Source organism: Uranotaenia lowii, chromosome 3, assembly GCF_029784155.1.
Source record: "Uranotaenia lowii strain MFRU-FL chromosome 3, ASM2978415v1, whole genome shotgun sequence".
NCBI lineage: Eukaryota > Metazoa > Arthropoda > Insecta > Diptera > Culicidae > Uranotaenia > Uranotaenia lowii.
Window position 1 is genome coordinate 322,797,624 of NC_073693.1, and position 144,179 is coordinate 322,941,802.

The 144,179-nt window shown below is 33.7% G+C and overlaps 1 pseudogene; it reads left to right on the top strand.

Annotated features, from left to right (window-relative positions):
- Positions 1 to 53,663: 53,663 nt before the first annotated feature.
- LOC129753799 (signal transducer and transcription activator-like) lies at positions 53,664 to 107,437 on the top strand (annotated as a pseudogene).
- Positions 107,438 to 144,179: the final 36,742 nt, after the last annotated feature.

Here is a 144,179-nt window from a genome sequence, read left to right on the forward strand (position 1 = left end):
TAGAAATGAATGTGTCAGATACAAAAAAAAAAAAAATACTTTTTGTTACAGATGACGATAATCAGCTGCGATATGAGTGTCGTTTTTTTCTTTTAAAATTGATTCTCTTGCGTAAACAGCACTAAGAGAGCATTTAATCAACACCAATAAGTTTGAGCTTTCGTAACACATGTCATTCTTGTGTCAATTTGCGCCATTTTTGTATCAATTTTATAAATTTTTGTGTCACTTATGTAACATTTTTGTGTTATTTTTGTCATTTTTGTGTCATTTTTGTGTCAATTTTGTGTCATTTTCTGTCATTTTTGAGATATATTTGTGTAATTTAAGAATAAATTTAGAGTCATTTTATGAGTCATTTTTTGTCAGTTTTGTAATTTTTGTAATTTTTGTCATTTTTGCCATTTTTGTCATTTTTGTCATTTTTGTCATTTTTGTCATTTTTGTCATTTTTGTCATTTTTGTCATTTTTGTCATTTTTGTCATTTTTGTCATTTTTGTCATTTTTGTCATTTTTGTCATTTTTGTCATTTTTGTCATTTTTGTCATTTTTGTCATTTTTGTCATTTTTGTCATTTTTGTCATTTTTGTCGTTTTTGTCATTTTTGTCATTTTTGTCATTTTTGTCATTTTTGTCATTTTTGTCATTTTTGTCATTTTTGTCATTTTTGTCATTTTTGTCATTTTTGTCATTTTTGTCATTTTTGTCATTTTTGTCATTTTTGTCATTTTTGTCATTTTTGTCATTTTTGTCATTTTTGTCATTTTTGTCATTTTTGTCATTTTTGTCATTTTTGTCATTTCGTTTTTGTCATTTTTGTCATTTTTATTTGTTTTTAATGTCACTTTTTTGTCGATTTGCTGAATCTTTGCACAGGTCAGATGTTTTGCCTAATCAATGAAATTTAAATGGTCGGTTTTCGAAATTTAACATATTTGCCTTCACAATGAAATGTATTTTCGAAAGGTTTTATTGTCTACAAAACTGAAAATTATGTAGAAATAAATAAAGAATTAAATTTATAAAAACAGTTTTGTATTTCTGAAAACCAAAGAAATACAAATGGGATCAAAAATATTCTATTTACAAATGACTTTACAATTGTTTTTCAGAAAATTTGACGATTTGACGATTTGAGTGATGTAATCTATCAATATTGTATAGAGAGCAATTTCCTTCTGAAAATGATGAGCAGAATTATAATCTTCTCATCATTTTCAGAAGGAAATTGCCCTCTACTCAATATTGACAAACAGATTACATCACTCCCAAAGTTATTCAATAGCAACAGCAGTAGCTCCATCGAAAAATAACAACGCCCCCAAACACCCAAAAAGTATGAAAAAAAGCGAAACTAACCACCCAATTAGCATAACAACCTTGAATTGTTCACACCATGAGCACGAAGTTCATCTTCTCACCGAAAAGTCACCCGGAAAGAAAAGCCAGAAAGAAAGAAAATTAAAAAAAAAAAAACATGAAAGAACGAACTTTGGAAGCAGAGTAGAAACACACCCACGTCCAATTTGGAGGAAACAACATTGCCAAAATTTAATAACCGGTACCCACCGAACTGAAGCTTTTCGGGCAGGAAGGTTGGCACCCAGAATTGGTGGGTAAAGTTCGAGGGCAGCAATTTTCGAACCGCGACACGACAACAAACCGCCTTCCACCGAAACTTATTGACTCATTTTGTCGCTGCCTCCCCCGAGTGGAATTTTGTTTTCGTTTTCTTGTGTCGATTTCTTATCTGGAAATAATGTGCAAATGAAATTCTTACTTTGTGGGTGTGTTTCTCCGAGGAAAAGGAAGCCCGCGATGTCGGGTGAAGTGAGAAACGACCAACACGTGCCGGGAAGAGAAAAAAAAATAAATTTAAGAATCTTGTTAGTGAGCAACGTGATTGTGAAAAATGGCGAAATCGAATAAAAATAACATAATAGAGAAAATCTTAATAGTAGAACTAGAAAATTCGGCAATTTTTTTTGAAAATTATAACAAAATACGAAAACGAAGCAGATTATTTTTTTTAAATAAAAAATTCAATTTCGTTGACCATTTTAAAACCTTTTTTGTACAAACTAATAGTCATCTTCTAAGAACCGGTTTTTTTTGTCTAATTTGAAAAACTTTGGCGTCCTATATTTGAATCTTTTGCCAGCATTAGGCACAATTTTCCCGTATGTTTGGATAACGTGCCGCTATTAAGCCTACCCCCATTCTGATAGTAAGTTTAAAAAAGAATCAGATTTGAGTGAAATCAATCATTGACAACTAATGAACCAACAAACCTACATGAAAGACAAAAACTGATTTTGAATTTTTTTTATTTTCATCTAATCAATCAAACAATAATCTTTAGCCTAGATATTCTTATTTCAGAGATTACAAGTATTTCTGACAATACTAAAAAAATTTTATAAAAATATTTCATTTAATTGAATAAATTTGCCGAAGACTGCAAAACGATTGGATTTTTGATTCAACTTCTTTGAAAATTCTTTCAAATTCTCGCAATTTGCAGAATGCTGAGAGGTTAACAAAAAATTCTATGACTTTGTTTGTTCACAAAAGTCAATATTACTAGCGATCTTGGGGAACGTTGACCAGTTATTTAGAAGAAAATTCGTAATTTTTGTACTGTATCCGTGTACTGTTCTGTCAAAAAAGCGTAGGATTTTTTTATATTAGTTCCATAAACTTTCAAAAGTTATTACAAAAATGGATTTAGGGCATTCAAATCAATCAAGATTAGCTCTTGAATTATTTGCTCCTCGGAAAAATGTCAATTTTGTGGCCTTTTGCAGTTTTCAAAACCCTTTTGAATGTGGAGTTTAGTATTAAGAAGAAAAAAAAACCCATAATATAATTCAAGCTGAAGTTGGGTTTTTGAAGAATACTTTATAAAAATTTAAAAATTTCTATGACTTAAACGAGTTTTTTTTAGAATCAAAGTGACTAGTAATAAAGAAATAGGTATTGTAAAACGTAGTAGAATTGATCGCTTTTTTCAGTGTTTCTCGATTTTTTTTTCTTTCTAGTGGAAAGTGGCATGTTTCATATTTTTAAAACCAGTATTGGACGCCTATGAACATGGTAAACATGGTTGCAGAAATTTATAAGACTACTTTGAAATTGATTGAAAAATCGATTTCGTCTCTGTTAAGAAATCGATGCTTTGGGGCAACATTGATCAGTCTCTATTTTGACGGTTTTAAACAGTTCTCTTGATCATACAGGATACAAAACACCTTCATAATATTCACAAATGCTAGTAATCGATAAACTAAAGCAGTTCGTGTGAACAACAATTAAAATCGAAAGATGGACAATGATGCTGCTTAAATTAAGGGGCTAATTTTTTTTACATTACTTATATCATTTTAACAAAAACAAAGAAATTTTACCTACATTCAATTCCCTTGGCCCTCGCACTATTCCCCTTTTATTTTTTCCTTCAAACTTTACCATTTGATAGGGTTTCTAGCCTTTTGTCCTAGACTGGCTTACTCTTGGAAAACGTCCCTAGTTTTTTAAATATCAAAAATTTACCTCAAAATAAAACAAAAACTACACGAAAACTATAAATTTACGTAGGAAAAAGTTGAACTGTTACATGAATCAACCTGCTGCCTCTGAACGCTTTGATTTCATCAGGAAGGGTGTTTGTTAACGAGCCTTCAAAAAATAGATATTTCATGATTTTTAATTAAATATTTTTACTTACATTTGAAATTTTCAAAAACCAACCAAGTTTTTCCCAATTTGAAACTAAAAATGTAGGTTTTTTCACGTAGAAAAAAGTTTCAAGATATTTTAACTTTAGACTTAGTTATTGATGATTGTGTGGAAAAAAATCATGTTGGTCAAAGCTACCTCGGTGATCAATATTATCCTGTTTTACGGTACTAAGTTAAAGATGTTTTTTTTGCTTATTCTGTTGACTAGTGAGTAGTTAACAACTGTCATATGACTACCAGCTTATTGATGTGTTGAATCAGTATTTGATGAATGATTTTTGAAGTTTAAGTGGTCTGAACTTGTTTAATTTGCTTTCTTTTTAATGCGACGAAAACTACACCAATTGGGTGTTATTCGACACCTTATTCGTACCTATCGGAAGAAGGCAAGAGAGCGCAAGATTTGGCTCTCATAGCCTTCAAATCGTTGCCAGCGACAATATTTTCCAGTTCTCTTATTGCTGAGTATTACTCAATCCCCAAATGGTTTGTAGCCATCTGGATGAACTGCTGGCTGCAGAGAGAACATGGCGATAATTTTCTCATTTGAAGCACGCGCGGGAGCAAATCCATTTCGAAATGTACAAACATGACGAACTTTCTATCATATGCAATTTAAACTGACTTCAGATGACATTGTATACGATATACTAGTATTCGCAACACCATTGTAAACGACTTAAGTTATCATTTCTGATACGATTTCATAATTGCTGGGTAATTTTTAAATGCCTTTCTGGGTTAAGTAGTTTTTCGTTACTGCGGTAAATTCATTTTTGAACCGAAAATTTCACTTAGAAAAAATCTACAGGTAAAACCCCTATTTTCGCTCAAGGGATAGTTGACATATTCTCTGCCACATGTCATTCCATCCAATAGTTGTTTTTTTTTCATCCTCCTTTCAAAGAAGTTCTTTGTCTTGTGATGGGAATGCAAATGGGAAAGGATATTGGAAATGAGAACCCCTTTGTTTACTTAAGCCAATAACGTTTAAATGTCGAGATGATACAATTATGTAAAGTCTTTTTCACATAGAATCTGGTCGGATAAAATAGATCATTTCTCCGCAAAGAAATAACGTACAACAAAATGTCATTTTGTAGGGTTTTGTAGCACATTAAGGAAAAAAATACATAAAAATCATTCGTCAGCTTTTCGGATGAATTTTCAAACTTTTTGTGTGATACCACCCACCATTTTATGAACAGAACTGCTGGTATCCTCATTCGCCCTCTTGTTCCACCACTTTTCCATTTGAGCGGGTTTTTCATGGTTCTGCCACACTTCTTCAGGACAGTTTGGTAGACTGATACTTTTTTCAACAAAATCGATCTTGTTCTCCTTGTTCTAGACATCCCGGCTGTAGTGGCAGCTTGCCAGGTCTGGCCAGAACTTCACCGGACCTTTGTGGGACCGAATGAATGGCAAAACCCTCCTCTTCTGGAGACATTCTTCTTTGTAGACATTTCCATTCATTGTGTCCCCAATGATGAAAATCTTAGTCTTCTTCTCACAACTACAGATCCCTTGCCAAATCATCAACTTACGAGCAAATTTATCTGCAAAAGCAAACTTTAATCTACCCGCAACATTCCCTTTACGCTTCGCAAGGTAAAATTTGTTACCCAGTATTTGTCCAAAACCATTTTGACGTAAGTTTCGTCGTCCATCAAAATGCATCCGTTGTACTTGGTCAACACTTTCTCGTACAACTTCCTTGCCCTTGTTTTGGAAACCAGGTTTTGTTTCAGCGTCCTGTTGGGGTTTTTGCTTGCATGATACGACCGCAAGCCTTCTCGCAAACAAATTCGTCGAGCTGTACTGTGGTTCGTCTTTAACTTTTTCGCCAAATCACGCAAGGAGATTCCAGGATTATTTTGAACTGATCGAATTACCTTTGCTCGCAGCTTCCGGTCATATGTTCCACTTTTACGCCTGGTTTGTTTTGCTCGATCCACCGTAAGGGTCTCTCGGTAACGTTGCAGCACCGAATTTACAGTCGATTTAGGATATTTCAGGAAGTTCGCGATCTGACCACGTCGGTTTCTCTACGTGAGTGTGCAGAATTTTCTCTCGCCTTCGCGTTCCATCGTCGATAACTTTTGACTGACTGCTTCAATCTTGATGAAATTTTCACCACTAAGTAAACAAACCATCCGGATCAAAAAACTGTCAATAGATTCACGATGTGACAACTAGGGGCGCTGCAGTAAATTAAAAGATGCGACCTGATTCTATGTGAAACAAACTTTATGTGCATTTGTAATATTGTTTAATTATCCTAGGAAAAAATGTTACCTCACATACCTAGTTCGAAAAGAAGAAGATTAGAAAATCTGCAAAAAATATGAGTTTTCAAGCCGCAAAAATGAATCAAATTTGTAATGGTTGGGAAAATGTGAAGACCCCCGGCGTGAATTGTCAGATAATAGAAAAATTCTCCATGATTGTTCTATTCATTATATTATGGAAAATTAATAATTCTTTTAGTCGAATCATAAACAAAATATTCACTTCACATTATTTTTTACATGGTATGATTAAACTGCTTATTATCACAAATCTTCAGGTCAGCTAAAATCGTTTTCGTTGCCGTTAAATGAATACCTGGAGTGGCCTTCAGAAGATTGATTCGCCAAGCTCATTTTTATTCTACTTTGTAGAATTCCATAACTTTATTTTATGATTTGTAATCTTATGTTTTTCTGTGCTTGAAAATCGCAAACTTGCTAAGAAAAATCCTCCAACAAGTTCGACTATCGTTTCCCAACATCAAGTGCTTTATTGAAATGGGCACATAACTTAAAATCGCATATCAATAATAAAATAATAAAATCCCATGGCAAGTGCTTAGCACAGCAGGACAAATCGCTTTCGCAATCGCTTCTCGGTCTCTGCTGTTCGTATGCTAACGACCGTTAATAGCTGCTGCGTTCGATCGACGACATCCAAAATGCCTACATAATGGAAAAATGAGTAAATTGGTACACCTCTGCCATTAAACAACAGAATGTGCAGGAAAAAAAACTACCAAAGTCAAAGAGCCCGATCATTGCGTCCGATTCGTTGTCGTTTTCGAGTTGAGTCGAGTACCTACGACGAGTTGTTGTTCGATTAACGCGGAGAAGACAAATATCAAAAGGCACCTCACCTGAAAAATCTAGCGATCGACGGAGAGAGAAGTAAACAAAAAAACACACTAAACCGGAGTTTAAGTTCGAAAACTGGTATGCCGAGGTCATCGATTTGCTGGCAGTTTTTTTTTCTATCTTTTCTCAAAAGGCAACTTCAACGGCACCTCCAAAGTCCAGAACGCTCAGGCGAATTTTGCGGCGACGGCCAACTTTCAGCTCAGCACCAATCGATCAGTCAAATGAATTTGTAAATAGAGAGAAAAAAAACTACTGATCGGCGAAAAAAGCGAAAAAATCGTGCCTTGCGGGGGTGAAGGGGAGAAATCGGATTTTGGTGTACCCCTGAAGGTTTTTTTTTATTTAATACGAATGGATTGGTCGTGTGTTGTCGAAAGCTTTGTCAGTTTGTGGAGGTAGATATGCGAAAATATGCTGGAAACGACACCTGACTCTACGAAAGTTACCTCGCGTGAGAATTTTGGACGTTGCCAAAGATTTGGGATGTATGTATCAATTTAAGCTATTAGCACCGTGCCAATTGAATTCTTTCGACCTGAGTCATAAATGGAAGAGATAAAGTATTTGGGTGGTAGATTTATTGGCTAAAACACATTCAATACAGGAATGTGTAACTCAAAATTATGAATTCTAATCTCAAAATTGTTTTTGAAGTTGTTAAACTTCAGATAAAAAAGAAATTTGTTTATGTGTGAAAACTATTTTGAAAAAAAAAACAAATAGAAAATCTGTTCCATCCCTTCAATATCTTGATGGCAAATTGAAAGGAAATGGAAGCACTGGCTGTGCTCATTTTGATCCAAAAATTCAATATATCTACCTACGTTAATCGGCTTCAAAGCAATCGAAAGATTCCCATTAATCCAAACACGGTATAAGAATAGTTCAGATACTGGTATTTCAATAGCAACTTACTATCTTCTTCAGTGAGCATTTTCGAAATCTTTCAACGGCTTTGATTCAGTAGAGTTATTAAAAAAAGTTGGCTCAAAACACATTTTATAATTAATTAATCCTTTTTTGTTGTGCTTATTTTCAATATATTTTTAACTGACAGTATTTGAACTATTTCCTTTTTCGTTTTTCAGATTCTTTCAACAATTAAATACAACTTCGATTCAAGCTCTAAGGATATTTGATTGGAGGTAAGATTATCAATTATTAAGATCTGTACTCTATTTTGGTCTAATTTTATTTTTGAACGTCAACAGCTCATTTTTTATTATGTTAAGAATTTAGATTTAGTGTGGCCACAACATTTTCATTTTAAAATTCCCGGTTTTCCCGGTCACAAATTTATGATTTGTTCAAGGCTTTGATTAATTGTCTAATTTTGTCAAAATATAACAAAATTTTCAACAGATTTCATTGATTTTTTGCTTTATCACAGTCATATCATTAAACATTTAGAGGAACTTGATTCTATTTATGACTTTCATCACATTTTCAAAAATTTCAGCAAACATTTTTGTAGCTATATTCTTATTCTGTTTTGACAATGACAATGTTTTCCAGTTCTCTCGTTGCAGAGAGAACAATACGATGAATTTCTCACTTGAAGCCCGCGCGGGAGTAAATTGAATCCAAAATTTACAAACATCCCAGGTAACCACCAAGCATTAGTATAAGCAGTAAATCAGCATTATATCTGCATTTCCGCTGCTTGTTGTAGTATATAAGCATTTGAAATGCATAGTTGTTTTAAATTAGCATGTGATATTCTATTTAAAAGCTTTTAGTCAGTAAAAAGCTTTTTGAATGCACAATACCCATAAAATAGCGATTTCAATGCTTGAATAATGCAATGAAAAAAATATTTAAAATCGCATTTTGGATGCTGATTAAAAACAGCTATGCATATTAAATGCTAACAGACTGCAAGAAGCAGTGGAAATGCAGATATAATGCTGATTTATTGAAGATGCTTATTTCTGGTTTGTGGGTACCGTAAACCGTAAAGGGTTTTGTAAAACGGATTGTTGGGCGAATAATAATATGTGTCTTTATTTTACACAAATGTTTTCATTATGATGTTTAACTTAAACAGTTTGCTGAATTCTACCTAGGTGTTCAGTTGGTTGTTCATTCATAATCGTATCATAATGTCTAGGTATAATCAAACAAAACAACTTCAATACCAACGTGCCTGATTTATACCCATTCTTTCATATTTATAGATGGCATGTTTTTCTTTGTGTACAGATGTTTGTTTTGAATATTTGAAGAGTGATTAATATTGTGCATATAAGAAAAATGGATCGTTCAAAAAGTGGGAAAATATCATCAAAAGTGGTTCATACAATCGAAATTTGAAGCGGTATAGTGAAATAGATGATTCATCGAACAGTGATCTTGCCAATCCTTCGGGCACACCAAACACTTTGTTGAATACACCGTCAACAAGTACTTATCCACTTCCAACATCATCTTCAACGCAAGATGCTCCAGATGTAACACCTTTGGATACGTCCTCAATACCTCTATTGAATTACGATGACGATGCCTTAGATACGAAGGAGGACGCAGAACCTTCAGAAGAAGATTATTATAGCCCTAACGATGAATCAAATGGCCACGATAGAATAATTGAAGTTGAGTCAGACCTTTAACGTTTCTTCGTCAATGGAGTTTGGTGTTCAAAATATCCCATTCCGCGCTGAAACCTCTTCTATCACGTTTATCGCAATATGATTGCATGCTACCTACGGAGCCACGGCGTTTACTGGAAATCCCTCGAGAAACTGTCAAACTATAATTATTTTCTGTTATATGTGAAAGTAACTGTCCATAATTTTTCAGGAACCGTGAACTTCAATGCTTTTCATGGATATTTAAAATACACCACCGTTGGAGAACGTTAAAAGGATTTAAATGTAAACACTTATCCAATAAAGAGTGCACCTAAGCGAACAGATACCGCATTCCGTAGTAAAATCTACGATGGACATTATCAGACCTATAAGACTCGCGAAAATGGAAAAATGAAAAAGGTGTCACACTGTTTAAAGATGGACACAACCCAGGTAACCACCAAGCATTTAAAACAGCACGTAAGTTGCACTATATACGCATAAACGGCAGGAGGATTAAAGCTACTAAGCATTAAATAAGCATTTATGTAGCCCTGAATGCTACTCAAATGCAGGTGAAGTGTTGTTTATATGGAACAAAAATATCATGTTCCATCAGGTCTTCTCTTATAGCTCAGCGGATAAAGGAATCGTCCGTTGATATTGATGTCGCTAGGATCCAGGTTCGAATCCCGTTCCAGGAGGAGGAACAGCAACTCCAAGAGTTTTCTCCACACAAGGGTGGTATACAATGGTGAAAGGTCGAGTGAAGAAAGAAAGGGTGATATGCAGCAAAGAAAGAGAGGAGTGGGTCGGTAAAGAAGAACACGAGATAAAAATATCTGTGAGTGGTGATCACAGGATTTTTTTTAAAAGAAACGGCGAAGCGTGAAATCAGCATTTCAAATGCTTTTTAAATGCCAAGTTGGGAACATTTGTAGGGTTTAGCACTAAAGTAGCCGTATATTTTGCCAAAACCTGCATTTGAGTAGCATTCAGGGCTACATAAATGCTTATCTAATGCATACCGTCAAACGGGGCATCATGCAACAGCGGGGTTCGATGCAACATTTATATAACACTACAATGAATCAATTTTTAATTTAATGTATTGTAATAAAGTTACCTTTTAATGATAACAAAATGATGATGACATAATTTCTCGCATCTTAAGCTAGTTGTCTTAAGTTTTTTATTTTCATGTAAAATTTGAAAAATCGAGTTATAAATGTACAAATTTTTACATTTTTTGATGCCGAAAAAAACTTTACCCAGTATGACGGATCGGCTTGATAAAATTACCTACAAACTTTTTACAGGTTTCCTCATGTTATACCAACATTGTTGGTGTAAAAATATTTTTCGAACAATTACCCAATTTTTTAAAATGAATATTTTTAAAATTCAGTTAGGTGTCTGGGGTTAAATGCAACAAAATGCAAATCAAAGAAATACCTTGTAAATCTCGTTTCCATGTGCTGGAATATGAATGTTTTGCATCACGCGTTTGTAAACATTTAAATTTCATTCATCCAAGCATTTATTTTTATGATTTCAGCTTGTAGAATTTTTCGTAGTATTATTTAACCCCTAAATGTATGCAGCATCCTTATTTTAAGAAAAAATGTAAAAATTTGTTTTTACAGACCCAAAAACTACTGCAATTGATGTTGTCATGCGTAATGGTCTTTAAGGCATCGCAAATATATTAAAAACTATGAATTTTCGTACGTGTTAATAAGCTTTTTCATTAAAAACAAAGTTTGTTGCAAGTTACCCCATTTTCTAAGGAGTGTGAAAATCGCATGTTTTTAGAAAATATAAAATAACTGAGGAAACCAATTATTTTTTTAACTACGCCAATTTGATGCCCCAGTATCCTTGAAACTTTTGATGCATAAAGGATACGATTAACTGTGAACATAAGTTTTTTAGAAGCCATTGAAGTTGAAAATTGTTGCATGTTGCCCCAGTTGACGGTAGTAGCTTTAATCCATCTGCCGTATAAGCGTATATAGTGCTACTTACGTGCTGTTTTAAATGCTTGGTGGTTACCTGGGATGGCTTCCTGTCATATCCGATTTAAACTGGCTCTAGACGACATTTTATATGAACTTTTCATTATGCAGTTGGAATTGCTATTGCAATTGTAAACGACTTAAGTTATCGTTTCTGATACGATTTCATGTTCGATGGGATCCTACTTTTTTTTTGTTTCGATTATAGTCGTTTTACCATCTTTATGGCATTCGCGACTTTATCAACGTTGCAGTTGGCGGATCGTTATTGGAAAACTTATCCGGTACAACTGTATTCGATGTTTACTCTTAGGCTCGAAGTCGCGGACATCTGCTCAGGAGATAACAGACTTGCCAACCTGAGCTATATCGCAAGCCCCTGATGGGATCCTACACAAAACAGTTATGTGTAGAAATACGCTGGGGTTATCGACACTATAATTAATGAATAACATACTTTAGAAGGATGTTTTTGAATCATACTCATTTTTTTTAAATGGTGTGAAAACAGGACTTTTGAACCAATTAGTCGTCATTATGGCCATAGTTGGAATCAATTTTTTTTCAAATGTGATATTCTATTGTTTTTAAATATACTACACTTATAAACTGGCCTTTTACCTATACCGAGTGTGTTATAAATTTCGTTTACGAAAGCCATTACTTTAAAAAAATCAAATTAATTTTTTAAATTTGTTGTTTAAGTTTTTTTTTCAATTTATTAATCAAACAATGTTTTTGCATCATTCGAAGTTCTTATTGCAGAATTTTGTAAATCACGATCTCAATTTTGAATTATGATCTAAAAAGTTAAACAAAATATGAGCAACGAGTTCCACAGTCTACATTTATAGTTCTGTGGATTATTTAACAGCATATCAAATTTAAAGATATTCAAAAATTAAGAAATTTAATTAATTGTAATGTAAAAAATTTTGGATATCAAATCAGTGGAAAATATAAAGTTACTTGTTTGAAATAATATTGAGTTTTCCTCTACATGTACATATTTTTTTGAAGTGAGGTTCTCAGGAAGATAAATTTTATAGGTTTCTGCAGAATCAAGTTAGACTGAAAACTAATTTTAATGATTTATACAAAAATTTAGTTGAACAGTGGGTAAACAAGGTGTCAAATTCAAAGGAACTCAAAAGTTTACATAACATTTTCTGAAGCTATTGAAGCTATGTTATAAAATCTCTAGTTTTCTGGATATTACGTTTTGAAATTTTAACATTACTAAGTATCAAAATACTTATCTAAATACTTATCTAAATCAATCATGATGACTAATGAACTAACACCTCTACGAAAACAAAACAACAGCCCTATAAATACAAAAACTGTTTTCGAATCTGTTTATTATCCTTCATTTGATAAAAGATTTCGATTGTCCCTAGCTTTTCTAATTCGAGAGAAATTATGCTTGCAAAAAAAAGCTTTAGAAAATTTAATAGAAAAATGTAACTACAACTGACGTCACCAAAGAACATTTATGGGGATTGTTACCGAAGATTTTAGTCCAATTAAAAATTTGTTCAAGAATATAAAAATATCTATGATTCATTTTTATTTAAATTATTTCTTATTATTCTGCAAATTATTATATTGGTTTGTTGGGCCTGTGGTGGATGAGCTAAAAGAAAACCTCAGTAGTTATTTTTTTTATCAGAAGTAAAAAAAACTACATGTGATGTTCGAAAAAGTTAATCATTGATCTAAAACATTCGAATTGAGTCATATTCTAAAGTTTTGCACCAAAATTTTAGATGGATTTTTTACTTTTTTTCAAAAGTTCACCTATGATTAATAAAAGCCACCTTGTTAAGTCAAAATTTCTAAAGCATTGAACAATTTTGTATTCATGTCTTCAACCAACTTTTGAATCTAGATAAAATACATACAGTTTTGAACAAACAAAGTAATATAAACTTCATACTTTGGCTCAAACTTTCTAAAATGTCATGAAATTTCCAAAAACTTGTAAATTTTTAAGCTTTTTTATGATTTAGAGATACCGGCAAAAGTTTTTTTCCAATTAATTTTTTCTACATTTCTACAGCTTATGAACCATACACAAAGTATTTTAATTTTCAAAACATCTGAAATTTTCTGATTTTTGTGGTTACCTTTCAAAAAAGCAAAACGTAAATTTTTGATGAGATTGGAAAACAATCTCTGGGGGTTTTTTTTTTTATTTTTTTTCTCTAATTATAGACACTTTACCACGTTTGTGGCGTTCGTGTCTTTTGGAGGGTTTCTTATTTTTCAGAAATATAGTAGTTTTTCGATTTTATTACTGTTCGATTTTATCGATACTCACCAAATTCATGGTCGATTATATCATGGTTATTGTTTCTATTTTATCACACTTTTTTTTATAAATCATTCTGAAACCATTTCCTGGACCTTAATTTTCTTTCAAAAGCGTAGGGCGTCTTTGTTCATGATATTTTTTATGGTTTATGTTATGTTATTTATTTATAGAATACTATGAAAATGCCATTGATCTGCTAACTTTAGCTGTATAGTGTAAACATCGTCATTTGGATTTTAAAAACACTTGTAATAATCGATATAAGTATTTCAACGTCACGCTAATGCCAGTGTTGTTATTTGTGCTTGGTTAGCCGCTCTTAAAAAGTAAACTTTTTTGGTTATGCGAATCATATAAAGATGTAGGTAAGCGCTTTTGAAAAGAGATAGTTTTGAACAGAGATAGAAAGTCTCTCTGATTTCTTTATTTAATTTGTTTATGTGAATGGGTGACGTGCGCAATCCTGATTGGACAGCCTGTAGTATTGTTTGAATTTATAATTTTAGGAGATCAAAATGAAATTCTGTTAGCTTTGCCTTAAAATATGTAAAAAGGACTATGTTATCGGTTTTTTTACATATGAAAAAAGGATTATCTGCCTTTAAAACATTTTTGTCGAAACACACTTTAAAAGTCTAAGTTGAGCAAATTTGAAAAAAAAAATCGAAAAGCTAAACTTTTCAGTTAATCAAAGGTTTAAAAATTGAAATATTGAAATTTAAAATTTCCAGAAAAGAAATTTTTGCTGCATTTTTCTTTGAACTCTTTTTCAAAATTGACATAAGAGATATCGACTGTTAAATTTTCGTTAAAACTTGATAATTTACTTCAATAACTTGTAGACTATCAAACTGATATTTAACATGTTTTTATTTCATGAAAAATATTAAAATTGCTAAGAAGAAGAATAATTAGAACTGAAATCGATTCTTTGTGTTTTATAATCATTGATAATTACATCTTATTATTAAAATTTATTGATACAAAACGGTTCCACCACTGAAAACATTAAAAATTATTGATTAAAGACATTAAAAATACTTTTTTCCACTTTAATTTTTAGTTTCGCCAAATTCACGGTTTCGCCATATTCACGGTGGTTTTTTTTTTCCACCGTGATAAAATCGAAAAACTACGATACAATGCATTGTTGATGAAAATAACAATTTTAAGCTTTAACCATTGCTTTCAATCTACATAAACAGACCCTCATTAAAAAGTTTTTGTAAATATTTTACAGTCTGGCTAAAAATTCCTGTAGCTATTTTGAGTAAATTTTCACTGGAGCTCAGCTTAAAGAAAATAGTTCTAGACCGAATCTTTTTCACAAACAGTTCGTTCGATTATCAATTCCTGTTTGTTATTTTACAGCTAAAAAAAAGACACAGTGCCGTAAACATGATTTAATGATTTATTTTTAATTGTTTCATTGGAAACTTAAAAAAGAAGCTTTTTTAACATTTCCAAGTTTGCAACAAAATTCCGAACTGAAAATTTTACTTTGATTTACTTGTTTTCAAATGATAGATTATTTTTTTCAAATAACTGTAATGACATGCGGTGCATTAACATATTTTGAGTGACTTCTAGAATTTAAATCTTCATTTAAGAAAAACTTTTTAACTCTGAATTCCGGTAAAAATTGTGAGTTTTTTCAATTAGAAACTAATTGAAAAAAAAATCAGAATAGTTTTAAACTTCAAAAGTTATTTTTTGAATCTGTTGAATTCTGAATCGGAAAATTAAATTACAATTCTGAATTCCGAATTTTGATTTCAATCCTTGATCTTGGATCCAAAAATCAATTTTGACTTTCTTGTGTATTTTTCCCGGTTTTTTTATCTGCAATCCCAGTTATTCCCGGTACGATTTTAAATTCCCGTTTTATTCCCGATTTTCCGGTTTTTCCGGTTCTGTGACCTATTTTCTATTATTTCCTATATCATTTTAATTACCTTGAGATTGAATTTTGGTTATGACTCTTTGTTATACCATGTGTAACGTTTATTGACATGGTTTTAAGGTATGGGGAAATTTTCCTTTGCAACTTCGCACTAAAATATCCGTTTATCGATACTTATTTTGGTTTCATAAAGGCAAAGATTAAGGCTTGCTTGTCCTATCGAAAACAGTGTCGGAATAAAATTGTTTTTTAAATTGTTTTGAAAACGGTTTCAAAAAGTTCTACTTTCTGAAACTGTTACATTTTTTTTAAATCTACGAAATGTTACTCCTTAAAAACTTTATTCTGAAGAGTATTTTTAATAGGTATTACAAAAAATGTGCACGTAACTCGTTGTAAAACTTAATTTTTTCATCACTCGTCGTATTACCCAACTCGGCAAGCCTCTTTGAATAAACATACGACTCGAGCTTAAATCATCTTTTCTTTGCAACTTTTTATTTAAATTGGTTTGTCGAATAACTTGAAAAATAACAAGACCTAGTTTTTAAATTATCTGCTGTTCCCTCCATTTTCCTCCATAACTATGAGTTGATCTTGATTGATCCACCAATAGATTTGTTGAGTCTTTTCGAAGAAATAACTCGTCTCTTCGTCGAATGAATTAAAAAAAAAACATTTTCATTAAATAAATTGTAAGAAAAGCTCTTTTTTTGTTTCGAAAAACTTCTATTGTTATTCCTATTTTAGTTATTCAAAATAAATTTTCGTTGTTAATGTTTTAAATTTTCTTGAGAGTTTGCAAATATTCGACATATTCGACCTTTATGTAAAGCAGTGTCTCCTACTGGAAAACTTTTTAATTTTTTCCTTTTTCTCAACTCTGCACCCATAGGTCAGGTTGAAAAAATTCATTGCCTATTAAGCAAAGCTCTGAGCCGAAAATGCGCCGAAAAGTTTTCTGTATCAAACATGATATGATTGGGAAAGCACTACTGGTATAAAGACTCGAGCTCTTAAACAAAATGATGCATGACAACTACATCCAAGCGAAACTAGAAAACCGTTTTATTGAATTTGCATCCTATGGGATAATTAAATCCAAAATTTAAAAAAAAGTAATGTGAGAATCGAACCCAACGCAACATTTTTATATCGACTTGCAAGTCCGATAACTTCACCAGTGTTCCAACTGAATCAGTTAGCAAACGAAGTTATATTGTCATATTCTGCCGTCTGCCGTTTTGCCAGTGGTGTTTTTAATCCTCCTTTGTCTTTGATGGGAGTGAGATGGGGATGGGATGAGAAAGGGATGGGAATGGAAAACGAGAAACTGTTCTCTATTGCCAGCTTACACGCACAGCTGCTGACTGCAGGACATCTAGCCGGTGGATGTTTGCCGGAGGTTGGAACAAAGAATTCCGTTTTTGTATGCGGGTTTTCATACTTATACACTGTATAAGTATGAAAACCCGCATACAAAAACGGAATTCTAAACAACCAAACAGCCTTCGGTACATCATTCGACAATATCCTTCCTGGTTGATTGTTTCCATCCTGATTTGTCTTGTTGTGTTATTTGGTTTCTTTCAGACTTATGCAATGCAGTTGCACTGGGAGGATAATGCCAGCGATGAGAAAGCTTGTTACTGCCGATCCGGCATAGAATCTTATGCCGATAATTCCACCTCCAAGGAAGGTCATTTTTGGGGTTGAGTCTGATTTATGGGTGCATCTATCAAGATTTTGAGTGATTCGTATGACCCTCCCATCCTCAGTTTCACATGTTGAGATACATCTTCGAATTTTCCCTGGTGATTGAAAGTACTCACGAATTACGCACAACATAAATGTCATCTCAATCAAAAGATTCAAAAGCTGAAAAGTACTAACCGGTGACATTTGTCAACCCATCTCGACAACTGTCCACCGGAATGTACGGCACGACACACGATTCGATTGTCGTACGTAACTTCCCAATCGATTGAAATTGCCATTACGGAAACATGTGTTTTCTCTAGCCGGGCTACCCATTCATCTATGATCCATGCAGCTATTTATTCGATGATCTTCTCTAGTGGTGGTGGTTCATTAAGTAATCATATTTTACATAATTGGCGTATCGTGAGCACACATCATATCGGAAGAAGCGGAAGATAGACGAAAACACACGTCCAAGATAAATGGACCCCTCACGAACGCATTCTCTGATGCTGCAGAGGCACACTCGACTCAAATTGAGATTTCTGACGTCAACATTTAACGACACAAGTTAAAAACTGGAAGCTGCATCTTCAAATTTTAACCTTTTCAACCAACAGTGCCTCCAAAACTTGGCAGCTACTTAAAAATTCACCCATTCAAATATATAGCCGGTGTGGTTGATTGCGTCCTCTCTTAGTTACTATCAGTACTGCATTCGGGGGGATGAGATTTTTCCAGTTGATTTCGGCCCATTCAAATTTACCGACCAGTGACCATTGGCGACTCGACGTTTGATGCCAATGGACTGTCAAGTTATTTCATGCTAGGGAAGAATAAATTAAAATCATACGGGAGAAGACAAAAAAAAACCGTCGACCTAGGATTTGTCCCCGCGAATAGAGGAGTATGGATGGATGGAAAAATGTCTAGGCTCCAAAATAGACAAAAAAAAACGCCGTCAACGACAACTTTCTAGTCATTTGCATAAAACGGCAGTGAGTTGGTCAAATTTAGCGTCAACCTATGCGGGGTCTCTATCCGAGGGCTTAGGATTCCTGCAGTCATTGTATTTTCCCTATTTTTTTTGTTAAAGGGATGCGTTCGATTGAGAAATTCCAACGGTAATATAAAGGCAGCTTAAAACTTTCGTCCCATCTAAATCATACGCCAGTGCGATGAATGAAAGAAAAGTTGAGAATTGAGAAACTGTATCGTTTATTATTACCTTTGACTGAACACTTAAGAGATGTTCTGAAATATAAGTTTTCCTATTTATTTAAACCCAACCTATCACTTTGAGTAACTGGCTTTAGAAGCTCTTGAATTCTCTAAAGGAATGAATTGTTTCTTCTCTGATAAACTTATACAACAAATAATTCAAATTTTAATTCAGACAGAATCTTAAAATTTATGGTTGATGTTCATAGTATTTTGATGAAAAAGCTTTTAAATCTCAATACTGGAAGCAATTCATTTTTAGTCCGACTAGATTTTGGTAGTGTTCAAATGTCAACCCTTCAATTGGCTGCTAATCCTCTTGAAGATTTTGGTCTTTTCCTCAGAGTGGTTCAAATTTGACAATTTGCTTTTTAAGTTTGAGTGACTCAGTGTTTTATGGATGTTTAAGAGTAGAATTCAATCATTACGTTTTCACTAATAAAATGTAGAAAGTTGTAGGAAGTTGAATTTAATCATTTCACCACCCTACTGTAAGAATTTCTATCGAGGTCCTTCCTTATCGAAGATAGTACACAACTCCCACAATCCAATGAATCAAGACGGTCCCCGAATGGCTTGAACCAGAAAGTGTCAAACTTCCGGTTTTTATTTGTCTGTGTTTTGTTGTGTTGGGAATTCCTCCCTCGTTTGCCGAGAAATAACTAGGCATTGATTTGTTTATTCTATTTGTGGGTAGGCATTTTCGTACCCACCTACCTTGGATATATTTGATTGAGGGGAAATGGGGTCCAGTTACAGACAGAGAGTTGTCCTTCCGTAACTAGCAGCTTTGATAAATTGGCTTTTGTGATTTGTTGGATGGTTTATCTAGGATCCCATTGGAATGGTTTGTCTGGCTTTCTGTCTTTTTCAGCCTATTAATTTTGGCTTACCTTGGAAAGGTCTGAGATATCCTTCGAAAGAATGAAACTAGAAGAATTTTTGTTTACATTAAATATCTAATGTTCCTTTTATTGTCTCAGATGAAGATCTCTGCTGCTTGCAATTACTGTTTCACAAAATCGGCTAAAGGAAGAAAGATAGAAAAAAGTTCACATTAAAAATAAATAAAAAGTTGGATGAAATTTAACTGAAAGACAAATTGAAATTTAATACAAGGACAGAGATTTACTGTTGAAAGCTAATTTCAGGTCCTTCCTAATTCGGTATCAACATGAAAATTGAAATTATGACATATAAAGTATTTTTTTAGAATTTTCGATCAGAGATTTTAAATTATTTGCACTAATTCGTATAAAATATATTGAATGGATAAATTATAAGGCCTAGTTCGACACTGTCGAAGACTGCAACGACAAATCACTTTGACAATTCCACAAAATTGAAATTTTCAAAACCGATATTTATCTTATATTCTTATAGTATAATGCTTGCGAAATATCCATTAACACTCAAAGTATCAACGTCCAGTAAAAATCAGTCCTTTAAAATTCACTAATCCGAATTTTACAAACTTGGCCTTGCTGAACTACTTGAAGTTTCTAGTTTTTATTTGTGGAACTTTATTTTTCTCCAAAATCAAAAGGTTTTGAGATGTTTATTAAAATGTAGAGGTAACTTTTTTTTTTTTAAAGTTACTGTTATATGTATTGTGAGCCTACTTGGATGAATAATTCTGCTAAATCGAAGCAATCGAAAAATTCCTTTTATAAATTCAACAACGGTACCGTGGTTGAGTTAAAGGGAATCTTTCGGTTGCTTTGATTCAGTAGAAAGTTACCTCGACTAAGCCCATTTCTGGCAACCTTCGTTTAACTCGTTAAGCAGTTTGTGCTAAAAATGACTTTAAGAATTACGATGACTCCGAATGGAGCTAGTCAAAAATTCAATTGATGATTGCATTTGAAAGTTCATATTACATTATTTACAATATGAAAAATCTGGAGGTATTTTTTTTTGTTTAAAAGAATTTATTTAGAAACATATCATCACATATCAAATTTTTGTTCCATTTGATACGTGATGATATGCTTCTAAATAAATTCTACCCGCTCATTTTCAACATCTTTCATTTTCATCTAACCTTCTATCCACCTATATAAAAAAAATCATAATCCTTAGATGTCCTTACTAAAAAGGACATCAATTTTCACCGCTAGGCCGATCTACACATATAAATTACGGTGATTAATCCTTAAGGATAATCTATAGTACAGCCCCTCCCATCAAAGGAGGGGGATCCCCATTCAATATTAAGAAAACATGAAACAAAGTTTACCAGAAAACTACCAGGATAATTTTCGACGAATAATGAATCAAGAGTTTGTGATTATTGATTACATAAAATGGACCCATTTTTTATCATTGTGAAGAGGGAAGAAGGGGGTTGTCCCTTCCATAACATTAACAAACAAATATAGCATATCGTTAAAAAAAGTGATTTTTTCGGATTGACAAGCAATCAATATATTTATTATGTTATAGAAAAATCACACAATATTCAAGTGAGAAGGTTCATTATAAGTCATCAATAATCACACATTCTTGATTTATGACTCGATGAAAATTACCCTGGGTGTTTTCTGACAAATTTTGAAGCATGTTTTCTTTTTATTGCACAGGGATCCCTCTTCTTTGATGGGAGGGGCATTTGTGTACTATAGATTATCCTTGATGCAAATTTTTTTTTTCGTTTGCGTGTTTTAGTGAAGAGGACATTCTTTGATTGCAACAAATCGACAAATTTTGAATGTTTTTTGTTTGTTTCTCGAGTGTAATAGCTACCTTTCCGGAAAGAATATGTCACTGTTTCTTTCAAAAAGTCCGCCAAGGATTGGCCGAAAAGAAAATGAGTGAAAATGGTATGGGGAAGTGACGGTGTTCGTATAGGAACCAAAAAAACCTTTGGTTGGAAGTTAAAACGAGGGTTTCCTGAAGGAGGTCTAATTTGGATAACTTGTATGTACGAAAATAAAGCGGCAGTGTCATTCAAAGCCCTCAGGGAAAGTCTAAAGCTCAAGTAAAAACAGCATGTGTGGACATTTACTTATTTAGTAATTTGCATAAAACTAAAATTGTTGATGGCTTGGAAAAAGTTGTTTTCCTTTTTGGCATGCGTTTTTGTAAACGTCGTTTATGGCACGGCTTACTGTGACCTGCAAGATTACTGAAGTTGCTACACAAAGATAAGTATTTCTGAAAATTTCTGTTTTATTAATGTTGTGGTAAAAGTGTGATCAATATTATAAATTATTAAATGTATAATAGCTTAACTCTATTCAAGGGCATTAGTGGGGGGTTGGATAGGACATCAAACGAACGAAAGACTGAATTACAATGGATTGTGGGTCCAAGCCAGCCGGGGTATCTCGGCAAATTCGGAATTATGCGAAAGATACTAGGGTACCTTTTCATAATTCTAAATTTGTTTCGAACAGTTGGACGAGAGTTAGGTGATTCAAACCTATCTCAAACCAGTGGTAACGGACCCCTTGGTTGTGCTGCAAATATTGTTGATGAGTTAAGCATGAACAATATTTGAATGTGCGATCGAGACTTCCCGTACCGACTCGGGTCGAAAGACCTGCCAGCCACTGGTGGGTTCTCATACATACATACATACATACATATAGATTGTCCTTAATGCAAATGTTTACATTCTCACAACACTTTATGAGAACCACTTGTCAATTGATTGAATTAAAATAAATTATATTCTATTTTCCGATTTATTTGTATGGGAGGCCCTCCCTCCCTAGATGGGAGAGACTCAAAACTTCTCTGAAACAATTGTTCACTCGAAAAACCACTTTCCAGTAGTTCAGTAGTTTCTGAGTTCTTGAAGTATATTTAGTTTTTTTTTTAATTTTAAAGACTGTTATATGAACTTTCAAATGAAATCAATGATGAAATTTTCGACCTGCTCCTTTTAGAGTTATCATAGCTTAAAAAACATTTTTCAACAAAAATTTCCTTATAATTTCAAATCAAAATCATTTGCCAAATTTTGGTAATCCGTTTTCCACAAAAGTTACGCATGATGATTATCTGAAATCTTACCAAACAAATATTTTTGATAAAATATCACCCTGAATAGATTTAACGAAAAAAACTGATTTTTGAAGGACCACCCTACCCTTATTAAAGCAAATTGCCATAAAAATTGTATTTCAAGAGATAGGAAAACGAACCTATTTTGGACCGCTTTGGGAAGTGGCTAAACTATTTTCTGAAATAAAAAAGTATATTTTACAATTTTTGACTGCTTTACTCGTTCATTACGAAGATCAAGGCTTTTGCTTTCGAAAAATATCGTCGTCCGTTGCAATGTAGCAAGATTTAAGCCTAAATACTCGTTTCTTCGATCATTACTTCGGTCGGTATTCTGGACCACCAGGTTTCTATTTTGGACCACCCTCTGGACTTTTTTTGAACCATCCTTAAACTAGAGTTTTTTTTTAAATTTTACTTAATTTACTACAATGATTGATGCTCAGTTACGCGAATAATTCAGTTAATCTTTTCCTTTCTTAATCTTGTAAAGTCTGCTTCATTTAATATTGGAACAAATTCTTTTGCTCATTGTGGCGCTCCTAGTGGACGGATTTGGAAACTTTTTTCACCCACGTGTCGGGAAATTCATTACCTTTCACCATGTATTTATGTCATAACACCAAACGATAGCATTTTGTAAACAACCGCCATGGAAGCCGAACGGAGAGATCAAATTGTGCACAGTTTTCTTACGAGTACGAGTACGAGAATTTCTTCGAAACAGCAATGAATAATTTTTTTAATTTTTTTTATGAAAGAGTAAAGAAAATGCTACATATGTATGAAAAACAAATAATGAATTCGTTAATAAATGACTGAACTACACGCAATTGTTTGTGTTCCAATATTAAATGAAGCGGACTTTACATCCGTCGAACTTGGTCAGCACTTGGTCGTACAGCTTTCGAGCACGGATTCTGGCCACATTGTTCTGCTTCAGCGTCCGATTTGGCTGTTTGCTGGCTCGGAATGACCTTATTCCTTCCCGGAGACGAATTCGTCGCACCGTACTGTGAGCGGCCTGGAACTTATTGGCCAAATCGCGGTCTGAAAGATTGGGATTCCTCTTGACGGCCTTGATGACTTTCCCACGCAGTTTTCGGTCGACAGTTCCACTCCGACGCTTCGAATGCGGCTTCCGAGCCGTCGTCAATGTTTCCTTGTACTGCTTGATAACAAGCCATACCGTATTTCTGGGCATTTTAAGCTGTTTAGCTAGCTTCGATGCCGACAACAATGGATTTTCACGAAAACTGTGCACAATTTGATCTCTCCGTTCGGCTTCCATGGCGGTTGTTTACAAAATGCTATCGTTTGGTGTTATGACATAAATACATGGTGAAAGGTAATGAATTTCCCGACACGTGGGTGAAAAAAGTTTCCAAATCCGTCCACTGGGAGCGCCACAATGAGCAAAAGAATTTGTTCCAATATTAAATGAAGCAGACTTTAGTCAAGTTTTGTTTGTTCCCGTTTATTCATTCCTGAGCTAAATTTTTTTTGAACTAGAATCAGTTCTGATAGGTAAGTTTGATCGGCAAGAATGTTCCTAATTGACTGATTATAGCCAATTCGTCCTCTGACGCTAACCGTACAAGAAGTGTAAAAACTCAGTAGCACAAAAATAAAGTAAGTTAAATTCTGTCCAGCCAAAGGTAACTTTTATTGCATTTATCTAGCAATAAATTGAATCCGTCTATTTTAGAGCGGTATTAGTTTAATTATTAAGGTGTTCATATACGGTTATCCCTTCTTGAAAACTAGGCACTTAAAAATTTGATTAGTGACTTTTAAAGGGCGCAGTCAATTTCCAACGTATTTTTTGGACGTCAGCATTTGAAATATTACACACTTTTTTGAAGATTTTTTGGTCGAGCTTGTACGTCTGCTCTCTGTGTTTATAGAGTGTGTTTCAAATATTTTGAATATTTCGATAACATACTACAATCTCGAAGAAATTTGATCTGCAATGTTAAATTCTAACCAGTTGGCCTATCTTTAGGATCAATTTTGGGAACGCAAATCTCCTTCAGGTGACCCAATGATAAGTTGAGAAAGTCTTACATCATCAACTCCGCGACATCAATTAATGCATTTGACTTCCAAAACCTTAATGGATTTGATTTTGCTTCAATTCAGTAGAATACACAGATTAAAAAAAAAATATAAATGTGCGAGAACTATGCGAACTTTTAAATCATCTAATGGCCAGATGTTTTTCGCTGAAAAAATCACAAAAGTTTAGTTTTATCTTTAAATAACTTTTGATCTCCAAAAAATAGTATCGTTGGAGTAAACTTTCCAATAGTTCTTTTTTCTAAAATTGCATAACCACAGGGTGGGCTGAAAAACTTGATTCTTAGTACTTTTTCGCTTGTATTTTTAACACATTTCATTTATTTTTTTCCTTAGTTTTTAAAAAAATTAAGGTTATCTCATTGCTATAGTTCATTCTTTTTTTGTTAAATTTGTCTACTATCTCATAGCTATAGTTCAATATTTTTTTGTTAAAATTGTTCTACTGTTAACTAGGATAACTAAACTGATACAAAAATTAAACTCGTTACGTGTTTGCCGATATGTTGTTTATATGTCCTCTTCAACCCTGAAGGGTTGCAATTTTTTAGAACAAACGGTCAATAATTTTTCATGAAGCATTAATAATTATGACTTCATCAAAAAACTTGGTGCCTATCCAGTTTTTCATGTTTTTTAGCTTCTTTAAGCTGTAACTTCTGGCAACTGCTCATCAAACAGTTGCCATTAATGTGGATTCCAAGATTAACGTGGTTAAAAGCAGAGTGCACAAAAAGTAAGTTAAAAGATGGTTGGTTAATGGTTGGCTTGGTTTTTTGCCGATTGAAGTGAACCTCGTCTAAAGGTGGATTTGGGCTTCAGCGAGTTGAATAAATAAAATAATGCCAACATTCCAAATTTTATTTATAATAAGCGATTGAAAAAGTGTGCATAATTCTTTTCACATCGTCGTCAATTTTCTCTCCCTTATCAGCTTATTTAAATGAAATATAAGATATGTTTAGAATTATAAGAAGTAGCTTTAATTATATTTGTACAAAATTTTCATGATAAACATGATTAATGAGAGAAATGTTGGAAAAAGCTGCAAGGTGGTTCAAAATATGTCCTTGGTCCAAAATAAATCCGTTAGCCGTTAGCCAGATGTTTGATTATTTCCCGCGTAACTTAATTTCTAGAACACTGTGCAACGTATACAGTCAGCGATAAAAAAATCTCATTCTAATAACCTTATTCACTTATTTGTTTATTTTTAAATTTGTCATCTTATTAAATGAAGAATTTAGAAGCCCAGAAATAGAATCAAACAAAAGACTCATAACCATTTGTTTGTGATGAATTTGAACATACGAGGGCAGAGTGTGAGAACTATTCATATAAGTGTCTCTACATTTCATTACGTAGCTCATAATTTGGAAATGTATAGTCTAAAATGATCAAAAAATATAAAATTTAATACTCTTAGTAACTCAACAAAATAATTTGTATCAAGTAGGAGATAGCAAAAGCTCTGTGTTGTTTTAAAAATTCCAATGGGCGACATTTTGGGATGCTAAGAATCATATATGTACCTATTTAGTTAAATTTAAGGTTGAGCTTGCTCGATCAAAATAGTTTTAAAAGACTGTCGTCAATGGAAACTGTTAAATCATGATGGCATATTGAGAAACGGTATCTAATATATTTATCCATTGGATTAGTTTGGAGCCTATTTGCATTACATTTGCTTTCATTGAAACAAAAATCTCACCAAACAAAAAAAACAGAATAAACAAGGCTGACATTTTTAACATAACGTTTATTACAAATCCTTCATCCGATTTTTTGAATACAATTCAATACGTTGTGGTGTTGCTCTCATTAATATTTTCAATCAATACATATGCATCGTTGTTGTATTGGTGAGGTAAGTTTTTAAACAACGGCTGACATTTTGAAGTCCAGAATTTGGAGCGGGGCAACAATAAGGAGCATTTCAATCAATAGTTTCAAAGCATTTATCTCAAATAAACCACTGTTTAAAAGGTAAGGTATATTTTTATTGCACTCCAGGCTGATAAGCAATCATATTTGTCGAACGTCATTCAAAGGTGCACGTTACAGAAACCCAGCAAACATAAAATCGCAAAAGAAATGATAGCTCAAATCGTGAACATTGTTAACGATCATTGTCTACCAAATAAATAAACGATCGTAAAAATCGTTACTTAAAGTCAGCATAAATCGGATATTATCAAAGTCCACCATGTTTGCAAATTTGTTCTCCCGCGTGGGATTCAAGTGAGAAAACAGCCTTACTGTTCTCTCTAGGATAAGCAGTGCAACCAGATTGCAAAAAATCAGATGGTTCGTTTGGAAAAAAATGTCCAATGAGAGAAGCATATCTGTCTCATTGCATGCAATGAGAGTAAAACTTGCGCTCTCTCGCATACTTTCAGGATGTACGAATAAGGTGTTGAATATCGTCCAATTTGTATAATTCTTATCGCTTAAGCCTGAAGATAAAAATATCTATGTATATTGCCTCCCCTTTGGTAGGTAAATTCTGTTTTTTCGAGTTTTATGCGATGATTCTACAATGTATATAAATCGTGTAATAAAGTTTGTTGCGAAATATACCTAAAAAAATGTTTGCTGGGAGGGCTTCAATTTTAGAAAAACTTGTCAACCATGTCTTAGGGGCCAAGATCGGGTACATTTACCTAAATTGTTTTCATTTTTGTTTACCCAAATTTAAAATACTAAAGTTTTTTTTTCGTGGTCAATTAGGAATATTAATGATATTTTCACAGCGAAATTAGGAATATTTCAGTGTTCATGAAAGGCATTAAATGTCCTTGCAAATTCACTCGATGATAATACCTCATAAACGACCCGGACAGACAGCCTGAGAACTTCAATCGATCCCGTACCGGCAAACAGGTTAAAGAATTTCAGGGCCATCGACTCCGGCTGTCGGTATCGTTCACGGTTGCCATTATAATTCCGATCAGGTGCGCGATTCCTTTCCCTTTCTCAATTTCGACTAGGACACGGTTGAGACGGCCGAGATGCTGAACGATTGCCGGCGTAGGGATCGAGATAATTGAATGCTTTGTTTAATGATTCTGATTATAATTGTCGTTTATCATTAGCTCTGTATAAAAAAATGACTAATAGTCAATTGGATCTCTTTAATTCGACATTCTCAGTATTTTTTGAGAATTTGAAGAAATTTCACTGTAATTTTAAAATTCATTGCCCAACCACTTGAACCAACATCATCCGAACAATATTACATGAGATAAATTGTGTTACGCAAAAGTTGGGGCTACAAAGTAGTGATTAAAGTGGTAACTGAGATAGTAGCATAAAAACCTAACAAACTTAACACAACACTAGGTTTGATTTTTGTTATTATTATTTGCAACCAACCCCATCGAAGCATAAATCAAACACCAGTCATTAATCATTTCTACACCAATCATGCGGTCCATTTCTAAGAGTTGAGGCGGATTTTGTCAAAAAAAAAAGAACCGCGATTCACGTTGGATTGCATCTAGGGGGGGGGGAGGAGAAGAGGAAGGGGAGGAGAAAAGAGAAAAAATGCATGTAAAAAGTTTCGTTTACAGCATTTGAGATGGGGTTTTTTTTGCTCTGAAACAAGATACATACTTGAGATCGAATCGCGAAGTGTGCGTAGATCCAACATATGTAGGCGCAAATGAGATGACGGCAACTTTTGGAGCTGCAAAGGTGTTCCGGTTTTGGCTATCAGCTGTGGAACGTTGAAATCGCATTACGAACGGGGACCGTTTTATACGGTCGATCAAGGAAATCTGATCCTGTTTGGTGTTGAAAGCAAATTAGCAATGTTTACAACTATGATGGATTGATTCGAGTGAAAGTGAAGAGCTTGTGTCAAAAGCTGTGCGATAAAGGAACCGGATACGATATTTTTTTTGTAACATTGGCTAGTTTTCGACACTTACAGGAATATACTTAACTTTTGCTATTCAACAAAATTTTAACCAAACAAATTTGGTATAGATTTGAGATGCTAGTCGTTGAACGTAGCTACCGTAGCTTTTCCTTTACATGGCGACCGAGACAAATGGGTTATGTGAGTTTCAAAACTATGTCCAAATTTTGGTAATTGTAACATAATTTTTAGTAGGTACATGTAACCAATTTTTGACGGTCGCCATACATAGGAAAACAGTATTTTACTAACTGATTTTTACTGCTAACTTAGTACTGATTGAAGCTACCGAGCAATTTAGCAGTAAGAATGACATAAAAAAAATGAAAATTTTGTTTAATTTAGATGAAAATAAGCAGAACCCTCCCTAGACTTTGATTTATTTCAAACCCGGAAAAACATTTCACTCAACACATAATCTGCAGTGGTGCCAGCAATATGTGGTCGGATCTAATTCAATAATTCATTTTTCAAACTCACACCTTTCCGAAAAACCTACCAATGGCTCACTGGGTCATCACAACTTGGGAGATCTGTTTTTTTTGCCTCCGTTTCATCATCAGCCAACTCGCGCCGGGTGATTACAGAGAAGACCATTTACCTGCTGAATAATCATAATAATCTCCCGCAATGATCCCCCATACGCATCGTTTGTTGTTGTTGACTGACTAGCCACCCCGCGCGATGAGCAACGCGCAAAACGCGTGATACAACCAATTGATGATGATGATCATGATGGGTACAACGTTCAAATCAAAGCCTTTTTTGCATCGTACCTCCAAAAAAAAAAAAAAAAGATATCGGTAGCAAATGCGCTAAGCTATTATAACCTGACCGATACCGCAATCAAAACGGACATCGAAACACTTGACATCCCACCTGGCAGGGGGGAGGGAGATATGTTACAGATAGGTGATGTTTGGTGCGTGCTACGAAGATGTGGATTTCCGTGGTTTCGGAAGGGGAGAATGTATTTATGATTCATTCATCAGGGTAATTTATTTGAAAGCATTTGAACCATCTGCGGTACCTGCAGCTTGAATAATAGATGGAATGCCCCGAACGTACATTTGTTGGTGAGGAATTTTGCACCAGGAAGTAACAGATCGATTATTAATTTTGCAAATTAGGTTATGAATTTAATTAAATAATAGTTAAGATAAACATAGCAGTGGCATGTAATCATATCTCTACAACTAATACCGTGAGTTCCAACCAATCTCCAGTTCCGGAATCAAAATTTTAATGATAAAAATGTTGGGCATAGTTTTTATCTTAACTTCACCACAGTGATGAATGTAATGAAAAAAAATGAATAGAAAATCATAGATATAATAACTTTCAGTTTTTATTTCCAAAAGGATTTTCATGTCTATGTAATTTAAACTAATTCTATGGAATTTAAGTTTTACTTTACTTTTACTATAATTAAGTGACCCTCTAGTTTTGAAATATGATGATTCAAATGATGATCAAATTTATAAACTGAGTTTGAACCAATACATTTATCGCTCCTTTGTGAAATGAACTTTATTTTTGTCTAAGAGCTCCTGTCTCATATATTCAAAAATAAAAAGTTCCAAAGAAACACGATTTTGCACTTCAATGAAAATCAACAGATATACTCATAATAATTCGCATTTTAACTAGAGTAGAGTGTCCATTTCCCAGCCATTTTAGCGTTCCCGAGAATCAGGCAATCTGACGATCCTTTTCCCGGAAATTCTCGGGATACCGCTAAAAATTTAAAATGAAGATTTTGACACTCTACTGCATAAGAAACCTTAGGGGGCATCCATAAATTACGAAACGCTCCTAGGGGGGGGGGCGGTGTGGAGGTGGTAAGCTTAAGCTTGTCATAGGGGGGATGGGGATGGTTAGCTCATAGTTACGTAACAAATTTTTCATTAAAAATTTCAGTTTAATCGCAGCTTTTTTTATGTCATGCAATTTTTGCAGAATGATATGCAAACCAAGCTTCATGTAAGCTTCAATATGATTGAAACTGATTTGTAATATTTCCTCTTTAAAGATTCTGAAATAGACTCTTTAAAATTGATATTGAATATCCGTGAAATAACCGTTGGAGGTACATTTACCCCCAAGAACTCAATTCAACCTTAAGACGGAAATTTCACTATTTTTTCTCAGTTTATTTAAAAAAATGCAATTTTGATTCTTGCAACGAATATTACTAAAAGGAGTATGTATATTTTGCATAACAAGTTAGGCTCCTTGAACAAAATAAAGTAAACAAGGTAGATCATCCGTTTACAAGCACAGTGTATGATGCGTGATTGCGTTAAGCTTAGAGTAAAGTGGGTTGTCCCTTGTGAGCGTGTAGACGACGAGGGAGAGAGAAAAATGATACGGGATAAATCTGACATTCTTGACTACGACGCGGAACAGACGACTGCTATACACAGAGCAACACGTTATAAGACAATCCAATTATTTTGTTAGGGAGTGATCATCAATGATTGCTAAGAAGCGATTTGGATAAATATTAATTCCGTTTTAAAAAACGTTAAACAATTTATTTAAAAATATTTTTTTACCTTCGAAAATCAGTATTTGAAACAATGAGAAGATGAGGGGGGGTGGGGGTTGTTTAGCAGCGTTACGTAATTTCCACAGGGAAGTACGTCGAAGCGTTACGATTTGTGATATACGGGGGGGAGAGAGGGGGTCAAAAAAGTGCTTTTGCGTTACGTTATTTATGGATGCCGCTTTATCTATATGAAGTCCTCGGAGCCATAGGGGAGTTGCTATATTATCCTGCATTCCTAAATTGTTCGAATCCATTATTAATAGAAATATATTCTCACAAGTAAAAAATTTAATCTCAAATAAACAACATGGTTTTTTCAAAGGCCGTTCTACGACCACTAATTTACTACATTTTGTAACATTTACTATAAAAGCGATGGAAAACGGCAATTATGTTGAAACATTGTATACTGATTTTAGTAAAGCATTCGATAGGGTCGACATTCCTTTGTTACTTTTCAAGTTAGCTAAGCTTGGGTTTAATCATAGACTTTTGCAATGGATCCAGTCATATTTAACTGGTAGAACACAAAGAGTACGATTTGAAGGAAGTCTGTCACCAGTTGTAAATGTAACATCAGGTGTTCCTCAAGGTTCTCATCTTGGCCCGTTACTGTTTATTTTATTTGTTAACGATGTTGACTACATCTTAAAAGATTTAAATGTTTCAATTTACGCAGACGATATGAAAATTTTTCTGGAAATACGTAAACCATCGGATATTGAAGTGTTTCAACGTGGACTGTTTTTATACCTGGTGTTCAAAATGTTTACTAGAGCTTAATGTAAAAAAATGTAACTCAATATCATTTTTGAGAAAGCAACTAATGAGACAAGAATCAGTAAAATTAGGTCAAAATAAAGTTGAAAGGTGTAGTCAAGTGAGAGACTTAGGAATCTTATTGGACTCTAAACTAACCTTCGTTGTCCATTTTAATAATATTATCTACAAGGCAAGTAATATGCTTGGTTTTATCAAAAGATTTAGTCTGCAATTTAATGATCCTTACACAATAAAAACTTTGTATGTAACTTATGTTAGGCCCCTCCTTGAATACTGCAGTGTAGTGTCGTCTCCATACCAAGAAGTTCACATAAATCGTATTGAGTCAGTACAAAAGCAATTCTTGTTGTTTGCCTTGCGTAAATTAGGCTGGACGACTTTACCCCTTCCATCATATGAATCTCGATGCATGCTTATTAATTTAAATACACTGAAAAAACGAAGAGAGTTTGCAATGATAGCCTTCATAAATGATACTGTGACTCAAAAAGTAAATGCTCCTGAAATTTTAGAAAATCTTAACTTTTATGCTCCCACTAGATCTTTAAGAAACCGGAATTTATTTTACATCAATTGTCACAGAACAAATTATGCCAAAAATGTACCAATTAACAGAATGATGTCCTGCTATAATATGTATTATGAAAATCTAGATATTACAATGAACAGAAATACACTTAAAAAACATTTCTTCCGGATTAATTAGCCATAGTATATAACTAGTTATAAACGTATTTGTAAATGAAACGGTCTACAATTGATTGACGACAATAAATAAATAAATAAATAAGTGCAAAAATGGTCGATTTTGAGTTAATGATGCCAAACGATGCAGACTATATTTATGATGGTTTTTTCAGAGTTTTTGAATTTTATTTGAATACTTTTACTTTCGAAAGAAAATTTGGTATTTTAATTTTTTTCGTTAGTAGTATTGCAATACGTTTCAAACTTTTAGCAATTATAAACCCGAAAATCAAAAACTAAGTTCTTTAACTGACAAACTTGACTGATTTTTGCTGCAAACATTTTAAATAATTGAGAATTTTTTTTCACAATCGATAGAAGTTGGTTATCTAGAATTCAAGTTATTAATTAAATTTCGTAAATTTTCAGCTTACTTTCCATTTCTTACAAAACATGTAATTTCATTGCCGATGATTTTCTTACTGTCAACAGTCTGCGAAACGGAAGTTGTTGCAAAATAGAATATTCAGTTTCTTTTCGTAGCGTTTTTTTATTGGAATTGTTTGGTTTTATAGATTCTTTATCGTTTTTCACTTTCATACTAAGCTTTCAAACGGGAAAAAACATTTTTTATCAGATCAAATGGAAGAAAAATGCTTAAGTCCAAGCTATGAATCAATGTAGAATTATCATTTCCCTTGCTCAATCATCTTGTTAATTGTTACACGTAAAATAATCTGCACGTTGCGACTACGTGAAAAACTATGTAATTTTCATCAAATTGATTTTCTCGTAGCTTCTACGAATAAAACATTAAAACGCTCCCATATTTTGGAATTAATAAGAATCGGTGCTTCATGAATGTCATCTACAATTTACGTGAATTGAAGATGGTTTCAATTTGGTTTTATGGTAAAAGTTGCATGAAATTAATTTAGTATTGAAGAGTTATTTTAATCCGTTTCATTGTTTCTTTTAATTATTTATACTGTTATTATATTTAAAAAAAAATTAAGTATAAACCAACGAGAATTTTACGTAAATCGTTCACATTGAGAAATTTTTCAACTTATAATAAAGTTGCCATCGTATCTGTTTTTGCTGCTGCTTCTACTTATTGTAATTTTGGTGTGATGTGACAAAATTTTTTCTATAACGTGCATTTACATAAAATTTCAGTTATTTATTTTTAAGTCTAACTTTTGAAAATAAGTCCAAAATATATAAGAGATTTTAAGATTTCATTTTGAATAGAACTTTTTGTATTTACTCGCAAATAATTAGCTTATTATCTTAACCATAAACTTAACCATTGTGCAGTTCAATTCAGATTTATTTTATTTTCTATTCTTGAAAATTCGACTGAAGTTTAAGTTTTTAGTGTGAAACTTTGTTATTTTCATGAAACCAATAAAATACATTTCCAACAGAATTTTCACTTGGCGAAATAGTACAAGTTCTTTCACCTACAAAAATTAATAATTGATAATTTATTACATGATTTGAATCTTGAGAATACTTTTTTATAGTTAAAATCTTGGGTTTTCAAAGAACTAAATCTCCCAAATGAATCCAAACTTTATTTTTATATTTGAAATTTCTTTTGGATTTTGATTCAAAACTAAATCTGATTGAATATAATATTTTAATCTTGAATTCTGAATCAAAATTATTAAACTACGTACTCCTGCTATTTGAATTCTGAATAAAATTCTCACATTAATGTTTAAATCCTGGCTATAAAACTAAACTTCAAGCTGAATCTGAATCTTAATTTTTATTTTTTTTTAGTAATATCAAGTATTTGCCTTCATATTCTGAAATGATGAGTTTTGAATTTGCACAATACAACTAGATAAAGTTTGAAAAGCTAAACAAAGATTCGAATCACGACTTTAAGTCAATGATGAAAAACTGAAATTCAAGAATAATAAACTATATACAAAATTCGAAACCTGATCACAGAGCAGCTCTGAAACCAAAAACTCTGGATTAATTCTAACCTAAGCTTCGAGGTATTCTTCGGCAAGTATCCGGGCCGTATAAATTCGGGCTATTTATCTAATTATCCAATCAAAATTTGGGACTAAGTTTCAATCAACAAGTGAGGAAATTTTTGAAAAACTGTAGTAGAGTATTTGACCTGTGATAAGATTTCGAGGTTTTAGCAGAAGTTATGAGTCGAGATTATAACTCTTGATTTATTTTGGTCGTTCATCAAAATTTGACTTAAAATTTAAAATTTTGAGTTTAGAAAAGAATATTTTGCTTGAATGTTTTGGATCTGCTTAGAAAGGGTAAAGGAAGGAGGGGGTTGGGGGGTGGTTGTTATTTATGCCGGTTTGAAAAATGTTGTAATACAACAATTTCTATTCAGTTTTAAAATGGTTTTTAAATACCTCGAATCAGGGCTTCGTTTGACGTTTCTCTAAATGGAATATACGCCCATGATGGATTTATCCATTTTGGAGTAAGAGAAGTTTGTCGCAATAAATGAGAACATTTCGATTTGTTACTTGGCAAAAGGCATTCGTGTAACTTTTTGTTTTGTTTCCTTTTGACTATGATTAGAGGATGGTCAATTATCTTTAAATATCAAGTTGGTATTTTTATCAAATAATCTCAGATTGTTTTAGAATAGATCATTTTCTGTGATCAAAAGCCTGGCCTCAAAGCTAAATAACAACCCGCATAAATGAGGAATATAACCAAACGATTTCTTGAATCGTCCAACGATTTGATGAAGCGTAAAAAAACGTTTAGCAAACGATTATAGAAATTGTAAAATACATTGCCTGAATCGTGAATTCCGAAATGATTATATTTTGAATATGTTGTTAGGTTAGGCTTAGAATGAGCATTTTCGCTTGGATGAAGCTCAATTTCTCCGTCTTTGCTGAGGAGATGCCGGTGGCTGCAGTCTTCTAGAAATGTTCAAGGGCGGTTTGTCCGGAAATAGTTTTTTTTAACTCTGCATTGGATTTATCGTAAATATGAATTAACTTCGCATTGAGAGACAGAGATGGATAAATAAAACAAGTACTTTATTAGGCGTACTTGTAAATTAATTGTCTAATACATTTATTCTTATCGAATCACAAAAAATGTTTATTCACAGTGTGCTTTTATTCGAACCCTAAAAATTCAGCGATTTGCGATTTGCGGTTTGCTGTTGTTTAGAAATTTAAATGCGGATGCAACAAAGTTGTTTTTATTTTTCAGATGAATTTAGCTGTTTTAATTTATATCATTTTTATAGCCCGTTTTTCTCAATTTTGAGCGTAAATCTTTTCAAAACAGGTTATGCTATCTCAAAAAGCGGTAAAAAGGTTTAAGCGTGTATACGTTCTTCTCGATTGTCAAATTATCTGTCACTAAGTTTTATCATGCCTGCATTTATTGTTTCAATAAAACAGTTTTTCAACTTGGCTTGAACGCTAGTTTTAAAAGTGCATTGAACGCATTATTAAAACTGGTACCAAAGTTCTAATAAAACAAAAAAAAATTGTGTTTTATTGAAGCTTTAGCAATACTTTTGCAACTTTTTTACAACACTCTAAAGATAGTGTTTTATTCAAGTTTTAACAAAAAATTTCAGGGCTCTTTTAAAACACATCTTTAAAAAGTCTTTTTAAAAAGTCTCCAGGACCGTAAGGACGTCAGGCCGAATAGGAAGTTCGATCAGATTTGGCTTAAAATCAATTCGGTTTTTCGTACAACCTTCAGCCAAATAACTAATTGCACCAATGCACTATTCCATCTAAAATTCATTCGGCTTTACATCTTTTTAGCGTACTGTCCATTCGGCCCATCGTAAAATCTGCCCAAAATTCAGTCAGCCTTCCTTCCGTGGCCTCAAAACCATTCGGCATATCGATCATGCGATTTTTTGTCCATTTGCTCTGATAATCATTCGACCTATCTTGCTTATTCAGCCTGATGGCCATTCGATTTATTGACCGTTCGGAATAATGACCATTCGACCTACCAATTCACGGCGAAATAACCTGCAGCCTTATGTCTCATTCAGCCTGTTGTCCTATTTATTCGGCCGAACAACTATCGGCTCGATAAACTATGCGGCCTAATATATTTCGGCCGGGGTCCGATGGACTCATGTTTGGACATTTTTAGCTCATCAGATTTTGCATTAGAGTAAAGTGGGGCAAGAGTACGCACTTAGTTGTGTACTTATTGTATCTCTTCAAAGAACAAAGTATCGATCATAGTAATTAAACCCAATTAAAGTAAGGCTCTTTACCTTGATTGTATGACGCAAAAAGTTTTGATTATGTTTGTAAACATTGATAAAAAAATCAAATTTTTAAAAAAATACCAAAGCGTACTCTTACCCCACCAATGGGGCAAGAGTACGCATGAGGTGGGGCAAGAGTACGCATATAATAAGCTCATTGTGTTCCATTCTGGTCCGGTGTAAGTGAGATCTTGAATCATTATAATCGTTTATTAAACAAAACAAAACCTTTATTGCATAAAAAATAATTAAAATAAAACAGTGATTCTATGGGTAACGCTGTTCGCTTCAGCAAAGGCGAAGCGACGCAAATCACTGAAAGTCAGACCGTAAAAAGCGTAATTAACGAGATCCTCTGACTGCTGAGGAGTAAAAACTGAAGAAAATTGTCCATGGCTTTCAGCACCGAATCCCTGGTCGAGAAAAATGATTGTTAATCACAATTCAATACAAAAATATGTTCTGTTGATTAGCTTCTTAAGGCGTTTACGCAAGGTTGATTCCGAAGTCCAGAGGCTTTCAGCAATCCGGCGCTTCGATTCTCTGTCCTTCAACCGCTGCCTGGCGTTTTCCAGCATCTCCGAAGGGCAAATCTTTCGGCTAGTTATCCTTTTGTACGTCCTGATTATTGAAAACTTGATTATTCTTTGGGTTAGCTTTCAAATGCTATCAAAAAGACGAAGGAAACCACCCAGCAAACATTTTTGTAGGTATATTTCTCAGCAAACTTTGCTATACGTTTCATATACATTACAAAATCATCTTATATAACTCGAAAAAACAGCATTTACGTACTAATGTGGAGGCAATATACATACATATTTTAACTTCTGGCTTAAGCGTTAAGTGTTGTAAAAATTGAACGATATACAACACCTTTTACCGTACATCCTGACAGTATGCGAGAGAGCGCAAGTTTTGCTCTCAATGCATGCAAATCGTTGCCAGCGACAATATTTGCTGCTTCTCTCATTGGCCAGTTTATCCAAGTGGACCCTCTGATTTTTAGAAATCTGGTTTCACTGCTTATCGCAAAGAGAACAACAAGGTTGTTTTCTCATTTGAATCCCGCACGCGGGAGACAAATTTGCAAACATGGCGGACTTTTACGAGTCGGTAGACTTTAACTAACCATTTTTACGATCATTTACTTGGTTTGGTAGGAATTACGATTCGCATTAACATTGTTAACGAGTTGAGCTGACATTTCTAATGCGATGTTATGTTTGCTGGGCAACGCGTACTCTTGCCCCACCAAGCCTGCGTACTCTTGCCCCCTACGATCATTTGTGAGTAAAGCTAAAAGTGCTAAATATTCCGATCATATCCTGGCATGAGTGTTCCACAGATTTAATCTATATTAATTATGTGTCCTTTGTCACGTATGCAAATTTGATTAGCAAATTTCCACGAAGTTTAATAATGATTCCAAATACGCATAAAATTACATAAAAATTGGAAAAACTAAAACTTATCTCATTTCTCCGACGTACGCGAACCAAACCACAAACAAAAACACATATGATCAGCTGACTCGATGACCTGTCAAACCGGTACAGTGTTGCTAGTTTCAGTGTTGTCGTTTACTGTAAAAGCCTAGTGCGTACTCTTTCCGCCTGCGTACTCTTGCCCCACTTTACTCTCTCATTTCTTCCGTGGGTTGTCAGTTGTGCTGAGAATTCATGCGATTGCCGCATTTATATACTCAACTTACACCAAGTTCAGAGTTTGGCACCAACTTATTTCTGAGTTGCATTGAAAAATAGAAATTGGAGTTTTTTTTTTTTTTTTGTAATTTATTTATTTGAAACGGCTCATACCTTCAGGTTTTAAGGAGCCAAACTCGATGTGTATGATTACAATAGTTTCCTTAGGTATAGATTGTCACTTGTCACTTGTCTTTTACAAATTAGCTATCTAAACTACAAAAACATAAAAAGAAATGAGGATTCCCATTCCCACTCTAAGCCTAACTTAGATTGAGCTTGATTTGCTTTTTCTTCGATCGGGACCGTAGTATTTGTCTCCCCAAAATGCTTGGTGCCGATGGCACGGTCATTGCTTTATCATGCTCTGTTTCGGTTGACGAGTTTTCAGATTCGGTTCCTTTCTTGTTGCCATTCGTTACACTCGAACCACGTTTCCTCGTTTCCTGTTGATCGGTTCCATCTTTTTCCTCAACGGCAATAGCACCAGCTTCACCATCGCCTGCATCTATGTCATCATTAGCAACAGTACGATCGGAGCGACTAGTCGACTGGTTCCGAGTGCCTTCCATCGGAGCTTTTTCCATAACGTCCATCGAAGCTTTTTCCTCTGTGGACATACCCTTGGGCACCCCTTCGTTACTGCGCAACACTTTTCCTAACAAGGTGTCTCGAAAGCTCGCTCTCACCTCACCTTCGGATGTTGAAGGGAGAGAATGCGATCCAACAACGCCACCTCTCGACAAACGTTTGTAAACCGACGATTGCTTAGTACACGATGCCTTGAGATGATCTGTCGCTCCGCAACCAAAACATTTGGCCTGCAACCCATCGTAGTAAATCCTCACTTGAACGTGATTGATGTGGAGATTCGCTGGAATTTCTCGGAGAATCTCCATATGGACGCCTCGCACACCAGACCAAATAGGAAATCCTGTTTCAACGGCGTATTTTTCACGAACTAGTTGATGTATTGTCCCGTATTTTTCAAGTTCCTTTGAAATCTCCGAGTCATCTATTTCTGGATGGAGTCCGAAAATTCTTACGTAACGGAACAAATGGCCTGCTTCCGACAGCGTGATCTGGAATCTGGTGCCATCATCGTAGTCGAAAGATGAGTTGCGGGGAAGCTTTTGGAGAGCTTCTTGTAACACTTTTTGGTCCTGGAACTTCACAAAAACTGAATATTCCTTGGCATCTTGATACATGCCTAGCAACATATCACTTGTAATGCCATTATCACGCAAAAAATTAAATACTTCATAATCCTTAGGCTTTTTTGCCTCTCTACCGAAATGCATTCGCATTGTATTTTCACGCCCAACCGTCACCATTTTGATCTTCGTTTTTCTTTACTGCACTGCAATAAAACCTTGTTTTTCACTTTTTAAAGTTAAAACTTCGAAATTTTCCGCAACGTGAAGAAAAAAAACACGTGCGCTCCGATTCGGCCAACGCCTACTTCCCTCAAAATTGGAGTTGAAGAGGAGAAGAAACAAGTGAAAATATTTTGAAAAAAGTACTCAGATTATCCTTAAGTTGAAAGAAATTTTTTCAGCTAGTTTTAAAGTAGTAAAAATATGTGTTTCACAACTCTTTTCAAAAGCTTAAAATTCCGTGAAACATGAGCGCTCATGTTTCGTCATTTAAATCAACAAAACGGCACTGGTCGGTTGCACATGCTTTCTTAGGGGGAAGATAATGCAATTATAGACCTCCCCAATGTAAGTAGTAATCACATTATGCTACACTTTCGCTTTTGTGGGAAGCACCTGAAATCACATAACTCCAAGTCCAACACCCAATATCGATGAGGCGCGATCGATCCGGGGTGCGAGTTCATGGTTTTCTTTGACTATGACTTTTCTTCTTCCACTCAATCTTTTGCGCTCACTCCGGCTTAAGCTGCATGTATAGAGAGTAGGTATGCACGTCACTTGATACCGGAGGTGCCTCCGTTGTAAATTCTGGTACGATCGAAACTGATTGATTTAAGCTCTTGTCGTTTTTTTTTGAGTCTATCTTTCTCTTCTCCTCATCTCACCTAGCTTGCTGATCGGTTGTTTTGGCTAGTTTGGGGGGACCAATAAAGGCAGTTAATCTGTGTGCGACTGCTAATTTGATGTAGAGCAGCCCCTCATTCCTTTCGCGGGGCATCTCGGAGCTTATTTAGCCTAGCCTTAATGGCAAAAAACTATGGGCAGCATAATAAGCTGGGAGATTTCGAAATCGATGTTACACACTATTCGGAAGAAATAAATTACCAAGTTTCGATTTTCGCTGCTCGCTTTTCTGCATCATTTCTTGTCAGTGTTTTATTCCACTTTTCATTTCGTTTCTTGTGTTTTTTTTTCTACTTGCAGGTACGTTTTGTCGGTGTATTAAAATTACGTCTTTCGGATCGCGAAGTTTTACGACTGTCGGCTTGAGGCGTTTCTGGTGCGGCGGTGAAATGCTGCCAAATCTGACCGGTAATTAACGGTTTAATTTAATTACTACCAACCTTCCCTATCACTTTTAAAAGGAAAAAAAAGAACTCCATCCAACATATATACGCCAATTTGGGTAACTTCGAAACTGTCCAAGGCATCAGGAAAATCGATCCAAATGCGGACTTTTTGGCTAGATGCCGAAATAGTCAATGATGCGAATTAATTCCGAACTGCCGCCCAATCTAATCGACACTCGGTCCTAATCAGACTCATTTGTTGCCAATGGGTAACCTTTCACTTTGGGGTCACGCCTTCACCCACAGATCTTTAACCCTTTTCCGAACTCACCCCATTTTCTTCCTTCCACTTCCCCCCACAAATCTAACACCCAGATGGTGATTGTTGTTGATAAATGTATTTACCGACCTAGCTAGATATTTGCGTTCCATTTCATTGATGGCCAATGGAATGGGTGTGGCCACTGAAATCTGGCACTGTGGCCATTGATAGCCGGCCGTAATTTATGTACCTTACGGAGCTGCTCTGCGGCAGAAATCAGAACTTGGCAGTTCTAGAAATAAATTTTGGTTTTGTCCTTGGTTATTTGCTGTTAATTGTGTGTGGCATGGGTGGTGTGTGTGTTAGATTTGGATCCAATGGGATCAACTTTAATTAATGCAGACTCTCAGATTTTTTTTGAATATCAAGAATTTTTTTTCTCCGTCGATGATCACTAATGATACCGAGTATACATATCATAGCCCAGACAACCAGATGTGTATTTTATTTTACAGATTATATCGTATAGAATGTTATTTAAACTCATTTTCGTATATCTGCACCTACAATGTGCGGCCCATGCATATTCTTTATCGTATTTAAATGCATTGCATGATTTTATTACGACAAGAAGAGAGGCTCGTATTTATGTACATATGAACTCGACCTTTGTGTACGACAATTCGCAAAAAATCCGTGAAACGACCGATATACGATGATCAGCCGTGATCGACAGATTTTGTCGTGCTATGCATAAAATAATTAGAAAAAATGATTGGTCATAATGTGCATGCAATCGTATACTGCATATTAATTTGTATGTTTGATTTTTGTAAAACGTATTTGCTGGCAATCGTAAAAGAATACAAATAAGTTCAATAAAATAGTTTATGATAATGAGACATTGTAATTGGAATCGTATTTAAGGAGGCTAAAAATGTTGATCTATTTTTAGATCATCGATGACGTGTTCTAGATTTAAAAGATTTTAGTTAATGCCTTTGAAGCAAATCCTCTCGAATTTATATATTCCAGATAGCGTCGAGGAACCATCATGAGCTGCAGATCGTATCGTCAGGGAATCAAGTCCAGGTACTACAAAAACTTCACGAACGTTGAAAAAACGATACAAACTTGAATTTGACAGCAAAAAACGCATTTCTTTGAAATAATCTTATTTTTATTCAACCGACGGAAAATAAGAGCGCTGCACTCAAGTCGAGAAGACGACCAAATAAGTCGTCAAACTTTCCATATTGTTACGAAAAATGTGGTGTATAAAGATATTCAAATTCGTACATTGAGCGAAGACCTTTTTTTTATTTGAGATAGGGAAAAGCCCGCGGGAGTAGAATTTATTTGAATTCGAATCCTTGCTCCCGTAGGCATAAAACCTTCTCATCATTTTATTTTTTTTTTCATGATTTTTTTTCGAATATTGTTCTACAATTCATTGGTTACAATTTGTTTTTGGATTTTGTATAAATAACAGCTTCTGATGGTGTTGGCAGCGGTGGTGGTGGCAGCGGTGATGGAGGGCGGTGGTGGAGGGCGGTGGTGGTCGGCTTGGTAGCGATGGAGGCGGAAACGATAAAAAAAAAATATATATGGGGGCGGGTATTAGTTGGAGTCGATTGCAGAGGTTGTAGCATGATGAGAATTTTCAGGACGGTTGCGCACCCTCAGTGAGATTTCAATCTCTATTGAGAGGGTGCGGTGGGCATCTAGTATCTTCTAGATAGTCGGCATCAGGGATTTACAGATACAGATTCAGATTATTTCTCAGATGAAATTTCAGTTTCAACTTGAATTTTGTACAGTTGTTTTCCGATTGTAAAACCACAGAGAAACAGACAGGACACTTAGAAGAAAAATCGTAAGATTCTTCGCAAAGGTATGGCATTGCCATCTGGTGTCGGTATTGCCTACCAACTAGAAAGAATTTCATAAAATGATCCAGGATGCCTATGACATCGTGATGCCACAAATGTGTAAGTAAATAAACAAATATTTATTTTCGCTGGGCTTTTTGCTTCAGTTATCAAAATTCAGTACAGGAAATCAAGTTCAAAGTAATTAATATCAGTATTTGCAATGTTTTGTGGAAGTTCAGAAGCTGTTTTGAAGATCGTTCGAACTCAACTCAATAAACTACAATTCTACCAGGCGGAAAATCCAGAGCCTCTGGATTTGGGAAGGAAACTATCTTCTTATTTCGTGAATTTATCCTAATAAATTTATCATTTTTTGCAGCTAATTTAAAAATATACGTGGGCCTCACTGATGTAAAAAATACAAACAAGCGAACACCAAAAGGACTCATAGGAAATTCAACCAGTACAAGCGTTTCATTTCTCGGACTTAAACCATATACGTTGTACCTCGAAAGGCTCATTTGTGCTATAAGACTCCGCCATCTTTACTGATCAATTGCCGAAAACCAATTCCATGTTATTCGTCGTTGAGTTGTTGTCTCGCCACATAGGAAATCCTTGTGGGCTATGAATGTTTTAGAGAATGGAAAAATAAATATGCTTTAGAACACATAATTTTTTGTTGTTTCTTTTATTATATTCCATCTCAAGTTTTCATTTAATTTCTGGATATTTTTACACAATAAATAAACTTAAATTGGGATTTGCGCAGGAGGGAGGGGGGTTTCTTTTGAGTCTATACAGTAGATATTTGCTTCGTTTATTGAATCTTGAAAGTAAAATTTTCCACTAAAACAAGGATAATTTTTCGATGCATTGATAATGTTCAAAAAGCACTACAGTTTCAATAGATACAGGAGGTTTGTTTGTTTGTTGTTGAATTGAAGGAAGCTTATCACTACTGGATCCGGTAGTAGGAATTGATAAAGCCACCTCAGGATTTATTCCACTTTTCCACAGAGCATCGCACAGCATGAAGTATTAAATATTCAGATTCTAAAAACAAATAATTTCTGTAATCAATATGATGCTTCTAAGGAAATGTAATGCACATACTTACGTTTTTCGGCCAATGAATTAAGCGGAATAGAGCTATGGCTTCATGCATCGCGCTACACCGTTTACTTTTCACATGGAATTTGTTTATGAAAATTTTCGTTGTCAGGAGAAAAATAAACAAACTGCTACGGCTACCATGATGGAAAATCTGAATCTCCTAACAGTGAAGTGGCTCAATCTGCTGGCGACATTGCCTAGCTTCCTGGCCAAGCTATTCAGTTTTGCGAAGAATGAAAACGGAGTGTCCCGTCTGTTTGTCTGTGGTAAAACTGTTGGCAGAGCGTTGAATCTTTGGCTACCATAGTAAGAAAAAGTAGCTTTACCCCTTTCCGTGTTCATACGACGTGTCGTCAAGTAATTGTGTCTTCGTGTATCATATCCATGGGTTGAGAGAGGAAGTTGCAGGTTCCGGTGGGTGTGTGGATTATGGATAAAGTTTTTGATTTGAATCAGAGTTTGTAATTCTCGCAAGGCTTTTACAGGAAAAACTGAAGGCGGAGATTCTCGATACAAGTCAATCGTTGGGTATAATCTCGGTTTTCCAAATACTATCTTTAAACACCTGTTTTGTAGAGCTTGTAGAGACTTCAACCTGCTTTTACTGGCACTTCCCCATATTGCAACCATGTACTGCAGTTTCGATTGGACAAATGCATGGTATATTGATAAGCGTTGCTTTATTGGAACAACCTTTCTAATCCTCCAGAGAAGGCCGCACGTAGAACTTATCTCCCTTTTGAGATTTCCGATGTGACTTGTCCATTTAAGATCAGCATCAATGATGAGTCCAAGGTATTTGTAACTTTGAACTTTATCGATGGTTGTGGATTGAAAAACTAGATCATTACTTGGTGGCATTTGAAACGACCTCCGAGAGTTGAAAACGGTGTATTGCGTTTTGGTGAGATTAAGAGACAGCAGATTTTCAGAGAAAAATTCTTGAAGCAGTTGCAAATCTTGTTTCATTTGAATAACGACTTCTCCAGGATCATTGGTGATGTATAACAACGAAGTGTCATCTGCAAAGAGTCTTGGTTTTCCTTTTAGACCAAGCTTCGGTAAGTCATTTATGTACAACAGAAATAGTAGCGGTCCTAAGTTGCTCCCTTGTGGTACGCCGACAGTTAAAGGCAAATGCGTACTGTTGCTTCCGTTGACTACTACGTACTGTTCTCTTCTGCTCAGATAATCTTCAAATAACTTATTGGCCGTTCCTCGGATACCATAAATATGCAGTTTTTCCAGCAGCACAGAGTGGTCTATGGTATCGAAGGCCTTTTTTAAGTCCAAATAGAGAATGCCCACGTACTTTTTTGCATCCAGACCATGTAGAATTTCGTCCACTAGCTCACAAGCTGCTGTCAAGGTACTTGATCCGCTTCTAAATCCGTATTGGTGGGTATAAAGAATTTTGTGGGTTTTAAGAAAATCTGTCAGCCTAGAAGCCAACATTTTCTCAAGAATTTTGCTCAGAATAGATAAAACAGATATCGGCCGGTAGTTGTTTACATCCGATTTACTCCCTCCTTTATGTATTGGAATAACTTTTGCCATTTTAAGGTAATCGGGAAAGCTGCCAGTTGTGACCATTTCATTGAAAACGTCATTTAATATGGTTGCGAAAAGCTCATGATGCATTTTAACAAAGTATGCTGGAATTTCATCCGGACCACAACTTTTGTTTGGATCGAGTTCTTTTATTTGTAAAATAACTTCATTGATATTACCACATTTGCCAATGTCTCTCTGACTTGAAATACTTGAGACTAGCCGGGGTCCAATGCTGCTGAAGTGTCTATTGAAAACGTTTGCGATTTCCGGTTCTTCGACTTTACATCCATTATCCATAATCACTGGTGCTTCATTAGAAGTCTCCTTTCCGATTATTGATTTGATATTCTTCCATATTTCTGCTTGGTTGGATGCATTAAAAAGGTTTCTATAGTAATCCTGTTTCGCTTTTCCTTTTTCACGATTAACTTTAAGTGATATATGGCGCAAAAGTTCTTTCAGATTGGTATCTGTGGGACGTCGTTTGCTTCTTGCTAGGACATTATGTTTCATTTTCATGAGTTTCCACAGGTCAAAAGACATCCAAGGACAATTGTCTTTGACCTTGACTTCAATTTGAACGGTTTTTGTATATTTTTGTTTTAAGTTTCGAAATATTTCAATAACTTTCAGAAGCTTTTCGCTGGCAGTGTTCTCTGATATTCCTTGAATTTCATTTTCAAATGCTGCATTGAGTTTGCGATGTTGGATGATGTTCTTGCTTAATGTACATTTTGTCAATTTTTTCTTCAAATTGATAGCTGATATTATCATTGAGTGGTCGCTAATGCTTGAAGAAACTGTAGCGTTTTTGACTAAGCTCTGTAAACCATCTGAGCACACAACATGATCTATTAAATTGTTACTAATAGGTCTCGTGGTGTTTGTGTTTGTAACAGTAAAATTGTAGCAATTAAGAATATCGGCATAATCCTGTGCTAATTTAGACTGAGGATTGTTTATGGGTACGTTCATATCTGATTTGGACATGTTGTGCTTAAAATTGCATCAATTTTAGCTAAAAAGGCATCATTGTTATAATTTGGAGGTTTATACATTGCATGAACATCGAGGTGCGTATTGCCCAGATCTACTCGCACGTGTATATGATGAAATCCGTGATCGTGTTCGTTTTTTAATTCAGAAGCTATCAAAGTCGATCTCAAATAGAGAAAAAGTCCCCCTCCTTGTGAATCCGGTCTGCATGAAAAAATACTTCGATAACCTTTCAACTCATACAGTTTAGAATAGCTTTCTTTTACCCATGTTTCTCCTAGCACAATAATATCAATTATTCCAGGATACAGCTGTAGAGTTTCCTTAACGGAATCAAATTTGTCCATGTTATTGATGCCCCTTACATTGTGCTGCAGTAAAGTAAGTACATTTTGATTGCTTGATTGAAAAATTCTTTTATTCACGCAAGAGATTGTATTATAAAAGTAATTATTTTGAGAAACTATATTCATAATTTAATTCATAATTTTAGCAATCTGTTGTTGACCTATATCATATCATTTTGACGACGTTTAGGATTTGGCTCTACTGGAGAAGATCCGCAAGATGAGTTCAATGGCCGTTTATTTGCCTTTTCAGAGAGCTCAAAAAGTTGCTGTGTGTTCGAAATGATGATTGGTTTAGCGTTATCCGATTGCTTCATCAGGATTTTCCCGTTCCTACCAGGCCATACGTACTTCATGTCCAGCTTCGTTTGCAGTTCCTTAGCTTCATTCAGCAAATTTCGGCCATACGATGTCAATTCATCCCGGATCGTAATTTTCTTCGCACTACCTTCGAAACGTTCACTCAATGAAGATAAAAGCAATGGTCCATACGATCTTTTCCGCTCCATTAGTAAATCCTTGATCGCTTCCGATTCAAATGATACAATGATTGGCCCAACGTTTTCTGAAGATGCCTTTCCGCTGATACGTTTAGCACAGCATATGGAATTGGGCTCGATTTTTAGACTCATAATCTCGCAGAGTCTAATAACCGATTGCTTGGCGTCTTCGTTTTCCTCAACTGGCATTCCTAGTATTACAGCATTTTTTGCCAGGGAGCTTCTATTGAATTTGTCCAATTCGGTTTCCATATCTGCAAATTTTCTGGCAAGTCCATCATGTTTCGCTTTCCACTCGTCGACATCCAGTTTTACATTTCTATTTTCATTTTTCATAGCTTCCAATTCATTCTTGAATTGCTCGAACTGGTCTGATATAAACTGTTGCGACCTTTCAATCTGCTTGGTGGTGTTGGCTATTCCCTCCATCTGTTGTTGCAACTGATGAACAGCTAAGACAGACTGGTGCTTGGTCTCCTCTACTCGTTGTCCTAACTTTCGAATTTCAGAAATAACATCCGTTAGATCAATTGAGTCATCTCTTCTGTTATTTTGGTTGAAAATAGAACTGCATTCAACGGTACAGAAGAAAGCTTTCGCCTTTGTCCTAGCAATAGCATTCCCAAAAATTTTCTTGCATCTAGGATGAACCACCCTAGCACACTGAGCGCATTCGATTAATCGAGATGGATTATCCTCAACTTTCTGGCAAACATAGCAAACAGCATCTTCCTCATCGAACATTTTTGTGAGTTCACTGCAGAAAAACACATGAGCTAGTGAGTTGATCAATTTGACAACAAGACGCAAAGCGTGAGATGATCGATCAACCTTCTTCTTAAACAGTTGTTGAAATGAAGAGTGTGAAAGTGAGTGACCGCGATTGACAACAATGGATACAATTGGCAAGAGATTACCTCAAAAAATCCGTTTTTCTGGCGTAGTTTACCGTATCCTGATAATCTTCGGACCCCAGCTAGCCTTCCGGTTTAGAATTTGTTGTTTGGCAGAATTTATCCAGGTGAGAAATATCACTTTCAGCGGTAACAATATTTTTGGTAAAGCAACGTTTAGCCTTCAAGATGGCCAAATTGGAAACCTTAAAGATTACAACCTTAATCATCTATTAGATGATGTAATTGTCATAGTATATTCCAAAAAGAATCAGGGTAGTCGTAAATGATTCGCATGACAAACCGTACAAATCGTAATTCAATACAATCCAGATCAAGAATATGTGTGCTAATGTACCTATATGGCCTCCAAAATGATACGTATATACTGGTTTTGCTGCATTATATACGATATGTTTACACGTATATTTGCACGTATATTTGTGTTGAAAATTCGAATTACCCACCAAATGGTTGTCTGGGAGTTATTTAATATTTTTTAAGTCAATAAATGTGAGGAAAAATTTATCACAACAATCAATACGGCTTCCGAAGTGAATCCAGCATGCTCCCCGCTGCCTGCGAACTTATTGGCGAGATAACAAACGCGACGGATGTTAAAAAATCCAAAGGAATACTTTACTTAGATCTCAAAAAAGCGTTCGATACAATTGATCATACGATTTCATTGGACTAACTGAATGTGTAAGGCATCAGGGGAGCAGCAAATAGGTTTTTGAAAAACTATCTCGTCGATCGCAATCAATATGTGATTGCCAACAACTTCACCTGTCAACTATACACATTAAAAGACGGTGTTTTACAAGGCAGCAAATAAGGTCCACTGTTGTTCTTGATTTATATCAATGACCTACCAGAACTTGAGCTTCGTGAAAAATATCGCCTTTTTGCTGACGACACTTCAATTCTGTTTATTGGTGATAATGCACAACAAATAATCCGCAACATGAGAATTGATCAGACGACATTGGGAGCGTATTTTTCTGAGGATCTACTCTAGCCCAATTTCTCTAAAACAAAATACATTCTATTTAGAGCGTCGCGTTCGAAAACAGCTCAGATTTTCCCGAATCTTGTCGTTCACTAATCTGACAAATGAGTACATTCAACATAAAGGTCTTCGACTGTATATCACCCGATTGATAACTCGATTTGTTTACAGTTGACTTGAGTTGACACATTCGCCCTTTTGTGAAATTGATACCGATGTTAACTTAACAGGCCTAAACTGGTTAGTGCCTTACAAGAAGGTTGCCTGCAAAGCTTAACCAAAATAAGACCTCGGGAAGGGTGACCCGGAAAGTTTTTTTTACATCGATGGTCAGTATACATTCAATGAATGGGAAGGTTAAGAACTGAGTGTAAGGGAAGGCGAGTAGAATGCTGACGAGGGAGCGTGTAGGGTCAATGTGGGAAACAAAAAGACAGAATTACGACAAAAGTATGACGAAATTATGACACAAATATGACAAAAAAATGGCAGTAAAATGATAAAGTTATGAAAAATTTGGTAAAGTAAGACGAAAAATTTCAAAAACATGACAAAAAATTTCTATAAAATGAATAAAAATCGACATAGTTATGTCAAAAAAATTCCAAATATGGTGAAAATATGAGAAATATGACAAAATTATGGAAAAAATATGACTAATTTAGTGAAAATATGACAGAATTATCGGAAAAAATCTGACAAATTTTACAAATTTATGAATAAAATATGACACAAATTTGAAAATAACATGAACAAAATCCGACTATATAAAATTTTGTAAAATATGACGGAGTGATAAAAATATGATAAATGTGGTATCTGCCAGATTGATGTTATATTTTTACCACATTTGTCATAATTTTGTTATGTTTGGCATTTCATTTTAATTTTTTTTGTAATAACTTTGTCATATTTTTTAGATTTATGTCATAACTTTTCTTATTCCTATTACGTCATATTTTTCACAATGGTTTATTGGATTTTGGTCATTTTGTTGTTAAATTTATGTAATTTTTTTGTCATGATTTTAAAACTTTTGTCGAATTTGTCAGATTTTTTGTCTTAATTTTTTTTTATTATTTTATCATATTTGGTCATTGATTTGTCGATTTTATGTCATACTTTTGTCATAATTTAGACATAATTTTGGAAATATTTGTCATAATTTGTATTATGTTTTGTAATAGTCAATAGTGTAAAAGTCACTCTAATTAAATAAAAAAAAAGTTTTTGTCATATTTGTGCCATAATTTTATCATATGTCATGTCAGATTGTTGTCATTTATTATTAAAATTTTGCCATTTTGGTCAGATTGTTGTCATACTTTTGTCATAATTTTGCCATGTTTTCACCATGGTTTTGAATGTATAAGTGATATGTAATCCACCTTCTTCCCCCTTAGGATGCGGGAAAAGCTCACGAGCAGCCACAGGCAAAATTTCACTCCATTTGTTTGATAAGTTTATGCGCTATGCCAAATAAAACTCGTATAAAAGTTAGCGTATTGGCTTGATAAAATTTCAAATTATGACAAAAAACTTGTATGGGAGCATCTCTTTCATTTTCCCTTCCCCAACTCTTGGAAGGAAGATATTCCTAATCTTATCATTTTATCCATTTTTTTTTTCATTCCCAAAAAAACCTGTTCATATCAAATTAGATTGTATTGGTTGATATGTTCTTAAACTATTCAACAAAATTTATATAAATATTTCCTTCCCGTGCCGAATTTGGTTTCATTTGTTAAATAAGTTTTCGGGTTAAGCTAAAAAATTGTATGGGAGTCCCCCTTTTCCTTTCTCATATCCCCAATGGATGGAGAGAGATGTCACAAATAAGCGTATAACCATTTCTAGAACCAAAACGCCATCCTTTGCCAAATTAGAACTCATTTGCTCGATTATTCCTCGAGTAATGTAAAAACCGCTATCGTCACATTATAAGAAAGAAGGACCACAAATAGTTAAAGAAATATTCCTCGTTTTCAAATACGCTCTCATGTCTAATTTGTTTCTCTTTGCTTGATCAGTTTCGAGTTATACAAAAAAATTGTACGGAGCCCCCTTTTTCTTCTTTTTACCCCATTTGAAGTAGCACCGAAGTAAATATTGATAGAACATTCTTCGTGTTATAGTAAATGTAGTTTTTCTGAGGATATCTGAAAGAAGAAGGCCGAAACGTCTAAGTAATTATTTAACATTGATTTACAAATGACCGAAAAACATCTACTCAAAAAGTTAACATAAAACATTCTTCGTACTCAAATTCTCTCTATTTGTTAGAGTTATTAAAAAAAAGATTGGATCAAAGCCTTTCTTCTCTATTCCTTTCTCTCCGCTGTGTGTTTCAAATAATCATAAAAAACCTTTCTTTTACCCAAATACCTTACCATGCCAAATTTGGTGCCATTTGCTTGATTGTTCTCGAGTGTGACAAAAAATTGTAAGGAAGCCTTCTTTCCTATCTTTCTATTGGAAGGAGGAAGGGGTAGCAAATATTCGAAGAAGTATTTCTCATATTTTAATACCCTCTTCCCTTTCCTAGATCCACACTGGAAGAAGGAAGGGATTTAAAATATTGAAAAAAAAAACAGTTCTAGTATTCAAATACCCTTCCATGTCAAATATGGTTCTATTTGATTGACTAACTCTTGTGTAATGTGGAAAATTGTAAAGAAGCCCCCTTACCCATTCCTCCTTTTTCCTTCCATTCCTTCTCACTCATAAAAACATTCCTCGTACCCAAATACCCTCTCACGCCATATTTGGTTCCATTTTCTTTATCGAAATCGTTCTCGATTTATACAAACATTTGACTAATATTTGAAAAACATCCTCCTCTCTTCCTGCAAGAGGGAAGGGTCTCAAACTATAATTGGAACCTTACCTGGCCTCAAAACACTCACTTGGTAAGTTTTAAGCAAATCGATTCAATAGTTTCCGAGTCTATAGAACAGACAGTCAAATAGACAGAAACCCATTTTTATATACATTCATGTGTATGTTACAAGTTTCAGAGTTGAGGTTTTTTTAAACTTCGAAACTTTGAAGTAAGCACCACAAAAGAACCTTTAATGAAATATGAAAATATGAAAATATAAAATTGTTTCAAGGTGACCCTGCGTAAGCTTCGAAGTGAATTATAAAAAATCTTTATCGATTCCCAAGAAGGTAGCCGGTCAACCATTTTCAATATTTTCCAAACATGCAGCAGATGTCGCAGAGATTACTTTTGTGTGCGACTGGCAGGAGGAGAAAACCGTAAAAAAGGCATTCCTCCCCATCTGACTGTACAGGCTAGACTATAAATTTGCATATCCTATGGAAAGGGAAATGTTTTTGGGCAATCCTCCGAGGCTTTTGGAACCTAAAGAATTGGGGAAGAAGAAAGAGAAGTCTATAGGTTAGGGGGGAATGCTAATATTCGAAGATTTAGTAAATTGAAGTCGATCCATAGGCTTCGATTGAGAAGGCACCTGTAAAATCTCAGCCGAACGGTCTGAGGAAAAAGAAAGCTGTCCGTCCATTGATCCGGGTTGTAGAATGTAGAATGTGGGGAGAATTTATTCCGATGGCCCATTATCATTTGTAGGTTTGGAATAATGACCCTGTCTGGGCGATTCGTGACCGTTTTCGGTAATAAATTTCACAGAGGCTTACCTTTGGATATCGATAGCATTGGATTCCAAAGTTAGGGAGGAGTGATTTTAATCTCTGGAAAGGGAGTGGGAGTCTACTTTAAATCTTCGCCTTCATCCCATTAGGGCACAGTTGAGGAAAAACATTTCGAAGAAGTAGTTACCAATCTCTATAATAACAAGCTGCCCTGATGATACCTTCCAAATGGACGGAGCCCATCGAAGTGCAAATTCTCGGGTGAAACTGTACGAATGGTTTGCGGAACTTCCTACTCACTCAATCTGGCCCCGATCATTTGCGTGTGCGATAACTAACTAGCCTTCCCCAAGAAGCACAAACACTCAATCACGGATCGATCCGGCGCTGTGGAGGTCCGGTATTATTTATACAAATGATGTCCAAACATGCGAATCCACCCCAAGGCTGCTTTTGGCTGCGAGGAGCCAGAAGGAACCCAAACGCACACACAACCAAGCAATGGCTTGTGGCCAATCAACTACGGTCAGCTGACGATAAATAAGCGCGGCATCCGCGAACTTTCTCCTGTAATTAGCTGCTACCAACCTTTGCTGTCAACGCAAAAAGACGCAAAAGACGAGCACCAGTCAAATCGAGCTGAGCTGAGCTGAGAAGGTGACAAGTGCTACCTGCAGGCCACTTCTTCAGCTAAAAGTCGATAATAAGTAAGACGGCCCAACGAATCTGCGACAGGGATATACGGATTTGTAACTTTGGTGGTTTGATGCGTACCTCCCCACTTTGGGAAGGCTCAACTTTGCTTCTGTTAAAATTAATTAGAAAAATGGATTGGTATAATTACCGGTGATCAACTGCGAAATCATAGAAAGACGATTTCCTCGGGTGTAAAAAGTAACTCTCATTAAGGGAATGCTCAGAGGGAAATTCATGTTGATATGGATATCTGAAATGAACTCGAACTCGAAGAAAAATATCTCCAATTGCCTTTGTCACACTTTGATTTCAATGTGCCTCACACAAGATGAACAACAGATTTTTTTTAAAACGAACACAAACATACACAGAATCTCAATGGAACTTGATGTTTCCTCGAAGAAATTCTTTTTTACTTAACTCTAAGCGTACAAGTTTCAAGGATATGATGGTTAGCACCTTAGAAATGCTAAGAACATCAATCCACTGAAAGTGTACTATGTATGCCGTGACCGGGATTCGATTTCATGACTACTGGCTTAGAAGACATAATCGCTATCCTCTAGGTCAGTGGTTTTCAAAGTGGTCCCTACCGCCCCTTGGGGGCGTTGAGAGCTTCCAGGGGGGCGGTGAGCTAAATGTTGAAATTTGGGGGGCGTTGGAAGGGCTCAGGGGGGCGGTGAGGTCATAATCCACATTTTCACAAATCACGAAACAACATAGATTGGGAAAAACAACGAGTAAGTTCGATGCAAAAAATTAAATAACTCTTCAACACTAGACATCAGGTTGAAGACTAAAATATTTATGATTTCACAGAGCTGCAAGCAAATTTTTTGTTCCAGTATCTCAATAATTATTTTTTAATGTCGTTGAAAGATTTTTTTTTAAATTGTCACTGATTTTGTATACGCTTTACATGTTGATCTTGTTTGGTAAGAATATTTTGGGTTATACTAGAACAAGAATAATCTTAGATGGCAAAGCTTGATAATCTTTAAAATGTATTGCCTTCAAAAATTTTATATACAGAAAATACCTTCGAAAAAATCTATATTCAAAAGCGTTATCTATGATTTAGTGATGGATTTTTTGAAAGAAATTGTGTAAGAATTATTTTAGATCAGAGAATTTATATTTTGAGTTCTTATTTGTCCATCTCGATTTCAATCGATGCAAAAACTCAATTGTGCCATTTGTGGATAAACTTTTAATCTTTTCGGTTATCACGAACATGGCTTGGATTTTGTTATTAGAATCATATTTAAACTTCAAGAACAAATACTATTCTCACGTTATTTTACCAACTTAACAGTATTTGTATTCAATAATGCAATTTAGTTTTCATCATTAATGCAAATTAATGATAAATAGAATTTTTTTATCAAAATTTGAGATATACATATGATTTGATATCAAATTTATTAATCAGTTTAAGTAAGTTTCCAGGAAACTTTACATTGAATTAAGTGTTTACTGTAGGTTTGAAGCAATATGAGGCCCTTGGAACCAAATAAGTATAAGTTAAGGTAGCCAGATTACCCAGATATTTATTAAAAAATTCGTCAAAAGTTCGGTCCGCCTCGGTTGCCCGGAATTCTCACTTCATTTGCCAAATCAAACAAAATAAAAACCAAATTGTGTTGTTAAAATTTTTATTTATGATTCCGAAAAGAAATTTTTTGAACAAATTTTAAAGAAATAATCGTGAAAAGTTTTTTGGATGTTTGAATAAAAACTGCTGAAAAATTATGACGAAAACAATTCTTTTTCTTAATTTTTTGTTAAGAAATTCCTGGGTTTTGAGAAAATTTGCTGGATATTATACGGGTTTTTGGTCGACAATTTTTAAATCAAATGCCTGGATTTTTCCAAGTTTTTAAATAAAATATCCCGGATTTATCCGGCTCGGGTACGTGCTGGGAAAATTCTGGCAACCTCAGTATAAGTGAGTAAAAGCAAATTTCGAGAAAATACGCTACTAATTTTTTATGTTTAGTAATTTTCCATACATTTTTAAACAAAAAAAAATTTTTTTTGGGATCAAAATATGCAAATAAAATTCTAAAAATCTAAAAAATCATGAATTATAGTTCGAAACATAAGAATCGTTTGACATTATTGAATCAAAATTGACCATTTTCACACTTAAAATACCCTTTTGGATCTAAGGGCCTTATATAAATTTGAATGAATTTTAAGTTAATCCTTACAACAACATCAAGCTAAAAGCTAATGGCTTTTTAACAATCCAAATTTTCATTTTTTCAATAGATTTTCTGAAAATTTGCTCAGGGTGGCGTTGAGCTCGGAAATTTAGCAAATGGGGGCGGTGAGTGAAAAAAGTTTGAAAACCACTGCTCTAGGTCAACGGCTGCCGGATACAATAGGTATTGGATTGTTTCAACATCTTCTATGGGTGTGGATACCTAATTCATGTTTCACTGAAACCTTTTTGATGCCTCGTTTAACTACCGTTTTAAAATGAATTCTGATAGCACAGTGATGACACTTTTTGGTATGGATTGGGTCCAAAATAGTGAAACCAATCGGCACCAACATGTGAAAAGGGTAGCTCTACTTATCACAAAAACCATTTTTAGTTTATCAGTTTCCATAAGATTTAAAATGCAATTTGAGCAAAGGATCTAAAAGATAGCCATAATATGACATTTGTTTTATACTGTGTTTATTTGAAACGGCTCATACCGAAGATTTTAAAGAGCCAAACCCTTGTTTTTGTATGATTTAAAGTAAATGATGATATAGATTTAAAGTAAAGGTATAATTCGTACATGTTATCTAGGTCCACCGCAAGAGCTATGCACTCACTCCTATAGAGAGAACCATTAGCATTTGTTGTGAAAGAAATTCTATCTCCATTCACTCACACACATGAGACATACAGTATAAATCAAAGGGTGTATAAACCATTTAGACTAGCCTTGCCAGATACTTTTAGAAAAAAGCGGGACATTCTACAAAAAAAAGCGGAGCATCAGCAAAACTTGTTCATAGAAAGTATACTAAACTTTTTTTTAAACGCAGATTGATTTTGCTGAGTTTTTCTCACATGACTTCTATTTACACCCTTTTTTGCTATATCACTGTTAATCTCCGCGGTTCTTACGAATTAACACATTATTTGAGTGAAAGTATTTCAAGCCGTACATATAATCGGCTGATTTTATTCCGCGTGAAAAACCTGTGTGAAATTTGTATAAAAATTAATTTGTTCGGATATTAGTTTAAAAATTTGAAAACTCAAGAAACCTTCATCTTTATATACTTTGGACAATTGAGTCGAAACAGGTGGTGTATAATATAAGGCAATTTAACTAAGATTCCGGCGAAAAATATAATTTCTTTAATTCAACAATCTATAATTATTTAGAAAAAACTTAAACAATATTTTCTTTATACATTGGTTGAACGTGCTCCAAAAACTCTTAAAAAAATCAGAATCTTACTGCTATGCAAAGAGTTTTAGAGATTTTCAATATTGTCTTATATAAACTATGAAAAATGCTGCATATTTTGAGAAAAAGACGTATTTGAAACAGTTTTTGTTTATCACAGAATTGAAATTGATACTAAAATTAGTTTTTTTCCAGTGTTAGTCAGTTAACTTTGTAAAAGTTTCCCAAGAAAAAAAGCGGGACATTTTGTGAAAAAAGCGGGACAGCGGGACATTCAACAAAAAAGCGGGACATGTTCCGCTTTTGCAGGACGGATGGCAACCCTAATTTAGACAAAATTCATACTCCAGTTAGGTTCTTTAAACAATTCCGAGCTATTTTTCCAAGAAAATACCTTTTATTCGATAAATACATATTAAAAATGGTCCTAAGCACCTTCTGAGTCATATAGACTTGAAAGATTCCACGTGAATTTTGATAAGCGATTTAAAAAAGGTCGCAAAATCTTCAAACGCGTTTTTCTCGAAACGTCCTAATTGAACATAGGCCCTTTTCACGTGTTGGTACAGAGTACTGCAATATTTAGCAGAACTGTGGTACCCGCGTATACAAAATGAGAGCCAAATTTTGGCATTTTCCCAATTTTAGTCTGACAAAATGACACAAAATTTTGCTCAAAAGGCATGATAGCTAAATTTGATATGGCTCTCAGTTAAATTCAAACAAACTTAATAACCCTGATTTTTCGTCGCAGAAAAATAAGAAACAAAACTATGCTATCATTTTTATCTCATTTTACTCACCTATAAAGTGTGTAAAAATCTTAATGATGCCTAATTTTTCTGCTATTGAAAATCATCATCTAATCGGGCTATCATTTTGCTATAAATGCTTTACTTTGGGAATGGTTTGTCATCGTTTTATCATATTACAGCATTTTGATTCTTGGATGGAACCAAGGTGTGTATATATTAAGGAGGTGTTACCGAATATCGAATTCCCGATTCAGCCATTTTGGCTATGTAGGCTATGCAACTATGCGGAACTCATGAAGTTTGTTTACCAACAAACCACCGAAAAACTGAGCAAAAAAAATATATATATATATTGAGAGCCCCGCTCACTCCTCGCCTACTTACTATGAAAGTCGGAGAACCTAGTATATCAAAAGACCTTGGATGGAACCTTATTTTGGCATCGAGAAAAATACAACACAAAATAATGCAATCATTTTGGCATTTAGAGCTCAACTTGATTAATATTTGCTATTGATTTAGCCATCAAAGTCTGTCAGAAAAAGTTTTTGAGTTAATATCACCAAACAATTTATCATAGAAATTCAAAAATGACCTAAAATCGACTCAGTCTAGTGTAGCATAGTTAGAGCTCTTTTGGTTGGTAAATATTTTCAATCAAACTCATCACCAACACTGGTCAAAAGTGTTTCCTGATCATATCCTTTTCCCCCCATCCTCAAAAAAAATTGTTTTGCTAGGATGCAGAGGTGACCTCGGTCCTAAAGCATGAATTTATTTTCTATCATCCCTTTCTCTTATTTTCCTCTATCCATTGACTACTAGGACGTGGCCGGCGCCGTTATTGATGTTTAAAGAGAGAGCATCAGTTTTGTTCATTGTGAATGTGTGTCAATCCCAGACACCGTTCTTTTGACCTCTGGACAAAATTGATGGCCTCGGTCAATCACGGAGTAGCAACCATTGGCGATGTGGAAGTCGTTCTACTGAGCCACGCCTGCGATCATGGAATTCGAAATGTATTTTTATAGTAACGATTCTGATCATATAAAAAGTAAATCAAAAAACCCTACGAAGTTATCAGCTGATGAGTTGATAAGAATGATTAATTTTGATCATAGAATATTTCATTGTGCATTTCGAGTTCAATGATTTGAGGTGGATGTGAGTAGTCAATCAAGCTAAGCTAAGCTAAGCTAAGCTAAGCTAAGCTAATATCACCAAACAATTTATCATAATTCAAATTATATTTGGTTTTTTGTCTATATTTTAAGAATTTTATTTACAAACATTAACGTTCGAAAGAAAAATACAAAGATGAAAAATATATGGAAAATAGTCGAGCACAGCAACTTAAAAGTGTGTTTTCTCGAATTCCCTTCAGGCACTGATGCCCATTTGGTTTCAATGCCTCAACATATGTTGAAAGTTATGATAATGGTATGTTCACATAATATATAGAAAATAGATCCGGGAAATTAATTATCCATTGTAAGGAAAGTATGAGTTTGTGAGTTTGACTCCACAAGAGAAGATGTAAAAGATGTAGATAAGTGTATCTGACAAAACCAGCCAGATTGGTCTAAAAAAAAAGGATTTTTTTTCACAAATTTTCAATTTTCTCCATTTATCCAACGAACTTGAGGGGAGAGTGAGTAAACTTGATCCTTGGGATGACTTTTTTTTTCAGTCATGTTGAGCTACTTGAAAGCTCTTACAAAGATCTTAATGTTCTAGAAAAATGTATTAAATAGAGTGTCCGTCCCGAGATTTCCCGGTCGGGAATTCCCGGGAATCATGGTTTCATTCCCGGGAATTCTCGACATGTATGAAATTATACATGATAGCTCTCGGAACTATTCTTATTGTTCCTTTTGAAAATGTAGTCATACAAAACTCATTGAGAATATGCCGATTCCTGTGGCAGTAGACATTTTGTAGCCATTTGGTGCAATTGTTTTCTATTCAAATAGATAAGTTTAAAAAAAAATTATATGTATTTCCATACTGTTTCCATTGACAAAAACCCGCAACACTTCGAAAAATATATAAAAATTGTGGCAGATTGTGTTTCACTCGAAAGTAACATTTATGCACTTATTTCCCCCTGGTTTAAAATGAAGAAGACATCGTTTTTCTTCTCATATGAAGAGCTAATATTTATGTAAAGTGTTCAAAAAAAAAAAAAAAAAAAAAAGAAAAAAAACGTTGGATTAATCCAACAAATAAAAAGATATAATAGCATATGAATTAATTCTTCATTTGACTTATTCAGGTTATTTTATAGTTCGTTTGATTTTTTTTATTTATCATTGTTGAAAACAGTCATTGTTGAAGAGTACATTGTGAACAAATCATGGGTTTGTATGCACAAAAGGTTCAAAGTGCTATATCTGAATTGAAATGCATGTATTTTACATGGTTTTGTATATTTCCCGGGATCCCGGGAATTCCCCGGAAACAGTCCACCAGATTTTCCGATTCCCGGGAACGGGAAAATGGCCAGAAAATGGACACTCTAGTATCAAATGAAGCAAAAAAAAAACATTCAAAAAAAAATTCATCATTTCAAATAAAATGAAAAATAATATAAGTTCTACTTCAAATAACTCCATTGCTGGAGAAGGATATGAACTTCATATCACCTCTATTTTCAGAGCAATGGTTTATTCTCTATTTTTTTTAAGAACAAGTTTTCATAAATGTTACATTTGGGTTCAGTGGACTTCTAGAGTTCAAATGGCATTTTTTTTAAATTAAAGCCGCATGGTTCGTGATTACTAATGAGCATGATATTTCCGATATTCTAAGATAAGATAAGATTGGAACAAATATAAAAATTCTTCTTTTGTCAACCACCCTTCGATTTTCCGAAAATTCCAAAGGTGGAATAAACAATGGTTTTAGGCGTTTTAATAATAATTTTAATAAATTTATCGAAAATTCAAACAAATGAAAGAGTGAAAGACCAATTGTGGAAAACTGGAATTGTACCATCTTTCGAATTAGAGATTTTTTTTTACAATTTATATCTTAAATTTCTCGATATTCAATTTCGCACAATATTGATTTTATGCAAGTTTAGTGCATGCCGGCTTTTGTCAAATTTGTTCCAATTTATTGAAAGTTTGGATTCTTTTACTATCCCCCTTGGGCTTTTTTTTTATTCCAAGTGAAAAAATAAATATTTTGTTTAGACAATTAAAATTTTGGCTTCATGCTATGGAATGCAGAGTGAAAAGCAAATTTTAAAATTATCTTTTAAACTGTGATATGAAAATCACAAAACGTTCAATCAAAGTAATAGGTATTTGCTTCCATCAGTCGATCTGAGTTGATTTTTAACAAAAGTTTAATCCACAAAAGTATTTGTAATTCGTCTGCGAGTTCATGTATCGTCTCAATTTTTGAGGCAAAGAAACTTGATATTACAATCTGTCAGAGAATGCTTCATTTTTCCAAAAATGTATGAAAATTTGGTCAAGTTTCCTATTCTTCCCTACATATTCTTAAAATTTATTAAATCCCTACCAAATTCACTTATTTTCATCTTTTGGCAGTATTGACCTTAAATCTTAAGTACATATCTAAAAGTATTCCTCAAACCTTTGAAAGTGTTCTGACGTGGCACAATGAATTTGAATAAATCATAGTTCGAAAAAAAATTGTAGGTTGCTTTCTTACTTTATTTCATTGATAGAAATCGTAAATCTTCAAAGTTATAAGCTTAATCCTTTGAACTTGTCCATATTAGAAACAATAATTTAAACTCGGCTGGAATGGGCCCCCCTTTTTTAAGATACATAGCCATCATACGAGATTATTTTCATAGTATTCCGTCTCACAACTTAACTTTACGAACGTAATTCCTGAAATCTCGGCCACGGCCGTCATGCGAGATAGAAAACTAGATATTGAAAATTTTAATGTACGATTCAAGCTACTCTGAGATTTTTTTTTGATGCGGCACACAAAACTCCCCCACACCAAAAGGCTCAACTGAGCCCCCTAGTAATGGACGCTACTGTTTTAGATTTTTTAGATAATTTAAACGGTTAAAATTTAAACTTACATGAATAATTGTGATTTTTTTTCTGATTCTAGATTGAAGACTCAGGTTCAATATGCAAACTCAAATAACAGATTGTCAGTTCAGACTTTGATTGCTGTTTTCAATTGCTTACTCTAATTTTATTCTTTCTCTTAAACTTCAAAGGCAATATATTTAGAATAATTATCGTCGTTCAGATCAAAATTTCATTAATGTTTGTCAAAATTGAATTTTATTTCAAAATTCAAGATGAAAATTACTCATCAACAATTGAAATCAATCAAATGTTCAATTTCGATAAAATATTGATATTGAAATTTTTAAATCACACTCCTAGATTGAATTCAACTTACATATATTTAGATTCCAAATAAAGATTCAAATTCAAATATTTGATTCGAAAACACAGCAGCAGATTAGGAATATAAATCCAAAATATATGTAGGTTTTTGGATTCAAATTAAGCGAAGGTTACAAATAGAAATTTTAAAATATGGAATTTAAATTTTTAATTAATTTAAAGAAGTTTTATCTCATGTTCAGATTTTTTTTACATATAGGAAACTATTGTAGAAAAATTTAACTGAGATTGCAATTTTTTAAATTATAAGTTGAATTCATTTCAAATAAGGTCACTTATTCAACTGCCATTCGTATAAAGCAAATTATTTAAAACTTTTCGAAACAGAAAGTAAAACAATATCATAAACCAGAATATGACATGCTTTTTTTAATGTGGAAAAATCGACATTAATTTACGAATGCCATACTGTCAGTACTGTTGCACAATGCGGAGGAAAAAGGTTAAAATGTTTTTTTGTAAATTGTTAAGACTGTTCTACATTTGTTTTATTTTTTGAAATTTGTATATTGGTGATTTCAAATTCAATTTTCAGCTGCCAGGTAGATATATACACGGATGCCGGAATACTCGTAGTAAATTTAAAGTTTTGAAAATGTTATATATTTTCAACTATTGGTGTTCCTGACTGATTCGTTTTCTCAAAGAATACTCACATAGCCCTTTATCACGTATTACATTATTTTACCACCAAAAATCACCAATGGAAAGACCAAAAAAAAATCGGAATAATCGATATTTAAATTTTAGCGCCAAATGACTCAAAAATGCATAAAACGTCAAAATGGTGTTATGTCGGACATTTTTTGTCGGTCTTTGAAAAAATTACTTAATAAAACAAAAGCCGTTTTGCGGAAAATCCGTTATTTTTGGGAAAATCGAATAATTTCCAGAAAGCCGATTTTTGACCATTTTTTTTCCGAGAAAACACCGTGATGATTTTCGAGCGTAAAAACCAGAATCTTTGAGCGCATTGAGTACGATTGTTCTGGAATTTTGCACAGGTCAGTTTTTTTGGCCAATTTTTTTATGTCGGTTTGCAAAATTCGACATGATCAATTTGGCTGCCTCTCTGACACACATACATACATTAATTTAGGAATAGACAATATGATTCAAATCCAGAATATTATTTCGGAAACTTAAAAATTGCACTTCAGAAAATGGACTTAAAATGATTGATCTTGTAAAATGTCCGCGTTTTTATGTAAGAGATCCCGAAGAATATCAAGCCAGCGGTGTCATTTGAAAATCATTGTATCATGTATTTATTATTCATGTTTGAAAGTTACGATGTCCTAAAAGATTGTTATTCAATTAAATTTCTAATGAAAAGTACCATGGAGCTATGAAGTATTAAACAGATAGGCTTTTAACTGTGGGCCATTCTGATCTTATAGCTAAGAATAAAATAGCGAAAATTTGCAGCTCAGAACGGATTCACTTTAAATCAGCATTAACCTTATGACTTGTAGCCAGAGATGCCAACGTGGCTGATTTTTCAGGATTTGCTTGATTTTTCGAGGCTCAGCCTGACAACTTGATAAGCCATTGAATTTCCCTGATTTTTAAAAATATGCCTGATTTCGCCTGATTTCTGCCATTGTGATGAAAAATGGGTGGTAGAAAATTGGTTTAGGTACCATTGCTGAAGTGAAAAAGTGAAAATGTGGCTGAATCAAAGCAATCGAAACTTTCCCTTTAATTCTTATTTAAAAAAGGGATTTAATGGGAATCTTTCGATTGCTTTGATTCAGGAGAATTATCCAACCAAGTAGGCTCCCAACACATATTAGAGTGAAAATGTGGAGCGATGACCATCACTTTGTGTGAAAATCCCGTTACTTTAACGAAGCCTGATTTTGTCTGATTTTTATTTCACCAGTTCCCTGATTTTTGAAAAAAAAATTGTTGGTAACCCTGCTTGTAACCATAAAGCTAGCCTTGAAGCATGAAAATTTATAGTTGCACTCGATAAGATTTCCAATGTCACCTAGCCAATCAATATCTCAACTCGAATGTTTTAAAACCCTCCTGCATTTTCCGTTCATTTGTTATTCGACCAATCAATATTACAATTCGATGCGCTTTTGGATTTTATTCTTTTTTTTTGTTTTTTCAACGCTTTTCATTAAATTTTCCTTGGGGCCAAAAGGGATTATCTGGAAAATATGCATAAAAATGTGGTGCAACTTAAATCCAAAACTATCCGGCACCTGCTGAAACTGAGCCCAGCAACAACAGCAAATCATTCAAGCAAGGCCATCGGATAGCCGTGTGAAATCGGTCTATTTTCCATGCAATCAAGGGCTCGCGATTGACAGACAGTCCGTGACAATATCGCATGCTGGGACAGTGAGTGAGAGGGAAAAAGATATCCGATTCCGTTCCATTAATGGGTTAGCCGGAATCCTCCGTTCAGCTCTCAAGAGCTTGCCATCATTGATTGGGGGGCTCTCGGGTTGATTGACCTCCCGCTTCGATATAGGAGGGAGCCTTTGGTGATGAGATTCAACACGGTTGTCAATCTCGGACTGATGAAATCAATAATGGCTAATGGCGCACGAGAAATGGGGCTTGGCTCCGCTGAACCTAGCTATGGGAGGTGAAAGAAATTCTCCACAAGAAAGAAACGATTCCCTAGAGCTGTCAACAATCGACAAACGAAATGAACGAAGCCAATTTGCATAAATAGTCAATACGCATTTCCAACGCATTTGGTTTTATTGAAGACCCATCGGTTTTGGAGTTTTGAGCGAGTCCCGCCTGATGGCTGAATGGCAGATCGCGAGCTTATGCGTATGGCGTAATATTTGACACTGATGATGATGATGAAGATGATAATGATGATAGAGAGAAATGAAGAAGTTGACAATGATGTCGATCCGAGTGAAGATGCTTTCATACAAAAGTTCCCAACCATGTGTCGCAATCGTCTCTTTTCGGTTCCAAATATTCAACGAAACAATACACGAGGAGACGGAAATCAGCGCACGTCTGCCAGCAGGAGAAGCTTCAAGGAGAAGAAGAGGAGATTGATGTCCAAATTATGCAAGAAGCGCTTAAGAAATCTGGCAAGAAAACAAAGCCAAACGGGCGTCTTTGCAAAAGTTTTGCCCGTTTTGCCTTAGGATGGCAGAAGATACGACAACTTGGTATCATTGAACATACCACACACAATGTGTTTGTCGTTTCGTTCAATTCAAAAGGGGTTTATGAAAGGAGCTCGCTCGCTAGTTGGAATAAGCAAATTTGTACGTGAAGTATGCGAGTTTTATTTTTCTTATTTGACGATTTATTTTAAGCTTTACTCTGAAGGAAGCTAGCAGAAAGCAAATATGTATTCTGCAATTGATTTGCAAACTTTGGTATGCAAATTTCATACAAATGTGAAGATGTTGTGACTATAAGACGAAGTGTACAGTTGAATTTTAAAATGTCATGAATGGTGATACCGCTTTAAAAAAATTTCGTTGAGAAAACATCATTTTAATCCCATACAATAATAATTTCGAATATTGAGATCCACAATTTGGAATGCAAAAAATTCCAAAAATGCCAAAACAGACAAAAATGACAAAAATGACAAAAATGACAAAAATGACAAAAATGACAAAAATGACAAAAATGACAAAAATGACAAAAATGACAAAAATGACAAAAATGACAAAAATGACAAAAATGACAAAAATGACAAAAATGACAAAAATGACAAAAATGACAAAAATGACAAAAATGACAAAAATGACAAAAATGACAAAAATGAGAAAAATGACAAAAATGACAAAAATGACAAAAATGAGAAAAATGACAAAAATGACAAAAATGACAAAAATGACAAAAATGACAAAAATGACAAAAATGACAAAAATGACAAAAATGACAAAAATGACAAAAATGACAAAAATGACAAAAATGACAAAAATGACAAAAATGACAAAAATGACAAAAATGACAAAAATGACATAAATGACAAAAATGACAAAAATGACAAAAATGACAAAAATGACAAAAATGACAAAAATGACAAAAATGACAAAAAATGTCAAAAATGTCAAAAATGTCAAAAATGACAAAAAATGTCAAAAAATGTCAAAAATGACAAAAATGACAAAAATGACAAAAATGACAAAAATGACAAAAATGACAAAAATGAAAAAAATGACAAAAATGACAAAAATGACAAAAATGACAAAAATGACAAAAATGACAAAAATGACAAAAATGACAAAAATGACAAAAATGACAAAAATGACAAAAATGACAAAAATGACAAAAATGACAAAAATGACAAAAATGACAAAAATGACAAAAATGACAAAAATGACAAAAATGACAAAAATGACAAAAATGACAAAAATGACAAAAATGACAAAAATGACAAAAATGACAAAAATGACAAAAATGACAAAAATGACAAAAATGACAAAAATGACAAAAATGACAAAAATGACAAAAATGACAAAAATGACAAAAATGACAAAAATGACAAAAATGACAAAAATGACAAAAATGACAAAAATGACAAAAATGACAAAAATGACAAAAATGACAAAAATGACAAAAATGACAAAAATGACAAAAATGACAAAAATGACAAAAATGACAAAAATGACAAAAATGACAAAAATTACAAAAATGACAAAAATGACAAAAATGACAAAAATGACAAAAATGACAAAAATGACAAAAATGACAAAAATGACAAAAATGACAAAAATGACAAAAATGACAAAAATGACAAAAATGACAAAAATGACAAAAATGACAAAAATGACAAAAATGACAAAAATGACAAAAATGACAAAAATGACAAAAATGACAAAAATGACAAAAATGACAAAAATGACAAAAATGACAAAAATGACAAAAATGACAAAAATGACAAAAATGACAAAAATGAGAAAAATGACAAAAATGACAAAAATGACAAAAATGACAAAAATGACAAAAATGACAAAAATGACAAAAATGACAAAAATGACAAAAATGACAAAAATGACAAAAATGACAAAAATGACAAAAATGACAAAAATGACAAAAATGACAAAAATGACAAAAATGACAAAAATGACAAAAATGACAAAAATGACAAAAATGACAAAAATGACAAAAAATGACAAAAATGACAAAAATGACAAAAAATGTCAAAAATGTCAAAATGTCAAAAATGACAAAAATGTCAAAAAATGTCAAAAATGTCAAAAATGACAAAAATGACAAAAATGACAAAAATGACAAAAATGACAAAAATGACAAAAATGACAAAAATGACAAAAATGACAAAAATGACAAAAATGACAAAAATGACAAAAATGACAAAAATGACAAAAATGACAAAAATGACAAAAATGACAAAAATGACAAAAATGACAAAAATGACAAAAATGACAAAAATGACAAAAATGACAAAAATGACAAAAATGACAAAAATGACAAAAATGACAAAAATGACAAAAATGACAAAATGACAAAAATGACAAAAATGACAAAAATGACAAAAATGACAAAAATGACAAAAATGACAAAAATGACAAAAATGACAAAAATGACAAAAATGACAAATGACAAAAATGACAAAAATGACAAAAATGACAAAAATGACAAAAATGACAAAAATGACAAAAATGACAAAATGACAAAAATGACAAAATGACAAAAATGACAAAAATGACAAAAATGACAAAAAATGACAAAAATGACAAAAATGACAAAAATGACAAAAATGACAAAATGACAAAAATGACAAAAATGACAAAAATGACAAAAATGACAAAAATGACAAAAATGACAAAAATGACAAAAATGACAAAAATGACAAAATGACAAAAATGACAAAAATGACAAAAATGACAAAAATGACAAAAATGACAAAAATGACAAAAATGACAAAAATGACAAAAATGACAAAAATGACAAAAATGACAAAAATGACAAAAATGACAAAAATGACAAAAATGACAAAAATGACAAAAATGACAAAAATGACAAAAATGACAAAAATGACAAAAATGACAAAAATGACAAAAATGACAAAAATGACAAAAATGACAAAAATGACAAAAATGACAAAAATGACAAAAATGACAAAAATGACAAAAATGACAAAAATGACAAAAATGACAAAAATGACAAAAATGACAAAAATGACAAAAATGACAAAAATGACAAAAATGACAAAAATGACAAAAATGACAAAAATGACAAAAATGACAAAAATGACAAAAATGACAAAAATGACAAAAATGACAAAAATGACAAAAATGACAAAAATGACAAAAATGACAAAAATGACAAAAATGACAAAAATGACAAAAATGACAAAAATGACAAAAATGACAAAAATGACAAAAATGACAAAAATGACAAAAATGACAAAAATGACAAAAATGACAAAAATGACAAAAATGACAAAAATGACAAAAATGACAAAAATGACAAAAATGACAAAAATGACAAAAATGACAAAAAATGACAAAAAATGACAAAAATGACAAAAATGACAAAAAATGACAAAAAATGACAAAAAATGACAAAAATGACAAAAATGACAAAAATGACAAAAATGACAAAAATGACAAAAATGACAAAAATGACAAAAATGACAAAAATGACAAAAATGACAAAAATGACAAAAATGACAAAAATGACAAAAATGACAAAAATGACAAAAATGACAAAAATGACAAAAATGACAAAAATGACAAAAATGACAAAAATGACAAAAATGACAAAAATGACAAAAATGACAAAAATGACAAAAATGACAAAAATGACAAAAATGACAAAAATGACAAAAATGACAAAAATGACAAAAATGACAAAAATGACAAAAATGACAAAAATGACAAAAATGACAAAAATGACAAAAATGACAAAAATGACAAAAATGACAAAAATGACAAAAATGACAAAAATGACAAAAATGAAAAAAAATGACAAAAATGACAAAAATGACAAAAATGACAAAAAATGTCAAAAAATGTCAAAAATGACAAAAATGACAAAAATGACAAAAATGACAAAAATGACAAAAATGACAAAAATGACAAAAATGACAAAAATGACAAAAATGACAAAAATGACAAAAATGACAAAAATGACAAAAATGACAAAAATGACAAAAATGACAAAAATGACAAAAATGACAAAAATGACAAAAATGACAAAAATGACAAAAATGACAAAAATGACAAAAATGACAAAAATGACAAAAATGACAAAAATGACAAAAATGACAAAAATGACAAAAATGACAAAAATGACAAAAATGCCAAAAATGACAAAAATGACAAAAATGACAAAAATGACAAAAATGACAAAAATGACAAAAATGACAAAAATGACAAAAATGACAAAAATGACAAAAATGACAAAAATGACAAAAATGACAAAAATGACAAAAATGACAAAAATGACAAAAATGACAAAAATGACAAAAATGACAAAAATGACAAAAATGACAAAAATGACAAAAATGACAAAAATGACAAAAATGACAAAAATGACAAAAATGACAAAAATGACAAAAATGACAAAAATGACAAAAATGACAAAAATGACAAAAATGACAAAAATGACAAAAATGACAAAAATGACAAAAATGACAAAAATGACAAAAATGACAAAAATGACAAAAATGACAAAAATGACAAAAATGACAAAAATGACAAAAATGACAAAAATGACAAAAATGACAAAAATGACAAAAATGACAAAAATGACAAAAATGACAAAAATGACAAAAATGACAAAAATGACAAAAATGACAAAAATGACAAAAATGACAAAAATGACAAAAATGACAAAAAATGACAAAAATGACAAAAATGACAAAAATGACAAAAATGACAAAAATGACAAAAATGACAAAAAATGTCAAAAATGACAAAAATGACAAAAATGACAAAAATGACAAAAATGACAAAAATGACAAAAATGACAAAAATGACAAAAATGACAAAAATGACAAAAATGACAAAAATGACAAAAATGACAAAAATGACAAAAATGACAAAAATGACAAAAATGACAAAAATGACAAAAATGACAAAAATGACAAAAATGACAAAAATGACAAAAATGACAAAAATGACAAAAATGACAAAAATGACAAAAATGACAAAAATGACAAAAATGACAAAAATGACAAAAATGACAAAAATGACAAAAATGACAAAAATGACAAAAATGACAAAAATGACAAAAATGACAAAAATGACAAAAATGACAAAAATGACAAAAATGACAAAAATGACAAAAATGACAAAAATGACAAAAATGACAAAAATGACAAAAATGACAAAAATGACAAAAATGACAAAAATGACAAAAATGACAAAAATGACAAAAATGACAAAAATGACAAAAATAACTAAAATGACTAAAATGACAAAAATGACAAAAATGACAAAAATGACAAAAATGACAAAAATGACAAAAATTACATAAATGACAAAAATGACAAAAATGACAAAAATGACAAAAATGACAAAAATGACAAAAATGACAAAAATGACAAAAATGACAAAAATGACAAAAATGACAAAAATGACAAAAATGACAAAAATGACAAAAATGACAAAAATGACAAAAATGACAAAAATGACAAAAATGACAAAAATGACAAAAATGACAAAAATTACAAAAATGACAAAAATGACAAAAATGACAAAAATGACAAAAATGACAAAAATGACAAAAATGACAAAAATGACAAAAATGACAAAAATGACAAAAATGACAAAAATGACAAAAATGACAAAAATGACAAAAATGACAAAAATGACAAAAAATGATAAAAATGACAAAAATGACAAAAATGACAAAAATGACAAAAAATGACAAAAAATGACAAAAATGACAAAAATGACAAAAATGACAAAAAATGACAAAAAATGACAAAAATGACAAAAATGACAAAAATGACAAAAATGACAAAAATGAAAAAAATGAAAAAAATGAAAAAAATGACAAAAATGACAAAAATGACAAAAATGACAAAAATGACAAAAATGACAAAAATGACAAAAATGACAAAAATGACAAAAATGACAAAAATGACAAAAATGACAAAAATGACAAAAATGACAAAAATGACAAAAATGACAAAAATGACAAAAATGACAAAAATGACAAAAATGACAAAAATGACAAAAATGACAAAAATGACAAAAATGACAAAAATGACAAAAATGACAAAAATGACAAAAATGACAAAAATGACAAAAATGACAAAAATGACAAAAATGACAAAAATGACAAAAATGACAAAAATGACAAAAATGACAAAAATGACAAAAATGACAAAAATGACAAAAATGACAAAAATGACAAAAATGACAAAAATGACAAAAATGACAAAAATGACAAAAATGACAAAAATGACAAAAATGACAAAAATGACAAAAATGACAAAAATGACAAAAATGACAAAAATGACAAAAATGACAAAAATGACAAAAATGACAAAAATGACAAAAATGACAAAAATGACAAAAATGACAAAAATGACAAAAATGACAAAAATGACAAAAATGACAAAAATGACAAAAATGACAAAAATGACAAAAATGACAAAAATGACAAAAATGACAAAAATAACTAAAATGACAAAAATGAAAAAAATGACAAAAAAGACAAAAATGACAAAAATGACAAAAATGACAAAAATGACAAAAATGACAAAAATGACAAAAATGACAAAAATGACAAAAATGACAAAAATGACAAAAATGACAAAAATGACAAAAATGACAAAAATGACAAAAATGACAAAAATGACAAAAATGACAAAAATGACAAAAATGACAAAAATGACAAAAATGACAAAAATGACAAAAATGACAAAAATGACAAAAATGACAAAAATGACAAAAATGACAAAAATGACAAAAATGACAAAAATGACAAAAATGACAAAAATGACAAAAATGACAAAAATGACAAAAATGACAAAAATGACAAAAATGACAAAAATGACAAAAATGACAAAAATGACAAAAATGACAAAAATGACAAAAATGACAAAAATAACCAAAATGACAAAAATGACAAAAATGAAAAAAATAACAAAAATGACAACAATGACAAAAATGACAAAAATGACAAAAATGACAAAAATGACAAAAATGACAAAAATTACAAAAATTACAAAAATTAAAAAAAAATAACAAAAATAAAAAAAAATACAAAAATTTCGAAAATGATAAAAATGACAAAAATTACAAAAATTACAAAAATTACAAAAAATACAAAAAATAAAAAAAAATTCAAAAATTTCAAAAATTACAAAAAATACAAAAATAACAAAAATAACAAAAATAACAAAAATTACAAAAATACAAAGATTACAAAAATTACAAAAATTTAAAAAATTTATAAAAATTACAAATATTACAAAAATGTCAAAATATTAGAAAAAATTACAAAAATCACATATATTTTGAATTGGATCTTCAAATACCTCAAAAATGATAAAAAAAAAATTACATAAATGACTCAAATGTTATCCAAAAACACATTTATGTGACACAAGAATACATATGATTCAAAAATAGTACAAAAAAGATAATGATTCAAATCTACACTAGAGTGACACAAAATCTACTCTAAAATTACAAAATTGAACTTAATTTTTAGTCAATTATCGACCATTTTCAGTCATTTTTTATCATGTAAATGCATAAATTTAACACTCTTCTCGTTTGGTTATAATGTTGGTTTTTCAGTTTTTTTTTGTCATTTTAAGTTATTTGTTTGAATTTGTTTTTTCAGAGGAATTCATTTATATTTGGACTCAGTCTAGTATGTAACCTTCCCAAGTGAAATTTCCACAACCTTCCAATATTGACCAACCCTAACGAGCCGGTTAATTTGAACTCCAAACAAAGAAATGGCTCGCTGCGTAGCTACCTTCAATCCCGAAAGTCAACACACCTTAACGAACCTTACTTGCCATTCTGTCAAACTTTACGCAACGAAATGATTTCGAAAGCGCAAAAAGTGAGCAATTACTCTACCACCTTCGCTCTTTTTCATGGAACAACCAAAGGATAAAAAAAGCACCGAAAACAAAAAGCCCAAATCGTCGTCGTCTAGCTTGGTCGTTGTTAGAAGACCGGCTTAGGAGAAGGCAAACTTCTCACCACCTTCTAGGTTGCCGGCATTTAACTTTTCGAACTTTCGGCACTTTTTTTTTGGTTGCCGTTTTCCTTAATCGATTTGCCCAAAACATTAAACGGTCTGTGAAAAATTGAATGCCATTTTTCATCATCCGAATCATCGGTGTAACAGCAGCTGAACAACAACTGAAAAAAAACCAAAAACAAAACAATTTTCGAAGTTGGTCAAAACAAAAACGTCAAGTCGTCGAAATGGAGGGAAAATTTGCAGTACATTTTTTTTCATTTGATGGAGTGGGTGGAAGTGAGAGTTGAATAAAAAAAAACAAGTTATTAACTCGATTTATGAACTTTTCAATGGAGCACCAAGTTGATGTTTGGTTTCAATGATGCACAGAAACTTCCTAGAAGGTAGTTTAAAATTAGGAGCAAATTGAGTTTGGAATGAATGATGATTAACGAGCAGAATGTTTTTGAGTGGGTGGGTAGTTAGATGTGTGCTCAATCTTAAAACGACAGGGTGCTTTTCTCAATTTAGAGCAACGACGTTGACTCTATGAATATGACCATTTTTTTTTCTAAGGTGTGTCGCCATTGAGAGGTGCTCCAAAAGATCAAGTGTCGATTACTCATGGTTAAGAAAACAAAACAGAAAAAAAACACGACCCTCCAAATGAGGGTTTTTATTTTGAACAACACCATTTCGAAATAATGCTACCATATTTGGGTTGTTCAGAGGAGTGTTGATGGGTATACTTGAAAGCAAAAAAAAAAGTCGAGATAATCGATGTTTGAATGAAACGCTTATAGTAACAACCATTTCAAGCATCAAACCGCAGTGCGTTCATGTTTTTCAATGATTCGAGATCTTGATCTTGATCATGAGCCAGTGATCTCGGAAGTGTAGGATCATTATAACTCGGCAAAAACAACACTTCGGCTAAATCATTCTTCTTCCAGAAGAAGCTGTCCCAGAGTTGTCCAAATCGAATGTGATTTGTTGTTTATGATATTGGTAATAAATTTTAGGGTTGTTTATTGATGGGTTTCCGTGTATAGACAATCAAGTTGATTTGTGCCCAGCCTTCCTGCAGATTCGATTGCAAGGTTGTTTTGAAATCCATCAAGATATGGCTTCGATGTTCTTCTACGATGATCATTTTGTAAGACTTATATTAAACTTAAAATTCAGCCTTTACTCCAATCATGAGTTTTCCTTATGAAAACGCTAATGGCATAAGATGTGAACACCAGCAGCGGCGTTGATTCGATTTGATACCGTCTCTCTCAAGATTTAAGCTTTTCTGTTCAGATTTGTGCTTTCCAGATGTTTGTGAGCTTTCATCTCCAATTGAATCAAGGCAAAAAAGCTTGAATGTGATCAAAAAATGCTTAAAAACAATGTTAACTAAAATTTAACAAAAAGATGTTGGTCACCCCTTTAATAGAGTAATCGTGTAACGTTGCATACTCCTGTTTCTTATTTTCTTTCCAATCATAAGACATTACTGGCAAACGTCGAGTCGAACAAAAGACGTTGTGCGTTTTTTTTTGTTTTGAACCGTGCAGAAATAGGGTAAATGTACCTAAGACAACGGCTTAAGGAAGCTGTTTTCATTAATTCAATAGAATTGCCTTCCATGTTGATTTGAAACTGATATTTATTCATTGAACTATATTTCGAATACTGTTTTATGAAACTATGAAGAAAATAGATCGTTCCATTACGTACTTTTGAGTCAATTTATGATTTATTTTTCTCATTCAAGTTCCTCCATTGTCGTACCAGGTCCCTAATTCCGTCGTACAAGGAGACCGGAATTGTCTCAATTTATTCCACCCTCTTCAGAAATACATTTAAAATTTTGCGGTTGCGGTTCATGCAATTAGCATCAGCTTACATCGAACGGATCACCCGCGCAGGATAACAGCAGAATTTCTCTCGAGTAACCAGTCGCAATAAGCTATGAAACTAGGATAGCTTTATTCTAAAAAGGTCTACCATTGCTTGGCTAATGCGTCTGCAGGCAGCAAAGTATTATACCTTCTATTCAATTCTACCGAAATTGTCTCGAACTCTTACTCCCTCATGAGGGATAGATTTGAAATTTAGCGGTTGCGGTTCATACAAAAGCGATTATTTACTTCGCACGGATCAACCGCGCAGGATAACTGCAAAGTTTGAATCAGATCTAAGTCGCAATAAAATGGACTTGCCAAGAAATCCCAAGGTAGCGTTTTTGTAGCTAGGTACCATTGCTTGGCTAATGCAATTGCAGGCAGCACAATATTAGACCTTACAAATTGAATCCACCCTGCAAATGTATTTTGTACCAACACACTCTCCAACGGACTGGGCTGCCATGATCCAGGATTTGTCTGTAAAATAAGATTTTATCACATTCAAACAGACATTTTCCACAAATTACATGGCACAAATTTACACAGTAACTGCATACATTTAAAGAACATCAACATTTTTAATAGTACTATATGTTTTTCTACGCAATGAAACTGAATAGTAAGACATTTGAGGAGAGGCAGAATCACACTTGCGTTTTGTCAACATGTGTATTCTTATGCATGTGGAAACCCTGGCGAAGGATATCGACACAAAGCAACGACACGTTGATGCGTGTAATGCGCATTAGACTGGTTCAGCTCATCTATTCAAGTTTTTTTGCGAGCGATAAAAGTTTTTGCAAAAATGTTTTTTTTTTTTTCGGAAATTGACGCTTCGTTATTCTAACATTTTGTTGTTTGGGTTCTAATTTTTGGTAAATGATGTACTGTTTTTATTCAAATTGTAATATGTCAAAAACGACAAAACATCTTTTGTTGAAAATTCACTGAGAATTTATAAAAATGCAGTAAACATGAGTCAAGTATTAAAACATATATGGAAGAAATCAGAATATAAGCGGGTTTGAATTTGTTGAATTTTGAACGACTATATGTACAAAAAATCATATCTACCGATTTTTTATCCAAACTTGTATTGAGATCCAAACCAGAGACTCATGCACTCTTATTTCAAAGTTTAAATGATCACTTCATCCAAATTCTCTTGTCATTTTGACCTTCAACGGGAATTTTTTGCATCGTTTTTTCATGCATCGTAAAGATTCAATAAAAATCGAGGTTTTCGGTCCAGGAATTGAAATTTTTTCTTCGAGTTGATCCCGATTTAGAGAATTTCTGAAAACTGGAGAAGTTTTAGTTTTAGTTTTCAAGGATCTTTCAGTGACCATTCTGTAGAGCAAAGCGTTTGGTCGTATGTGAGATATTGCAGTTTGAATGCAAGAAGTTGAAAAAGTCTAATTTTCAAATAATTGATGTATCTCATGTTTCAAACACTTGAGAAAGGTTTAGTGTCATCAGATAATAGAACCAAAAATAATCAAATATTAAAATATGAAATAATTTGGAAGAAACAATGTCATTGGAGTTGAACGTTAGAAATGTGAAAGTTGGAGATATTCTTGCGTGCACCCAAACGTCTATCTAATTATGCACGATACTGTTAGTAAATAATTTGTAAAACACCATCCACTAAGCTACTAAATCCATCAATTCTTTGTTCATTTGAAACCATGCATTATAAGCAATGCGGAATACATTCAAGGAATTTATTAATATAAATAGACTTTTTGCACTTATCTCCCAGCGCATCAAGTTCCTAGCTTCAAAATAAACAAAATAACTGTATTGTGTTGTGATTTACTTGGAAATCCATTATGTTCATTCTTTATGAGTCCGACTGTGGTCAGCAAAAAATAGTAAAAATGAACCGGTCTAATTCCAATTCTTGCAGAACGGTTTCCTATTCCTGTCGTAAAATTACGACGAATTATGGGGCCCGAGCGATTCGATTTCAATCGAATATTAACAAATTTATATAGTTCAGATTAGTTTGAAATCATTTTTCTAATTTTATTTCAACACTTTTCTGTCGAATTTTATGATTTTGATCGTTATATGCATTGACAGGAAGCGATAAAACAAAGAAACACGTTAGGGGGATCACTAAGTTCGTTTTACAATATGGCGGAGTGCGTCAATAATTGTATTCACTTCGCGATTTCAATATCAAATAAATTAAGAAATAGTTTTAAAAGTGACAAACTTGTGATAGAAAATAAATTCACAAGCTTAAGTTTATCATGTGAAGTAGCCAATTAAAGTGGAAAGTGATTTTTCGGCTCTAAAACATGCATTCTTGAATTGCGACGAATCAGAGGGATACGACGGAGGAGGGTACACCTACCCTACTATTAAAATTAACCCGTAATCTTCATCTGCCTCAGGTGGTAGGGGAAAAGTTCATATAACGCCCCATGTGGCCAATACGCGCCACTCTTGTTTTGAAGAATCTGAAACATTTTAAGCCTGCAAAATATTACCAATTTGTTTTAAATGCTGTGATTGGTCATGGCAAGTATGAATTTTTCCTTAAAATGCCTCTGTATCGAGATAATTTCACAATTTAGGTTTTTCTTCATTTCGATCTAAATTTTAAAACACTTTTAATAAGGTGTCACCAAGCAGAGAAAAACGAATAAGACAATATTTTCTGACACATCGATAGAGGAGAATCTAAATTACGATTTTATGCTAAAAAATTATACTGAACTCGCTAAGGTATGCTTTTCATGGGTATGTTCTATCACGGCCCATGCGCTTTTTATAACGCGCCAATCGTAGTAGGCTTAAAATTGCATTAATTTTTCACAAAGGCCAATTTTCATTGAAAATGAACAAAAAGTCTAAAGCCATATTTTAAGCGTTAATTCAGCCCAAAAAATCTATTTTTCATTTTTTGTTAAATTTCTATTAGTCCATTTTGATTTTCTTTTCAGTCAAAGTGTCTGTAAGTATTGGTGTGTTTTCGGTCTTCGGCTGCTCTCGGGTGTGTTCGGCTGCTAGGCGCGTATTGAATACACGGCGGCGCGTATTTGCAACACAGTTTTGTTCTGTGGCTTTGAATATGGTTTTTAAAAATCATGTTTTTGAAGAAACTAAAGCAGTTTGAGTAATGAAAAATCATAGGAATTTGTAGAAAACACATTTCTTCAACGATTACACCCATTTTTACCACAATTTGTACGTGGAATACGTAGAAAATCAGCGATTCGCTTAGGTGGCGCATAATAGGGCATGTTCCCCTACACTGGTTTAGCTGTTGGATGGGCAAGATGAAGGTAGCATAATGATGTGAGATCGATTCTCACCGACGGCAATTTTTTTCCTGTTTCTGGGATGAATCATCTCATAGGATGAAAATCCCGTAAAACAACTTTCTTGTTTCGTTTAAATGTTCGTATGTAGAGGTTCTGCATAATTTTGCCAGAGAGCTTGGTTTCTTATGCCAGTGAACGGAAAGCAAACATATCATCTTTGGCGCAAGGCACATTTAAGCGCATTTTTGGCACATAGTTAGCTTCAAAAGGCATTGAAATTTTGAAACGTTTTCTTCGGGAATCTGAATTCAACATAATATTCATTTGATACAGCCTGTATTTTAAAGATTCAGGATGTCAAGTAACTAAACTTTAAAGCTCAGCAAGATATCTGTTAAAATTGTTTACAGGATGGATGGGTAAGAATTGAAATTCAAGCGATTGTACAGGTCAACTAGAAAAAAAAATGTGAAAAAAGACCTCAAAGCGAGTTCAGAAGACAGCTTGATGCAAATAAAAATTGAAGCAGGTTCGAGAGGACAACTTTCAAATTACGAAAAAAAAAATCAACAGAAAGAAATTTGAGGGAGCGCTAGGTGAAATTTAAATATTAAGTGGGTTGAGACGATCGAAATAATTGTGAAAAAATCACTTAAAAGCAAGTTGAGTGTTCAGCTTGAAGAAATTGAAAAACACTCAAGCAGATTGAGAGGACAGCTTGAAACAAATGATGATAAATCTTAGAGTCAGTTGAGAGGACAGCTTGGCGAGAATTCAAACTGAAGCGGTTTCAAAGGATAGCCTGGTTGAAAGATGAATAAAAAAACACGTTAAAGCATGTTGAGAGTACAGTTTAGTGAGGTAGAAGCCTCCAACGGGTTGAAAATTCAGTTTGAAATAAATAAAAAAAACCTAAAGGAGAGTTGAGACGACAACTTGTTAAATTTCAGGCGTTTTGAGAGGACAGCTTGATTCAAAAATAAAATGGATTTTTGATCTTGAACATGCAATGGGTTGGGAGCAGAGCAATATCCATTAAAGTTAAGCATTAAAAATTATGTTTTTCGAGAGTTTCTAAATGGCCTCGCTTTTATATATGCTGTGTCCCTCTTTTTTTATTGAAATGTCAACTTTTTTTGAAAGAAGCTGGCAAGACTAGTTTTACTCTTTGTGCATAGTGTTTTTTGAACTTTTTTTAGATATCTCTAAATTAGTAAAATTTATTTATTTCAGACATGTTTACAAAAACTATGAAATGGACTAAAAATAAAAAAAAAATTTCATGGTATTTTTATAGCTGACTTTTATTGTAGTGAAAGAAAATTGAAAAAAAAAAAACAAATTAGATATCCATTTTTTAAATAAAACCTTTTTTTTTTTGGAAACAACTGCTATATCTGACAGATTTAAAAAAATTTACCAAAGTTTTAAATCTGAATCAATTACAAACATCCTCCTTTACTTAAAAAACAATACATGGAAAAATGGGCAAAATCTTGTGGACGAAAAAATATATGAAATACACATTTTCGCGTTTTTAAATACCGTTAACCGGGCTAACAATGATCACCGGGATGAATTTAATCAACATAAATTTTACCACATAATCATCAATAACTAAGCCTGAAGTTAAAATATCTCAAAACTTTTTCTACGTTTAAAAACCTATAGGCTCAGTTTCAAATTGCGAAAATCCTGGTTTGTTTTTGAAAATTTCAAATGTAAGTAAAAATGTTATTTCAAAATCTTGAAATATCTGTTTTTTCGAAGGCACGCAAACAAACACCCTTCCTGATGAAATCAAAGCGTTTAGAAGCAAACAAGTAAATTTATGTGAGAGTTCATCTTTTTTAGTAAATGTATAGTGTTCCAAGAGTAAACCAGTTTAGGACAAAAGGCTAGAAACCCTTTCAAATGTTAAAGTTTGAAAGTAAAAAATAAAAGGGGAATAAAGTGAGGGCCTAGGGAATTTAATGAAGGCAAAATTTCATTTGATTTTGCACCTTAAATTTTATAAGTAATGTTAAGAAATTTAGTCCCTTAATTTATGCAGCATCATTGTCCATCTGAAACCCACATATGTATATGTAAAGCGTTTATTTGTTTATTTTGGCATAAAATATCCTAAATGTTCCGAACTACCTAATCAATTGATAAATTACCATTTGTTTATATTACAAAGGTGTTTTGTATCCTTTATGGTCTAGAAAACTCTTTAAAACCGTCGGAATTCTAAACACTAATCAGAGACTGAATCGATTTTAAAATCCAATTTGAAGTAGTCTAATAAATATCTGCAACCATGTTTTACGTTTATAGGAGTTCAGTACTGGTTTTAAAAATATGAAACATGCCACATTCTCCTTAACAAAAAAAAAGAATAGAAAAATATTGAAAAAAAGTGATCGATTTTACCCCGAATTACAGTAACACTTTCCTTTGCAAAAAAAAGTCATCAAGTTATGTCGTGAGATGGAATATTATGTAAATAAATAAAAATAAATAAAGGCAAAAAATTGGATTAGTTTCAGTTATGTTATTCGAATTAATTTTTTTTCTTATGCATCAGCATTTGAATAAATTAAGCGTTATAGAAATAAGGTACTTAAGATAGTTCACCGCAAAAACGCTCATAAGATATACCGGCTCTACTACAAAAAGTTTTATTTTAATTGGAATGGCAAACTGAACAGGTTTCAAGCCGTTATTTTGAGTCTAATCAAAGGTTTTTCTCATCAAAGTTAAAACATATTTTGGAAGTTTTTTTTTGTTTTTATCATAGAGAATCACAATATTTGGTTGGTTTGTCTCTTTTTTTAAGTTCTCCATGTTTTTAGATCAAAAAAAGCAAAAAAAGCGTTTGTTTCCAAAAACCAACTTTTCCACACAAAAAATATGAAGTTGAACTATTGGCATATCTTCTCTTATTTCTGAAACATAAATAAAAAAAAAAAATGCACCAAATGTACATTGGGTTATTTTTTATCTTTGAAATACATGACTTAAAAGTTATTCACGTGTTTCCGAAACATTTTGGGTTCTAGTCGATACTGTTTAAAAAAAAAACAACACTAAATTTCAAGTTTAAGAGCAAATGTTTAAATCGTTATAAAACTACAAAGGAATATAAGGGTTTTTACAGATAAATTTTAAAAAGTTGAAATATTGATAAAAGTTTTTATTAATTATTCAATTCTGCGAAGGGGTAGGTTTTTGTAGAATTTTTTGCTCAGTTTTTGGAAAAAGCTGTAAAATATTACAAATATTAAATTTAACAATCAACTGGTAAGGTAATGTTGTAAATATTTTCGGCGTTTTTTATCTCCATAAGATCTTTAAACGAAGTTTTATAGCACATCCGACGTGTCGGCATAATTTATTTAGCCTTTTTCAAGGAATTTAGCATCAGGAAACAAATCTGGATTCTTTCTTTACGGTCTTCACACGGTTTTATTTTAAACGATTTTTTTAAACATTTCTAGACATTTCCGCTTTTTCCAATCCACTCTTGGGTAGTAAATTGATTCGGACGTTGCTTCCCGGACATGGACTGGAATGGTCACTTAAAGACTCTACGGGAGTTTCGGAACAACCGTGGCTTAAAACTCAAAACAAATCAGTTCAAAACAAATCTTTGAGCTTCCCGAATTCACAAACATCGTCTTAAATCATCAAATTTCTTCAAAAAAAATTCTCTCTTGTTTTCATTCCGCCGAACATGCCATTAAAATTATAATCATAAAATCATCTAAGAATGATCTATCTGGATGGAAATGATCGATTTACAGCCCTAATTGGCCACTTTACCCGAAATGAGCGATGATATTTGCCCGGTGGTTTTGAACTTTTTTCAAAAGAATCCTTTTGTTGTATGTATGTATGTATGGTTCCCCCATCGGTAGCAAGGTCCAGCCTATGTCTGTGTGGCTTGACCTTCGAATTGCTTCTCAGGCTTCCACGGCCGATGGTTCGTCGAGGGAAGGCATCCAATCTTCAGAGACCTACAATGGTTGGCAATCCACTCCGCTTGCAATAGTCTCTTCAGATCAACCCCAGATGCATTCCTTCTGAAATATATGATTTTTTGTATATACAACGAAACAAATCTTATCTGTCGGCAAACTTATGGGATTCGAACCCAAAAGTTTTTCTTGCCGATACCGGGAATCGAACCCAGTACGCCTGGGTTATCAGACTCGCGCCAGTCTATTCACTAGACCACATCAGCGCTCAGATAATTCTGTCATGGGAATCGATTCCAACACCTTCAACTTATAAGCCACCAACGCTATCGAATAGACTATTGGTACGCTTTTTTTTTCAAAAGAATCCTTTTGTTGCACGTAAACAACAATCGTTTATTAAAAGTATCCAGTGTATACCTACATAAATGGTATTAAAATTTTTGTTATTTTAAAATGTAACAGTGTAAACTTAATTATTTTAATAAACTTGGATTGGAATGTTAAAATTTATTTTTATTCTATTTTTAAAATGATATTGTGATTAGGTGTACTTCGTAAATATCACACACAATAGATTGTAAGCCCCCCGGTAGTAAGTAGAAGTTGGAGCATATAATATTCCATAAAATTTTGAATGCAAAGCTTTCCAAACATTCACAGACATCAGGACGAAAACAATCTTTAATATCACAGTTTTAAAGATTCGAGTAATATACTGGACAGTTAAAACGAGAAATTACTGTAAACACACTTAATCACAATATCATTCACACACTGGTAAAGTGTCAAAAATAAAACCCAAAAAAAATTAAACACTTAAGAAAAATTAATTAAATTTTAACATTCCGATCCAAGTTAACCAATATGTATAAAATTGGAGTTCTGTCTGTCTGTCTGTTCTTTCTAGACTCAGCATCTACTGATCCGTTTTGAGTGAAACTTGACAGGTGAGGGTATTGGAGATCGGAAAAGGTTCCTAATATAGTTTGAGACCCCTCCCGCTCGCAAGAAGGGTGGAGGGGGTCTCTCAAATAATAGACAAATGTTTGCATAACTCGAGAATCGATCGAGCAAATGGTACCAAATTTAGCATGGGAGGGTATTTGGGTACGACAAATGCTTGTCTGAATATTTGAGACCCCTCCTTTGTCCATTAGGGAGATAGGAAGGGGGGCTTTCTTATATTTATTTTCATAACTCAAAAACTAATCAATCAAATGGAACCAAACTCGGTATGGAATGATATTAAGGTACGAGAAATGTTCAATCAATATTACACACCCTTCCTCCTTCTAATGGGGAAATAGAAAAGAGGAAGAGGGGCTTCCATACAGTTTTTCTATAACAGAAGATCGGATCGAGAAAATGTAACAAAATTTTAAGGCAAAAAGACACGATAAATGTTTCCCTGAATCTTTTCTATCCCTCCCCCCTTCCAGTGGGAAATAGGAATAGGGAGGGAGCTCCTTTACAAGTTTTCACCTAACACGAAAGCTATTAAAGTACATGGACCCATTTTATAATTGGGAGATTATCCGAATACGAGAAACATTTCTTTGATTGTTTTAGACCCCTCCCTTCTTCCATTGGGAAGATAGGAAGGAAGGAGTCGAGCATCAATTAAATTTTTATTGCATATCTTGAAAACAATTTGAGCAAATTTGACAGGAGAACAAAACATGTTCTTATTGATATTTGGAGTCAATGCTTTCTTCCGGTGGGGAGATAGGGAAGATTGGGAAGTTACATGATTTTTCCATTTTTTCATTTAGGTTATAGGAAAGAAGAAGGGAGGCTACAAGATATATTATTTTTTTTCACAATTCAAGAACTTATTGAAGAATATAACTCTCCGTTATTTGTTAAGGGTTATTTAATCGTTTTTTGGACATCGTGTTCATATTTTTTTACACTGATGAGTGCCATAAAAGTATTTTTTCTTCATCGTAAAGCTTAGTTCTTTTATAAATGGGACACTTTCTCTTGCTAATAGCTCGTTTACTAGTAATCGGACATTCAAAATGTTGTCATCAAGGGTCATTAAGGGTCATCAGGGAAGTCAAGTCTTGTACCAGCATTTTTAATTTTCAATAAGCGAAAAACTAAGAGTAGATCGTTGAAATTTGATTTTTTTTTCTCCGATAAGCTGAAAGTGTTGCCAGGTAATAAGTCATTTAAACCTAACCTCAAACAACATTTTTTTTGCTTATTCCACAACTCGTAAGCTATATAGCCGATTCCGAGGCTATGGGACAGATGATTTCTGATGAACGAAAAATCTTATAAAATACCCTATTTAAAACAAATTGAATCCTTTACCATGTCTGCTCATGGCTAGGTCCCGAGTTTATTAAAGTATGTATTTGCTGGTTATTTTGTATAAAATATAAAGATTTGCCAAGATTCTGCTCCTGTGGGAGAAAAACAACAATTTTCAAAACAAAAACTATGGTTTTCACTGTTTTTAAAAGCCTAAAAAGAGTAATCTTTTATGTAACCCTCGCAACCTACGATCTAAACTAACCGATCATACTTTAAGTTCAATCTTATAATGGTTTTATTTCGTTATTGCAAGATTTTGCCAGCAACAATTCCATTAAAAACGCTCAAAAATTAGCCCAAAAATAATCAAATTTGTTAATTTCGAAACAGCTGTTTCCACTAAATTGCCCTCAGTTTCTTTTAAAAGAGAAGTATTGGTCCGAAAAGTAGCAGAAATTGAAGGAGGAAGATGTAGCCACCTAAAATACAGATTAGACGAAGTATGAGTTTGAAAAACTGATCAATATCATGACTGAAAAATATGTACGCTAGCCGATGAGAGGTACCAAGGATAAAGTAGAATTTATTCTCTCGAAAAAACAATAAATTTTTTTTTCAAATTTTTTCATGAATTATCATAAGATTATCTTCATTTCGTTCATAGGAAGTATTTAGATAAAACGAAAGGATTTTTAGATACACGCATTCGTAACTGTCCCATTTCTAAAAGAACTAAGCTTTAGTTATTTGACTAGGTTATTTGACAGTCAATGTTTTTTTTTAATTTATAATGATTTATTTTAAGTAGTTTTTCAATAATAATTATTGTTCGTAAGCGTTGTCATTTCTTATTAAAACTCCCAATTCTTAAAATTCTTAATATTTTTTGGTCTTTCATTTATTTAAAGGTATTAAAAAACGAATATTTGCTGTATTAACCTTTTATAAAAATCCACTTGCAACAGCTATAAATATGAAAATTGATACTTGTGTAAGCAGCTTTACGCCTCAGTGCCCATTCGATTACGCGTCCTTTTGACAAAAAAGAGCTTCAATCTAGCGTCTATTTAATTTTGAACTCTATCTTTCATTAGGCCTGACTGTCATTCAGGCTAAAGCAGGCATGTCAAACTCGTTAAGGTGTGCGGGCCGCATTATAAATTTTCTATGACGTAGAGGGCCGCAGCCAAAATCAGTTAGAAAACTTAACATATTAGTTTCGCGGAGATTGGATACAATACAATGGAATATAGTTATAATTAAACTTGGAATGCTTTTAATATTTAACATTCTTTTATTATAATGCATCTATTGTCCTGATGCTTGACATCTTTTCTGAGTTACAGACTTACTTACTTATTTGTAACCGACACTTTCATTATTGGTCATAAATTTTTATCAGATAATCTCGAACGAAGAGGAGTTTTTGTAGCTTTCATTATGGAAAAAAAAACTGCTCACATAGATAGATACTTGCAAACATAGCAAGAATTCTGGCAACAAATTTCCGTAACTCAACGCAGCGTTCAGGCAAATAGCTGTAAAATTTTGGTACAGCCACTTCAATGTATTTCGCTTTTAATAATAAATCGCACCGCAGCTCTATCATCTCTAGTTGCAAATTATCAGCAACATTTTCAGGAGCAAACGAAAATGGAGATACAAACAACGAAAATTCTTGCTCGTATGAATAAAAGTCACGAAAACGGCTTTTGTATGCATCTTGTAAGGATTCTAGGGGTATTACGTATTTACCAAATGATGTTTTCTTTGGAAGTTTGGTTGATCCATAACCGTAACTTCACTTGAAAATTTTTAACATCATCACATGAAGCTATGATATTTTTTTCTTATCCTTGAAGTTTTAAGTTCAAATCTTGCAGGTGGCCAGTGAGATCAACGGCAAATGCCAAATCCTGAACCCAGTCGTCTGCTTGAAAATGTTCAACAGGTTCACCTTTCATTTCAAATAATAATATTATTATTATAAATAAATTAATATTATGTAGTAGGTAGGAAACACAATCGAATTCATGTCTAACGTCTTCCAAAAATGTCGAAAATTGGCGATGTTTCAAGCCACGGGCACGGGAACAGATAAAATTTATAATATCTGAAACTGGGTTAAGCACATGTTGGAACTTTTATTGCATTAAGTTGAAAACGTTACATTTAACTTTAGTTTTTCGCAGTAATATGTTACATTAAAATCAGCGGTGTTTTTTTTTTGTCACAATTTAAGACGGGGCTACGCGGGCCGCATTGACCAAGGCCGCGGACCGCATGCGGCCCGCAAACCCCCAGTTTGACATGCCTGGGCTAAAGCCTATTCGGTGTAACTTTTTTTTTTGTCTGACGTCTACTTGAACTGTGCGTTAAGTGAAATATTTATGATGTATGAAAACAACAACCAAACATGACTTAAAACATTTTTTGCTGCTCTATTTTGATTGAGTGAAAATTCACTCCGGGAATGCTAGACCAGAAAAAATTGCCATTGGATGTGTATTTTCCACACTGAAAACATGTTGACATCTGCTGGTCGGTTGACAAACAGTTGAAACGAATGTTTATCTCACATTGGCTCCGATTAATCAACTGGAAGTGAAAACAAATTTGAAGCAACAACGTAAACAGTTTTACATGTTAATTGATTCATTTAACTTGATTACATTTTCATTGAGTAAGAAATCATTTTTAAAGCAGTTTAAACAATTAAATCTTTTGTTTTTTTGTAACATGTTTTCTGCGAAAATTATCATAAAAATAGCAATACGCCAATTTTTACTCATATAGCATTTCCCATTATAATCAAGCCACTTACCGGCACATTCGAAGTGGATTGATAACAACGTGTGGCACTCATCAACTTCACAAATGGCCACTAATGGATGGTGGGCTGGGTAGGTGTTATTTTGATAACCCATTTTCCGAAAGGCCGGAGGCAAATGAGCAGTAACAAAAAAAATCTTAACAGATCAACAACCCATTAGCGTTCCGGAATTCGTTCGCTGATTCCCCCCGCGGTTGTATGCCGTGTGTCGGATGGAATCGGTAATTAAATTAATATTAAATTTTTACCTCGTTTGAAGCGCCCTTTGATATTGTGGGGGTGCAGAATTAATATAAATTGCTTTGAGGGTTTTTGTACGGGAAAAATTGATAGGGTGGGGGATTCATGAACGTGCCATAAGTGCTGTTACTCCCGTTGGGAGGATCAAGGGAAGTTTTAAGTACGTTAGGTCAATATGGGACAGAGCAGCACTTTTAATTGAGGAAAATTATTCCAAACGGGTCGAATGAATAAATAGTCAACGATGAACAATCTTTTTTAACAGATCAATTTAGCTAAATTTGATTTGTGGTTATGCAAACAACATCTAAAATTACTAATAATTATTTGTGAACTTTCTACGGTTGAAATTTCAATTTGCCTTGATATGTTGACAAACACTGTATTAAGTGTCCTGAAATTAAATAGCATTGCAATGCTGGAAATTTTCTTACTGGCTTCTTTAAACTTAATGTGAATATTACCTAGAAACGTTTACAACAAATTTATTTCGACAGCAGACTTTTTTCCCCATTTAATGTTTTAATCTCTATAAGAAGTTCATAAATTGTAATTTGTTTACAAACAATAGAAATTTTTCAACATCAACAAATAACTTTTTTTTCAATTCCTTTAAAAAAAAATAATTTGTTAATGTTGATAAATTAATATTGTAAGTTTTTATTTTTGAGTATTATATTACGATAGAATTTAATATTTTGAGATTTTTTTTCATTTTAGCCTCAATGAACATGCGGAACATTAAGAAATTATTGCAAAGGATCGGAAAGTTATCTTTAATTTAGTAGTCAATTGGCTCACTAGAAGATCCTACGGAACATCCGGCCGGAACAACCGTAGAAGGAAAAACTATCCAAAACAAATCCTTGAGCTTCCCTTGAGCTTCACTTCAGAATTATGCACTAGGTTGGAAATGATGAATTTACAGTCTGAGTTGGATATTCTACTTTAAATTAACGATGTGTTTCGCAAATTTTTTTCGTTTGAAGAAAATATTCAGTTTTGCCCAATCATAACCACAAACATGCAAAGGAAAATTTGAAGGATCTAGTGCCAAGGCAGCCTCAGCTACAGTCTTGGGAAGAGGGGGTGGGAGAAGTTTGGAGGTTAAACACCCCCCCCCCCCCCATGAGGGTCCAATAATGACAAGCAAAATGTTTTTCTCTAAACTCAAAATTGTAAACTCTTAATAATATTTTGATGAACGATTTAAGTGAATCAAAAGTAACAATCTCGACTCAAAACAAAACCTAGAAATCTTATGCAAGGTTAACAATTCTACTTATTTTAAAATTTTCTCACTTGTTGATAGATATTTACAGACTGTACTCGAAAATCGCAAGTCAGTCCTTAGTGCCAAATATCTTTTTTTTATGATTAGACTCACTGTGGTTGCCAGATGGCCCGGATTTTGCCTTAATGTTTCCACTTTATTTGCAAATTTAACCAAAAATTCAAATGGATTGATTACAATTAAGCATTTTTTGTCCAAAACAATCTTTTGAGCAAATTTTATTCAAATTAACTGGTAGATGTTTTTCGATGATAAAAAAAAAATTTCGAGTTTTTCATTCTTCATATTTAAAAATTTCCAAATTTGGCTGGATATTGCCCTGATTTTGGGTTGTAAACTTCGAAATCGAATGCCCGGATTTGGAAGGTTTTAAGATAGAAAAGCCCGGATTTAGATTGCCCGGATAAGTGCGGAAAAATATCTGGAAAGCTTAGGTTTGAATCATTTCCGACGTTCAGGTTCCATTTTTTTTTTAAATTAAAATCAAAATTTGTTGCCTATGATCGAATTGTGAAATCGGTATCCAGTTTATAATTCCTAGTTTTAAGCTCGGTTCATCATTTGGGACAATATCCTGATTCGAATCTTGGTTTTGCATTTGAAACTAAAATAAGATATATTTTTCATGTTCGAAGTTCATCATTCCGAAATATTGAAAGAAAACATTACAAACCAATTTCAATATTTGGATATGAAATTCTTTCTTATAATTCTTATGATGAATTGAAACTTAAAAAAGTTTCATCGAGGTGATCCAGAATAGAAATATCACAGTTTTATCGTTCGGAATTTTCATTCAGATTCACTAGTTGAATAACGAATAAATAATTGATTCAAAATTCAAATAAGAGGTTTCTGGTTAAGAATTTTGTAATAAAATGCTCTTTTGAGCTCATAATTACTGGGAATTTCTGTTTTTATTCTAGATTCGAAAATCAATTTCAAATCGGGAATTCAGAATTTTATTCAGGTTTATAATGCAAAATTCAGATTCGGATTTTAAATTTCAAAATTTCCCAATAAAAAAACTTCAAACAGGTGAAAACCACAATTAGAAAATAAGATCTGCATTCATGTTTAAAAATAGGTTATTTGAAAAATTAAATTGTTATTGATAGTTTTCAGGTTTGGGAAAATTCAGCAGGAAATGTATTTTATTGGTTTGTTGTTCAACATTGTTAATATTGTAGAACTTCAAAACCAAATACCTTAACTAAAATCTGAATGCATCGAGTTTACAAGAGTTGAAAATAAATCTGGTTAGAGCTCCAAACTTAGTCTTTTACTTTTATTCCTTAAAATATGATAAATTTTCACTCAAGTTTAACTTTCAAATGAAGTCTTGAAGATCTCTCATTTTGTTTTAAATGTTTCATGAAAACTTTTAAGAATTGTTTTCGAAAATACATGAGGATTTTCAATTAATAACAATAAATATTAAAAAAATTAAACCCTGATAATGAGATACTATTAGTATCATACTTTTTTTACTATTCTTCATGTATAAATTTTTCAGGCAAATATACTATGGGGAAAATTTTGTCACCAGTTCTTCCTACGGCCTTGGTACAGACTGTGACGTCATGTTCATCAAGATCATTGCTTAAAAGTTGTATTTAGGGTTTATTTAGTTTCCTATAAAAAGACGATTAAAGGTACTAAAATGGTGGATTTTTCCAATGCAAATTGTAATATTTGAGAATTTTTTCAAAATTTTCCATGGAAGGGTTCAAGTCAGTTCAATTTTATCTCCATATTTACTAAGATTGCCAGATTACCTGGATATTCAACACAAAATTTGACAAAATTCCGGTCCGGCTCGGTTGCCTGGATTTCGTTGAATAAAGCTCTGATTTTGTCCGGATTTATTCACTTTGCGTAGTAATTTTTTTATTTATGCGTCAAAAAACCAATTTTTCTTCAACAAGTTTTATAAAAATAATATCGATCAGGTGGGTCTGAAACAACTTTTTCTACAAAAAATTTGCGAAGAAAAAACACGAATACAATTTTGCAATTTTCGCTGTTACATTTAGATCATCATATCTTTCACTTTCGAGCTTGGAAGTTGAGATTCTTTTAAAAATTAATGATAACTACAAAAATTTTGATAAAAATAAATTCTTATCAAAAATTTTGTCTAAAATAGTTCATTTTTAAGAAAATTATCTAGAACTATTCTGCAAAATAACTGACAACACTGTTTTAATGAAAACTTTTATAAATTTATTGAAAATTCAACCAATTTCAAGAGCAAAAACCAAACTGTGTATGACTGGAATGTTATTACCATTTTTTTGTTCTTTAAAATTTTTGATAATAATTAATCCGATTATTCGATTTTTTGAATTAAAAATAGTATGCAAGTTTGCTGCATGCAAGCTTTTGTACAAATCATTCCAATTTATTGATTTTTTGCATTAGTTTTACATACCCCCCCCCCCCCCCCTCGTGATGTTCCAACCTCGAGTTTCAAAAGAAGGATTTTTAAATCGTTTCGGTCTAAAGGTATATTCTTTTTAATAGTTTTGATCGAAAACATGAATTAGTTTTGGGTTAAGTAAAGAATGTGACAAATTTTTCATTCTACAATATATTGTTGCTCCTAGTTTTGAAAGGATCTTAACATATCTAAGCTCAAAATTTTAAATTTGATGTTCTTAGGAAAAGTTATTGAAGCTTGAAATTTTCGCTTGTGTATTTTTTTTTGCAAACCTTCAAAAAAGTTGTTCTAGACTAGGGATACCATACGTACTCTTTTAAGAGTACATGAACTCTTTTTCGTTCAAGAAGCAAGCGAACTCTTCTTTTTGTAAAATTGTATGTAATTAACTCTTTTTTTTCTTGAAAGACATTTTATCAGAGAAACGAAAATATTTCTTCCATTTCATGTAAATTCATGTACAACAATTCTGGAAAAATCCTACTCTGTATGCATTCATTGCATGACACCTCAGTTTTCCCTCTTTTGTGGAATTTTTCAAACGATAAACACAGAAGTGATTTAAATCGGGACTTTTCGTTGATAACAAATTTCATTGGCCAGGCTTTTCTATAACTTCATAAACTTAAGAAAAGTTCAGAAGTCAAACTTAACTGTGAATTTAAACAGCGCCTTTTGTTATGCAATTATTTCCTCAACAATAGCTAATATGAAAAACATTGATTTGCTTAAAAGACTCCAAAACAAATCAAAAGCACACGATTTGAAAAAAAAATGTAACCAAAAGAAAAACAATATTGCAATATTTTGTCATGTTGGTATGTCTCCTCAGAATGTAACCAAACACTTCTATACCTTCGAATAATCCAACCGGCATTTGACTTTGACTTAAAATTACAAAAAACCAAAACTGAAATTGATTACAAAAGGATAAAAGTTTTTTTTTCTAGAAAAATTTATAACTGTCATTTAAGTCACATTACTTGCAACTAATTGGCGGTATTTGGTAATATCCTGGTTTCTCATGTTTCTCGTAATTTTCTTGAAACTTGCTTTCAATGTACTCTTTTTGTCGTTGCAGATTATGGTAATCCTATTCGACCCCCCGATCGATTTATTTTTCTGAATAGTGCATTGGATAGGGGAAAGTCTCCACTTTAATGTGATAAATTTTCAAAGATGCCAATTTTCTCTCTTGAAATTGTTCTCAAAAAGACACCGGGCATTGCACAGTGGTCCGAAAGGGCTAAAAGTGGAACTTTTTTCCTAGCGCCTCTGTCTTTCATCTAATCAATTGAGTGTCTTCAGAACATTTTCTTCTTTAAACATGCTTCATAACTTGAAAGTATCAAAAGATAGTCAAAGTCCACTATAAAACAATTGAAAATTCTAACTTTTTTATTTCAATAGATGGAGCTTTACTTTATACTATAAAGTTGTAGAATACGTGAAAATATGAAACTTTGTTGAATACATTAAAACTCTATCTCTTTTAAGAGCAGAGTTATAAAGGTTTTCTTTTGAAAGTTATTTAAAAGTTAGTTTTTTAAACTTAACTATAGTTAGATGAGGATTTACATGAATAAGCTCTTCTGAACATTTGTTGTGGCATTCAAATCACACGTTTTGCACAAGACTTCAACATTCTACGACGTTTCCTAGCCAACTTATTGCAACTTTAAGTTTTATTTTTAATCAACTTCACGAGCTTTTATTGCAAAAACGTGCAAGTGGATTTTTAAAACTAACAAACCACATTAAAGCTTAAACTAAGTGCAACAAATTGGTGTTGGCGTCATTTGTCTCCACGTGCTCATATTTGAACACAACAAGCATACATTTGATGTGTTTTGCGTGTTTCTATACAAAAATTATTATCAACTGCCTTCTGCCTTCGTTCTGCGTAGAATCTGCGTAGCCTGGAAATCAATTTTTCCATTTTTTGTATGGAAACACGCAAAACACATCAAATATTTGCTTATTGTGTTCAAATATTTGCACGTGGAGACAAATGGCGCCAACACAAATTTGTTGCACAAAGTTCAAGCTTCAATGTGATTCATTAGTTTTAAAAATCCACTTGCACATTTTTGCAGTAAAGGCTCGTGAAATTGAGTAAAAATAAAACTTAAAGTTTCAATAAGTTGGCTAGGAAACATCGTAGAATGTTGAAGTCTTGTGCAAAACGTGTGATTTGAATGCCAGAACAAATGTTCAGAACATCTTATTCATGTAAATCCTCATCTAACTATAGTTAAGTTTAAAAAACTAACTTTTAAATAACTTTCAAAAGAAAACCTTTATAACTCTGCTCTAAAAAGAGATAGAGTTTTAATTTTTTTTTGTTTCGATTATAGTCGAATTACCATCTTTATGGCATTCGCGACTTTATCAACGTTGCAGTTGGCGGATCGTTATTGAAAAACTATCCGGTACAACTGTGTTCGATGTTTACTCTTGGGCTCGAACTCGCGGACATCGGCTCAGGAGACAACAGACTTGCCAACTGAGCTATATCACAAGCCCTTAAGATAGAGTTTTAATGTATTCAACAAAGTTTCATATTTTCACGTATTCTACAACTTTGTAGTATAAAGTAAAGCTCCATCTATTGAAATAAGGAAGTTAGAGTTTTCAATTTTTCTATAGTGGACTTTGACTAACTTGTAATACTTTCAAGTTATGAAGCATGTTTAAAGAAGAAAATGTTCTGAAGACACTTAAGAGATTAGATGAAAGACAGAGGCGCTAGGAAAAAAGTTCCACTTTTAGCCATTTCGGACCACTGTGCATTGGAAGTGACCAACGCTGGATCTGCGTTTATATTTATAAGCCAATTTATTCCAATCGATATCATAGCTCATACCCAACGTGCGTTACTTTCAACAATCAGAAATCAAATCTTTCAGCAAAACGGTGCATCATTCCATTCTTATTGGAGCTTTAATTTTTTGTCATTGATATTGGCTTGAATAATGCGATTCTCTTGAAAAAAAAATCAATCCATACCAATTTTATGTTTCCAAATTACTCACTTTCCACCTTGAATGTTCTTTGTTTGGAAATAAAATTTCACATAATATTTATGGTAAAAATCGTTTCATTTATTTTTGGTCTACGATTTAGAGGAATTCGATTTTTCATTGCATTTTTTAACAAATATTTGTTAGATCAACTGCTAAATTGTCATATGTTATTAGTTATCATCTTTTTTGTATGTTTATTTGTTTGATGAAAATAATGTGTTTACTAAAAGCCATGAAAATGTATATAATTTAAACATCATAACAGAAATAACCATTACAGGCAACAAACTGAAGGCTTTCGTCAAGTAGGAAAAAACATCATCACACCATTTATGGGTCAATTGAATTCAGATTCCCGCACGTACTTTCATTGTTATTCAATTTTATCGTTCAGCGACCACTCTCTAACGTTCTTCTTACTCACTCCCTGATTTCATTGAACCTGAACCATCTGAGTGACGACTACGTCCAGTTTTGTTGTGAGTTAGAAAGAGAGAGAGCAAGTTCAGAGCTCCAGGGCTAGGACCAATGTGCACGTTCCGGGTTTGGTCTGGATGAAGTTTCTAGCCTGGTCCAACATTGAATCGATTGCACTGGAGCCTTCACTTTAGCTGGAGTGCGCCTGCCTTTCAGGAAAAGCAGACAACGAGCGTCTATTTTGAGATATTTCAAAAATGCTTGGTGATGTGGTAGAAAAGATTGCCTTGATAAAATAATCCACTTTGAGATTGTCAACTCCGAATTGTTTATGATTCTTGCATTTGTAGTTATCCCAAAGCATCTTTGCATAAGAAAATTATTTCTTTTTTTCTGTTCATTGTTTTTTTTTTTAATAACTTGTTCCTTGTTCCTTGTTCCTTGTTCCTTGTTCCTTGTTCCTTGTTCCTTGTTCCTTGTTCCTTGTTCCTTGTTCCTTGTTCCTTGTTCCTTGTTTCTTGTTTCTTGTTCCTTGTTCCTTGTTTCTTGTCCTTGTTTTCTGTTCCTTGTTCCTTGTTTCTTGTCCTTGTTTCTGTTCCTTGTTCCTTATTCCTTGTTCGTGATTTTTCCCTTGTTCTTTGATCCTTATTTCGTTTCTGGTTTTTTTATTTTCCAAATAGATCTCTCATGTCCTCAATTTTATTATGCCGGTGTAAGGATCTCAAATGAAACAGCCCATATTTAAAACAAAATTTATTTACTTGTCTCAAAATTTATACGACCAGTTAAACTTGACAGTTTTTGCGAAAAATATGTTTCCCTTCGCGAATCGTGATTGATCGATGCGTACGACGAATCATTTTATGGAAACCACCAAAAATGTTCGCTGGCTGCACTTTCTTGTTTTAGTTTTTTTTTAAACATCGTAAAACGATCAAGTCAACGGGGGGGTCTCTCTAAGCCCGGGAGGCTTTTAGATAGGAACCAACTTCTCGAATGAGTTATCTGCGAATCCCCCCCTATATCAATGCTCAGGGACGTGGAAACAGCGCTCGATTTTCATTCGACACAGTTTTTATTTTTAAAGGGGCGCGGTATCGACCGGTGTCATAAAACAGAATCGGACTGATTGAATCGAACATTTTATTATTGCTGGACCAATTTCAAGCCCAGTTCAAGCTTTGGAAGTATTTTTTTTTTGCTCCGCAGTTAAAAGAGCGAACCCTTTTGCAGTACATTATTAAATTTACGAAATTGTAAACAGCGAGCGCGCGTTGATTGCAGGGCGGTTTTTCAATTGCCATCCTTATGAAAAAAAAAAATACTGCCGGTTTTGGCAGCCAACAACACTAAATTAGCTTTCGGGAAGTTCATTGAGCTGAAAAGCTGCTCAGTTCTCAGTGCCATCGCCATGGCCAGTGGGCTGGGTAGCATAACCTAGAAAAAAGCTATACGCTTGCGGAATAAATTATCGGGGCTCAATGGAGAGTTTATTGAATTGGGAATTAATTTTTTTTACTGTATTTGGGCAATGCCCATCATGATCGGTTGTAAAGAAATCAAAACAAATGTTTTCATATTCAAAACGTTGTAATCAAACCATAAAATTTCTCTCATTTTCACTGACTATCAATTGATAAAACTTTTTTTTTCTTTTTAGGACCCTTGATTCATCAAAGTGGTAAGCATAATTTTCATTATCTGAGAACAAATTTTTCTAGCTTGCATGCAAAATCTCACACTGTCATAAAAAAATAATAATACTTCAAAATTAAATACGTTTTCTAAGAGAAAATAAATTGAAGGCACCGCTTTTGTATTGACGTTCATTGAAAAAATCTATAGAAAATTTAACAATTTTGTCAATTTTGTCAATTTTGTCAATTTTGTCAATTTTGACAATTTTGACAATTTTGACAATTTAGACAATTTTGACAATTTTGACAATTTTGACAATTTTGACAATTTTGACAATTTTGACAATTTTGACAATTTTGACAATTTTGACAATTTTGACAATTTTGACAATTTTGACAATTTTGACAATTTTGACAATTTTTACAATTTTGATAAAAATTTGAATTCACGTTTAAACTTTTTCGTCATACCGTTCATGTTTCGTATTAATCAAAACCGTTTAAGGGCCCTAGAGAAGATTTAAAGCGACGCTGGCTGTTGAAGGAAAGTGAAAGGATTTCCATGCACACACATCACCTTGCCCGAAGGGAAGCTGACTCAGCAATAGCAAAAGGTAGGTACCTCAAGTGAAAAAAACATCGTCAAGAGAATTGTTTTGTTGAGGTTTTTTCCTTCATCTACCATGTTTGCCTCGTGAGGAATTCCCCGATGGGAGAATTTTTCATTCATTAAATTTCCGCCACAACTGTACGAGATGAGGGCTTGACTTTAGGTTCAACCTTAACGTGCGAGATTGGCACTGACTGGCGGTAGCTGCTTCGACTATTTGGACCTCCCATTCCCCGGGATGGCAGCGTTTACCTGTGAATGGTTTACACTACCGAATTAGTACCAGCCAGCCAGTCAGTGATGATTTGATTCAAGTAATTGGTAAATTGCTGGCAAGATGGTTACCATTCACTTAATTTTTCCAGCCACAATCCCATGGTTATGGTGTGGTGGTATGAAGATGCCTTTCTACCACTAGCACTGGGCCTTCAACGTGATGAGACAAATTTATCATGGATTTGTTGTGGTCCCTGCTACTTGGTATCATGAGAGTTTGTTGAGCAATAGCAAACAAATTGAATTATGAATGCCTTGAAGTCAACAATATCATCATGTAACACGTGTATAAAAGTCAGGATAACTCAAAATGCATTTTCCAAGTTTTTCAAGCCTTTGATTGCGTAAAATCTTTAGCTCATACTTAACTTTACATTACCTTTAAAATAAGTAAACATAATATCCTTCATCGATTTTTTTTTACAGTTTTCGTAATTATTTTTATAAAGGAACATTTGCACCCCTTGCAAAGTTTCCCATTGCCCATTGAACATATTTCATCAGGATGCAAAACATACGAAGCTTCAAGTAAACAATTCGAGTTTGATGAAAACCTTAAAAAAAAACTGTGATGATATTGAGTGTATGAAAATCTTTGTGAAATTTAAAAAAGTCTATTCAAGCTATTTTAATATACAATGATATTAGTTCTTGAGTCAGGGTTAAAATTGAAGACTTATAATCTTTTTAAAATAAACAACATCAAAATCAGCATTCTATGTTTCTGGTGTTCTGGTGTATGTAGATTCACACTACTTATAAGGGCATAACGAGAACCCAGGGTGAAGTGAGCACCCCTCTTCTCTACGAAAATGCATATTTTTGAATAAATATTTTACTAGGACTCTTCTGTTGCCTCTTAAGTATTTATTTTTCATTTATAAGAAGTAAAGTGTTCTTGTTTCCGTGTAATATATTTAAAACCAGCTTGGTTATTAGTTTACGAAAAGTTAAAATTCTCGATCCCTTGAAAATAAGCGTTATTGATCGATTAATGTTTATCAGGATGCTTTTTCAGCCTCCAGGGGGTTCTCATCATACACAATTCTGGTTTGCATCTTTTGACAGAAGATTTTTAAATTGATTTTTAAACGTTGTTAATTATCTACAAGGGTGTGTCAACTTGCAACTTTTTTCGAATTTCAAAACGTCAGTAGTCTAAAAATTCTTTTTTATGAAAACGAACGACAAAGTTTTTGCAGATTTTTTAAATAAGATCTTGGTACCCGGGTTTTGATGTGAAATTTTGTATGAAGATTATTTTTTTCTCACGCAATGCAATTTAAATTCCAATATGAAGCTGATCATGCAAAATCATGGAATTTGGTGACTGAAAGTTTCTGGTATCACCAATTTTCTTTTTGCGAATTATTTGATGTAGACTTCCAAACATCTCAATACTATAAAATCAATTATTTCTTGAGATAATTATATTTCTGATAATATGAACTCAAATCGGTCAGTATTGCTAGTTTTTTTTCATGAAAAATGAATCCCAGCAAACAATTTGGTAGGTATATCAAATGATATACGTACATCTATATCGACAATAATCATCGTAAATGACGGTAGAAAAAAGTTTATACCTACCAAAAGGGGAGGCGATATACATACATGTTTGCCTTATTTTTTTTATTTACGATTTCGACAACATCATGTACGATGTTTAAACGATGTCCGAAATACTTAGATACTTTATGTCACATTGGCGGCATGTTGTATGTTACATTGAACGATTCGATTCATACACATTTACGATGATGGGATGATTGGCAGTTCAAATCACACTTTATACGATTTGTGTTCTTCCCTTTTACGAGCAATCTGACGATCGATTGGCAATTCAAGTCACCCTTTATGCGATGTCTCTTGAACTCTTGTACGATGTGCTACATACCGACAATCGATTGGCGATTTAAGTCACTCATTATGCGAGGTGTGTTGCTGTCTTATACGATGTTCAGAGATTTGAACATCGAATGACAACTTAAGTCACACTCTATACGACGTTGTAATCTTGTACGATGTGATGCAAATCGCCAATCAGTTGGCGCCTCACTTTATACGATGGTTGTTGTAATCTTGTACGATATGAACGATTTTATGATTATATGAACTCTTTTATGTTTCCTTCAATGTGACATTGTCTATATATATAAAAATGAATGTTTGTCTGTCTGTCTGTTCCCTATAGACTCGGAAACTACTGAACCGATCATCGTGAAACTTGGCATCTGAAAGTTTTCGGGGCCGGGGATTGTTTCTATAATAGTTACAATACCATGCGACTTAAGGGAAGAGGGGCTACCATACAAAATTTGTAGTTTTTCGAAACAAATTAAAGTCATGACATCCATTTTCTCGAGATTTTTTTTTCCTTTGGGCGGTTTGTTTTTCGTCTCCATGGTCGAGGCGTCGCGAGCCAACATCGCAAGAGGATAGTAACCATGGCATAGCATACTGATCAGTGAGAATATTTTGGCGCGTATATCTCAACCAAGCATATTTTCAATACAGGGGTGGCGATATGAAGCCTTGATGTGATTTTTTTCTACTTTATTCCTAGCTCATTTGTCCAGCACATGGTTATGAATGACGCCTAGATGTGACCCAGATTGACATTTTACTTCCATATTTAGTTCGTGATAATTTAGGTAGCATTTGTTGTCTAACAAATATAAATTTAGTTCTGATGTTAATGAAATAATGGTATGACACTTTGCGCACAACTGAAAAAAAAAACAGAAAGTAAAGATTTTACATACAATTTTTCAACCCATTTCACCTACAAGGTAATGTTTGAATCATATTGATAACAAAAATATGAATAAGATGTTTTCTAAAGAGATAGATCGTAAACATTTTGTTGAATATGTAAAAATGTACTTAACTGAAGTTTTATGAAGCGCCATTTGAATTTATTGAAGATCAAAAAATCCGATCCGACACATGAACTGATCAAGAGCCTTTTCTTTAAATTAGATAAGATTGGACTGACGTGTGCATAAGTGAAACGTATCAGTGAAATAAACTGATTTTTATTGACCAAAAGTGAGGGAATTCATTTTTCGAAAGAATTTTCATCCAAGGTACACTAGAGCACACACTAGAGCACAAGTTCCAACGTTCAACTTTTCTCTGTTACAAAAAAAATATAAAAATATGTTTTCTTCTAGAAATTGTTACCACGACCCATTTGCACAACTGAAACGAATTTAGAAATGAAAATGGGAGCTTTTTATTTTAAATAATTTGGAAAACAAACATCGTACTTTTTGCTTACATACCAATTCAAGTACGTACTTAACATGAAAAGTGTTTTTGTGTTACATGGCTACATAAAAGAGGCTTTTGATCAGCTTCTTTGTTGAAAAGCGAGACTTTAGAACTGATATTCAACTGGAAGCAAAAATTTTATGAGAAATTTTTAGTATACCCTTGAAGTGTTAAAAACAATACTCCTTCCTGTCAACCTACACGGTGGGGCAAGGGCAAACGTCGAACTTTTAAAAAATTCTTCTTTAAAATGATTCAATATGTTGGAAAGATCAGAAGCGGTATTCCGAATGTTGAAACTGAAGCGGATATTTAAAATTCTTAAATGTATTGGTAAATGAAGGTCATTTGCTTTGAACAGCATTCGTTAAAAGTGGAGTAACAAACATAAATTTATACTGCAGACATACTGCAGATATATCAATGAAACTTGATAAAACAAACAAACAGAAATACGTTTTAAATCCATTTTTAAAGCCATCACTTTGACCCATTGGAAAATATGCTTTGCATTTACATTTGCCACAATTTACGGGACAAATGTTAACTTAGAAATTTGATTTCGCCAACATTTTCGAATATTTGACTTTCAAAGAGAAAATAAAAACACGCGGATGCAACTGATATTTTTTTTTAAATATTTATATTTTTTGCTTTGATAAATTTATTAGAAAAAAAAAATTGCACTGTAAAAATCGATGATTTTCATACCATGTCAAGTGCTTTGAGGGAAAACTTCAAGCTGTAATGTCTCATGTCCACGAGATTGGCATATGGCGAAACATTTTTTAACATAATTTTTGGACAAAATGGATGAATATTCAAAATGCTTCGAAGGGCAAGGATGATGAAAAACGCTGTTTGAAAATGGTTATTTTAAATCCTTTTCATCTTTTTTTTTTCAAATTTCTATAGCTTGTTTTTTCAATTCCAAAAAAATACACCATATAAAGCTAATCAAGAACTGGAAGTGCTGATAATACAGAATATTAGGAATAAACTCAAAAAAAACTGTCCCGATTCACGCTATTGATCGGTTTTAGAAATTCTATCTCCATAAAGTACAATGCGAATCTTTTTCTTTCAATTATTAATATATGTAAACTCGAGCCGGGTAAATCAGCCTACCTTCTTCAAGCAGTGGGGGACAAAATTGGAAAAGATGTAAGTTTAAGATAAAGAGCTTTTCAAAGAAGGAACCATATTTTATAAGAGGGTTTTTTGCGTACGGATATTTGGCATAATTCAAAAATAGATGTGACAAATGTTTTTATGGAAGTTTGTAACTTCCCACTTTGGAAAAAAGGTGGAAAATCCATAAATTTTGACATTATTTAAGTCATTATGAAGCTTTCAAAACAGAGTACAAATTTCAGATCTTGAAAAACAAATTTAGGAATCAAGTTTCAGTAAATAATATCTTTGAATTGCAGTTCAGAATTCCAGCTGCAGCATGCTTAAAAAAATCTAAATTTGAATGAATTTTTACAAATTACATTTATTTTGGGAAGGTGTAGCAAAGCACACCGGGTCAGCTAGTGATTTATAAAAATACGATTTTCGCAGATAACTGTATTTTATTACTTAATAAAATTTTTGTTAACAATTTTTGTTTGTAAATCACTGCCTTACATATTAACTAATGTTTGTACACGTTACATATTATTATTTTTTTCAAAATTACAATTTTTTGTTTTTCGTTCTACATTTCGATATCATTATTTGCTGTGCTTCCTGAACCCAATCAACATCAAAGCGTAAAATTTAAATCTCTGCGGGAATATTAATTTTTAACAGCATTACTGACGAACACATCTCACTGGGAGGAACATCTGGTTGTTCGCCTATCATCTTTCGGAATCATGTTTCGCTTCCAAGAAGATCAAAAATTGGACACATCGAAAGGTGGCAAACGGTTGAACATATTGATTTGGTTTGCTTTTCTGAAAACAAAAATAAATGCAAAAATCAACTTACAAGAGAAAAACACTGATAAAGACACAGGCTTAAGGAAACACTAGACAGATATGTATGTAACTTTCATTGTTCCCGAGACAAACGTCTTGTGTTTGACGATTTGCCAACTCCAACGTTGATAAAGTCGCGAATGCCATAAAAATGGTAAAACTTCTATAATCGAAACAAAAATAAAATATGAGGGGCTGGTTGGCGAGATAGAGAAGAATGACACTGTTGAGGTCAATCCCTGTCGTGATCCGGATTCGCTCTTATATGATCTGATTCACCATGGGTCACAATAAATACGACTCTTTGAATCATATCGTAGCTGAATCGTAATTCATAAGGATTAAACATCTTCCATGTTGGATATACGATGTGAACAAACATAAAGTGTACGCATTAACGAATCCGATTTGAGTTGTGCTATTATACGAGTTTGGCGATTCTTCTACGATTTCATGTTGCCTGGGATGCTATGTTTGGGATGATATGTATAGCTATTGTCTTACAACCGCTTTTCTATTTCGGCAAAGTAATAACCAGTCAATTTTCCAGTAAGCTGCATTAAACGAATAAGTGTTCGTATTTCTCCATACAACATTTTTAAATAAAAACTCGGGTACCTAAACCTTATTAAAAAAATCTGCAAAATTCTATCGTTCGTGTAGACCAAAAAAGAAGCTTTTTAGAATACCTACAGGCGTTTTGAAATTGAAAAAACAGTTACAATTCGACAAATCGTATACGGTATCTACTTTTAAAAATTCTAGTTGGATACTATGGACTTTTGTAGTGTCTGAACATGTTCTAAGTTATGAAATTCACATGTTTAATGCATAGATTTGTTTTGAAACAACACAAACTAACAAATCAAATAATCTCGGAAGCGCGTGAAAGGATTAAAAAAAATGACCCAAGGTTTGATCATTACAATGTTTTAAATAAAAATTAGTTATCTATGAAAATATACAAAAAAAAATGTAAAAATCAAATTCATTTTTTTTTTTGAAAAATGTAGTTTCTGAAAAATTGTAACTATTTATTCAGATTTGGAAATTCAATCGATTGTTTGAATCTGAACTAATCACAAACATTTTTCTGCTCATAATGAACAACGTTTGGAAAAAAAATGACCAAATTGTTTTAATGTATATCCACAATTGAGTCACTGAATCAAAGCAATCGAAAGATTTCTTTTAATTCAATCACTGTGGTTGAAATAATGGTAATCTTTTGATTGCTTTGATTCAGTAGAATTATTAAACCAAGTAGGCTCTCAACACATAGTAGAATGAAATCCACAATTCAAAAAAAAAAAAACTTTTATTCCATAATTTTTAAAAGGAATATACAATAAAGGCATCAAATATTTTTAGTTGTGTTTTTCGAGTTTAGCCAAACAATTTATTATCACAACCCAGATTTTAAATACCGAGTATTCTTTTAACAAAAATATTGAAATCATAAAAATTTACTAAATCGTTTAGATTTCCAAACAGTCAAAATTGTTGAAATATTCTAGATTTTGTTCTACCACGAAACCAAGAAAGTATCAGAATTCTCAATCCATGGAATGTGCAGCGTGATCCTAGAACAGCTTAAATATACAATTAAGCGTCCGCCGACTAATTTGACCAATCCCTTCTACTTAGACTAGGAATCTGTGAGCGAGCAGTGTTCAATCGGAATTCCTCATCGATTGCGCCAACTTACGGAGCAAAGCGTAGGCCAAAGTGAGGCACAGGTCTCGTTGGGGGTTTGAGCAACACGCAGCTGCCAAGAAGAGCGATCGTAAACGACAACGACGACGGCGCTGCGCTGTTCAGGAAGGAATGTCGTTGGTGGTTAGTTCGTTAAGCCACTTCAAAGCCTCAGATGCCTGTGTTGTTGTTATGGCTTCCATTTGATATTAATCTCGGATTGATCGCGCATGCAAACAGCTTGACCGCCATCAGGGCCGTTTGTGGGCTCTCTCTCTATCTTTCTGTCCTAGGCTCATTGGGGTGCAAAACTGGTTCCTCTGAAGTGGGTGCAGCCATCATTATGACAGTAGTGACGTTTGCCCGGTTGAGGTCCGTTTAGAACACAAACCTGCAAACGAACGCAACTTGCTATAGCAAAAGCCGGACGGACCAGGTGATTACTATAAACTTAGTGTTGCCTGATGTAAGGCAGGCTAAAATATACTGTATACCAGACATGTTGCAGAACACCTTTCTGGGGTTCCTCGAGCGTTCTCAAATGAAACTGTCGTAGAACTTGCTGTTAGCTTTTTTTTTTATTATGGACCATAACAATCTTGATAGTGGTGTGGACCCCAATACGGCAAATGGTTAGTTTTCGATATTGGGAAACATTGATTGCCTAGCTAGTATTGGAGTATTGGGCTTCGATTGGCATTTGAAGTGATTGATTCCTCTGTCGTTGGATCTTAATGTGATCACGCGGATATTGCCATGTCAATTTATAACAATAGCCTCACTCTGGGACGTTTTCATTTCCTCATAGAGGGATCTTAGTGTCGAACTTTTGATGTTTCGAAACGTTTTGTCCGTTAATGGATTTCTTCTTCTAAATTGAAGTTTGTTTGAACAATACAATAAAAATAAACTTCAAATTTCCGGAACATATTTGAACATTTTCTGAATATGTCAGGTCTAGGCACAAATCAGTATAGTTTAAGAGCTTTGCTTGTCCAAAGAGATACAGATCTAAGATTTTAAGTTAAACTGAAATAGATTAGAAAGGCGTTCTGAAGTTTAACCTTAATATTAAGACATAATAATATAAGTGATAGCTTATCTTAACACATTGCGAACCAAATATAAAATATCTCGTTGGTTGGTTATCGTTACGTTAATCCCCGGAAAGCGTCTGAATAACTTTCGCAAAACGATCCAACTGATCTAGCAAGTACAAGCAAAGTTCTGCACAAATACCTAACATTGTGAAAGATCAACCAAGATTTTGCCGATAATGGTGCCCCGGGGCTCAGTGCCGGCAATCTGGACACGATTCAGGCCTAGTGCGAAAACCATGCCGAAATCATCTGGAACACCAAGGACCAGATCCGGCTGGCGTTAAAGAATAAATTCAAACTCAACATCGAAGATTCCAATCTGCCCGATTTTTTGCCACAGTCCCTGGTCGAGGTGATAAATCTGCTCAAAACCCTCATCACTACTACCTTTATCATCGAGAAGCAACCGCCGCAGGTAATGAAGACCAATACCGGATTCGCGACCACCGTTCGATTACTGATCCACGACACCCTCAACATACGCATGATTAGCCTACAAGGACAGGAGCAAGACAAGGTCTCCTGGAATTTGCTAGCCACAGCCAGCCCTGAATGCCAGCCCTGCACTTCCTGTGCGAGAAAGCGTTCCGAGCCAATCTGTAAAACCCTTTCTCGAACGACCTTACCATCACCAAGTCAAATCTCTGCAAGATCCGCTACTCGATCGAACCTTTGCCTTATGGGAGTAGTGGTTCTCCGCAGCGATGAAAGTGACCCGGGAACATCTACGAGGTCCCTGGATCGACGGTAGCATAATCGGCTTCATCCACAAATCCAAGACCAAAGATTACCTGCTCAAATATCCGCGATCACCTTCCTGCTGCGACTTTCCGACAGTGAACTGTGTGGCATCACCATCGCATGGGAGGACGACAGCAACGATGGACAGCTGCAAATCCTGCACATCCAGCCGTTCATGGCCAAGGAATCCGCCTCCCGGCCCCTCTCGAATTGGATCCGGAACTTCGACAATCTGTTCTACCTGTACCCGAGCAATAACGAGATCGAACACTTCAATCGGTACACAACCCCGCCGGCCAGCCTCGGAATCACAACTACATCCCGGCCGAGGTGCGGGCAGTCCATAGAGCATCGGCTGCGGTAGGTGTTATCCCAGGTGTTAACTCGGGACTCATTGCAGGTCTTATTTTAAATTTATCAGCACATTTGCACACCCGTATGTGCTAAACCTGTTTCCATATTTGTCACTGGTGGCGCACTGATAGGTGTTGTTGTTGTTCATTGGCTGGCTCGCTTTTTAAACACCCAGGAGCAAGATAACACTTTGTTTGTAACGTTGCAGTGCGCTGTCGAGGTGTCAAAATAAGGTGCTATTATAGCTTTGACACCTGACCGCTGCCGATATTCTTATGTCCGGCCCGCAGAACAACAATAACGGCCTCAGCTATCCGGGCATGCCAATTTCCCGTACAACATTCAGTCGCCGGATGCGCCACGGAATACGCCCATCAACGGCTTAAACCTGGAGATTGACCATGTGAACCACATGCCCTACCAACCGTTGGCCGATCTTGAACTGGAAAACATCGACATATTCTCGGCGCCGTACAATTGAAACGGCCACGATCCGGCTCGAAGGACCAAAATTTAGGGATATGGTCCAAGCCCTCGCTAGAACCTTAGTGGACTGTATGTGGGTTTGTTCTTTCCTAAAAACCTCGGGTACCTTGGGCTGGATGATTTCGTGGGGAGTAGCGTGGGTGCACCTTAGTTGTGATGACAATTTCTTCTGCCGTGGTAAGTAGAAACTCCGAACTAGGTTTCACATAAGTACTACAGTTTATAACAAACAACAGCTATTTTTTTTTTTTTCAAAACAACTTCTACATCAAACAACTTTTATTACTCGAATGCTTCATCTAACATATTTCTCTAAATTCGTAAGTTGGACGATATGACTAGTTTTATGGGTCGATTCACGATGACGTAATTCTCTTTTGTGGTGACAGTTCACAGGTCCTGTTTACAAAATTTTAGGACGGAGAAATGAGGTGTGTCGAAAAGTTTTCGTGTAGCTGCATGGTCAAGAAATTTTAGTCAAAACTGAGTTTACAGATTGCAAAAAACCAAGTCCCATTTTGTGAACTAAATTTAGCGCATTTTTTAGTCCCTCGACGGTAATCTCTCCAGGAATGTGCTGAAAGTTGAAAATTCTAAAATAGTTCAAAAAGAAGGTTTGTTTATTGAAATGTTTCAACGTGTTTTAAAACCTTTTTTTCAACATCTTTCTTCTGAACAAAACCACTTTGCACTGAATATTCTGGGGCAGCGCTTCTACTTGAAACAAAAATCCCATCGAATGTCCAAATGTGGATACTTCTTAAGAATTGGAATGTCCCACAGTTAGTGGGCCAGGAACCACACTTTTGCGGTCAAAATTGACTGCAGGCCAGAGGCTTCGTTGTAGCTCATCGGTGTCTTCGACAAAGTTACTCGACTATATTTGCGCTATTTATTGATGGATTTGAATTAGTTCTATTTTTCTCCGCAAGGTGGCGCCAAAATCTAACTTTTTACAGAAGCAAGATACAGGCATGGTTTCTTCTACAAAGTTGTTCGTTATACTTTTCACATTAACTTTGTAGAACATTGTTAAGCTCTATGTTGTGTACTGACCTTGCAAAAATAATAGTTTAAGGAAACCTTGCAAAAAATGGTTTTTTTCACATATTTTATGTTTAGCTAAACAATACCTCAAATTTCCACAGTATTCGATTGGAATGGACTCAAATGAGATATTCTAGTGGACAACTTATTCGTTTCGTAGATTTTTTCTGTCAAAATCGCAAAAAATAGGGTAAAATTATACATTTTTCAAATTGCAATAACTTGCTTGCGAGCAGTTTGGCGCACCTCATTTTTCGAGAAGTGACAGTTGTGATTATGATCTAAATGCATGTAGAAAATGTCGGTGGGTTCTCGTGGGTTCCTTGCCAAATGATTTAATAAAGTTGGTAAATTTTCAATACAAATTCACATATTTTAAGACCCTTTTCAAAGAATCGAATTTTCATTTCGATTTCGGGGATTGGGCTTGTGATATAGCTCAGTTGGCAAGTCTGTTGTCTCCTGAGCCGATGTCCGTGAGTTCGAGCCCAAGAGTAAACATCGAACACAGTTGTACCGGATATGTTTTTCAATAACGATCCGCCAACTGCAACGTTGATAAAGTCGCGAATGCCATAAAGATGGTAAAACGACTATAATCGAAACAAAAAAAACTATTCGGGGACAGAAAATCCAATATAGGAACCTTTTTCGGTAAACATACTGAAAGAAAGGGCGGCACTATTTCAAAATTTTTTGATATATTTCCGAGGAATAAACATAACGTCAGAAAGTTTAGCTCTTAAGTTTAAATCTATTTATTCCAATACTTATGGTTTCAGCTGGATTAACAAAAATTATTATTGATTTTTCATTATTTGATACTGAAAACATCTAATTTCCTTTAATTTTTTTTTATCTCTAAATTGAGCTGAGAACTGTTACTAAATATGTGTGAGTGAAAATTAAATGAGGATCCAAATGTTTACTTTATTTTCTCAGCGTGTGGAATTGGAAAATAAGGACTCAAAACAGGAACTGCGAAGTGTCATAAACAGTGAAGTCAGCCAGTGTGTGAACTGACTTATCGACAATTCTTAATAAAATGTCACAATTTGAAATTGGTGGTGGTTTCACTATTTTTCTTCATTCTTAGTTCTTATAACTAACTGCTGTAAACATCAGATGTTTCAATATTTTGTCGATCAAAATTTGAGGTTTTTCTGCTTCGTGGGTTTTGGACCTTAAAAAATCGCCCTTAGGGTGGTAGATCAATAAACATGGTAGATAATTAAGTTGACTTCTTTTTATCTCAGTTTTTTGAACATAATAGGATCTTGAACATAATAGGAACCTGTTGTCTAAAAAAAAATATTTTTCGTGTTACTGCACTTTGTTGGGAAAATCTTACAAAATGTGACTTGATGAACTTTTTTTTATCAATTCGAAATGTTTCCCACATGAAAAAATTATAATTCAAATAATAATTCCAATATGTCAATCGTTCGAGTAAAATATGAATTTCTTAATTCCATGTTTTCAAAGCAATACTAAACTCTTATATGTATTTTTAAGAAAAAGTTTCCCAAAATGTATGTTACGGGTTCAATTGATCCCTAGAGCTGAGCTTGGTTGACTACTCATTTCCACCTTAATCATTGAACTTGAAGCTCTTAGATATGACCATTCATTTGAAACTTTAGGTAACATATTTGATAAGACTTTTCTCAACTTACTCAAATTTCATGATCGCTGGCGTGGCTAAGCAGAACAAGTTCTACTTCGCCAATGCAATGGTTGCTATTTCGTGATTGATCGATGTCACCAGTTTTGTGCAAGGGAAAAAAATGGTGCTTGGGACGAGCAGTTCATTCAAAATGCACAAAACTCATGCTTTCTCTTTGAAAATGATCAATAACGGCGCCGGCCACGTCCTAGTAGTCAATGAGGAATGAAGGAAGGATTGTTAGTAGGATACTTCCTATGATCAAGCAACAACCTTTTGTCCCTTTATATTCCAAAGATTTATTTTGAAAAATTCTGAAACCATGGAAGTCAATATGACCAACTATAAAAACCGTCTACACATCTGCGAATCTAAATTTAAATATCGAAGAAAAGGTTGTCGGGGAAAAGTTATAGATCAGGATCAATTGTGGTGAATGGTACGATTGAGTTTTTCTGCACCTCCTATGCTTCTAGATTTTGTTATGGGTTGAATTGATCCCTAGAGTCCAAAAAGATAGAGGAGAGTGGGGTATCGTGCCACTTTTAATATCTCAGATGTGTGTTGAGATAAAAATCTCAAACCAACTGTCATCGTCGTCGCTTTGCGTGAGCATGTATTTCTATAAGTTGTTGACTTAAATACGCATCATCAGCTTCTTTTATTTATTAAGCTAAAAAAAGTTAGAAAAATTAACTTACTTACTTACTTACTTACTTAATGATCCCGCGCCGATCCTCCGGTGCATAGGGCCGTGGTAAAAGACCTCCACTGCTGACGATCCGGAGCCAGTGACTTCACCTGGTCCCAGTCAAGATTATCGTCGACAGTTCGGATTTCAGCGGCTAGGCTTCGCCGCCACGAGTTTCTGGGTCTGCCTCTTCTTCGATGACCTTCTGGATTCCAGTCAAGCGCCTCTCTGCAAATCTCGTTTTCATCTTTTCGCAGCGTGTGCCCAATCCATCTCCACTTACGTTCCCGAATCTCGATTTCTAGCGCCCTTTGATGACACCGGCGATGTAATTCCTCATTCGAGATCCAGTTGCCAGGCCACCAAGCGCGGATGATGTTCCGCAGGCAGCGGTTTACAAATACTTGCAGTTTTCGCGTCGTTACCGCATATGTGCACCAAGTTTCGCACCCGTACAGCAATACGGATTTGACGTTTGAAAATTAACTTACATAATTAAAAAAACACCCGTTAAATGCATCGATGGAGAACCTAAAATTCATAACAAAAATATGCTCATACGCTTATGATCTCAGTTTTGTCATGATCTTTCACGTGGAAAAGGAATTTTTGATGAAACATCAATAAGTCACACAAACGCAATCAATTTTTAAATCATAGCTTGTGGGGAATCGTGGGCCCCACATCTCTAACCACCTATATTTTTACGTTTTTGTACACATTTAGAACTAAAAATACCTTATTGAAATTTTTTAAAAATACCTTATGATACCTTGAAAATGTAGAAAAGCATGCCATTTTTTATTTTCATTTTATCTTTTATAATAAAGAAGTTATGGAACAACGAAAAAAAAATTGCCCACGATTCCCCACTCTCCCATATATTTTTCTTATGAATAGATCTTGATCATTGCTAAGCACGACATAATTAATATTTACCAAATAATTAATACCTATCAGATACTTTCCTGACTGAAAGTACTGAAAAAATACTTTTATCTAAAAATTAAAAAAAATGCGCCATAAAGTATGCAATGACTATTGGGTTGTAGACAGACTTTTAAATTTTTTTTTCTGTCTGACACTTTTTAGGGGTATTTAGGGGTTTAAAACCTCACCCCCACTCCCAAATGAAGGTCGAAAATTTCAAAAGCAATGTTCTTCTTTGAACTCGTAATTTAAAATTCCTTATCAAATTTTGAGGAGCGGCCAAAATGATTCTAGAGTTACAATATCGATACAGGAATAAAGCCAAAACCTCGAAATCTGATTCCAGGTCCACACCAGTTTTTTTTTTAAATTTTTCCATTGTTTAAATTTAGTCCCGAATATCGAATTTCAATAACATTAGAATTAGCATGTCAGATTTCCCAGATTTTGACCGATTTTTTCCACTTTTTTTTGCAAATCAAACAAAAATCAGAAAAAATTTGCAAGCTTATTCCAAAAACTATCGTGTATTTTAGACATACCTTTAGGAAGGCCAAGGCCAAAGACCGAAAAGTCAGTCAAATTGTAAAGTTTGTATTTGCTTTATTTTGACTGAAATACCAATAAAATTTAAAAAAAGTATAGCTTGAAAAAGAGCCTGAATTAGCACGGCTCAGGTACTTGCGAGATAAATCTTGAAAGCTGAAGTCAGATTCATTCCGGATTCTTTAGTTCAAAATTTTTTTTTAAACAAGTAAATTCATCAGGTTTCGGATTCTGCATCCAATTTATTGGTATTGAATTTCTGTTTGGATTATCATTTGCACAAAATCCTGATTCTATTTCTGATTTTAATTTTTATATTTAACCCTTCATCTCATGATTTTTTTTATTTTTTCTCAAAAATAATTTCTAGTCAGCTTGAAATGATAATTACCTACATCAAGAAAAAAAATTAAAATAAAATACGATTTTTCATTTTTTCCATCCATTATTTGTTCCAAATTTGTTACTTTATGAAACGAAGGGTTAAACTTATTGCATATTTTATACTCGAAACTTATTACTCTGAAATATAAATATTTCAAAAGTGCAATCCATTTTTAAGGTTTTGATTTAAAGTTTTTACTATTGATTCTAATGCAGAATCGGAACTGAAAAAAGTTTTCTAGCGCGCAATTTTCATTTAGATTCACAAGTCGAGTTTTGAATTAATAACTGAATAACGAATTTACATTTAAAGCCAAAAATACAGAATTCAAACAAGGTATTTCTGGTTTAGAGTTTTAACACAAAATTCGCTTTTTGCCAAAATTGACAATTTAGGTTTTTTTTAAATTTATTTATTTTTGGTATTTCAGCAATGGTTCAGCAATTCATATTTAGAAATTCTTATCTGGATCTTTACTTTTCTTAATGCATGCATTTTTCAGGCAAAAATATTCTAGGAAAATTTTGTCACCAAACCTACACCCTACACCAGGGGGAGGGCCTCCCCCCTGCCACCCAATGAGCCGGTTATTCCTACGACCCTGTCTCAAGACTGTTAGACGATTAGAGCTAATTTACTTCTCATTAATTGACGCTGATTGTCGATAAAGACGAAGGTTATTGGTCAAAATAGGAGTTTCATGTCCGTCTGAACAAAGCGTCTAAAATTTCTTAACATAGAACACTGATTTAAAATGTATGAAACTTGGTTTTCTTGAGTACCGTAATCCGGGGTAATATTGATCTTTTTTTTCAATATATTTCGATTATTTTTTTCTGTTAAGGGGAATGTGGCATGTTATACATTTTTTAAACCAGTACTGGACTCCTATGAACGTAAAACATGGATGCAGAAATTTATTAGACCTCTTTAAATTTCATTTGAAAATCGTTTTCGCCTCTGTTCAGAATTTGATGCTTTGGGGTAATATTGATCAGTCTCTATTCTGCCGGTTTCAACAAGTTTTTTTTATCATAAAAGATACAAAACACCTTCATAATATTTACAAATGCTAGTTTATCAATTTATCCTTGATTTTAAACATATTATTTTTAAAAAATATTCATAATCGAAAAAAGAACTATGGTGCTGCCAACATTTAGGGGCAAAAATAATAATAATTGCTAAATAGTCTGAGCTTCAAAATATAAATGAAATTTTGCCTTCGTACATTCCCCTAGGCCCGCCCACTATTTCCATTTTCATTTTTTCTTCAAATTTAACGATTTGATAGGATTCCTATCCATTTGTCCAATATGGGCTTACTCTTGTAAAATATCCTTATTTTTTTAATATCAAAAATTTATCATTAAATGACATTAAAAATAGCACTATAACTGTTCATATGAAAAGAAAAAAAGTTGTTCTTACACATTAAACAGACCGTTTGCTTCTAAATGCTTTTTGGTATCATCAGGGGAGCTGTTTGTTTGCGAGACTTGAAAAAATATAAATTTTAAGATAATGAAATTAGATTTTTTACTAACAGTAAAAAAATTCACAAACAAACCAAATTTTGCCTATTTGATACTCAACTAATAGGCTTTCAAACGTAGAAAACAGTTTTCAAAAATTCAAACTATAGACTGTGTTATTGATGACAATGTGGAAAAGTTTATTGTTGGTCAAATTTACCCCGGTGATCAATGTAACCCCGTTTTACGGTACACAGATGTGCAGTATTCGGGTCGAAAGATCTTGACGATACATAAAAAAAACTCTTTTGGGCCGTAATATCTATGAATTAATTCTCTCACGAAACATTATCTAAATCTCATAGTAACTTTCTAGTACCGTCAGGATCTTTCGAACCAAATTTTTTAAATGCTTTTAGTACCAGCATTGATATAACAAGTTCAATGTTATAAAAGCTGTTTTCACATTCCACAAATTCCTTCTTCCTCAACATTGTAAAGACCATCAATGATTAAATCATCAATCTTGTCAAAGATTGAATTTTTGCCGATGTGCCGATAACAGCGATGACTATGTTTTCCAGCTTCCGGGTTTTGATCACTAGACAGAGTAAACAACGAGCAGCATCACAACGACGAAAGGGCAGGCAGATTGCACCACGATGAAAGAAAAAAAAATCATAAAGGCGATAAAGCTGCTCAAAAGGCGGTGGTCAGTTGTTGTTCACATGGCCAATCGAAGTCCTCCTTCCTTCTTCCATTTTTCCTTGTATATCGGAACGAGAGTGAAAGCATCAACCGGAATGTCACATGAATGGCTCCCGAAAAACAGGTTCAGCTGGTTGAAGAATCTCGATTCCGTTTTAGAGGATTCAAAATGTGGGCTCCACTTTGTTTTTTCTGTGCGGTTGTTTCTTGATGCTTCGACCTTTCTGGTGCAACAGAGTCAGGATCAGGAAATGTTTTCTTATCTCTTGGGACCCCTCAAGAGTCTCCTCAAGGGACCAATCCATTAGATTTATGTCAGTGTTTGTTACCACAATTTGTTATGCATATTTTTAATTGATAAATTACTTTTTTCTTATCTACGATACTAAAATTAGATACGAGAAACGTGTTAAAGTGATAACACTTTTTGATTGAGAAGTTCAAATTTTTGTATAGAAACTTTTATTAAACCTATAAGTATAAAGCCTACAAGAAATCCATGGTTGTAAGTAAATTTTTCTGAACGATTAATTTTAATACAATTTTGGGTGTATTTTAGCCGCATCGACTGCCAAGAGGATTACAACCGGGCCGGACTTGGCACTGAACCAGGAAGGAATGCTTCTTCCATTTACCGCATCTCCAAACCAGTTTTCGAACTTCCAGCCACTTCCAGCTACCTATGGCTGTCTGCATAGCTACTTCCATAGGTAGTGGCCCCCAGAGTTCGCCCGAGAGCCTGTCTTCAATGGCCGGTCACCGCCATGCCATGCCAGCGTAATATCCGGACACTTTCTCTTTCGGTCAATTTCATAAAGGCCAGCGAAGTTAATGCTTCATTTTTTCTGCTGGAGCTACTTTTGCTCTCTGAAGCCTTCATGGTGATCCGTTTTGGGCGGTAGCCAACAGTCTAGTATTTAGTTATTATCCACTGGCAAACATAACTATAGATGGAACCTTGCATGTTCGGGAACTGCTGATACATTTTCGAATCGAACCTAATCTTTCATGGTCAGGGCCCAGAGTGGTCTGGCTGGCGTTTACGGAAAAGAGAGTTCGGTTTAACACCACCGACGACACGGTCAGGAAGTCTCTTCCGCCCGATGGACCATCTTTTAGTTAGGATACAGGTTTGTCACCAATATCTTGGACCAGCACCAGCAAAACCAGTCGAACCACTTGGCTGACTGGACACTGCCATCGATTTAATACACCAGTTAGCTTCCCTCCATAAAAAATGCATGGCGTAACCAAACGTCTATGGGACACTACCTATTAACCATCTGTGTGCTTGGAGAAGGAAGATGAACAACATTAAGTGAGGATGATGGGGGTAAATGAGTTGCACTTTGACGAGAATTTAACAATTTCACTTTTATTTTACTAATCACTTTCAATTCAGGTCTTAGAAAAGAATGGAAAAATTTGCTCGGATCCCATGGATCGCATGGTGCCAATATGAACATAGGGGTGTTTCCAAAACAAACAACGTAAACACTGCTATGAAACATGCTCGTTAAGCATTGAAGAAACCGAGAAGTATTCAAATGTTAAAAACGTCGCAACTGAGAATAGGAATTCCGGTACTACCAAAACCGAAAACCGGCCTTCCCGGCCTATTTTTACTATACCGATTACCGGTAATTTCATGTTGATTAGACTGAGTCGATTTGATGTTATTTTAGAATTTCTTAAACCCTAGGGTCTAAAATGTTTCGTTTTGGTTAAAAAGTCCATGATTTTTTACAAAATTTTCAAGAAACGTTTACATGAGTAAATCTGAACAGTGAGGATTGTATGAGAAAATTGAATATTTTGTACTGCAATATCAATATCATTTTTGATTCTTCTGTGGAACCGAGCCTGTTAACGGATTTTGTGCCATTTTATGAAATCTCCAAAGGAAATTATTCGCTGAAGATCTTTGACGAAGACCATAACTTCGTTTCTTGTTAAACAAACAAGTTATTAGGTGTTTAATGGATGACATGAAAAGGTACATCACTAAATCTTTGTCATTTATAAGTTCTCTCAATTTATTAGTTGTACTTCTTGGCAAAAATTCGTTCTGACAACTTTCTTGGGTACTTTTTGTAACCACTCCCATTCAAAAATCTTCTGGAGCTTACCACAGTGATAACACGTGATAACATAGAGTGTGAAAAATGTATATCAACTCCTTCCTATCGTTTAACGTTAAATCGCTTATTGACTTTCTGTATTTTTTTCCACTATTGAAACTCGTTCTCAAAGCCTAGATTTTTTTCTTACAAACGATAGAAACCCCGTTTTTTAAATTGAAGTTCTGTATTGGATCTAGGATTGTTCGATCTTCGGGAAAAGATCGATCTCCAATATCGATTCAGGTGAACGGTTCTAGGATCGATCCACCTAAAAAATCGGAGCTTGAAGATCGATCTCCGATTAATCGATCTTTTCCATTTGTAACAAGAGGGCATTGCTTTTTATTAAAAATATGCAAAAAAGACGCACAATTCGTACAATCCTTCAACATAAAGAAAGAAAAAAAAAATCAAGCGTTTTTATGTAAGGTGAACCGGAGTTAGTGTTTTAAAACAACACTTATCAAAATCCAAATATCTCGGAAACGCTTTGATATTTCAAGTAATGTAATGACAGTAAATATTTTGGAGTTAAAAAAAATATTTCAAGGTATTTTTATTAATATTTTCTAATGTTAATGTGAGATATCGAACAAAATATGCGGAAAAATTCATTTTTTTTTTGGAAAATTGCTGTTATTTCTTCAGATAAGCAAGTTCTAGCATACTTTTGAAGTTTCAATCAATCACAAACACCATCCTGCATCTAATTCACTAGGTTTAAAATAATTTTCTAAATTGTATTGAAATGATTTAAAATTTCTAATTTTTTTTCAACTGATCATGAATGCTAAATGAAAATTAAATTCGGCACGACCAGGAAATGAACTCAAGTTTTCTGGTTATCTCTCCGACACCTTACCAATAGGTTATTGCTCGGCGGTAAACTGCAGCTGTAACTCTGTAATTCAGTTGAATTCATTAAATTAAATTCGCTGCTAGATTCTACGGCAGGAAACGTTCATCGAGCCCGATTGATGGTGCTCACTGCCCCTAGAGTGACTTATTTTCAGATTTAGGCACAAAAATTTATAATGTATTTTTAAACGTTTATATCTACTTTTTTCAAGTTTCATCCAGTTAGGAAATTGACTTTTTTAGTGACTGAACACGAAAAAAATGATGTAACTCACATATTATAGCTGTTTTCTATGGTTAAATAAGCGTCCTCCTTGAAGTGGCCATTTTGCCCTTATTTTCCCTAAATGAGAAAAAAAGATCGAAAGATCGAATCGCAAATAAACCGATCTAATCGATTTTTTCCTGGCCGAAGAATCGATCCAAAAAATCGAAAATCGAAGTTGAAAAGATCGATCTTCCAAGGATCGATCCAAGATCGACCAATCCTAATTGGATCATTGCATTGAGATGTTGAGCAAGGCTATCGAAATCACAGAAAAATGTTTAATTTTACAAATTTCTTAGCAACTTTCTTTATCACTACATTATTGATTCTAGAATTTTTTCCAGACTTTTATAATTTTTAATCTAATTAAGATATAGGAATAGGATTTCTACAGCTATATTATGACTTTGGTAATATGGAATGTGTGGTAGAGTAACACTGCGTAAGTACATACTGATATTCTACTCCCACGCTCACACGTACGCTATCGCTGATCATCCCACACACAGTCTGGTAAGTGCAACATCTGTACCACCTCCGCATTCTAAGTCTGGCTTCCGAGCGTATAGCACCGGTTACCACAGAGTGGCGACGAGTCGAGAAAAACCCGCGCGTGCGTTGAAAGTCGGAAAAGGTGGATAAGCGAAAAAGAAGCGTGCCTAAGCTTGCGTTAAAATCTTGAGTTTTGCTGTTAGAAAGCTGCAGAAAAGGTGATAAGAGTTTGAAAGAAAAAAAGGGAATAATTTCATCAATCTTTAGTGGGGTAGTGAATTGGAAAAAGTATGAAAAAAAAATGTAAAGTTTCCCTGCTTACCTAAGCAAGATCGTAAGTTCAGTGGAAATATTATGATTATGTGATTGAAATGTTGCTGGTGAAAAAAAATTATTAAAGAAAAATTTAAAAAAAAAAGTGGAAATCATGAAGACGCGGAAATCGGTAAATTGTAAAAAATGGTCATCTATAGAAAAAAAAAAAAGTGAAAGATTTATAAAGCGTGCAATGGAAATGAATATGGGGATCTCGAAAAATGTGTGGATAAGTTTTCAAAGTGAAATGACGAAGAAAAATGGAGTGAAATTTAATAAACTCCAATCGGCCTAAGAAAAAAAAGTCCAAGTATCAATTTATGATGCGCGTTGACTCCATTTTGAGTTTCTCGGAAGACGCATCGGGTGTTAAGTTTTCCCACTTGAGAAGTGGGCGAAAAAAAATGTGTATGAATGTGTGAGTGAGTGTTGAAGATTTAACTTTCCCATTTACACCCACGACCAATCGAGCTGCACGAACAGGTATGTTGCCATACAGAAAATTAAAGTTAGAACTGTTCAAGAGTGTAGAGTTTTTTTTTTGTATCAATCTTCCATGTTGCAAATGAAACGGTCAAAGTTTGGTAAAGCCTTTAATAATTCTTGAACGTCATGAGGTTATAACAGGAAAAAACATCATTTCAACATTTTCTGATCAATCACACTCTTGAACAGCTTCGATCAAATGATTTCCACTGACCCAATAAAATAAAAAAAAATGAAAAATAAAAAGTTTTGAATCAGCCTTATATTGAGTATAATGTGCAGAAACTCTGCCCCATTCCAATTTGCTGGCAATTAAAACTTTGAGCCAGAACCCAGAACGAACCAACACATATGAGATCAAAATCATCGCGACGCTATGGAGAATTGCGCCTCTCCACAACATAACTGCGATCGGGTGATCATCAGCATGCGAAGCTTCAGAAAAGAGAGAGAGAGAACTTTCAAGACCACTGTAGGCGGTGAGCTTTCAAGAGACCATTCAGTTTGAATGGCTTGAATGGTGAGTGTTTCAATGCACTGACAAGCTGAAAGTAAAGTAAGCTTGGGTATGAATTTTGTGCTTGAATGGGCTGAGGGGGCAGCGGGGGCAGACGCCTGGAATGATATGAAAGTGGTAGTAATTAAATTTACTGTTGAGAACTCTAGACTGAGTTGTGTTTCAATACACTAGTAAGATGCAATTTTTACAAACCTCTTGAGTAGTCGTATTGGTAACCAATTTTAACAGAGATAGAAGCATCTGAAGATTAGCTTGGAATAAAAGCTCTCAATGATTGGTTTGGTATTGGCATTGAATCGCCTAATTGAGGAGTTTCGATCGGTATGTGCTCAGTTCTATATTTAAAGGCAGTTTCGACGTAGGTTTGTGTGGTGTACAGTTTCGAAAAACGATTCTCTTTTATTCGAAACATGCTGATCGTAGGTGCATATGTGATTCAATTCACTTAATGAATGAATGAAAGGATAGTGTGGGCGCGTTATTTTTTTTTTCTTCAAGATGATCATTCATTTTCACTGAAATTAATAAACAAATGTTTCTGTAGAATTGTTTACAATGAACCCCCACAAAAAGTTTTGATGAAATTATTCAATACGATCATGTTAAAAAAAAAAATCACAAAATATATTTAATTTCAATAGGACAATGGCGAACGATTCAGCAGAAATGATGGTGACTCCGTTCCGACCTATTTTTAGTCCTGGCTCTTACAATTTGCCACAGTTCAAATTTGCGCATCTGCCGGCTTCTGGAATAAAAAAGGCATGGACCTCGTGGATACGCTGGTTCGAAAATGTGATGGTTGCTACTAATATCACCGAAGGTTTAAGTCGTAAAGCTCAACTGTTAGCTATGGGTGGCATAGAGTTACAGGCCGTTTATTATGCTTTACCAGGTATTGATGATACCCTTGCAAACGGTGCTGATCCATACCAAGAGGCCAAACAAAAATTGGAAGAACATTTTTCTCCAAAACATCACGAGTGTTTTGAAAGGTCTGAGTTTTGGGACATGACAATGGATATTGATGAAACCATTGAGAATTTTATACCCCGTGTTCAACAAAAAGCTGAAACTTGTAACTTTGGTAAAACCGAAATGGAAAGCAAACAAATCGCTATTATTGATAAAATTATAAAACATGCCCCGGAAGACATCAGACGCAAATTGCTTGAGAAGGCGGATTTAACAATGGATCAAGTTATAAGAACTATCGTGTCTCATCAAGCAATCAAATATCAAGTTTCCCAAATGAATTCCAAACCTCCTTCCAAAACTGAAGTATATCAGCTCACCGTAAATAAAAATGGCATTCCGAGATACAAAGATACTGGTAAAACCGCCTACAGAGCTAAATGTTCTGGATGTGGAAAGATGAGACACGACAACCCAAAAGATTGTCCTGCTTACAACCTTCAATGTTACCGATGTTCTAATTATGGTCATTACAAATTTATGTGCAAAAGTCAACCGAGTAATAGCGCTGAAAACCGTAACAGATTTGGTTTTAAAAGAAACTTTTCTAACTCGAGCGATTTTACCTACCAGCCCAACACTAAACGTTTCAAGAACGTAAAAAATGTGGAAACTGATGAACATGAGCCAAAAACTGAAAAGTATTCCGTGTATCGTATAGAAAATGATGATGATGTGATGCTGTCATGTAGAATAGGAGGTGTTGAAATAGACATGTTAATCGATTCTGGTTCTGTTTATAATTTAATTGACGATAAGACATGGGAGTACATGAAACACAACGGTGTTAAAATACAAGATGAACGATTTGATAATACGAAAACTTTTTTGGCTTATGGTAGAGTACCTCTGAAATTGAAGACAGTTTTTGATGCAAAATTACAAGTGGAGGATGGCTCTGAAACAATCTCAACAGAAACAACTTTTTACGTCATAGAAAATGGACAACAAGCTCTTCTCGGCAAAGAAACAGCACAAACACTTGGAGTACTTCAGATTGGACTACCTAGTACAAGAAAATTCGGGATTAACAGTGTCTGTACAACGAAACCGTTTCCAAAAATTAAAAACTTTAAATTGGCCCTCCCTATAGACAGAAGTATTACCCCAGTTATTCAACCTCTGCGACGTTGCCCTATTCCCTTGTTGGAGAAAGTTAAATTGAAAATAGATGAGCTTCTTGAAATGGAAATCATTGAACGAGTAACAAAACCTTCAACATGGGTTTCACCGTTAGTTCCCATTTTAAAAGATAACGGAGAACTCAGATTATGCGTAGATATGCGGCGAGCAAATAAAGCAATCCAAAGATTGAATCATCCATTGCCAGTTTTTGAGGACTTAGTGGCAAATTTTAATGGAGCTAAATTCTTCAGTATTCTTGATATTAAACAAGCATTTCACCAAGTTGAACTGGCAGAAGAGAGTAGAGAAATAACAACGTTCATAACGAATTGGGGTCTTTTCCGTTATACCAGGTTATTATTTGGAGTCAACTATGCACCTGAGTTTTTTCAAAACTTGATGGAGAGTATTTTATCAGGTTGCAATAACACTGTGGTTTTCATCGATGATATATTTATTTGGGGTCGAACTGAAAAAGAACATGATCAAGCTGTTCAGAAGACACTGACCGTGCTGAAGTCTTTTGATATCCTGTTGAACATAAGTAAATGCAAGTTCAAACAACGAAAAATCGAATTTCTTGGACATAAGTTTGACGAAAATGGTGTTCTCCCGGCGGAAAATAAAATTAAATCTCTTCTTCACTGCCGACAGCCAAAAACCAAAGAGGAATTGCGTAGTTTTCTCGGACTGGTAACTTACGTATCAAGATTCATACCAAACTTAGCGAACGAAAGTCATGTCTTACGTGAGTTGTTGAAAGATTCTTCGTCGTTTTGCTGGGATGCAGCGCACAACCAGGCTTTTAGCATTTTGAAACAACGAATTGGATCAATTGAACATCTGGGGTACTACGACCCCAACGACTACACCTTGCTGGTTACTGACGCTTCAGGAGTTGGCCTTGGAGCAGTTCTGATCCAAATAAAAAATCAGCAACCTCGAGTTATTAGCTACGCGTCGCGTAGTTTATCGATAACCGAGCAACGTTACCCTCCAATTGAACAAGAGGCTCTTGGAATAATTTGGGCAGTAGAAAGGTTCAGAAATTACCTTTTGGGTATTTCATTCGTTCTTGAAACTGACCATCGACCCCTGGAATTCCTTTTCTCGGAAAAGTCACGCCCAACTGCGCGTATCGAAAGATGGATACTTCGACTACAAGCTTTTAGATTCAAAGTGGTCTACAGAAAAGGCAAAACAAATATTGCAGATCCTCTTTCGCGTATGGCTAGTCACATTAAAGACGAATCCTGGAACGAAGAATCAGAAGTCTTCATTCGTAGGAATATGGTTCAAACATTATCACTGCTGAGTAACATCGAGTCGTCTACAGAAGAAAATTTCGATAATGGAACGGAAATTGTCATAAGAGCTATTCAAGAGTCAGTGGCTATGGACATCACTGAAGTAAAACAAGCTACTGAAAACGACGGGGAGTTACAATCGGTTCAAAGTGCCATAACCCAATCTGATTGGAAAAATGAGAAGGTTAAAGCATATGCTCCATTTCAAGATGAACTCTCTTACGCAAATAATCTGCTCATGCGAGGATCGAAACTTGTGATTCCTACAGCATTGCGTAACCGTATGCTTAGCCTTGCACACGAAGGCCATCCTGGGCAATCAAGTATGAAAAGGAGACTGAGAGATCGATGCTGGTGGCCTAATATCGACAAGGATGTTGTTATGTGGTGCGAGAAATGTGAAGGATGTCGTCTTATTCAAATTCCTGGTCCTCCTGAACCAATGCACCGTCGACCTTTACCTAGCAAACCATGGGTAGATATTGCACTCGATTATCTGGGGCCAATGCCAACGGGCGAATATATCCTAGTTGTTGTCGACTATTATAGCCGCTATGTAGAAATCGAGATAATGACAGTCATAACCGCTCGAGAAACTATCAAACGGCTCGAAAAAATGTTCAAATACTGGGGACTTCCTCAAACGATAACCTTAGATAATGCGAAGCAGTTCATTTCTTCAGAGTTTCACGAATTTTGCAATAACATGAAAATCCACTTGAATCATACAACACCATATTGGCCACAGGCCAATGGAGAAGTGGAACGGCAAAATCGTTCACTTCTGAAGAGAATGAAAATCGCCAATGCTCTATATGGTGATTGGAAATCAGAATTACAACAGTATTTGCAAATGTACAACAACACGCCCCACACAGTTACCGGAAAAGCACCAAGCGAGTTACTTCAAAACAGAAAATTACGATACAAATTACCTGATATCGGAGATATTGAAACATCACCCCCAAGCACAGACTTTGCTGATCGAGACCGATTTCAAAAATTCAAAGGGAAAGAATCGGAAGACTTGAGACGAAGATCTAAGACAAATTCATTAGAAAAAGGAGATATTGTATTGATGAAGGATCTCCATCCACAGAATAAACTCTCCACGAACTTTTTGAAAGAGAAGTTCGAAGTTGAAGAGCGTAAAGGATCGAATGTTAAAGTTAAATCATTGGAAACAGGTAATGCAATTGAAATGAATAGGTAAATAATGTCTAAACGAATTGTATGTTTGATTTAGGTAAAACGTATGACAGAAACGTGTCACACTTGAAAAAGATAGAAGGTCCCTCGTACGATCAGGAAACTGATAGTCATTGCAGTCCTTTGCCAGATACAACTGGAGTTCCAGAACTTCGTCGATCTCTTCGAGTCCAACAAAGATATCTTAAATAAATTAACGTACAACAGAAATATATTTTGTAACTAGTTGACAATCATTATCATAACTTTAAAACATAATAAGTTTGAAGAATATAACTAAATATATCTTTTATTAAACAGTTAATAATAACTTATTATTCTTTCTTCAGAGAAAGGGGGATGTGGTAGAGTAACACTGCGTAAGTACATACTGATATTCTACTCCCACGCTCACACGTACGCTATCGCTGATCATCCCACACACAGTCTGGTAAGTGCAACATCTGTACCACCTCCGCATTCTAAGTCTGGCTTCCGAGCGTATAGCACCGGTTACCACAGAATGCAAAATATAAGTGAAATAACTCAGTTTATCAATGCTTTTATAACAAGAAATTTGTAACAAAATTTTCTATCAAATTTTTAAATAAAGCATCTCAGATAATCGTCAAAGACCTATTGGGTCGAATCACAGAATTTCAGATATCTATAATTTTCATCGAGGACTAATATTTTTAGTCGGCAACTTTGATGCCGGCTGATTCATGTTGATGAAAAATGAAAAATCGTTTACCCAGGTTGTGGAACTTTCATAATTTCGTCAGTATTCAGAATTAAAAAATATTTCACAAGGTTTTTGTTTAATTTTTTTTACCAGTATTTGAATGCTAACAGAACAAGCCTTTTTGTAGTATTGGATAGAATAATTTAAAAAAAGAGATTTTCTGCTGAGCATATTTTTAATGATACAAATTCATTTTTGCTCGAAATAAAAATAATGACTTCACTAACGGGCTTCGGAATTCCTTTGATCTTGTGTAGCTACCCATTTTTGGCTGCTCTTTCGACTCACTCTAATGGATTTTGCTATTCGAAGTGGTAGGAGTTAAATAATTAGAAAAAATGTATCCTGAATAAAAAATAACTTCAATAAAACGTTAAGCCAATAAACAATATTGCATTCATGCCTTGAACAGAACTTAATAAATGCTTGAAGTAACTGGAAAAAAAAAAAATTAAAAATCTGAATGATTGTGAATTAAATGCAGATAAGTGCATATTTGATCAAGTCAAATACATTTTCTTAACAATCCTTTGTAGAAATAAGATAAGGCATAAAAATTTGAAAACAAAGTTTCGCGGGCCGCACAAAAAAGTCTCGCGGGCACATGCTCATCCCTGCTTGAGAAAACCATCAAAACTAGGATATAATACAGCAAATAAATACAGTTGAAGAAAAATTATATATTTATTGTTTTTGATTAGTTATGTTTAATGAACCGAAAATTTCGATTAAAATAAGCTGCAAATGAATAAAAGAATTACATAAGACTAATAAAATAGAAAAAAATTATAAAACGATTCAGTTTATGAAGATCTCAAAGAATTTCAAGCATTTTGCAAGTGGGCATTATTCACATTTGGACAGATCACCTCCTGTTAATCGGAATGAAAAATGATTTCTTGAGTAGTTGATGAATAAAAACACAATCTCTACGAATCTGGGGAATGGATTCAAAGCGGCTGGAAAAAAAATGTCGTGGTGGGTCGTGGTCGTGGTAACATCTTAAAAAAAGACCGACACAGGAGAATATAGCCAAAAGTTTCAAATTTTTCTTCTTTTTTATAGAAAAAAGTTTGAATACCACTTGTTTAATGTGTAACTTAACTTGAAACAAAAATATTTTTCAGTTTTTTTTTTCCGAAATTATGAACAATATTAATTTGTTTTCACTGTGAACATTGTGTTGCATTTGAATCGTTTTGATTAAGTTTTTTGGAGCATGACTTGCCTACACGGATTCAATTCGTTGCTTTCAGAACCGTTTGTTAAAAATTGATATTTTCATAGTTTAACAACAAAAATAATGTTTTTGACATAATATAAGCAATAGATTGAAATACGAAGAACACATTGCAGTGTATTCGGGTACATCGAGTACAGCTTATGTATTTCGCATACTCGGTCATTCCCGGTCAACCGGTAGAACCGGTAAAACTATAATTTTTTTACAAAATGATTTTATAAAATTCGCGAAGCTAGATACTCCATGTATTCATCAGTCATGTAATTCGACTTCTAATGTTGTTCAATCTGCATCAAAATTATAGCTTGGTAATCTTTTTCGCCAGGTTCATTAGAGATTTGTTTACTGCTAAAACATTTCGATACAAGTTTGTGTAAGAAATAGACAGTATACGGCTTAACTTACTAAAAACTTTGCTCCGCTAGTTAGATCGCTCATCTAACAAATGTTAACGATCGCTTGTTTAAATCACTAAAGGTGCTGAATAAGTTGGCATTGTTAGCTAAAGTGCTCATCACTTACCACCAGGCTTCGGACGCATCCTGAGGCGCGACTCATAAGAGGCAGAGCAGTACCACTCATTGAGGAGGAACTCCCAAACTCCTGGCAGTCGAAAACCACTCTTTCTCGCTTCTCTTACCGCCAGAATCGTTAGGAGCGCCAGTCACTCTTTGCTCCCTCGGAGGCTCTGCGCTCCTCCCAAAGAGGCCTCCCTGGGAGATATAACTTTGCGTGTGACGATTCAGAATTGCTTCGAGTTAGGTACATATTTGATTGCTTCAAGTAGCTCACAGCTGCTGGCTGGCTGCTGGGGGTGGCTGTGCGACGATATAAGCAAAACGAATTTTAGACTAATTTTGTACCTAATCAACGTTAACATTATTACTCTAATTTACATTCAATGTTCATGTAAAACGATTATCGAAGTTAAGGCTTTCAGATAATATGTTTTACAAAGAAATCGGCCGGTGTTGAAAGAAATATTGTAAACAAGAACATCCTGCACACTTATCAACCTAAATGGCTTTTTAAAACTTAACGTCCACAGATAATCATTCTGCTTTTTAATCATAAGGCTTAAGGTTGATGGGACATCAAAATTACGTAGTCAGAAAAATTATTGCTTCCCCCTATTTTCAAATCTGCAAAAACATACGATTTTCACCTTTCTAAAAAAGCTCTAGATAAGTGGCAACAAGGAATGAAAAAATCAAATGAAAACTTTTGAAAATTTATAGTTTAAGATATATTTCTGGTGTCATAACGCATAAATCACCAAACGCAGTAAGTTTTTGTTTTGTTCGAATAAAATTTTACAATTTTCTGTGAAAAATGATTTTAAAACTATAGAGGTGCTGCATACATTTAGGGGTAAAAAATCTTCTTGCTTAAATCATAAAAGTTTATGTTATGTTTTTCTGTCAAAAATGATTTTAAAACCATTAAGGTGCTGCATACATTTAAGGGTAAAAATTATCTAGTTTAAATCATAAAAGTTCATGTTTTATTTTTCTGTCAAAAATGATTTTAAAACCATAAAGATGCTGCATACATTTAGGGGTGAAAAATCATCTAGCTTAAATTATAAAAGTTCATGTTATGATAGATGATATTTTGAATTTAACAAACGCGTGAAGTGAACCAATCATAACAGCATATGGAAACAAGATTTAAAAGGTGAATCTTTGATTTGCATTTTGATGAATTTTTAGCCCAGATTGGTAACTGAATTATTCAAATATTAATTTAAAAAAATGCTGTTATTCCAAAAAAAAAAAATCACACCAACAGTGTTGATATAGGCAAGGTATGTTATAAGGACATTGGAAAAATATAAAAAAAATGTAGGTACATCTTTGGAACAATTTTTTTAATTTGATTTTTTTTAATGGGAATCGAAATATTTCAAAATCTATCTCACGATGTTAGGAAATTAGTCATCATTATTTTGTTATAATTAAATGATAACTTCACTACATTATATTCAAATAAAAAGTACCACCTCTTGATGTGGTATACAAATGTAGCATCTAGCCCGGCAGTTGCATAATGCCCCGTTTGACGGCTATTGATGAAATAATAGCTACCCGAAGATAATATTTCAAATTTCTTTACAAACTAGAGGCTCTTCTTGTGATATTTTACTTAAATTTTGCATGTAAACTTCACATAACAATCTGCTTATTTGAGCAACTCTACTCAATAAAATAATCAGCGGGGACACGTCCTACCTTTCGTTATTCATATTAAATCATTTCCAAATGATACCGCCCCGGCGCAAACCAAAACAAACGAACACGAGCCAGCCGGATTCCCAGCTCATAACGTTAGTCTTAAAGCGTTCTCCTAGGGAGCGCTCCCGAAGAGCGCTCAATTATCTTTTAAGAGCGGAGCGAGAGGTAAAAAGAACTCCCTAGGAGCATGACATCTTCGAGGCAGATGGTCACTCCTTCTCATTCCTTAACGCCGCTTAAAGAGTGAGAGCGAATTTTAGCTCCGTGGGTGTTTGCTCTCAAATGAATCCGAAGCCTGCTTACCACTAATGAAGACCATTTAAGAGATAAAATTAAAAGTTATGTTTACATTCTCTTTATCCTATTCTATGTTATTTAGTTATAATTGGTGTTTTCATTTCCCATATAGTACGCAAAATATCCATGAATAATATGGGATTCATAAAAAAAAATACCGCACCTTCTGGAATCGAACTCCAGCAGACTGTTTTTGCTTTCCGTCACCTTACCACAAGGCCAAGTCCTCAGTTGAAATAAAATTGGCTATATATCAACAAAGGAGTGTGGCCCGATTTTTTTAAGTCGGTGAAGAGAAAAAAAAGAGCCTGGATTGAGTGTCAAATTCAGGCCACCTAATCCAAAAATCAACTTGGTTCCTATAGGCGATGATAGTTGGAATTGAAATCAATTCATCATCTTTATCTATAATATGCACACTAGACCACTGCAAGCTTTCTGGGGAAATTTCAAATTCTTCAATTTTTACACTGATTAGAACTGATTAAATTTTTATTTTGAATTGGTGTTATAACGATTAGTTTAAAAAATATTGAAAATCATTCTTTCAAAATTACAAAATGTTTTTTGTGGCATTATATATGTAGCACGAATATTTGTGAATATTTTTCCACATTGACAACATTTTGGTATTTAAGTTAAATTTACAAGTTTTGATCAACTGATTATGAATAAAATACAGGGTGGCCAGCGAGTTTCCATTTTCCAATTCCCGTTTTTTCCCGGTTTTTCCTTGAGAGATTTTATGTTTTTCATGGTACCTTTTACAAGATTTATTGACCGAACAAATGGACGTTTTATGATATTTGTATGTGAAATTATATGAAAATTAAAAATTTTTCGTGAATCAATTTTGTAATTCGAAAGTTATTTACAATTGTAAAAATATCGGTGAATTTTTTGGACGTCATCTTGGAATCTTGAAGCACCGCAATTTATCATTTTAAAACCACACTATGTGGTATATCTAAGTTGATGTTCAAGTTATCTGCCAGATTTCAATTTTCTAATCAGAATCGAAACCTACACTTGTCAATAAAATAACTTTGGGTTCAAAAGTTTAAAAATCTATAAAATAATTGTAAATATATTTTCCAAGACATTTGAGGTAAGATTTTTTTCGTGAAAATTTTTAAAAAATATTTGGAATGCAAATATTTTGTCATTTTTAAACTGCGGGGAGAATCAACCAAGTTTAAGGTATAGTATTGCAAATTTTTCTTCGAAAAATCATGTAAGATTTGAAAGAATTGGACACAAAAATAGAGGTTTATTGTCTTTATTTTCTCCATAACTCTTAAAGAAACGAAAAGCCCATAATGATGTCTTAAAATGAAAGCTGCATCATCAAAAGGGGAGGAAAATGATATATTTGGTCGAATATTTGATGACACAGAAGTATACTATATTTTAATTCAAAACTTGGGAACATTTCAATGCTTTTATTTGATTTCACTTGGGAAGTGAAAAAACTATAAATGTGCATTTGAAAAGGAGTTCATCAATCTAAAAAATCTCGAAATATTAATTTAATAAAAAAAATAAAAAATCGCCAGAATGGACCAAAATTAAAATTTTTCAAGTCTCTCTAATCAAACAATCAATCAAAATTTTTCAATAATACTGATATATCAGTATATTCAGATCAATATATACAAGCTTATTTAGTGCTGTTAATGTATTTTACTTTTAAACTCGGACTTGAAAAGTTGAACACAAATTCTGTAATATCAACTTGGTATTGAAATTTTGCTTCTTAAAAGTCGATATTAGTATCAAAGTTAATTGCCTATTTGAACTTTGAGTTTAAATTTTGAAATCCAATCCTAAGGTTTAAACTTAGAAATTTAGATTAATATGGCATAAATAGCATTAATATTGTTATGTTTTGTTTTGTTTGATTCTGAATATGGGTTTATGATTTTCGAATGTTATTGGAGCAATTTTTTCTGAAATCATAGTACCGTGAAAGTACTGGTTAATAAGTTATGGAATTAGATGATTAATTTCTTCGTTGTGGTTTTGTTTCTGTTTTAAAATTCTAAAATAAGGTCGCTAAATTGCCCGGTTTTATCCGGGTTTGCCCGGATATTGAACACAAAATTTGACAAAAGTCCGGCCCGGCCCGGTTGCCCGGATTTTAGTTTAAAATGCCCAGATTTTGCCCGGATTTATTCACTTTATTTGCCAAAACAAACAAAAACAAAAAACCAATTTTGTTGTTAATTTTTTAATTTATGCGTCTAAAACGAAATTTTTTGAACAAGTTTAATAAAAATAACCATGAGAAGTTTTTTTGATAGCGTAAACTACGATTTAAAAACTGCTGATGAAAAAAAAATTGTTTCATGTTTTTTTCCTTGATTTGTGTTGAGTAACTCCTGAATTTAGACCAAATTTGCCCGGATATTGCCCGGATTTTTGGTCGACATTTTGGAAGGTTTTTAGATGAAAATAACCCGGATTGTCCGGCCCGGGCACGTGCTGAAAAAATTCTGGCAACCTTATTCTTAAATGAGTATGTTAAATCCAGATAATGAGTCTGAATTTAGAATCTTAAGCTTAGTTATATTTAAACATTTTGAAATTTCATTTTGAGGCCGATTTCAAAACTGGAACTTAATTCAACCTTTTTAATTCTGAGTTCTGAATGAAATCTATATTCAGAATCTAAATTTGAAATATCATACTGAGCCTGAATTTTTAATCAAATTTCTATTCCACAATTTGAATTTCGAACAATTCTGGATTTAATTCCTAACATTCGGTGGAAAAGCGAACATTGAAGAATGGAAACAAGCTTAAACTTTTCCCATTTCGTATTTTCATCAAAGAACTACAATTAACGTCTGTGTCAAATTTTTAATAAAAAATTACTCTTCATTATCTTCAATCTATTCTATACGTAGGATTTATATATAAAAAGTGATTTGCACTGCATAAGGTTTTTTTCCCGGATTTTATGTCAAATTCCCGGTTATTTTCCGGTTTTCCCGATGCTATTTTTAATTCCCGGTTTTGTTTCCGGTTTTCCTGGTTCGCTGGCCACCCTGAAAATATGAGAATACTTAGCTTTAACGTTTCCGGATACCAAACATCAATAAATGACCCCGAAGGTTTCATCCCCGATTAGTATGAGCGGCCGATAGCGTTTCAGGAAGACAGGACAATTAAACTTTTGAAATGAGCGTTTGAGACCTCTTGAAAATATCTCCGTCTGTAGGGCTGATACCGGAAAACCTTTGGTTTGAATTGAAATTAACTCAGAAACACTTTAACTAGGCTTGAACTGGAATTTGAACGGTCTCGAAAATTTTCTTCAAAAGTTAAACACGTCCGCCATCGACGGCCACAACCTACCGAGTCCCAAAAAACATCGAAAAACATTAGGTGCAAAAAGTCATTTTTTGCGGCGGTCTGATGCACACTAAGAGCAAGTTCACTGGTGTTGGGAAAAAGTGGTAGAAATTTGACATTTTGAAAATTTTACCGTGCAAAAATGTTTTCAAGATCTTGGGGCGTTGTTTTTTTTTTTGCAACACTGTTTGAATTTCTGCCGTATGTGATAGAAATATTGTTACAACACGTGTTGTAAAAAAAAACTAGAAGGCAACAGATCTTGAAAATGTTCTTGCATGGCAAAATTTTCAAAATGTGCCGTAAGTGTCAAAATTTCTATCACTTTTTCCCAACACCAGTGAACTTGCTCTAATGGAGTCAATGATCAGAATATTTAGTTCAGCTTCTTGCAAAAGCCGCAGCCCGTTTCGTAGAGGATAGCTTTCAAGTTTTCTAAGCCAGCGAGCATGTGATCGAATCCCGGTCACGGCATACATAGTACACTTTCTGTAGGAAGGTGTTTTTAGCATTTGTAAGATGCTAGCCATCGTATCCTTGAAAAATTTCAAAATTTTACGCTTCCCCAGTAACGCCAACAGACATTAGATTCACACTCATTTCGACCCCTCTTCCCCTATCTTGAATTAACAAGTGGCAAGTTGTTGCAGGTGAGCACTTCATTAGGCAATCTTAACCAGTTATCGATAGCACTTTGGCGTGTTGTCGCGCTGTCGTCGATAAGCAGGAAATGAGAAGACTCCTTGCGGAAAATGGCTAGGAAATTAAAGTTTAACCAGCTACTTTGTACGAGGAGGAAAGGCGACTAATATTGATCACTCCATTTTATTCGATTGAAATCTTGTATCTTGTTTCCCATAAAATATTTCACTGCTTATAAGTTGTTATCAATCTTTATCTCATCTTGGTTGACATGAACATGATAATTGAAAATTATATTTATTCAATATTGTTTAAAAATCAAGACTTTACTACGAAATTTTAAAAGAAATTTTAACTGTAAGTTTACAGAAGATTTTTACTTCGAGATGAGACAGCGACATGAAAAAAAACTGACAACTTTCAAGATTGTCTCAAATACACCGATTGAAATTTCGTCACGTTTGCTTTCCGTTCCGAGATGCCAATTTACCTTCAAATTTGAAAGATCCGATCCGATGTTCGTGACTGTCGGATCCAAAGATGATTCCTAGACGCGACATTGTCTACCTTTTTTGCCATAACATATTGTCTTATGCAATCATCTGAAGCTATTAAGGACCTGGAGGCAAATGAAAGTTGCAATCTTGGGCTTTAAAGTATTAAGTTGATGGTTTGAATGCCGATATGCTTATTGCTACAAAAATATCTTCTAAGGATTTTTCCTTGAATGTTTTGAATGTATGGCTAGAAAATTATTCTTTTCATATTGTTTCCATAGTTGTTTCAATCTCTAAAACTTAATTATACCATCTTATTGCATAACTTGGAATCGTTACATGACGTTCATCACTTCAAGAGCACCTTCAATCTACGGAATCGTATTCATCCATCATCTTGAGAGTGCAGCGCAAGTTTGGATTAACGTAAGCAATGACAGACGAGAAATTCCACGGGTGCAGTTTCTGGAAGAGTGAGTAATTCACACACGTTTGCAAACAGCAACTTCAAGGTCCAGTCTGGGGTATAAATATTTAGCAGCACCAGCAACCAAAACAAGCCAAAGCAACAACCGCCATTATGGAAAGCATACTAATTACAAGCAATCCAATAAAAGCTACCAACTGGATATGGTTCGAGATGATAGGGTGTCCAGACTGAATATTATAAACAAGATTTTTCCCCAAATGAAATATTTTCAAACTTTTGAGAGCACTTCACAATAGAGAACATTTTAAATGGAAAGACTGTTTATGAAAAAATTTCCAATTTCAGCCACCCTATTCCACTTAGTTGAAGCTCATTGATGATCTGGTTGTAATGGGAGCTCCCTCCTGGGCTATTGCTAGGTCATCTTGATTTCATCTGGACCACACTGCCTGCCTGGATGAATGAAGCCGGAGACAAGTTGATTTTAGCCAGAAGCAGCATCTTTGACGATGTGAAGTGGAACGTGTTGTGGAAGAAGATCACCTTCATACATATATCGCTCGCTGGACTTTGACGGAGGCTACTAGCTACTGTACTAGTTGGATTGCATGGGAACGTAAATTGTTACACTTCAGTCAGCACCGAGAGTACTAGCTGGTAATGGATTAGGACAATATTGGCACTCCTTGGAGCGTCGAATGGAAGCACCTGTTTTGCGACGCTTATGTATGGAAGCCTAGGAATATCACATGCATACCTATGCTCTCCTTGATGGGAATGACAAGTGGTAATAGCTGGTAAACCTTAGCAATGTTGACATACTGACACAATTGTTTCTGGAGCGCATCGAATTGATATGTTTCAGAAAGATTTTCTTCAAGAACAGAAAATAGATCTACGACATGAAGTGAAAACAGAAAACAAAAGCAGTGAAATCAATCAGAATAAAGTTTTATGGGACTGTAGAATTTTGAATATTTTGGAGGAGGTTACATATTCCCAACAATTGAAGGTTTTTAGAGGTTACTGGAGCCAGGAACATTTGATGAATAGGTCACACCTGTAGACCACACTCTACTCCAATCATGACATCCTAGGAGTGATGAGAAATTTACACATGATGCTGTGCAAAATTGGCATTAACAAGCAGTGTGAACGTTGGATTAGCCCTTCCAGCGTAGCCGCATTGCGTATGCCTGCAATAAAAGAACCAAAAAAAAATCACGCATGTCCCACTCCCATCTTTGAGATGGGAGGACGGAAACAATCTTCGGCCCAGCACCACGCGTTCGTTTTTATTAAACCACTCATGGTTATAGAAAAACCATTTTCAGGTTTTTGCAACAAAACATCAAATTGGTTATTTAAGAAGAAAAAACTAGTATGCAGAATTCCAACCATTTTGGTAGTTTTCTTAGGACATATAGTCTTAGTCACTGGCCCTTACACCCCCTGGACTGCAGCCCAAACAGCACACAGTCCATAAGTAGAAAGAAGAAGAAGAGTTCTCTTGTATTAACCACAAAACGGTGGAAAACTTGACGTTCTTTCATCGCCATTTTGAACCGTGGAGTAAGCTGAATGCAATCTAAGAAATATTTATTCTCGTGTTCCGGCAGCGGAGTAAGTGTATGGAGATGATGCAAATGTTGACCAAAGGACCGAAAAATATTCAAATTATGTATAGATTCACCGTCTATCATATTTTCGTAGGTGATGGAAAGAATTAGAGAAACATGAGGTATAAACGAAAGAACAAAAGCCGTAAATATCATAAATTTTTCGAAAAAGATACAACGGCTCACCGGCAGGACTTGAACCAGCAATCTCCGCTTCAGTACAACGGCGCGTTAGCCTATTTCACCACGGTGAACGTGATGAACAACGACGAACCCGAGCAATCGAGCTTTGCCGACCAACTGCTGAATTTTCTATCGAAACACCATGTGCCGCATGTGATCCCGTTTTTTTTTCAAATTTTGTTTTCAGTTTTGAATATTTCATAAATTTGCCAAACCGCTTTCCAAATAACGGTTAAATATTACCATTTTCCTACTTCTAGTGTTCCTTCCCGATCAGAAGGGAAAAACAAAATTATATCAAATTGAGATATTTTGATGCTCAATTTTTTCTATTAAAACGAGTAATAATTCAGTGTTTGTAGCATGTTAAAATATCTCAAATTATATCCAAAAATCTATACGATCATAGCTAAATTATATCAGTTTTTGATATGCTCATATCAAGATTATATTCATTCAGATAGCAAAGTTTGATATTGAACAGAACAAATCCTGACATAATCATAACTCATCAAGATATGAGTGCTTGGAAAAATTTTTCTAGTGGAATGTCAATAGCCCACACTATTTGCATTACCTCCATTTTTTGTTTCCCAAAATTGGATTCCATTTTGTGAATCTGTTGAGCGTGGAAAATGGAAAAGCGTATGGATATCAAAATAAGATATGATTATACCATGGCCGTAGGAACGGGGGGTTTTGGGGGTTAAACACCCCCCATGAGGATCCAAGACAGCAAGCGAGATATTCTACTCTACACTCAAAATTTAAATTTCAGAACCAAATCATGGTAATAGAGTAAGGTTCATCAAGTGTAACAATCTAGACAAAAAACTAATGCCAAAACCTCAGAAACCCAACCTCAAGTCCAAAATTCTGCTACACTTTTTCAAATTTTTCTCACTTGGTCATCGAAATAAAGGTCTGATTATTATATTTCGAATTAACTTAAACCCATTTAAGAGGTTCTGATACCACAATTCCCATAATCAAAATTGTATTCCCATTCCCCATTTAGGATTCTGTACTATGTTCAGGATTCATGATTTTCAGTTCGAATAATAAAAAGAAATAAGAAATGAAAAACAGCTTTGAAATCATGGTTGAAATTTGGTTTTGCATTTCAAATTAAATTTGAATCATGTTTTTCGAGATCTTATGCATTTTCAATATTTTGATAATAGTTCTCCGAATATGAAAAAAGAGGTTGAACTTAATTCTTACACACAAATCAAAAATTTAGAGCTTTGAAATGGCAATCCAGATTTGAAAACAAAGATTCAGGTATTTGTAGGTTTATATTTATATTTTGCTTCACAATACAGATCAAAAATAAATAATTTAAATAGTGAATTTACATGAAATGTGAAACACAGAAATTTAAATAAAAGATTCATGAATGAGGACTTTATAACTTGGCTCATAAAATTTTGATCTGAAATAAGATTCGCAAATCGTATTTTTTGTACATTCCCGATCAGGAGAGCATATCAAAATAATAACTCAAACGTATCTCACCAAGATATTTGCATCTGATTCAGTTTTAATTGAGTACTGAAAAATTTAGATTTTAAGTTTCTCCAATCTGAATTATATCTTATTCTGATTGACAGACTTGAATGGGGTTGAGATAATTTTCAATTAAAAAGAATTTTTTCGGGTTGTCCCAAAATAAAATGATTATATCTTATTTTGATATATGTACAACTTTTTCTGAAACACGGACATCGAAGTCAACGGGCCAAAGCGTACATTAATGAGTTTCACTCAACAGATCCTTAAAATTGGATCCAATTTTTGGGAAACCAAAAATGGAACATGGTTTTAGCAAATAATATGTTTTATTGACATTCCACTTGAAATTTTTCTCGAAGCACTCATATCTTGATAAGTTATAATTTTGATAGGTTTTGTTCTGCCCAATATCAAACTATGCTATCTGAACGAGATATAATCTTGAAAGGAGCATATCTAAAATTGATATAATTTATTTATGATCGCATAGATTTTTTGATATAATTCGAGATATTTTAACATCCTACGAGTACTAAATAAGAACTCATTTAGATAGGAAAAAATTAGTATCAAAATATCTCATTTTGATATGATTTAGTTTTTTCCTCCTGATCGGGTTTCAGAAATCGTATGTTTATTTGGATACAATTTTAAAGCGTATTTTTTAAATTTCGTTAACAAAAAGTGTGCTACACTTCGAAGTATAACTCGAATGGACTGAAATTTAGTGTTAAAGTTTATTCGACAAAATTGAACACACTATTTGCCGTTACTTAAAAATGCTAAATTTGTAAAATTAAGTCCAGCGGTTTCTGAGATATAAAATGCAAATTTCGATGTTTTTCGTCATATGTGTCAATTAAATTTCCAGCTGAATTCAGCTGAAAATCACAAATAAAAGGTAGGATTTGAGTTTTTTGTTTTATCCGCAAAAAAAAATTTTTTTTTAAGGTTTCTTCAGGATTTTAACAATGGAGTTGATTCTTTATGATAAATTTCACTTTTCAAGAAAAGTCTTCACATTAAAAAATAAGCACAATATTCTATATTTTCCCAGTATCTACATTGTCCAACATTATTTGCACATCAAGAAAACTCAAATTTGGCATTTTATGTTTCAGAATTCAATAGACAAATATCTGCAAATTTAATATAGATATTTTCGTAACGGGAAGTGTTGTGTTACATTTTGTAAAATGAGGTATCATTATTAGATTCATGACATTTGAATTATGATTTTTTTATGGAGCATACAAATGGCTAGCGAAAAAACGAAATATCTGGTAATTGGTTCGCAATGTGAAATTATTGTAGTTTTTTAAATCCAAATTTCATACTATCATCATTAATTTGGTTCAAATTTGCACCAAGAAAATTATATCCAAAAACATAATGATTTTTATCTCTTACTTTTTTTTTGAAAAATTGGTTATTTTTTCATCAAAGTTTATAATCTTTTAATTTGAAAAATAGTTTGGAAGATTGGGCTTCTTTGATTTGAGTATAGAATAAGTTTTATTTTAAGAAATTTAAGATTCTTCTAAAAGAAAGCTTATTTTATGCCCAAATCAAGTTTGCCTAACTTAGTTTGATCTACCAGACTCTCAAATAAATTCAATAATTTTAACCATCGATGAAAGCAAACTTAGCTCACATTTGAGGTTTTGGATCTTTTTTTTTTTTAAGTTACGATTTAATACGAAAACTTTAAATGTCAAAGTACTTAAAAATGCATGATCATATAGTAACAATAATAGGTAACAATAATATAGTAAAAATCATAGGTAAAAATCAGTCACCAAAACCCCCCCCCATGAGTCGGTTCTTCCTACGGCCCTGGATTATACATAATAATTTATAACAATTTAAAACAAATTCTTTATCGTTGAAAATAAATTCAATCCTCTTCAAGAATGTCAATCAAAATATGAGATAACCCAGATTTCAAACATATTGTCGAAACCTTGGAGTACACAATTGTAACTGAAAAAGATATAAATATCTCGTTGAGATATGTTTGAGTGATCATTTTGATATGCTCTCCTGATCGGGTAATCTACAGTTGAAAAATATCCATAATCGAACTTTTTACCGAAAAGTCATTTAATGGGTTCTCAAAGAGAAGTCGCAAAACGACATAACTCGGGAAAAGGTCAACTATGGCTATTTTTCAAACATAAATGATTAGTAAAATTCAAGCGTGCAGGCATCCAGCGAGAATACACTCGAATAAATCAACCAAGCGCTGTGAGTATGTAAGTCGGCAAGTCTTTGAAAATTAACCTTCGTTTTCCAACTGATTCAGGTAGAGCACACCGCCAAGTTGTGAAAATGGCAAGCCGAGTTAAGGTGGTTGTTTTAAATTCGATGCTCTTTTTCCGTTGGCATTTTTTTTTTCTTATTTTGTTGTTTTTGTGATGAGTTATCCTATAGGATGGAAAAGAGCTCGAGCCCCTAGTGTCTCTATGTCAGCAATTAAAAACGCACGTTTAAGGCCAGTTTTTGACATAAAGTTAGCTACATTGAAGCTCGGCATTGAAATTTTGCAACCACTTCTTTGGGTTAGAAGGTCCTTTACAATAACAATGAAACAAAGAGATTGAACAATTTTACCTAATAGAAAAAGGAATAGACCAACAACTTCACAGGAGAGCAAAATAAATCCAAACAAAAATAGAGAAGTCATACATAATTCGATTTTTACCTAATTTCTGGATACATATGAATATGTATGTATTGCTCGACACGATTACCATAAAGATGGTTAAGTGTTGCGAAGAAAACCTTAAAAAAAAGTCTACAACTATTCAATTTGGAGTTCTCTGTTTAAAATTTCGCAATTAGGGGAGATCAGAGTATAACGAGCACCAGCGGCAAACTGGGCCTACTATTTTTTTTTAAAGAATTATGTACAAATTTTTTAAAATAAATTTTCACGAGGAACTTTTTATATTTCCTATAGTTCTAATTATTCAGCAAAAAAGGAAACCAACTAGGTTCTCAAGTGACGAAAATATTATAATTTTTGAGCACTGGCAAATAAGCTCTTAGGATCGTTAAATCATCTTGGTCTATAATGTAAGCCACCTAGCCCCCCCCCCCCTCCCTCATGACGTACACATAGTTCCTCAAATTTCACCATTATTAAATTTTTTTTTTTTTAGCTTCGAAAATTTGTGGAACCAAAAGATTTGTATCAATTTTCACATGTAATATTTGTATCACCCAAGTCCTATTAATGTTCAAAATCAAAACAAATTCTACAACTCCACAATGAGCTCAAATTAGTTGGCCTCCACCATTTTTTTAAAGCTAGAGGCGAGCAGAGCACCATTGATCGGGGCACGATGAGCATTTTCAACCCTAAAATCGAGCAGCGAATTCAACTCGATGAAGTCAACTGAATTATAGAGCTGCGGCTCGAAAACGGTTTGGCCTAGTGGTTGGAAGTGTCGGAGCGGAGCTGTAATCAGTGAACGCGAGATCGGTTCAATCTGAGTCTAAATTTTTGTTTTGGTAAAGTACACAGACATTTGTAGTGAAATTAAATTCAGTGTAAAAATTGGATCATCTCTATGGAAGTAACATTAAAAATTATTTTCAAATTTTTTCTGAGAATCTATTAACGTTTAAACTTAAAGATTTTTGAGTCATATTCCCAAGTCTACAAAATAGAAAGTTAGCATGATGATCTATGTCAGGGTTGGAATGTTTTAAGATCTTAAATTTTCATGTTACATCCTAATCCGCTCTTGAGTGTCAATATTTTAAGTTTGGCGGCTTGTAACTATATGCAGGTGAATCCAAATAAAACAATTTCTTGGGAGACCCTAAATGAATTTTTGAAATCTTTAATTTTGCATCATTATTTTTTTTATGGGCGCACGAAATTTATAGTTTTGAAAACCTCGTAATGAAACTCAAATGTGTTACTCAGGCATTATTTACCTACAACTCCGTTATTCAAAGTCTAAGAAAATTAATCCGAAAAAAGACTACTCGAAAAAAATGTCACTTAGTGTCCAAAAAATGAAGTAAGAAGCTACACGTTACACATTATAATTTTTGTTTTTGCAATTTTACTGATTTATTGAAATTTTACGGTTTACTGATTGAAAAGTACGGTTTTACACCACTTTTTTTACATTTTTTTTTGTGGTGATGATCTTTAAAAATGAAGAAAATTAATCCTTGTGTGCGACGTATAGTTTCTAACTCCATTATTTTTTGACAATAAGTGAATTATTTTTGAGCATTCCGTAGCTGATCTACAGTCTTTTTTCCGAAGTAATTTTTTTCGGATTTTTTTCTTAGACTTTGCCCCGTGATGGAAATTTTATTATGATCTTGGTGGATATAAGTGCATAAAAGCTTATTACGAGAAAACAAACTTTTGAGTTGTTGTGTTTGGCAATTTTCCATCAGCTACGAAAAGCTCAAAAAAATTTACTTAGTGTCCTAAACTGAAGCTAGAAGCTATTCGTTACACATAGAAATATTTTTTTTTTAATTTTTCAAAATTATGACCACCCAAAATGATAAATAACTTTGACGGTTCATTGATTGAAAAGTACGGGTTTACACCACTTTTTTAAATTATTTTTGTTGTCATGATCTTAAAAAAATTGAAAATACATATATATCCTTATGTGCAACGTATAGTATCTTATTTAGTATATTTGGACACTAAGTGAATTATTTTTGAGCATTCCGTAGCTGATCTACTGTCTTTTTTTCGAAGCATGTTTTCTCGGATTTTTTTCTTGAACTTATAATAACGAAAAACTGAAGTGTTTTAGCTGAGAACTGTATTGAAAACATATTTGAGTTACATTGCAAGGTTTCCAAAATTATATAATTTTCTAAAAATCGGATAAGAAACATAAGAGATATATTGGTTTTAGTCAGAGATGCCAAATTGACACTCCAGAGAATGTAAAAGGTAATAATTTCAGGGACGGATGAGGGTTAAAGATTCATTTTTATTCACCCTTTTGAACCAATCAGAGTTTGAGTTTTTTTTAGTCATAGTATTTTTTTTCCAAATATTTTTGTCACTAGATAATATTTTTATGAGGGTCTTGGAGTCAAAGCGAATATGTGCATAAAAGCTTATTTTGAGAAAAAATATTTTTAAGTTGTTGTGTGTCACCATTTTCCGTATATTTTGCGAAAATTCGTATTTTTCTTCCAAACGTAAAAGTTACATACATTTAAAATTCTAAAAACCTGAATAAATCAATTTAAACAGTTCAAAATTTTAGGAATCGTTTGGCATTATTTACTCAAATCTACCATTTTGTAACTTATACTCCTTTGGCTCTAAAAGCTTCATATGACAAAACAAATATTTAGGTTAAAACATGTTTGTCGTCATCAATATCTCGAGTGATAATGTTTATTTGTACAGTTTGTGTCGTTTACGAAATATATATCTACTAATCTTCTTTTTTCTTATTACAGATCGCTTCACACATTCGGTAAGTTTTGAAAATCATAATGATATCATTTTTGTTTAAAAAAATCTTCATTTCTACCATTATTCCTGGAAGTATTTTTGGCATTTTATTCTTAGATGTTACATTATTTTCCAATTCTTTTTGAAACCTATAAAGAACGCATTGATAATATATATTCTATTAATTTTTTTTAATGTACCAAGGCCTGTTAAACTCGAGCTTTTTTTGAATCCTGACAAAATCCGACTACTGAAGTTCAGAATTTATAACTCTTTTTTTAAATTTATTTTCGGAATATCGATGAAAATGTATGTTCTTGGAGAAATATTGATAAATAAATGATAAAGATGGATAAAAACGTTAGGAGAAATTTTTACAGATGTTGAAAAGAGCGAATGAGCATTTTTGCGAGAAACATTTCTAACGCAGGGGAGATAAGGGCATAACGAGCACCCAGGGCATAATAAGCAATCCTTTTTTCTACAAAAGTACGTATTTTCTCAAACAAATTTTCATGAGGATTTGTTTCGTACTAACACCTATTGTATTAATTTTTCACCAAAAAAGAAATATCCTTATCATCTTTACAGAAAAATTAAATAATAATCAGATAGGTTCTCAAGCGATGAAAATATTAGGGGAGAGTGGGGTACCGTGGGCCATGGGGAAACGTGGGCCACTTTTAATATCTCAGATGTGTGTTGAGATAAAAATCTCAATCCGACTGTCATCGTCGTCGCTTTGCGTGAGCATGTATTCCTATATGTTGTTGACTGAAATACGCATCATATGCTTCTCTGATTTATCAAACTAAAAAAAGTTAGAAAAATTTACTTACATAATTAAAAAAACACCCGCTAATTTCATTGATGGGGAACCTAAAGTGCATATCAAAAATATGCTCATACGCTTATGATCTTAGTTTTGTCATGATCTTTCACGTGGAAAAGGAATTTTTGATGAAACATCAATGAGTCACACAAACGCAACCAATTTGCAAATCATAGCTTGTGGGGAATCGTGGGCCACACATCTTGAATATGTTTTTTATGTTTATGTTTATGTTTTTTATTTTTATTTATGTTTTTATGTTTTTATACACATTCAGAACTTAAAATACGTTTTAACTTTCTGCAAAGTTTTCTTATGCCAAATGAAGAGTTATGAACAAATATTTTGTCCATCCTATGTAAGAAATTTTGCCAAAACGCCAAAAGCCAGGTTTTGGAATCTTTGCGATCATACACAGCTCTCTTTTTTTATTAAAGCATCTGAAATTGCTTTTAAATATGGAAATGAATGAGAAAATCACAGTTTTGGGTCAACTCATAAACTTTGCATGTTATTTGATCAATTTGGATTTGGTGGCCCACGATTCCACACCATTTTTCAAAATCCAAAAAATACTGCT